The sequence below is a fragment of the Fundulus heteroclitus genome, chromosome 13, assembly GCF_011125445.2.
Source record: "Fundulus heteroclitus isolate FHET01 chromosome 13, MU-UCD_Fhet_4.1, whole genome shotgun sequence".
Taxonomy (NCBI): Eukaryota; Metazoa; Chordata; class Actinopteri; order Cyprinodontiformes; family Fundulidae; genus Fundulus; species Fundulus heteroclitus.
The window spans coordinates 36868715-37012893 of record NC_046373.1 but is presented as its reverse complement, the minus strand read 5'-3'; the positions used below and the strand labels follow the sequence as shown (position 1 = coordinate 37012893).

The window sequence follows — 144179 nt, the reverse complement described above, 5'->3', positions numbered from 1 at the left end:
AATTCAGCCTTTTTAGCTGGGTCAAAATTTTATTTCTCTTTATTGGATTGTTTACTCCATTTATATTATATGTGATAACTGTTAATGTATCCATTTTTATAGCTTAAGGTTTTTGGGTTTTTCCCCTCTCCTTTTTCCCTTCCTTATAAACATACCTAAGTGACTATTGTTTCTTCCTTGTAGCTGTGCTTAATAACTATCATCAGTGAAATGTCAAAAGCCATAGCAACATAGAAAACATTGTTTGCCGAGAGACACAAAACATTAAAGAAACAAAAGAGTTTTCCTGAACATGAAAAACAACTGTGAACTTCCAATTCCCCAGTGGTTTGCCCCTGAACTGAAGTGAACACCAACATGACCATACAAACAAAGTCAGGGGGTCCCCACTCCTGATCTTCTTTAGGCAGAGAGGCAAAGCTCTCTGGGTGTTGTGCACAAAGTGCTTGGGCGATGGTCCTCCAGGACGTCCCCGAAGTGTCCTCACACCGCCATGGTTGTAAAGTTTGCTTCATCCAATTTCCCTCCTTTTCCCTTCCCCACTGTTTTGTAACTTATTTTCCAACAATTATGTTATAGCCTAAATCTGTATATTTAAGTCAATATTTTATGATAAATGATACTCCCTTACAAGTATAGTTTAGTTTTTCTTTTATTCTACAATTATTGTCCATTGTCTTCCATATTCTTTGTCACAAGGTTTTGTCTTTATTTACCTTCCATCCAGTTCTAGACTTGACACGAGGACCTTACTCACGACCATTGGCTCTCTCCTCTCTGTTGTCACCATGGATAATGGCTCTGATCTCAGCAGGGTTCAGCTGTTGGTTCTTCCTCTTCTTTCCCTGGGTTGTCCATCCGTCCCTCGTCAACTCCTCTTCCAATATCTCTCTGTCCTCCAGGGGTGTTTCAATGCCAAGATCTTTCAATGTAGACTGTGCTGCTAGAAGTGAGGGGAAGAGTTTTGTACACCCGTTCATGAAGAGTTTCAGCTTAGCTGGGTATGGTGACTGAGCTTTAATGTTCTTTTCTTTTAGCTTCTTTATTACCTCTCTGACCTTTTTCCTTTTCTTCTGCAAGTCAGGTGAGTAGTCATGGTCGAAATAAATTGTGTGCTCTTGGTACTTTATGTTTCTTTGCTTCCAAGCTTGTAGTAGCACTTTTTGTTTTACATCAAAGTCCAGAAACCGGGCTATAATGGATCTTGGGGGCGCCGCGGCTTTAGGTTTTGGGCCTGACGCTCTGTGTGCTCTTTCTAGTTTAATGACAACTTCTTCCTGAAACTCTAGAGAAGTGCTCAGAAGGTCTGTGATAAAGTTCACCATATCTTCTTTTTCCACCCCCTCTGGGATGCCATACAGCCTGATGTTATTACAGCGGAGTCTGTTTTCCATGTCGTCACATTTAGCCGTGAGGATAGCTTCTCTTTCTAGCAAGTGTCCCAGCGCTCTCTCCTGCCGTATGCTTCGGTCTTCCGTTGCACTTACTCTGTCCTCCGCTTGAGTCAATCTTCTGTCCAGCCCCTCCATTCGTTTCTTTAAGTCCTCCATGGATGATTCTACCCGGTGTAGAGAGCTCTTCAGGTCCCGAAATGAGTCGGTGTTTTCCTGCCGCAGTTTTCGTAATTCCGTTAGCATCACTGTTTTCCCGCTAGCATCTCCTGTAGCCTTCAACGGTGTAGCTTCGGCTAACGTTAGCTGCTTGTAGCCTGCCGTAACGTCGTCTTTTCTACTGGCCTTCATGTCTTTCTTCTCCCTATTTTGACTAGAACTCCGTCCTCTTGAGCCCTTTCCTTTTAGTTTAGTACTCATTTATCACTTTTCATTACTTTGTCGGCTATTTATTGTGGGTCTGGTGGAACAGCAAAATTATGCGTCTGTCTTCTCCATTGCCTTCCCGGAAGTCTATCTTTACTTATTCTGATGCAAACTTAATAATAACTGTGACATAAAAACTAGTCTTGACAGACTTTAGGTGTCACCCACCTACTTATCCCATTATAAAAAGTTTAAAATGTTCCTGCTTCTCTGAATATCTACAACATTCTTCTTTGTTTTGTTTCCACTCAAGATGTGATGATTGTTTTGTTACCTTTGCAGAAAGTGATCTAGCACTTTGCACTCAGGCTCTAGTCCATCTCTGATACCCTCAACAAGTGCCGAATTGTACTAATGCCAAACTTCTATGTTTGAGGAACTCATTTTCTGTACATTTCGAGAAACACACACATCACATATCCCATATCAATACACTTCCCTGTTTTGAAAATAAGTAATTTTGTACTAACCTTTAAACTTTGGAAATGTTGATACATTTACCAGATGAAATTATTTCAATCTGAAAAACTCACAGAGAAAGAAATGGCAATTAGAAGGATTTTATTGACACAATATTTTAAGTCTTTGGCGCTCAGACCTCGGCAGGAACATTAATGCTGAATTATACTTTAATATGCATAAGTAGATGTATAAGAACAGGGATGTTCCCCCCAAAAAATGCCGAGGTCAGAGCGTCTGTATGCTCATAAGGCAGTGTGACAGGATAGTGATTTGAATGGGAGATGATTAGGTGAATGAAATGAAAGAAGTAGATGTATGAGAACAGGGATGTTCCCCCCCAGGTCTGAAACTGTTGGTGGAGTGGAGATAGAAGAAGTTTGTTCAGTCCATATGGTGATCTGTTTAAGATAGATGTCCAACTTGATAAACACAGGTTTGCATGAACTGTCCATGATGAGCAAGCTTGAAGCGACTGTGGAGAGGAAAAACTCCCCTTTTGGAAGAAACCTCTGGCAGAACCGGGCCCAACATGGTGGTCTTCTGCCGGACCAATAACGAGGTGATAGGGAGTGCTGAAGACTGAAGGGAGAAAACACTCTGATGGGTTGAGGATGGAGGAACGTCTTGGAAGCTAGATGAACTCAGCTACGATGGTGGAGAGGGGGTTTGGGGGTGGGTTGAATCGGACATCTGATTCGAAATCCGACATGCAATCCGTTTGCGCTTGCTGGTTAGCAGGCTGAGACATGGATTTGAAGTTGCAGTTAAGATGAGCGCGGGATGCTGATTGGCTTCATGGAGGTGCGGTTCGTAGCTGATTGGCTCACAGAGGCGGACCAGACTCTGATTGAATGGAGGCAGGCGATGAGTTTCTTCAATTGAACTTCATTTCAATCTGGAAAAACTCACAGAGAAAGAAATAGCAATTAGAAGGATTTTATTGACACAATATTTTAAGTCTTTGGCGCTCAGACCTCGGCAGGAACATTAATGCTGAATTATACTTTAATATGCATAAGTAGATGTATAAGAACAGGGATGTTCCCCCCAAAAATGCCGAGGTCAGAGCGTCTGTATGCTCATAAGGCAGTGTGACGGGATAGTGATTTAAATGGGAGATGATTAGAAATGAAATTAGAAATGAAAGAAATGAACAAGGAGAAGTGAGCAGAGATGCTTTCTTGCGGAAGATGTCTTGCGTATGCTTTCTTGCGGAAGATGTCTTGCTTATGCTTTCTTGTGGAAGATGCATGCTTGACGCATGCATGAGAGAACACATGACAAGATGCAGGACCAGATGTGACAAGACATACGAGAGAGTTACGGACTGTGATGATTATGAATGATAAACTCAATTTAAAAGAGTGAAACATAAAGGGTCTGGCGAGACATGTGAAAAGTTTCAATCCACCACCAGTATTTGCAGTTAGATTACCTTAAAGCTGAGAGGGCATGAAGCAGCTAAAATGAATGGATGCTCAGAACGATGTGTGAGGCATGATGATGATGACCATGGCCCATTGTTTGAGTGATCAGGAACCTGTGAAACAATTATTAAGAACCCCCCCAAAACCTACGGATGGCAGCATCCGTAAATTTTTAAACACATCCACGACAGAAAGGCATTATAGAAATATATTTCGATCCAGGCTCTCAACCAGAGTATCCTGTTCAAGAAGAAGAGAACAAATTTAGTGAACTCGAGCTGCCTGGAAATAAAGCGTGACTCTGGCAATGATGCATTTGTGAGATTGAGGTGACCAAGCAAGGAGGGCAGCTGACGGTTGGAAATAACTGATATGGAATGAGACTGATATCTTGTGAATTAGAAAGCTGAACTGAGGGCAGGAAGCCATGCTGGCTTGAACCTGAAAAGAAATATGTCAATCCCTAAAATACATGAGCAATTGCTGTTAAAAGATCGCCAATACTCAAATCATTCCCCACAGCCATCCTGACGTCAGCTCCCAGCTGACATTCATCAGACAATACCTACAAACAAGAACATTTAAACAACTTTAACATGTATAATTTCACAACACCTGAAGTAATTGATTAGCAAAACATTAAACTGACCGATGAAATGACAAGAGTGACAAAGTGGCCGGGTCAGCATGAATAAGAGGTCTGAACCAGTACAGACCGTTCCAAACGAACGCCGAATTGCACCAGAGTTGCAGCGGTTTTAACAACAATTGGTATAAATCGCTGGATTTAAAATGCACTTCTGAAATAAAATGGGTTAAGTAACAACTCAACCCTACTGTCCGGTTAAACTGAACGTGAATGACATTGAAGGTACTTAATGCGGAAGGATTGCCAATAGTAAGTCTTTGAATGACAAAATCAGAGATTTAAAATGCTGAGACATTTGCTAATACAGCTTGCAGGATGATGATAAAGGGGAGATGTGAAGAACGTTACCATATCAAAGATAGTAAGAGAACACAGAAATGGGAAAAAACAAAAGAGGAAAATGATAAGGTTCAATGTGGATGGAAATACTTTCAAATTACACCTGAGAGTTTGCACTTTTAGCCCATATTGACCATATAATTGCATCCTGAATATGTTTTCATAAACAGCTAAAATAACAAAACTTGTGTCACTGTCCAAATATTCCTCGGCCTAACTGTACCTTCAAAACATTGACTTATTAAAAATATTTTATTTAAAGCAAAGACAAAATCATTGTACAGACAGGCCATACAAGACTTGTGCATTGTTTTTGTTGTGAAGGGGGATGGCAGCCAAACTAAAACCAGTGAAGTAAACATAAATTAGACAAAGGGGTGAGAGATTGATAAGTAAACCAATGAATTATACTTAAAGGCGCAACGCAATAAGGGACATTTTTTTATTTTAGGTAGAAAGAACTAAAACCTAGTTTAATTAAGAACTAATGGTATCTTTTTAGATGGAATATGGCATGACTTCACACACGATTTCTGTGTTGTTTTCCGGTTTCTTGTTTACAAAGCCGTGCCCTGGCCGCAGGTGCATGTACGTCCACATAAATAGCTGCCACTCAGGGCTTAGCCCCTCCTACCCCATAAACTGACTCCATTGCGTTCACCCACAGACGTTGGGGAACCATTATTACCAAGAAAAAACAACGGTCCAGATAAGGAAAGAGACAAAACAAAGCACTTTGAGAGCAGAAGCAGCTCCAGTTTGACTCGGAGCTAGCTTTTCTCCTCCAGACAGGTGAATGACAGCATGAAGTCAAATGTGTATTTTTGTTAGTAATACAATCTTGTTAGACTTGTGTTGCTGTGTTAACTTGATTCAATGTAATGCTACAATTGTGGCATGTGGATTAACTGTTGTAGTTTGACAAGAAATAGGCCAGGTTGTAAGATGACTAGCTGATAGCCCAGCCAACATAGTTAGCATTGCTTAATGCAGCCTGGTGGACTTGTGAACTGTCCACTGTGATCCTTGCCTTGACAATATACAGCTACCTTATAAACACGGTATGCCAGTACAGACGAGAGAGCATGAAAGCCATGAAACCACTGGACGGCTACAATTATTTTATATTGGGACATAGACACCAGCAACCCCCGCAATCTCACATTAGTGTCAGACTCATTAGCAGGTATTTGTACATGGGAAGTAGTCAGAGGAACAACACTAGGAAGTGACCATTATCCTATTGTAACAGTAGTAGGATTGAGTCCAGAGGAATATGAAACAGTAGGGTTGAAGAAATGGTCATTTAGTAGTGCTGATTGAGATAAATTTAGAAATATTAGTGATCAAGGTATTGAAAAAATTGATAGAAATAAAGATGTTAAAAATTTAAATATTTCATTTTGTAAAGTAGTTCTAGAGGCTGCAGATAAGTCAATAAAGAAGAAGGCAGGTAAGCGTAAAAGTAAGATTGTACCATGGTGGACAAAGGAATGTGAAAGAGCGATAAAATCTCGAAAAAAAGCTTTTAAATTGTTAAAAAGGAATCATTGTTTTGAGAATCTTATTGAATATAAAAAATCACAAGCAAATGTAAGGAGAATCATAAAAAGTGCAAAGAAAGAATACTGGAGGAAGTTTTGTTGTTCAGTAGGGAGGGAGGGAGACATTGGTAAAGTGCGGGGGATGATAAAAAGAATGAATGGGATAAAAAGAGAGTATGGATATCCAATCTTAGATGATGGACAAATAATAGCAGTACGAGATGAGGAGAAAGCAGAGATGCTGGCTAAAACTTTTGTAAAAATTCACAGCTCAAATAAAATGTGTGAAGAGGGAAAAAGAGGGAGGGAATAAACAGTAAGGGAGAATGAAGAGTTACAACAAGAATACAATTATAATGACTTATTAAACAACCATTTTACAATGACAGAACTAAAACACGCTCTCCAGAAATCCAAGATGTCAGCACCAGGAAACGACCAAATTTGTTATGTAATGATAAATCAACTCCATGAAAATTCAAAGGATGTATTACTTGAGCTATATAATAAAGTATGGGAGGATGGGAAACTGCCACAGAGCTGGGAGGAGGCTGTGGTGGTGCCAATATGCAAACCAGGAAAAGATTGTACAAATCCAAGACATTATAGACCAATTGCTTTAACATCTAACATATGCAAGATAATGGAGAAAATGATACATGAAAGGTTACATACTATATGGAAAAGAAAGGATACATCGCTAAATACCAAAGTGGTTTTAGGAAAGGAAGAAATACAATGGATCCAGCTGTATGTTTAGAACACGAAATTAGAAAAGCACAAGTTAACAAAGAAAGTGTCGTGGCTGTCTTCTTTGATATAGAGAAGGCGTATGATATGATGTGGAGAGAAGGATTGTTAATTAGACTGTGTCAATTAGGAATTAAAGGATGAATATTTCGATAGATTAAGGATTTTTTTACAAGGGAGATTAATACAAGTTAGAATAGGGAAGAATTATTCGAGGAAATATATGGTAGAGAACGGAACACCTCAAGGGAGTATAGTGAGTCCTTTATTATTCTCTATATTAATTAATGATGTTTTCAAGGAAATAGGGAATGGGATGGGGTTTTCTCTTTTTGCGGACAATGGGGCAATTTGGAAGAGGGGAAGAAATCTGAAAGTTATTGTTTAAAAGCTACAGGATGCTATTACAGAAATAGAGGAGTGGTCATAAAGATGGGGTTTTAAATTCTCAGTAGATAAGACAAAAACAATGTTCTTTACAAAGAAAAGAATTGGTACAGATGTAAAACTAAAGCTGTATAATCAAGAATTAGAAAGTATAAAACATTTTAAGTTTTTGGGGTTATGGTTTGATGAGGGGATAACATGGAGTATACATATACAGAAAATACAAGACAAATGTAGGAAGGTGTTAAATGTTATGAGATGTTTGGTGGGAAGTGATTGGGGGGCTGACAGAAAAGCGTTGAAGGCAATTTACTGTGGATTAATTAGATCAGTACTGGATTATGGTTAAATGGAAATGGACTGAATTTATATAGCGCTTTTCCAATTCAATTCAATTCAATTTTATTTATATAGCGCCAAATCATGAAACATGTCATCTCAAGGTACTTTACAAAGTCAAATTCAATCATATTATACAGATTGGGTCAGATTATACAGATTGGTCAAAAATGTCCTATATAAGGAAACCAGTTGATTGCATCAAAGTCCCGACAAGCAGCATTCACTCCTGGGGAACCATAGAGCCACAGGGAGAGTCGTCTGCATTGTCCATGGCTTTGCAGCAATCCCTCATACTGAGCAAGCATGAAGCGACAGTGGAAAGAAAAACCACCCATTAACGGGAAAAAAAACCTCCGGCAGAACCGGGCTCAGTATGAACGGTCATCTGCCTCGACCGACTGGGGTTACAGAAGACAGAACAGAGACACAACAAGAGAAACAAAAAAGCACAGAAGCACACATTGATCTAGTAATCTGTTCTACATTAGATGGTAGTAGCGGGTGAGCCGTCTTCTCTGGATGATGTCACAGTTAACAGAACGCCAGACCAGGTGTACCTACTATGAAGAGAAAAGAGAGAGAACAGAAAGTTAAAGCAGAAATGACAACACATAATGCATAATTGAAGAACAGTAGAACTCAATATAGTGAGAAAATTAGATCCTGATGTCCTCCAGTAGCCTAAGCCTATAGCAGTAAAACTATAAAGGTAGCTGAGAGTAACATGAGTCACTAGTTATAATTTTTGTCAAAAAGAAAAGTTTTAAGCCTAGTCTTAAAAGTAGACAGGGTGTCTGCCTCACGGACCAAAACTGGGAGTTGGTTCCACAGGAGAGGAGCCTGATAGCTAAAGGATCTGCCTCCCATTCTACTTTTAGAGACTCTAGGAACCACCAGCAGACGTGCAGTCTGAGAGCGAAGTGCTCTGTTAGGAACATACGGGGTAATCAGAGCTCTGATATATGATGGAGTTTGATTATTAAGGGCTTTATACGTTAGAAGAAGAATGTCAGGATGCAGCTTATTGGCTGCAGGCTGAGCCTCTCTCCCTCTCTCTTGTTCCTGCGCAGCCTGATCGGTTTCACCTGGCAGGCTGCAATTAACCCACAACTGCTTCCACCTGTTCCCACCGCTTTATCAGACTCACCTCTTTCTGTTCCCGTCGCCGGTCCATAGCGTTCACTCCCGCTCAGTCCCTGCCAGTTTTTCTTGTCAGCTCCGTTTGTACCCGTCAGCCTGAAGACTCCTTTCACCTGGTCTTGTTACAGTCAGCCCAAAGACTTTCCGACAGTTTGTTTTCTCCAGTATTCAGCTCAGAAGTTCAGACCTCTACCGCTCGGCTCAGACGTTCAGACCTCTACCGCTCGGCTCGGACGTTCAGCCCTCCACTGCTCGGCTCGGACGTCCTGTGCTCCACTGCTCGGCTCTGAGGTTCTGCTCGCATCTGCTCGGCTCTGAGGTTCTGCTCGCATCTGCTCGGCTCTGATGATCTGCTCGCCACTGCTCGGCTCTGACGTTCTGCTCGCCTCTGCTCGGCTCTGACGTTCTGCTCGCCTCTGCTCGGCTCTGAGGTTCTGCTCGCATCTGCTCGGCTCTGATGCTCTGCTCGCCACTGCTCGGCTCTGACGTTCTGCTCGCCTCTGCTCGGCTCTGACGTTCTGCTCGCCACTGTTCGGCTCTGATGCTCTGCTCGGCTCTGATGCTCTGCGCTCCACAGCTCTGCTCAGATGTCCTGCTCTCCAGTGCTCGGCTCCAGAGTTCCTCCCGGTCAGTCTCTCCACACTCCTCCTGCCGGCCAGCTTCTACACCCTTCACCTCCGTCCGTTGAAAGACTCTGGTCTAATCATCCATCTTCCACACTATTCAATAAAAACTCACTCATAAGAACTGACTCTGTGTGTGCGTGCTGTGTCCGGGTTCATCCCAGAAAAATATATCATAACATTATGGACCGGCCAAGGGATGAACCCGAGCACGCACAGAGCCTGGTGTAGAAGCTGGTAGGATCTGCCTCGCCTCCGGTTCGTCTCGCCTGGGTCGCAAAGTTGCGACGCCACGCTTCTGGATTCATCTTGCCTGGGTCGCTGAGTTGCGACGCCACGTTTCCGTCTCGTCTCGCCTGGGTCGCAGAGTTGCGACGCCCCGCCTCTGACTCTGTTTTCCTGGTCCGCCTTCCCCGCTGCTCAGCACTAAGGACGGCGCTCCTCGCCGTCGCTGCCCAGCGCTAACTTTTGCTGCTGCCCAGCATATTCAGACTTTGCTGCCCAGCGCCTTCTGGTTTTTGTTTAGAGTTATTTTTTTGGTGTTGTGTTCTAGATCTGCTTTAGTTTCTAGTATTTTTGTATATTTTTTATTGTTTTAGAAGAATTATTTCCGCCTTCTGTTCTTTGTTTTGGCTCAACCTTAGTTTTTGCTTTACTTAGGATTTTTTGAGATTTATGTTGCTTTTGAGTATTGTGTTTTATTTTGTTGTTTTTGTCCGGGTTTTTGTGTCCCAGGTTTATTCTAGTCGTTCGGGTTTTTCTTTAGTAGTCTAGTTTTTGGTTTTCTTAGTCAGCTAGTTCGGGTTTTGTTCTCCGTCTTCTTGTTTTAGCCATAGTCCTGATTTAGTGTTCTAGGTTCGCCTTAGTCTTCTGAGTTTTGTTTTTGAGTTCCAGTTTTTTATTTTAGACTTCTTGCTTGCTTCTGTACAGATTTCTAGCTCTAGTTATCTAGTTTTTCATTAGTTTAGTCGTACTTGCCCTCATCTCCCTGTTCTGTTTCGTTTCATAGTTTTGCTTTAGCTTTTGGTTCCTTTCCTAGTTTACCAGTCTTGTTTTGATTTTTCAGTTTGAGACCCTGTAGTTTCGTCAGCCCTGTAGTTTCGTTAGCTCTGTAGTCCCTGTCTTGACCCTGTAGTCCCTGTCTAGCCCCTGTAGTTTCAATCTAGCCCCTGTAATTCCAGTCTAGCCTCTGTAGTTTCTGTCCTAGCCCTGTAGTTCTAGTCTTGTTCTGTATTTGTTTTTTCTTTATTTTAGTTTTGTTTGTCTTTATTTTTCCCCCCTTTAGTATTTAGGTGTCTGGGTCCAGCGCTCTTAAAGGTCCCTGCGCTCTCTAAGGTCCCTGCGCTTTCTAGGTCCCTACACCCTTCTCCAGTTTTCGTTGTATGTTTTGCCCCGTTTAGGTTAGTTTAGTTCCCTTCCGTAGTTGTTTTGTTCTGTCATACCCTAGTGTCTCTGTGTTGTTCCCCCGTTTAGGCGCATGCAGGTCGCCGCCAGAGCCCTCCGGCGCTCCTATGTCGCCGGCTGAGTCCTCTGGTGCGCCAACCTGTCGCTGCTCAGCGCACGCAGGTCGCCGCCAGAGCCCTCCGGTGCTTTAGTCGCTGTCTGTGCCCTCTGGCGCGCTTGGCCTCTTGCGGCTTAGCTTACCCTCTTGTTCCTGGTGTTTACGTTTATCTTGGTTCCCCGGCGTGTTAGGACGCCCTCTGATTCTCGGTTCCCCGGCGTATTAGGACGCCCTCTGATTCTCGGTTCCCCAGCGTGTTAGGACGCCCCCTGATTCTCGGTTTCCCGGCGTGTTAGGACGCCCTCTGATTTGTGGTTCCCCGGCGTGTTAGGACGCCCTCTTTTCTCAGTTCCTCGGCGTGTTGGTACGTCCTCCGTTCTTGTTCCCTGGTGTTTTAGATATTCCTGTTTCCCTTGTGCCCCGGCGTTCCCTTTGCGCTCCGGCATTCTTCTTCCTTGCGCCCCAGCGTTTTCCTCGCGTCCCGGTGTTTTCTTTCCTCGCGCCCCGGCGTTCTCCCCACGCCCCGGCGTTCTCTTCCCCAAGCCCCGGCGTTTCCCTCACGCTCCGGCGGGTTTTCCCCTGGCGTTTCTGTACACCAGTCGTGTTCCAGCAGGAGTTGTTGAGCCTTGGTGTTTTCGTACGCTTGTTCTTCCCTCTGGCGTTGTCGTACGCTTGTTCTTCCCTCTGGCGTTGTCGTACGCTTGTTCTTCCCTCTGGCGTTGTCGTACGCCTGTTCTTCCCTCTGGCGTTGTCGTACGCCCGTTCCTTCCCTCTGGCGTTAAGTACGCCCGTTCCTTCCCTTTGGCGTTAAGTACGCCCGTTCCTTCCCTTTGGCGTTAAGTACGCCCGTTCCTTCCCTTTGGCGTTAAGTACGCCCGTTCCTTCCCTTTGGCGTTAAGTACGCCCGTTCTTTCCCCTTGGCGTTAAGTACGCCCGTTCCTTCCCTTTGGCGTTAAGTATGCCCGTTCCATCCCTTTGGCGTTAAGTACGCCCGTTCCTTCCCTTTGGCGTTAAGTACGCCCGTTCCTTCCCTTTGGCGTTAAGTACGCCCATTCCTTCCCTTTGGCGTTAAGTACGCCCGTTCCTTCCCTTTGGCGTTAAGTACGCCCTTCCTTCCCTTTGGCGTTAAGTACGCCCGTTCTTTCCCCTTGGCGTTAAGTACGCCCGTTCCTTCCCTTTGGCGTTAAGTACGCCCGTTCCTTCCCTTTGGCGTTAAGTACGCCCGTTCCTTCCCTTTGGCGTTAAGTACGCCCGTTCCTTCCCTTTGGCGTTTAGTACGCCCGTTCCTTCCCTTTTGGCGTTTCCATACGCCCGATCCTTCCCTTTGGCGTTAGGTACGCCCGTTCTTTCCCTTTGGCGTTATCGTGCGCTCGTTCCTTCCCTTTGGCGCTGTTGTGCGCCCGTCCCTTCCCTTTGGCGTTTCCATACGCCCGTTTCCTTCCCTTTGGCGCTGTGTTGCGCCCGTTCTTTCCCCCGGCACTGTCAAGCGCTCGTGCCTTTCCCTGATGTTCCGCACCCTGGTTGAGCTCTGGCACTTCAGTGTTCTCGAGCTCCTTGGTTCCCCAGTGTTCTCTAGTTCCTTGGTTCCCCAGTGTTCTCTAGTTCTTTGGCTCCCCATGTTCTCTGGTCCCTTTGGCTCCCCGTGTTCTCTGGTCCCTTTGGTTCCCTGTGTTCTCTGGTCCCTTTGGTTCCCTGTGTTCTCTGGTCCCTTTGGTTCCCCGTGTTCTCTGGTCCCTTTGGTTCCCCGTGTTCTCTGGTCCCTTTGGTTCCCCGTGTTCTCTGGTCCCTTTGGTTCCCCGTGTTCTATGGCCCCTTTTGGCTCCTCTTGTTTGCTGGCTCTTTGGTCCCTCAGTGTTCGGTGTCGACTCTTGTGGGCCCCCTCCACCCGCCTGGCGTGGGGATTCTGGGCCGTCCGGTGTCCGGCCTTGGGGGGGGGGGGTACTGTCAGGATGCAGCTTATTGGCTGCAGGCTGAGCCTCTCTCCCTCTCTCTTGTTCCTGCGCAGCCTGATCGGTTTCACCTGGCAGGCTGCAATTAACCCACAACTGCTTCCACCTGTTCCCACCGCTTTATCAGACTCACCTCTTTCTGTTCCCGTCGCCGGTCCATAGCGTTCACTCCCGCTCAGTCCCTGCCAGTTTTTCTTGTCAGCTCCGTTTGTACCCGTCAGCCTGAAGACTCCTTTCACCTGGTCTTGTTACAGTCAGCCCAAAGACTTTCCGACAGTTTGTTTTCTCCAGTATTCAGCTCAGAAGTTCAGACCTCTACCGCTCGGCTCAGACGTTCAGACCTCTACCGCTCGGCTCGGACGTTCAGCCCTCCACTGCTCGGCTCGGACGTCCTGTGCTCCACTGCTCGGCTCTGAGGTTCTGCTCGCATCTGCTCGGCTCTGATGATCTGCTCACCACTGCTCGGCTCTGACGTTCTGCTCGCCTCTGCTCGGCTCTGATGCTCTGCTCGCCACTGCTCGGCTCTGACGTTCTGCTCGCCTCTGCTCGGCTCTGATGCTCTGCTCGCCACTGCTCGGCTCTGATGCTCTGCTCGCCACTGCTCGGCTCTGACGTTCTGCTCGCCTCTGCTCGGCTCTGATGCTCTGCTCGCCTCTGCTCGGCTCTGACGTTCTGCTCGCCACTGTTCGGCTCTGATGCTCTGCTCGGCTCTGATGCTCTGCGCTCCACGGCTCTGCTCAGATGTCCTGCTCTCCAGTGCTCGGCTCCAGAGTTCCTCCCGGTCAGTCTCTCCACACTCCTCCTGCCGGCCAGCTTCTACACCCTTCACCTCCGTCCGTTGAAAGACTCTGGTCTAATCATCCATCTTCCACACTATTCAATAAAAACTCACTCATAAGAACTGACTCTGTGTGTGCGTGCTGTGTCCGGGTTCATCCCAGAAAAATATATCATAACAAAGAATTTTAAATTCTATTCTTGATTTAACAGGAAGCCAATGAAGGGAAGCTAAAATTGGAGAAATATGATCCCTCTTGTTGATTTTCATCAGAACTCTTGCTGCAGCATTTTGGATCAGCTGAAGGCTTTGAACTGCATTTTGTGGACTTCCTGATAGTAAAGAATTACAATAGTCCAGCCTTGAAGTAACAAATGCATGGACCAGTTTTTCAGCATCACTCCTGGACAGAATGTTTCTAATTTTGGCGATATTCCGGAGGTGAAAAAAGGAAACTCTGGAAACCTGTTTAATATGGGATTTAAATGACATGTCTTGGTCAAAAATAACACCAAGATTTTTTACTTTATTACCAGAGGCCAGGTTAATGCCACCCAGATTAAGTGATTGGTTAAGAAGTTTATTTTTTGAGGACTCTGGCCCAAAGATTAAAACTTCGGTCTTGTCAGAATTAGGTGCAGGAAATTTAAAGTCATCCAGCTTTTGATGTCATCAAGACATGACTGCAGTCGAAGTAATTGATTGGATTCATCAGGATTTATGGATAAATATAGCTGAGTATCATCAGCATAACAGTGGAAATTAATCCCATGCTGTCTGATAATTTTGCCTATCGGAAGCATATATATAGTAAATAGAATTGGTCCAAGGACTGAACCCTGTGGTACTCCACAGGTGACCCTAGAGTTTGAGGAAGATTTATTATTAACATGAACAAATTGGAATCTGTCCGACAGATAAGATTTAAACCAGCCTAATGCTTTCCCCTTAATCCCTACAGTATGTTTGAGTCTTTGTAGGAGAATATTGTGATCAACTGTATCAAACGCAGCACTGAGATCTAACAGGACAAGTATAGACACAAGTCCATTATCTGAGGCCATGAGAATATCATTGGTGACCTTCACCAGAGCTGTTTCAGTGCTATGATGAGCTCTGAAGCCTGACTGAAACTCCTCAAGTAGGTCATTACTTTGTAAATGTTCACAAAGTTGATTAGCAACTACTTTCTCAAGAATTTTAGATAAGAAAAGAAGATTAGATATAGGTCTGTAATTTACTAACTCATCTTGATCAAGAGAAGGTTTCTTAAGTAAAGGTTTAATAACAGCTACTTTCAAAGCCTGTGGTACATATCCATTTACTAAGGATAGATTAATCATGTCTAAAATAGTGCCACTGATCAAAGGGAATATGTCCTTAAACAACTTGGTTGGGATTGGGTCTAACATACAGGTAGAAGGTTTAGATGAAGCTAAAATTTTAGATAGCTCAGAAAGCTCTACTGCTTTTAAACAGTTCAGACACTGCGCAGGTTCTAAGAATTCCTCCAATGCTGCCTCACTTACTGAGGACGAGGTAATCATGTTTGGGAGGATGCCAATTATTTTATTTTTAATGGCATCAATTTTATTTATGAAGAATCCCATAAAATCATTACTACTAAGAGCTAAGGGAATGGATGGATCAACAGAGCTGTGGCTCTGGGTAAGTTTGGCAACTGTACTAAAGAGAAATCTAGGATTATTTTTATTCTCTTCAATTAATGATGAAAAATTCCCATGCTGACCACCCAAAGTGCTGTACTCTATAGCCACATTCACCCAGTCGTTCTCACTAACGCTTACACATTCATACACCGAGACTCAGCTCGGTACACAACTTGGGGTTAAGTGCCTTGCCCAAGGGCACATCGACATGTGGCAAGGGGAAGCTGGAATCGAACCCACAACCTTCTGGTTGCCAGACGACTACTCAACCCATCAAGCCACAGTCACCCACAGTCGTGTGGTATATGGATCTGCATCAAGTTCATCTCTAAAAAAATTAGATAACATCCAGTTTCAGGCTTTGAGATTATGCACAGGGGCTTTTAAAACAACTCCAACGGCAGCATTACAGGTGGAAATGGGAGAAATGCCACTTGAGTTGAGAAGAATTCAGTTATCTCTGAACTGTCCGTCCGTCCGTTTTCTTCCGCTTATCCGGGGTCGGGTCGCGGGGGTAGCAGCTTCAGTAGGGAGGCCCAGACGTCCCTCTCCCCGGCCACTTGGGCCAGCTCCTCAGGAGGAATCCCAAGGCGTTCCCAGCAGAGAGACATAGTCCCTCCAGCGTGTCCTGGGTCTTCCCCTGGGCCTCCTCCCGGTGGGACGTGCCCGGAACACCTCTCCAGGGAGGCGTCCAGGAGGCATCCTGACCAGATGCCCGAGCCACCTCAACTGGCTCCTCTCGACGTGGAGGAGCAGCGGCTCTACTCTGAGTCCTCCCCGGATGACTGAGCTCCTCACCCTATCTCTAAGGGAGAGCCCAGACACACTACGGAGAAAACTCATTTCAGCCACTTGTATCCGGGATCTCGTTCTTTCGGTCACGACCCAAAGCTCGTGACCATAGATGAGGGTAGGAACGTAGATCGACCGGTAAATCGAGAGCTTCGCCTTTTGGCTCAGCTCTCTCTTCACCACAACGGATCGGTACAGCGCCCGCTTCACAGCAGACGCTGCACCAATCCGCCTGTCCATCTCCATCTTCCCCTCATTCGTGAACAAGACCCCAAGATACTTGAACTCCTCCACTAGGGGCAGCACATCCTCCCCAATCTGGAGAAGGCACTCTACCCTTTTCCGGTTCAAGACCATTGTCTCGGATTTGGAGGCACTGATTGTCATTCTGGTCGCTTCGCACTCGGCTGCAAACCGCTCCAGTGAGAGCTGTGGATCACGCCCTGATGAAGCCAATAGGACCACGTCATCCGCAAATAGCAGAGACGCAATCCTAAGGCCACCAAAACGGATCCCCTCAACACCTTGGCTGCGCCTAGAAATTCTGTCCATAAAAGTTATGAACAGAATCGGTGACAAAGGGCAACCTTGGCGGAGTCCAACTCTCACCGGAAACGAGTCCGACTTACTGCCTGCAATGCGGACCAGACTCTGACACCGGTCGTACAGAGACCTGACAGCCCTTATTAAAGGGCCCGGTACTCCATACTCCCGGAGTACCCCCCACAGGATCCCTCGAGGGACACGGTCGAATGCCTTCTCCAGATCCACAAAGCACATGTAGACTGGTTGGGCAAACTCCCATGCCCCCTCCAGAATCCTGCTGAGGGTGTAGAGCTGATCCAGTGTTCCACGGCCAGGACAAAAAAACACATCTCTAAACTATTGGGTTAATTTACAGGGCCATAGTTAAGATCATCCTGCACAAAGCACTTTAACATCTTGTTGGGAAATATAGAAGAGGGAGAGAAAAAGCTTTGGGTGGACAGTTAAACAAAAAGCAATGGAATTAGAATTAACTGATTTAAAGTTCAGTCCAACAGTACCACCTTGGATACTACCTGAAGCTAAAGTAGATATCACACTATTACAAAAGGGAAACAAGGTCAGGGGGTTTATTTTGAATTCAAATACAATACAGGAATATATTAATAGTTAATACAGTTTCATTCAGATCTACACGGTGTCAGGGTTCAGTTTTGATTTGGGTTTTTATTTACTCCTGTCTGGGTTTAGTTAGGTTCTGGCTTTTGTTTTGGTTAGTTCAGTTTCCTCCTACCACTCCCACTCAGCCTTCTACTGCAGTTAGTCACACCTGCCAGCCACTAATTAGCCAGACTCACTTCACCTGCCAGCTTCCCTACTTAAGCCTCACTCTGCTGTCACTCCTTTGCCGGTCCGTCATCATTCTACACCCTCTCCATGCCAGTCCCTCTGTAAGTCTTTGTATTCTGTTGCTCGTTTTTGGAGAAGCTTTGCTTTTTGTCCAGGTGTCTCCTGTGAACTGCTAACCTGACAAGCTACTCTGAAGAAGCTCTGCTCTGTGCCTGGGGTCTCCAGTGATCGGCTAACCGAGCAGCACTTTCACCTTCCTAGCTACCCAGCTTTAATGGACTCGTTCTCCTGGCTGTCAGCTCCAGTACCACCTCCTCCAGTGCAATAACAGACTTTGGTTTTCCTCTTCCAGCATTCCTAACTTTCAATAAACTGTCAAAACGTGCTCTGTGTGTGTGTGTGTTTGTGTGCTCAACCGGGTTCAAAAAGACAAATCCTGACACACGGATGCATCAAAAAAGTTTAAATAACAAGATAGGAGTATCTTTTATTGTTCCAGAGTTTCATATTACAGTAGGAAAGAGGACCAGTGATAAAATATCAGTATTCACAGGAGAAATGCTAGCAATCTTGTCTGCAGTGCAATGGGTAGAGGAAATAAGAGGATTATTTGTTCTGATTCATCTGCATCACTAATCAGTTTAAAGAGATGTCACTCAGACAGTAGACCAGATATTTTTGATAGAAATCCAGCAAACATACAGAATTCAAATGATGGGCATTACAGTCATATTTTTGTGGGTACCAGCACACATGGGAGTTAAAGGAAATGAAATGGCAGATAAGGCTGCAAAGGAGGCTACAACAAGAAAAGACATTGATGTGTCAGTTAAAATTAGTAAGATGGAAATAAAGAGCATTATTAAACAGAAGATGAAGGAAAGGTGGTAAAAGCAATGGGAGGAAGAGAGGAAAGGAAGATGGTTTTACATGATTCAGAGGAGAGTGGGAGAAATGAGATGGGCAGGGAGGAACAGAAGAGAAGAAACGATTATATCAAGACTTAGATTTGGGCACACAGGATTAAATAGTACATTATTCAAAATAGGTAAACATAACAATGGCAGATGTGGATAGAGACAGTTGAACACGTTATGGTACACTGTAGGAAGTATGAAAGAGAAAGAGAAATGGTTCAAAATCTAAAATTGGAAAGAATACAATTTGATTTAATAGAAATACTTAGAAAAAACTCAAGAGATAAGTGTTATGTAATTGTTTTTCACTATCTTAGATTAATAAATGTAATTGAGAGGATCTGAATATTATTTTGGTTTTGTTGATATTGTTTGCATTGCATTGGAGGAATCCTTAGAACCTGCACAGTGTCTGAACTGTTTAAAAGCAGTAGAGCTTTCTGAGCTATCTAAAATTTTAGCTTCATCTAAACCTTCTACCTGTATGTTAGACCCAATCCCAACCAAGTTGTTTAAGGAGGTATTCCCTCTGATCAGTGGTCCTATTTTAGACATGATTAATCTATCCTTGGTAAATGGATATGTACCACAGGCTTTTAAAGTAGCTGTTATTAAACCTTTACTTAAGAAACCATCTCTTGATCAAGATGAGTTAGTAAATTACAGACCTATATCTAATCTTCTTTTCTTATCTAAAATTCTTGAGAAAGTAGTTGCTAATCAACTATGTGAACATTTACAAAGTAATGACCTACTTGAGGAGTTTCAGTCAGGCTTCAGAGCTCATCATAGCACTGGAACAGCACTGGTGAAGGTCACTAATGATATTCTCATGGCCTCAGATAATGGACTTGTGTCTATACTTGTCCTGTTAGATCTCAGTGCTGCATTTGACACAGTTGATCACAATATTCTCCTACAAAGACTTGAGCATACTGTAGGGATTAAGGGAAAAGCATTAGGCTGGTTTAAATCTTATCTGTCGGACAGATTCCAGTTTGTTCATGTTAATAATAAATCTTCCTCAAACTCTAGGGTCACCTGTGGAGTACCACAGGGTTCAGTCCTTGGACCAATTCTATTTACTATATATATGCTTCCGATAGGCAAAATTATCAGACAGCATGGGATTAATTTCCACTGTTATGCTGATGACACTCAGCTATATTTATCCATAAATCCTGATGAATCCAATCAGTTACTTCGACTGCAGTCATGTCTTGATGACATTAAAAGCTGGATGACTTTAAATTTCCTGCATTTAAATTCTGACAAGACAGAAGTTGTAATCTTTGGGCCAGAGTCTTCAAAAAATAAAGTTCTTAATCAATCACTTAATCTGGGTGGCATTAACTTGGCCTCTGGTAATAAAGTTAAAAATCTTGGTGTTGTTTTCGACCAAGACATGTCATTTAAATCCCATATTAAACAGGTTTCCAGAGTTTCCTTTTTTCACCTCCGGAATATCGCCAAAATTAGAAACTTTCTGTCCAGGAGTGATGCTGAAAAACTGGTCCATGCGTTTGTTACTTCAAGGCTGGACTATTGTAATTCTTTACTATCAGGAAGTCCACAAAATGCAGTTCGAAGTCTTCAGCTGATTCAAAATGCTGCGGCATTGTCACAAAGGAAAGTTTTAAGATTAGTCTTAAAAGTAGACGGGGTGTCTGCCTCACGGACCAAAACTGGGAGTTGGTTCCACAGGAGAGGAGCCTGATAGCTAAAGGATCTGCCTCCCATTCTACTTTTAGAGACTCTAGGAACCACCAGCAGACCTGCAGTCTGAGAGCAAAGTGCTCTGTTAGGAACATACGGGGTAATCAGAGCTCTGATATATGATGGAGCTTGATTATTAAGGGCTTTATACGTTAGAAGAAGAATTTTAAATTCTATTCTTGATTTAACAGGAAGCCAATGAAGGGAAGCTAAAATTGGAGAAATATGATCCCGCTTGTTGATTTTCATCAGAACTCTTGCTGCAGAATTTTGGATTTGGATATATAATGTCTATGTTCTCGGTAATTGGAACAGTGCTCGGTCTGAGGCTGATGACGTGTCACGAGCACATGAGCACACGAGACCGCTCAAGAACGCATATTGAGAAACGGCCTAAGAGTAGACCCCGCATTGACTGTCGCGGCGCAGGAATTACGGCCGCCATCTTGGGGTGGTCGACCTGCTACCCTAACCTGCTGATTCAAGCTGAACACACTAATGATACCTCAGCACTCTGCAGCGTATTTTTGTTTAAATCGACGGACTATTGACGTCAGGGTTCGAGGGATAACGTTTCACAAGTAAGATTAAAAGATATTGTTTATATTAGAATGTGATTTTTCTAATATTAGATAGAGAGATACAGGTCTACATGTCCAAGTTTTTGTGGCGTAGTCTCTCCAAAATTGCATCTACTCCGTGAGGGCATTAGAGCTATAGACATTGGGGAATAATTATATATATATATATATATATATATATATATATATATAGTGCGTGCGTGCGTGTGTGTGTGTGTGTGTGAGCGAGTGGCTGTGTTTTGCAGCATACATAAATTCTGTCAGAATTAGGGCTGGGCAAGTTAACGCGTTAATTTCGCGTTAATTCATTAGACTATTAACGGCGATATTTATTTTATCGCGCATTAACGCATGTTGCTCACATGCTTTCAGTCAGTGTCAGTCAGCACGCGCACTGACTGCAGGGCGCTGTCACGGCAGCACTCTCCCGCTCCCCCTCCCCTCTCGTACATGGCTCAGCGGCGCCAGCCAATCAGCACGCAGGCTCAGCCTGGCCCGCCCACTCAGCTCTCACACAAACTTAATACACAAACAGCTGAGAGAGACCGCAGCAGCGAAAAAACATGAACAGAGGAAGTAACACCGTTTGGCTTTATTTTAATACCGTAAATGAAATCAAGCTGTATGTTTTGTAAAAAGCCGGTTCATTTCAGTGGAAACACAACAAATTTATCTAAGCACGTGAAAAAACATGAAAACGTCGAGCCCCAGAAACGGAGAGAGGAGACGAAACTTCTCTCATTGCCCCCGACAGACCCACAGACTGACGTCTCTGACTGAGGCGTTTCAGTCCTCCAGGGAACATCCAGGTAGATCAGTGGATGGATGGATGGATGGATGGATGGATGGATGGATGGATGGATGGATGGATGGATGGATGGATGTTACTGGAGCCCACACATAACATGTAATTAAGACCTTGAAAGAACCCAGTACATATATTAAAAAGTGTTATTTAAGATAAGATAACATTAGCTAATCCTTTTTTTATCCCACGACGGGGAAATTTATAGGATTAAAGCAACAGGCAGGTGCACACAACACAGACAAAATTATATAAGAATTGAAATATATAAGAGGTGGATTAGCGAAAAAACACTGAACATAACATTATTATTATTATTATTATTTATTTTATTTTTTTTTATTTTTTTTTTTTTTTTAATTAAAATAAAATAAAAAATAAAATAAAAACCACAAAACCCAAAAGGTCAACAGTTTCATGATACATCAAGCTTAGGGACTGGCTAATATACAGCAGGTCAAAAAAGGCCATATTTTGGCTGCAGTGCTTGCTGTTCTCTTATGAAGAAAAGATCAACTAGTGCACTAAATTCAATAGATGGGTTGAAAATATCCAGTATAAAATAAGTGCTACAAATGTTACAACACTTTTGTTCATATGGCAGCAGAACATTAAAATAAAAGTGCTCTTTACACTACTTTTGAATTCATTCTTGGAGTTTGTAAATACAATGCGATTAATCGCGATTAATCGCGATTAATCAGGGCGATTAATCGCGATTAAATATTTTAATCGTTGCCCAGCCCTAGTCAGAATATTCAATTACTTTTAACCATAGACATATATAAAGAGTAGACCCCGCATCGACCGCTCTCGTCTATAGGCGCTGACAAGATTTAGGGGCGCCATCTTGGGGCGGTCGACAACTCCGCTCAGTGTAATGTGTTAACCAGGTGCAGAAGCAATTTTAGTCAACTATACTCGCTGATTATTGAACTAATTTTCACGTTGGGTTTTTTTTGAAAACTTTAAAGCAATAGCTATTATAACAAATGGTTCAGTGCATTTAAATGTTCTTAGTGTGGTTGAAAGTAATTGAATATTTTGACAGAATCTCTGAATCCGGTGAATTCTCAACCGATTTCCAGATAAATTAGCTGACTGAAACGTCACCTCTTTTACGGGCTACATGAGATCATTTGATTGAACTAAATTATTGTCTAACTTAAATCATGATTTCGATTTTATATTTACAGTTAGCAAACTTCCAGAGCTCCGTCCCAGGATGCCCGATTTTTGCTCTGCTTATGGGTGCGCAAATAAAAGGACACTACAAACCAGATCCTGGAGAATTACCTTCCATAAGATTTTATGATAGATTATCCTCATGCTTTACAGTTACAGTTTTTCCCGGCATAAACACTATATATATATATATATATATATATATATATATATATATATATATATATATAGTTTATAATAATATAAACAATAATATATATTGTTTTTGCTATGATTTTGTAATCTCTTTGATTCTAAGATGCATTATTAATTTTTTGTATATATAGTTTTGCTCCTATGTGTCATGACATTTTTCTAGGATGAACCCGGACACAGCACGCACGCACAGAGCTAGTTCTTAGAAGAGAGTTTATTGAATAGGGTGTGGAAGATGGATGATGATGAACCCAGAGTCTTTCAACAGACGGAGGTGAAGGGTGCAGAAGCTGGCCGGCAGGAGGAGTGTGGAGAGACTGACCGGAAGGAACTCTGGAGCCGAAGACTAGCGACCAGGACGGAGCATCTGAGCTGAGGACTTGGAGACCAGAACATCCGAGCCGAGGACTTGAGAGCAGAACATTTGAGCCGAGGACTTGAGAGCAGAACATCTGAGCCGAGGACTTGAGAGCAGAACATCTGAGCCGAGGACTTGAGAGCAGAACATCTGAGCCGAGGACTTGAGAGCAGAACATTTGAGCCGAGGACTTGAGAGCAGAACATCTGAGCCGAGGACTCGAGACCAGAACATCTGAGCCGAGGACTTGAGAGCAGAACATCAGATCCGAGGACTCGAGACCAGAACATCTGAGCCGAGGACTTGAGAGCAGAACATCTGACCCGAGGACTCGAGACCAGAACATCTGAGCCGAGGACTTGAGAGCAGAACATCTGAGCCGAGGACTTGAGAGCAGAACATCTGAGCCGAGGACTTGAGAGCAGAACATCTGAGCCGAGGACTTGAGAGCAGAACATCTGAGCCGAGGACTTGAGACCGGAACAGCTCACCAGGAGATGAGAACAGGAGTGGGAACAGAGCTGATCTGGATCTAGGCTGAGACTGGAACAAAAACAAAGCTGACGGAAAGTCTATAGGCTGACTGTAACAAAAACCAAAGTTGAGGGAAGTCTTCAGGCTGACTGTAACAAAAAACTGAGCTGACAAGGATTCTGGCAGAGACGGAGCGGGAGTGAACGCTATGGACCGGCAACGAGAACTTCTTCTTCTTCTGATTTTTATTGGCGGGTGACATCTAACGTTTAGATGTATTATCGCCATCTACTATGCTGGAGTGTGGACCAGAGTGTCTCCCTTTACTAAATCCTTATATACAACCCTGTTTCCTTTAAAAAATGTATAACTGCTTTATTTATTTTATGTTTAATTAATTAAGATCTATTCTCCCTATATCATATTTCATTATTTCTTGTTTTAGCTTCTCTCTACTTATCTTATACTTCTCACAATGAATTATTACATGTTCCACTGATTCCATCCCCCTTCCACATTCACAACTACCTGTTGGGTGTTTACCAATCATATTTAAAGTTTTATTTAACCCAGTATGTCCTAATCGTAGTCTTGTCATTACTACTTGTTCTTTTCGATTCTCTCCAATTACCTCCATTTTCCCTACTTTCTTTTGTATATGAAATAAATTCAATTCAATTCAATTCAATTTTATTTATATAGCGCCAAATCATGAAACATGTCATCTCAAGGCACTTTACAAAATCAAGTTCAATCATATTATACAGATTGGGTCAGATTATACAGATTGGTCAAAATGTCCTATATAAGGAAACCAGTTGATTGCATCAAAGTAGTGATGTTACGTGATGTGCCGAGGCTTCGAGGCGTGTGTCGAGTAATGGAGGGGGCGTTTCCGTGAAGCGCGTATCGAGGCTTGCTTCATTTAGGGGAGGAGCCGAAAACGATGACGTCCGAAGCCTCGCTGGCCGGCTGTACCACGTGACTGCTTCGGGAAGTAGTTCAGATGTTGGCGCGGCTTCGACAGCTTTAGAAACCCCACAGGCTCCATTCAAAATGTGGGTTGTTGTAGGCGAGTTGCGGTCAGTTGAGAGAGTGGATAGAGTTTTGATAGTTTGGATAGTGGTTATTTAGTTTGAGACAGTTAGTTTGGTGTTTGGAGAGTTTAGGAGATAGATAGGAGATCAGTGCTCTCAACTATCACGCATTGACCGTCACTGACTTCACACGGTCACACGCAAACATGGCATTTTTCACGCATAAAAATCCCAACGCCCATCTGGGCAGCGGACGATAAAAACTCTGCCTTCTGCTGAGATGTTTCAGCTTCTTTCACAGCTTGTGGCCATCAGTAATTCCTGCTGCAGTTCATGTTAACAGAGCAGCAGGAGGAGCGATCAGAGTTATGAATAATTTTAGTCTTAACCAGCGGTTGAAAGTGTGCCGGTAAGGTCCTGTACTACGTACGCAGGAGGGGAGGGGGCGGGGGAAGAGAGCTGCTGCCAGATATTGCCTTCATTCAGAACCAGTGATGGCTGCACTCTGGATCATAAAACAGTTCTGCTCACCAGATGCAGTTTAAAACGCTACGTCTGGTTATAAGTTGTTTTTATTAATTCTGCATTTTTTAACTACATGCACCGTATTTCTGTGCCTCAGCGCTTCGATGCGCTTCTGCCGTGCGCTTTTTTCAGGTGCGCAAAATTACGTTACTTGTAATTTGGGTGCGCGCTTTCATTTTAAAGAACTTGTAACATGAGGAGGCTGATCTCAGACCGGTCAGCTCCTATGATCACTGTATAGGAGCCCTTTACAGTTTTTATTTATGCATTTCCCCCCTGTTTATCCCTCGCACGCAGCGCACCATCGGGTAAAATCCTCCCACCTCACCGCCCAGAGCGCACTGAGGAGAGCAATAGAGATTTGTCTGGTCGACTGAGATGAGAAACCTGTTGCTGTGAAAGGTGATATAGGTTATAAACTGTTACTGTCTAGAAGTGCATGGAGCTGAAAAGAGAGGAGACATCAGCAGCTGGATCGTACGTAAAGACGCAGCGGGAACCTCTGTGTGCTTCAGTGTTGCTGCTGATGGGAAACTGTGGGACCGTATAGTACTGGGCTAATCATCGGTCACAGTACCCCAATCTGTACATACTTGCACTTATTTATTTATGCACCCCGGCATCATCTGTGCCATGTGAGCGTGTCTTTTCAAAGGTTGGAGAAGTAGTATCAAAAAAGAAAAATCATTTGAAACCAAAAACTGTGGAGAAATTGTTGTTTCTTAATAAAAATGCATGAAATCATCCAAGTTACACAAGCATTAGCCTATTCACTACCCCCTGCCTAGTTCCACAAGCACTTTCATTGTCCTCTGCCTGATTAAGCCCATGCCATTTTTCTAGAGTCACAGAAAAACATTATTACACAACATGCCATATCATGTCACTACTATTTTGGGAATAATTACACACAGAGAATACATTCAAACAATATTTTATTGTACACATGTGTTTACAAAATTTATGTAGACAAATGATTTCGTCCTACACCTTTTGTGAAGTCATTCCCAAGAGTCATAATAGACAAAAATGATATGCATCACACGTGTTAAGATACAGCTGGCTGTGATTATACAACTTGCCAGTAGGTGGTGCTGTGTGCACATGAACCGTCAAGAAATGAACCTTTTCTCGAACCAGTTGGCTGAGTGGTTCAATGCCTCATGAGGCTTCATCTCACCATCACTACATCAAAGTCCCGACAAGCAGCATTCACTCCTGGGGAACCGTAGAGCCACAGGAAGAGTCATCTGCATTGTACATGGCTTTGCTGCAATCCCTCATACTGAGCAAGCATGAAGCGACAGTGGGAAGAAATGACGACCTTTAGTTCCTTCTTCCCATAATTGTTGCCATTCAGAATTGATTTTATTTTTAATAATTGATTTAATTTCTGATTTACAATACTCTATTTCCATAATTCTAATTTGTTTTAAAGACATCTTAGCTAATTGATCTGCCATTTCATTTCCTTCAATACCCTTATGAGATGGTATCCACATAAATCTAATCTCTATTTGCATTTGTCTCATTCTGAATACAGCTTCATAAATTTCGTATACCAAGTCCATGCGACTTTCAGATGAGACATTTAATATAGACATTAGTACTGATAATGAGTCTGAACATATAAGAACTTTTTTAGTTTTCTTTTCCTCTACCCACTGCAAGACCATTTTTATCGCTATCATTTCCACCGTGTAAACCGCTAAATAGTCAGGTGTTCTTTGTTTCATACATATATCTAAATCAGGAATAACATAAGCAAATCCTGTTTTGTTTGTAACTAGATCTTTTGAACCATCTGTATATACAATTGTATAGTTATTATATACTTTATTAATTCTATCACTTACAAAATTTACCCAGTTATTATCCTTATTAACCTGCATTTTTTTACTAACCTCTAGGTCAACATTTATATTTGGAAACAGCCAAAAGGGAGTAATTGAGTAAGGCACCGCAGCACAGTACGTCATTCCTTGTATTCCCATTTCCCTAGCGTATTTATTTGCTGCCCATGCAAAACAGTCTCTTTTTGCTTTTCCACTCTCCCAACATGTTCTCAGTATTCCTACTGCTGGATTTTTCCCCTCCTCCTGTCCCTGCAAACTCACCCAATAATTAAGCATTATTTGTTTTTGTCTTAAATATAAAGGCCTTTCTCCCATTTCAACCTGTACTGCCAAGGAAGAAGACGTTTTCAAAGCTCCACAGCATAATCTTAGAGCCTGATTTTGAATTACTTCTAATTTATTAATTATAGTTTTTGCAGCTTGCTTATAAACTACACATCCATAATCTAACACTGATCTTATCAAGGCTATATATATCTTTTTTAAATTTATTTTATCTGCTCCCCAATTTATACCTACTAAACATCTCATTATATTTATAACCTTTTTACATTTCCCTTCAATATACTTTACATGATCTCCCCATAAAGGTTTGGAATAAAACATAATTCCTAAAAACCTAAATTTACTTACTTTTTCTATCTTTTCTCCATACATTTTTAATTCAATTTCCTCTATTTTCTTCCTACTAAATACAACTGTCTTTGTTTTATCTACTGAGAATTTAACTCCCCAGTTATACGCCCAATTTTCAACAGAATCAATAGCCTTCTGTATTTCTTATATAATATTTTTACATTTTTCCCTTTCCTCCACAAAGCTCCATCATCAGCAAACAATGATTTCATGACATCCTGATCTACTTCTTTAAAGACATCATTAATCATAATGGAAAATAATAATGGACTAATAATACTTCCTTGTGGAGTTCCATTATCAATTTTATATTTATTAGATAATGCTATTCCCATCTGTACCTGTATATCTCTATTTGACAAAAAATCTTTAATCCAATTATAAGACCTTCCCGTAATCCCCATTTTATATAATTTTATAAGCAATCTGTCTTTCCATACCATGTTGTATGCTTTCTCTATATCAAAAAATACTGCTACAACTACTTCTTTATTAATTTGAGCTTTTCTAATATCTGTTTCCAGGCACACCACTGGATCCATTGTGCTCCTTCCTTTTCTAAATCCACTTTGACATGAATACAATAAACCTTCACTTTCTACATAGTATGTAATTCTTTCCGTTATCATTCTTTCCATTACCTGTTTACCTTTCCTAAACATGAAGTAAGTGCTATTGGTCTGTAACGTGAGGGGTTTGTTGGATCTTTTCCTGGTTTAATGATTGGTACTATGACTGCTTCCTTCCAATTAGACGGTACTCTTCCTTCTTCCCATACTTTATTATATAAGCCTAAAAGTTTTTCTTCAGCTTGATCCCCTAAATTTTTTAACATAATGTAGTTTATCTGATCCTTTCCTGGAGCTGTTAATCCTGTTCTAGATATTGCTCTCTTCAGTTCTTGTTTAGAAAAATAAACATCCATGATATTTTCTGATGTTATTCCATTTCCTAGAATAAAATCATTTGCCATCCTTGTTTTTTCTCTTCTCATTTTCCCCTGTTCATTTAAATTATCCGAACTATGAATCTTTACAAATGTTCTTGCCATTATTTCTACTTTCTCTTCATTTTTTATTATTATTCTTTCTTCATGTTTTAGTATTGGATATGTTCTCATCTGTGTATTTCCCCTCATTTTCTTTATCATTCCCCACACATTAGCTATAGGTGTAGATCTACCTATTGAATCACAAAATTCTCTCCACTTTATTTTCTTTGCTTTCTTAATAATTTCCTTTGCTTGTGCTTGATCTTTTTTATATTCAATTAAATTTTTGTAATTATGTGTTTTCTTCAACACTCTAAAAGCTCGATTTCTTTTCCTTATTGCTTCACTACACTCAGGCGTTCACCAAGGTACCACTTCCTTTATGTTTTTACCTTTGCTCACCGGAATTGTTGTTTTTGCTACTTTTATTAAAACTTCCCTTATCTTATTCTCTATACTTTCTATATCTAACTCTAAATTTACTTCTGCCATGGATTTCTCACACATATATTTAAATATGTTCCATTTTGCTTTATCAAAAACCAATCTTTCCTTTCTTCCTCCCTCTCTCTTCTTTTTAGGAATAAGGACTTTACAATAAATTGGGAAATGATCACTCCCCACTGTTGTTTCTTGTTCTATTTCCCATTCACATAATCCAGCTAAATCACTAGACACCAAAGTTAAATCTATTGCTGAACATTTTCCAGTATGCATATCTACTCTTGTCCCTCTTCCATCATTCATACATACTAATTGATTATCTTCCAACAATTGTTCTATAATTTCTCCATTCGCATCAGTTCCTTGTACTCCCCATAAATTGCTATGGGCATTAAAATCCGCACACCAAATAATTCTATTCCTATTTTGTCCCTGAATTTCTTTTAATTTATCTAACTCTAATTTTTTCCCCGGATTGTAATAATTTACTACAATATATGGTTCTGCATTTATCCAAATTTCCACCATAACGTACTCTTCTTCTCTCCCTTTCTTAATCACTCTAAATGGTATTCCCTCTCTAATGAAAATAATACATCCCCCACCATTACCTTTAACCCTATCCAATCTAACCGCTTCATAACTTAATATTCTAAATTCTAATTGCGGTTTTAACCAAGATTCTTGAATACAAATAACTTCTGGAGCTTCTTCTAATTTATTAATAAAATGTTTTAATTCCTGTCCATTTGCTATTAGACTTCTTGCATTCCATTGTAAAATCAAGACCATATTATACCTATCCTATCGATACTGCTTCCTGACTGGCCTGAGCACTAAGCTCATCTCTCACTTCCTCCCATGTTATTTCATTAATGCTAAGGTGATTTGCTGCTGCTTTCACAATAATTTGAATTCTTTCAGTTTTTGATTTAATTTCCATAGTTGCATTTATAACCCCTGCAATAAATGTCACTAGCTTTTTTAAGTCCACATATACTTTATTTTCTTTTGTTTGGTTCAATTCTGTATCCACTCTATTTTCCACCTCAACTTCTGTTCTTTCCTTTACTACTTTAACAGCTTCTGCATAGGATAACTTGTTTCTTACTCTAACTTGTTGAACCTGCACTGCTCTCTTCATTACTTCACATCCCCCATATGCCACACTGTGATCACCACCACAATTACAACATTTTGGCTGCCTGCTCTTATTGCATTGTTCATATTCATGATCCTCACCACATCGTGCACATCTTCTCTTTCCTTTACATGCCTGTGCTGTATGTCCAAATCTTTGGCATTTAAAACATCTGATCGGTTTTGGAATATATTCTCTTACATTATAGGTCAAATATCCTAAATACACTCTCTCCGGTAGTCTTTCTTCATCAAATTCAATCAGAACACTTTCACTGTTCTCCTTCTTTCCATTTTTAAAGGTCTGAATCCTTCTTACCTCTTTAATTCTTCCTCCTCTGATATTTGATTTTATTTCTTCATTTGAAACCTCAATTGGGATCCCCCAAATCACTCCCTTCCTCCACTTACTTCCTTCTTGTACCAAACTCACGCTTGTCACTTTATACTTTCCAACTTCTTTCATCCTACTTGCTCTGTCTTTTTGTTCCTCTGTATTACAGATTATCATTAAGTTACCATCTCTCAACACTCTTGCATTTGTAATATCTCCCACTTGATTCTTCAGAATCATAGATAGTTTAACTGGACTGATTAACTGCAATCCCTTCTCCTCATTAACCCTAATAATCACTTTGAACTCTCTTGTCTCCCTTTCCATTTCTTCCTCAGACTCATCCCATCTTTTTTCCACTCTACCTCTCTTCTCTACACCTGCTTTCGCTAAAGAATTTCCTCTTTTTAAGCTCATCCTTTCACTACTTGATGATTCACTACTTTCGTCACTTTCAATCTCTATACTATTTCCCCACTCTGATCCATTCACAGCACAGCTGTGTCTACCCGCCTTATGTTTTGTCCACAATTCTTTCACCAATCCACAGGTCTTCCCAACTGGATCCTGATCATTTCCTCGATGTCGGCTTCCTTGAGTCCAACTTAGTCTTTTTTCTTTATCTTCATCAGTTCCTCTTTCACTCCATTTCTTTGTCTTTTTAACCATCTACCTGTAACTCCCAATTCCAACTCGTTTAGCTCCTCCGACCTCACAACCATCCGCTCACACACCCACACCCACACCCACACCCACACCCACACCCACACCCACACCCACACCCACACCCACACCCACACCACTCTCCTGCTGCCGGCTCCAGCCGCTGCTTCAGCTTATCTCCGGAGAAAACAGCCCAGCCCGGCAACGAGAACAGGATGAGGTGAGTCTTATAAAGAGGTGAACACAGGTGGCAACAGATCAGGGGTAATTGCAGCCTGACAGGTGACGGGAATGAAAACTAATTAGTGTCCAGAGGAGTGACTAAAGCTGAGCGAGGGAGAGCTAAGTGAACCACAAAATAACAAAGAAGCCAGAAAAAACTTAAACCATGACACTATGTAGATAAGTGCTGTTGCCATCACATAATGTTAAAAAGTGGCAGATGGTCACTAATGAGTATCTGTTTTTTGTACAGTTTAAAGTGCCATTTGTAAATGTATTTACACACGAAGTAGGAAGCTACCCTGTTGGATCCGATTGACGATAAAAGGGATTGCAATGAGTAGTCTATGAAAATAAATATTCATCAAAAAAAAAAAAAAAAAAAAAAATATATATATATATATATATATATATATATATATATATATATATATATAGAGAGAGAGAGAGAGAGAGAGAGAGAGAGAGAGAGAGATATGTATAATTTATGTGTGTTTATTATATTAATATATAACAGCAAAATATATAACTGTGAGTATATATATCATCCAGTTTGACTTCAGTTTAAATTGCTTTGGTTCTGAATAAATATGTGTAATCTGACTGAAAGGTCACGATCACTGTGAACATATGATAAAAATATGTTGCTGGCTCCTATTCATTCTGACAGCAGCTGTCTGATCTGTGGTCTGACCCAAGATGGCCGCCCTGTAGACACGTCGGCCAAGCGGCCGGCAGCATAGACATATATAAAGACATATATAAAAGTTATAACCCAATTATAAACAATGGTTCAGTGCATTTAAATGTTCTTAGTGTGGTTAAAAGTAATTGAATATTCTGACAGAATTTATGTATGCTGCAAAACACACACACACAAAAATATATATGATTTATATATATATATATATATATATATATATATATATTGTTACTGCCCAAGGCCCAAGGCCTTTCCTCTGAGTCCCTGTGTAGAGCTTCTAATTGGTGCTGATTGGAAGTGGAGGCAGCTGCCAGACTGACGTCAGCAAGCTTCCTCACCTGACAGGCAAGCACCAGATGATCAACACCAGCTGGGAGCAGATCAGATCAGACCAGCTCGGAGGAGCTCAGCTCATTCTTTCTCTCTCTCTGCCACCTACATCTCTGGCCGTTTCTCAATATGCGTTCTTGAGCGTTCTCGTGTGCTCGTGTGCTCGTAACACGTCATCAGCCTCAGCCCGAGCACTGTTCCAATGCTGAGAACGCCAAATCGAGAACGCGCCGAATTCCCCGGATGTTGTTCTCGCCCGCCCTCTTTATCGAGCATGCATCAGAGCAGACTTGTGCGTTCTTCAGACAGTCCGCTTGCCCAGAATGCACCGCGGCCGCAGCTTGATTCGAGACAGCGCAAACAGAGCTCACAGCGGTAAGTTAAAAATTCCCTTTTCTGCTGCTGTTGTTGTTGTTGTTCAAAAGTACGTTTTAAGATCGTTTGAGGCGAGAACATTATACTTTTAAGCTTCTCTATGTGGCCGGTTTACAGAGTTAGTGCGTAATTAAAAAAAGTAGTGTGCATAATACCGCTGGTTATGATTTATTTGTTTTGTGTTTATCTGACTGTCGTGTGTTGCTTTATTAACTCAATACTTGCTGGAATAAATTGTAAATGTCTCCCTAGGACGGCAGCAGCATATAAAATAAATAAATAAATACATTCTATAAATGTTTTTCCTATCTAAGTGAGTTTCTTCTGAGTCAGGACACGAATAATTGAGAGGAGAAAGAGGGAAAGAAAATAATAGTAATAATAGTATATGAAAAAACAGACATTTATTTTATACAAATGTTTTATCTTTGGAACAGAATGAAGGTGTAATATATTCAACAAATTATTAACAGTTACTAACATGGTTTAAAACAAAAAAATAACTCATTAAGATCTTATACAAACAGACAATGCCTATAAACTTACAATTGAAAATAGTTGGAATGGAAATTAATTTACACATTATTTTATGTATTTTTCCAGGTGGTAAAAAAAAAGAAATGAAGCAGCATGTGAACAAGACTAGAACTGATCTACATTAGGTCAGGTGTAGTCATGTTCACTTAAACATGCAGCCAGCTGGAGCAGCTCCCTGTCTTCAGCCGCTGGATGGTCATCCTCCTCTGGATCAACCTCCTCATCCTCCACGTCCAGCTGGTCCCCTGCCTCTATACTAATATTGTGAAGGATGCAGCAGGCGCCGATTACTTTTGGGGCAAACGTCAGGCAGACCTCCAGAACCCTGAAGAAGATGGAACGCCACCGTGTCTTCAGATCACCAAAGACACACTCAATGATGTTTATCAGCCTTGGCGTGGTGTCTGTTGTAGGGTGCCTCCACTAGACCTGTACCAAATATAAAATTAACTTGTAATTTAGGTAATATGCTGATATGTCTTAATGTTCTATTCAATTAATATAATCTATGTATCAATTGTGTGTCATTGCTGGCTCTATTTAAGGACAAGAAGGTAAGAGATCTTACTGGCAAGCTGTTTCCCTATAGGATGCACCACAGGCCAGCCAGCAGAGGGTCACCAGCACCTCTATCTCCTGTGACCATCCATGGACCTTCTGGATGGGCAGCAGCTGAAGGAGGAGGACGATGGTGGCCCTTCTTAGCCTGAAGGCTGGTTTCAGGTCCCCTTCATTAAAAAATATTTGGAGGATTGGCACAGAAGTGTTTATCCTCACATATTTTGTTTCTGTTTCTTCCTGTAAATAAAAAATGCCAAATGTTACCATAATTGTTTTTTGTCACCTTTTCTATGCATAAAACTATACCTGCTTAACATGCAGATTATTATAGTTCTCAAGAAAGAAAAGGTAAAATGTATAGTAAATGTAACAAATGGCTTCCCTTCTCTGGTATTTTTACCATTTCACTGAAAAAATGAGCTGAACTAACTGCACATAATTTATAGATTAATGACTGTAAAGGTGGACAGACATAAAAATGTGTTTTTTCCCCTTTCTTAATGATCAATGCTGTGAAGGTCAGGAGGTGCAATAAAGTAGCTTAACCCTAATGTTACTAATGTTAAAATTGGGTCTTCATTTTAATTATTTATAGAAAAATAATCACAATTTCAACCTGATCACGTTTTTAATATCATCATCAATGAGTTTTTTTAAAGATAAAAGTAGGAAATAGGCTGTCAATCTTAAAATGCCTACCAGTTGGCAATAGATGGGTGAGCAAAGCCTGCCTTCTGAGCCTCCTCTGCTGCATCAATCTTCTCCTTGCTCGGATTTGTCTCCTCAACTGCATCACCTCCTCTTCAGCCTGCTGGTAAAGCTGACCAACGACCGAAGCAACAGCAATAATGCTCGTATCGCTCATTTTGCTTCTACAAAGTGCTGATTTTTAAAGAAGATTCAATCGCCTTTGCAACTACAACAATTACAACTCCCCACAAAGAAATTCACGCTATTGCTGGTTTTATACCCACAGTTCTCGTCAAGTCCGATCTTCCTGTGTTCTTACCGAGAACAGACTTGACGAGAACGCGAGTACGGACTCGCGTTCATGTGAATTGAGAAACGGCCTCTGTTTCCCTCTCCTCTCCAACCAGTTATGATTTCTGTTAAATAAATCCCATTTTAAGTTATCCCATGCAGGGCTTCCCTTTGATTTGTTATGGTCCAAGAGCCAGACCGTAACAATATATATATATATATATATATATATATATATATATATATATATATATATATATATATATATATATGTATATGTATTGCAGCTGCTCTGTGAAGGCATCAGAGCTTTGTTAGACATTAGCGAATATATATATATATATATATATATATATATATATATATATATATATATATATATATATATATATATATATATATATATAGAATGTGTATGTATGTGTGTGTGTGTGTAAAATTATTCCCCAATGTCTATAGCTCTGATGCCCTCATGGAGTAGATGCAATTTTGGAGAGACTGAGTCGCAAAAACTTGTAGACATGTAGACCAGTATCTCTCTATCTAATATTAGAAAAATCACATTCTAATATAAACAATATCTTTTAATCTTACTTGTGAAACGTTATCCCTCGAGCCCTGACGTCAATGGTCCGTCGATTTAAACAAAAATACGCTGCGGAGTGCTGAGGTATCATTAGTGTGTTCAGCTTGAATCAGCAGGTTAGGGTAGCAGGTCGACCACCCCAAGATGGCGGCCGTAATTCCTGCGCCGCGACAGTCAATGCGGGATCTACTCTTATATTATGTCTATGGCCGGCAGCGTCCAATGGGGCGTCTACGTCTATGGGCAGAATATAGCTCAGTGATGCAGACCCACGCTTTTCGAAGGATGCCTAGAAACATATTCTCCGCCTCAACGGTAGAGGCGCTGTAGCCTACCCTGGTATTTTACTTCACTTACGTACACGTCATGCAGTGAGCTCTTAGTTTGTGCCACGTTTGGTATTTCGCTGCTGCTCTAAGGAAAATACTGAAGGTAAAGTCTTAGTTTTTATGTTTTTAGATTTGGAAATAGGATGTTTATTACGCTATTTCTAAATGTGTAATTTGTTTAGATAAATAGGCTTTTAGCGTCTATGGGTACTATAATGGTTGATCCACGTAAGCGTTTCAGTTTGGTTAAGGTCCGGCTAATACAAGATTTAAAGTCTGCTGTTCTATATGCGGGGTAAAAGTTATTATACCACTAATATCCCAGCTGCTCGTTTTCCACCCTTTATTTTCAGCACTCTGGTTATTATGATCCCAGTCCATTGTTCATTAGCTAGTGTCCTGACTGATTGAGAAGGAACTGAATGTGTCTTTCTCCGGTAGTGTGTAACTTTCTTCGGGATGACCACGATACTGCGCGTGTGTGTGCTGCTGGCTGTTCTCGCGCTGGGTGCCGGAGAGGAGGGCGCGCGGCTGCTGGCCTCCAAGTCCCTGCTGAACCGATACGCCGTGGAGGGCCGGGACCTCACCCTGCAGTACAACATCTACAATGTGGGCTCCAGGTGAGTCCGGGGCTGGCTGCTAGACACAAAGTCTCCAGCTATGAGGCGCGTGCTTTCAGTAGTCCATGTTGGCTTTCATGCCAGGGCATACTCGTACTGTGAAAACCGCTAGTGGAGGTAAAGATTTATTAAAGTTAAATGAAAGGTTCATGTTTCAAACGGTCAAAGACTACCGGAAGGAACCAAAGAGTAAAGCAGTACTAAAACAACCCAGTGGACCACTACCTTGTCCTTGGTTCCACATATGAAGCGAAAACCTTCCACATGACCCACCAAGCAAACAGTACAACAGTGTGGTTTCAAAGTAAGAACATTATCCATTGTGTGGCATTAGATTTACACTGATTTGTGTAATAATTCAAGTGTCACATTTACTATTACCAACCACACCAGTATCAGTTGATCAACCAAACTTTAGATCAGTTTTCATATAGCCACGTTTAACAGCAGCAATATCAGAAGTTTGCTTGGATTTCTGCACACTTTCACACAACGTTTATTCAGCCTTCCAGAAAGCAGGCCATCACAATACTGACAATAAAACAAACACGCACTAAAGTCTCTACATTGGAGTGGGAGAAAACCGGTTGCTCCTGGGAATGTTCTTCAGGTGATTAAAATGTGTTTTTTGTAACACTTTCAAACATTTTTTGTGGAAGCTGAATTTGAATTAATGATGCTGAGGATTTGGACCTGATCTGAAGGATTCATTCAGATGCTAGCTGAATGTCACTGCTAAAAAGTCAAGATTCATGTTTGTCCTGACGACATATTAGGGAAATTCTCTCCCACCCATGACTTAATATTTCAAATTCATTGGGTCTAGGGTCTTCAGCAGATGCAGCAGAGCGTAGCTTGGACTGAATTGCTGCTGCTGGGAGTGACTGCAGCAGAAAACCTCTGAAATTATGGTTTTGGACTTATGTCTGATGAGATGTCCCTCTTTTTCTCTCCATAGTGCTGCTTTGGAGGTGGAACTTTCTGACGATTCCTTTCCTCCTGAGGACTTTGGGATTGTGTCGGGAATGCTGAATGTTAAATGGGACAGGATTGCACCGTATCCTTAAGATGAAATGATGTTTCTACCCTGATCCTGCATCTCCAGAGCAGTGATGGTAGTAAAGTGGGAGACAAGCACATCTGAAGGCATCATGCTCTCACATAAGGTGGAGGACAGAATTATTAGCCACCTATAAAAACAATATGGCTTTAAAAGAATGTTCAGGGTTCTTGGCACACATTTTTGACAGTGTAAGAATAAATGTGTGTGTGTGGGGGGGCTTGCTTCAATATTTATTTAGTCAAGCATGCAGCTCAAAAAGGGGGAGTGCTAACCAGTGTTGTAGTACTCGAGTCAGAGTCATTAGCTAAATTTAGAGACTCGTGACTTGACTTGGACTTGAGCACTGATGACTCGAACTTGGACTCGGACTCCTACATTCAGATCATTCTGACTCGACTTTTTTTATATCATTAGGCTATCATTTTAATATGTCATTAGAATATTATTTGGTGTATGATTTTAATATCTAAATTATTAGTGCAATGTGGTGGAGTGTGGATTTTTTTTTTAGTTTAAAAACATGTAGGCTATGCTTACTTTAGTGCGGAACTTGAACTCGACTTGATCAATAATGACTCGACTCGGACTTGACTCGGACTCAACTCGTATTTTTTTTTAATGACTTGGACTTGAACACTGGAGACTCGAACCTGGACTCGGACTTGAAGCATAGTGACTTGACTACAACACTGGTGCTAACCGACAAGCTCATCATTGGGCAGATTAGTAACAGTTAGTGTTAGCTTATGTTGTACGGCAGGTCTATGTCTTCACTGTCCCAGATGCAGGAGCTTTACTGACCTTGTGGTGCTCTCAAACATCTGTAAAGACAATTGTTTCCCAGCCACGCTTTCCAACAGTAATCCTTGCCTTTGTAAGCAGTCGGCTGGTTTCCTGTAATGCACTCTATGAAGGAGTCAGTGATTCCTGCATCTCTCAGCTTCAGAGAGTACAGATGCTGCTGCACATCTTTTAACAGGCACACCAAACTTTGACCCTATCTCTCCTGTAGCCTCACTGCACTGGTTGCTTATACATTTTAGGATTCATTTTAAAATCTTTTTATTTGTTTTTGAAGCTCTAAGAGGCCTCACTCCGCCCTGTCTATCCGAGCTGCTACCTCCCTACACACCCTCCCGTTCGCTCAGATTTAGTTTAAAGATAATACAGTAAGGGGAAACCCTGCGGAAGGGGTGCCTAGATGTCAGCCAATGAGCATGCGGCAAAGCCAGCTGCGCTCGGAATATAAATTAACCTTGAGACATATACCTAAACAATGCACATGCATGTAAATGTTAAAATAACATGTTTTCATAGCACTGACTCGAGGTCCTCCAACAGAGGGGTTTCTCGCATATATGTGCAAATAAGCAGGTAAATGTGGTCAAAAACAGCCGCTTGCCAGAAAGCGTAATGGCTTGATCCCAGTCTAATTTTTCAACTTTGAGGGTAACGGTCCGTTATGCTAAAATGTGATGGCGAGAACCCTTACTATGTGCTGTGCTTTCAGCTGAATCCATGGCTTGTGTTTACCCCCGGAGCAACCTGAAGATATCAGAACACAACTGTTTACATTTCACATATTCCAGATCATGTCATCAATGACTGGAATTTGGAAAAACACATAATTTTATGTATGAACAGCATAGTTTATTGTTGTTTTTTCTGGTTTCAGAACATGTTGGTACTTTTGGCTGCCAGCAAGCAGATAGTTCTACAGAGAGAACCCTTAATTTAATAAAAAAAAAAATTTCATATCGCCAAGTCACAACATGTCATCTCACGGCACTTTACAAAGTCAAACTGAATCAAATCATACAGATTGGCCAAAAACGTTTCCTCTCTAAGGAAACCCAGCAGGTTGCATCAAGTCTCTCCAAGCAGCATTCACTCCTCCTGAAAGAGCGTAGAGCCACAGTGGACAGTCGTCTGCATTGTTGATGGCTTTGCAGCAATCCCTCATACTGAGCATGCATGAAGCGACAGTGGAGAGGAAAACTCCCCTTTAACAGGGAGGAGAACCTCCAGCAGAACCAGAACCAGGCTCAGTGTGAACGCTCATCTGCCTCCACCCACTGGGGCTTAGAGAAGACAGAGCAGACATAAAAAAAGCCCACAAGCACATATTGATCCAGCAATCCTTTCTGTTGTATGGTAATAGCGGATGATCTGTCTCTCCTGGATGACGTCAAAGAACACCAGACCAGGTGTACCTACTATGAAGACAAAAATGACAGAAAACTAAAAGTTAAAATAACAACAAACAACGCAAATTGGAGAGCAGTAGGAGAACTCAGCAGAGAGAGAGAGAAATAGACCCTGATGTCCTCCAGCAGCCTAAGCCTATAACAGCATAACTATAGAGGTAGCTCAGGGTAACATGAGCCACTCTGACTAGAAGCTTTGTCACAAAGGAAAGTTTTAAGATTAGTCTTAAAAGTAGACGGGGTGTCTGCCTCACAGACCAAAACTGGGAGTTGGTTCCACAGGAGAGGAGCCTGATAGCTAAAGGATCTGCCTCCCATTCTACTTTTAGAGACTCTAGGAACCACCAGCAGACCTGCAGTCTGAGAGCGAAGTGCTCTGTTAGGAACATACGGGGTAATCAGAGCTCTGATATATGATGGAGCTTGATTATTAAGGGCTTTATACGTTAGAAGGAGAATTTTAAATTCTATTCTTGATTTAACAGGAAGCCAATGAAGGGAAGCTAAAAATGGAGAAATATGATCCCTCTTGTTGATTTTCATCAGAACTCTTGCTGCAGCATTTTGGATCAGCTGAAGGCTTTGAACTGCATTTTGTGGACTTCCTGATAGTAAAGAATTACAATAGTCCAGCCTTGAAGTAACAAATGCATGGACTAGTTTTTCAGCATCACTCCTGGACAGACTGTTTCTAATTTTGGCGATATTCCGGAGGTGAAAAAAGGAAACCCTGGAAAACTGTTTAAGATTAGATTTAAATGACATGTCTTGGAAAAAAATAACACCAAGATTTTTTACTTTATTACCAGAGGCCAAGTTAATGCCATCCAGATTAAGTGATTGGTTAAGAAGTTTATTTTTTGAGGACTCTGGCCCAAAGATTACAACTTCGGTCTTGTCAGAATTTAGAAGCAGGAAATTTAAAGTCATCCAGCTTTTGATGTCATCAAGACATGACTGCAGTCGAAGTAATTGATTGGATTCATCAGGATTTATGGATAAATATAGCTGAGTCTATGTAACACGCCATATATATATATATATATATATATATATATATATATATATATATATATATATATATATATATATATATATATATATATATATATATATACACACACTGACTGACTGAACCCTGTGGTACACACAAGTGACCCTAGAGTTTGAAGATTTATTATTAACATGAACAAACTGGAATCTGTCAGACAGATAAGATTTAAACCAGCCTAATGCTTTTTCCTTAATCCCTACAGTATGTTCCAGTTTTTCTTGGAGAATATTGTGATCAACTGTATCAAACGCAGCACTGAGATCTAACAGGACAAGTACAGATACAAGTCCATTATTTGAGGCCATCAGAATATCATTAGGGACGTTCTCAAGAATTTTAGATAGGAAAAGAAGATTCCTATCAATTACAGAGTAATAGGTCTGTAATTGATTAAGTCATCTTGATCAAGAGATGGTTTCTTAAGTAAAGGTTTAATAACAGCTACTTTAAAAGCCTGTGGTACATATCCATTTACTAAGGATAGATTAATCATGTCTAAAATGGGGGCATTAGTCAAAGGGAATACCTCCTTAAATAACTCTGTTGGAATTGGGTCTAATATACAAATTGAAGGTTTAGATGAAGCTAAAATTTTAGATAACTCAGAAAGCTCTACTGGGGCTAAACAGTTCAAACACTGTCAGGTTTTAAAAATTCATCCAATGCTGTCTCACATACTGAGGATGAGGTAATCATGTTTGTGAGGATTCCAAGTAAAGATTCATGTTTGTCCTGATGACATATTAAGGAAATTAATATAATTATTAATTATTTTTAATGGAATTAATTTTATTTATGAAGAATCCCATAAAGTCGTTACTGCTGAGAGCTAAGGGAATGGATGGATCAACAGAGCTCTGACTGTGTAAGTTTGGCAAGTGTACTTAACAGAAACCTAGGATTATTTTTATTTTCCTCTATTAATGATGGAAAATATGCTGCTTTTTATACAACAGTAGACTGTTTTTCCAGGTTAGGTAGGATTCCTCTAGATGTCCAGAGCGCCTTTTCCTCTCCAGTTTCCTGACGTGCTTGAAAGAACGCAGCTCTGGATTAAACCAGGGAGATATCTTCCTGTGAATAATCACCTTCTTTTTCAAGGGGGCTATGTTGTCTAATGCAAAACGCAACAAGGACATGACTCCATTTACAAAAGCGTCAATTTGTGAATGGGAAGAAACAACATTGCGGCTATATCAAAGTCAAAGTATGCTGGGAATTTCTGTGACACTGAGGAAATTAAGAGGGGGACAGTCTCATTATAGTTTGATACAGCATTATCTACTATAATGATACCTTCCTTTGGTGGTGGAGAACTCAGTTAAACTGAACTCACAGGTTATTAAAAATGGTCAGAAAGGACAAGGTTGTGAGGAAATGCTGTTAATTCTTCACAATCAATGCCAGCACAAGATCCGAGGTATGAAGGCAAGAGTGTCGGTTTATGCATGTTTTGTGCTAAACTAATTGAATCTAGGATAGTTTTAAAGGCTATATTAAGGTTATCAAATTTAGTGTCAACATGAATGTTAAAATCCCGGACTATAATAATCTCGTCAGTGTTTAACGCTAAATTAGATGAGAAGTCTGAGAACTGATCTAAAAACTGAGTAAGGGCCTGGTGGACGATACAAAACAACAAACAGAAGAGGTTTTATTGCTTTGCAGTTTGGATGAGGGAACTAAGAGTTAAATGTTCAAAAGAATTGTAGTTGCCTGTGGCCTGGGACTAATTAATAAATCAGACTGAAAGATGGATGCTACTCCTCCTCGACATGTAGTTCTTGAAAGGTGGACAGTTAAGTAATTAACTGTCCACCTTTCAAGTTGGCTCATTTATACTAACATAATCCTCTCTCACCAAGGTTTCTATGAGACAAAATCTTGGAGGGAGAGACCTTATATTTAATAAACCACATTTAATTGTTTTATTATTTGGTTCCAGTTGAGTTGTATTGATTTTTTTTTTAGATTCTTATGATTTGCTCCTTTTAGATAAGTTTTTAATGTGTTTAGTTTTGGCCGTGGGAAAGACACCGTCTCAATAGGATAATGGGTGGGTAACAGTACAGAAGCTGCAGAGAGGTGTGTTAAACTACCGCTCTGCTTCCTGGTCTGGACCCTGGGTTGTCAGCATTTAGGAGAACTAATTAATCCGGCCAGATTCCTAGAAAGAAGAGCTGCACCATCCAAAGTAGGATGGATGCCGTCTCTCCGGATCAGACCAGGTTTTCCCCAGAAAGTTCTCCAGTTATCAATGTAGCCCACGTCGTTTTCAGGACACCACCTAGACAACCAGCGGTTGAATGATGACATGCGGCTAAACATGTCATCACTGGTCAGATCAGGCAGGGGACCAGAGAAAATTACAGAGACATTGTTTTAGCAAACTTACACACCGAAGCAACACTAACTTTAGTGACCTCCGATTAGTGTAACCAGGTGTCATTACAGCCAGCGTGACAAACAATCATACTGTTTTTACGCTTATCCTTAGCCAGCAGTTTCAGGTAGGATTGATGTTGCCCTTCTGGCCCCTGGCAGGCATTTAACTATGGTCCCTGGTGTCTCTAATGCGATGTTTGACTATAGAGCTGCTAATTACCAGAGTCCGCTTCTCAGCGGGTGTTTCGATGAGTGGGGAAAATTTGTTAGAAACGCAGACGGGTTGGTGGTGACCTGGGGGCTGGGATCTAGAGCTATGCTTCCTGCGTATTGTCACCCAGCTGGCCTGGTTACCCGGGATGCTCGGGTACTGCTCGGGGACCGTTACATGAAGCTAATCTCTATGGCTCCGCGCTAGCTAAGGGGTGGCTTTCTACTGGTTTTTCAACAGCACGGAGCCGGGTCTCCAAATCTGACACCCTCAACTCCAAAGCTACAAACCGTGCAAAACACGAGAAGTTCCCAAACGTGAAGTGCAGCAACAGAGAATGTATTTTAAATATGCTTATGTGTTAGAAAAAGAGATGTTACAGCAAAGAGATTTAAGAAGAAATCGAGAAATTCTGGAACACCAAACCACGATCCACACCGCAGCAACAGAAAATAGGAAGTGACGCAATACACCTTACCGCAATCTCAGAGGCTCAAACATTGCTAATGCAGAATTCACTACATTTCTAAATTCTGCTCCAGATTTTCAACCTGGTTCAATATTGTTTGTGTAAGAAGCTGCAACATAAATGGGATGTAATTTTAAAAAAACGGCCAACTTTCTTCTTTTACAAGGGGAAACAACCTGAGTAGCAAGGCTGTGGAGCAGACACCTTATAAACCATCACTATTTTGTTGTTACTGCTGCCATCCAGAGGTGGCACACTTACCTCAGGACCGTTGCTTCCTGTCTTCCTCCTCTTTCTCTTTCTGCCTGTTTCCAAGTCTGCACGATGTGAATAAAGACATAAAGACCACTAGTGATGCAAAATATCTGAGAAATGACTGAACAATCAGTTTAGACCTACACATTTATTCACTGAAACGGGAGGAGCACCATTGTGTCAGTTTTGCAAACGAAACTTGTCAGTGTATTTTACTTTGCTGTTCTGCTCTGACTAGCTGAAGGAATGGCTCAGTTGTGAAGGTGGTGGCATGGTATAACGTTGCTGATATGGCATTTAATTGAAACTACTACTTCTATGTGTGAATAAGGAGGAAATACCCTGAGATTGAACTTGCCGCACTATGGACTTAAAGCTCATCATTGCACACCATTGCTTTGTGCTACTTCTCTATAAAAAAAAAGTTCATTTTAAGGGGGCTTTTACTTTTGAGCCTGTTAGTTTTTGTAGAGTTATTTAATTTGAGTGCAAAGTAAAATAATGTAAGACATTTGAAAAAGATGCTAAAGTTTCTGCTTGATTTAACAGCACACAGGTAGCACCTTTTAAACTATTTTTTTTTATCTGGGGCTGATTATTCTGTCATTAACTGTAATACAGATACTTTGATCTCTCAAATGATGTAGCTGAAAAGCTTGGGCACCTGAGTTAAAAATGGGTATTTTTCTGAAACATGTCTGCAATTAGAATAACTTCAATCATTTTATAACTGAGGGATTTCCTCTCATTCTTCACTCAAAATGTTAATGGGAGAGAGTTGGGAATGGGTCAACTAAGTGTCAACTACAGAAGATAGCATAGTCATGTTATCGTATCGAAAAGACTTTTGTTTTTTAAAGCATGTCATTACTGCCTTAATGACTGTGTGTGCAGTAGATTAAATTTTCTATTTTATGTTAAATGTGCATGGATGTTGTCTTATTTCAAAGTTTTCCCTTTAACTTAAAATATCAGAGCTAGCAATGTCTCTCATACAGTGGTACTGCGCCCCCTAAAGGCTGGGTACTTTAACTTCACCTCGGCCTCTGTCAGCTATGTAGCCCAGGAAGGAGGACCAGTTGTGGTAAGAGCAGCTGATCATATCAGTAAATGGATTTGTTGTGTAGTATGGTTAGGAACGCAAAGATGTGAATAGTAGTTTGATTTGTGTGGTTGTGTGATGTTTTGAAGGTGGGCTACACTAGTGCTCCTGGCCAGGGGGGCATCTTGGCTCAGAGAGAGTTTGACCGGCGGTTTTCCCCTCACTATGTAAGTATTACAGGATTTTTTAAAAATAATTCATATTCTGCCTTATGGTCATTTTACCTCTTTATTATACCATTCATATTTGTTCATCTTGATGCTATGTTTGATTTCTGCCTCTATTAGCTGGACTGGGCTGCATTTGGTGTGATGACTCTGCCTTCTATTGGAATTCCTCTGCTGCTCTGGTACTCGAGTAAGAGGAAATATGACTCACCAAAAACCAAGAAGAACTGAGGGCCAGTTCCTGGGTTAAAGGGATGGGGGGTAATGGGGCACGGGATCTGATCCAGTCTGTACTTAAGCAAAAAGTAGAAATGGACAGCACCAAGGAAAATAACATGATCAAAAAAGCAGTATCTGAGTAAGACGAGGTGAAAAGATGGAAGGAAAATGATCAATGTCTACAATTTCTTAATTTCTGAATGGGTCCAAAAAACATAACACCTGTGGTTTTCTACTTTTCCTGATCTGTAAAATCGTGTAATTGTCAATTTTGTGATCTGAATTTAATGTAAAATTCTAGAATGTTCAATTACAGATATGTTTTTCTTCTAATGCTGCCTGCGTCTTTCTGTTTATCAGAACCAAAAATAAGAATTGCTTTCAAATGTGTCTTACATTATGATTTCTGGATGGCAATGGGTCGTTGGCTTACTTTGTCCTGCTGCCTCTAGGGAAAGCTTAGCTTATATTGATGTAAGGCAGACACAAAGAGCAGCAGGAGCTCTTTATTGAGCTTACCTTTTTCTGGAACTAGCATTTGTAATATTTCCTTGTCCAGTCCTAAAAGCTTTGGCAAACAACGTGGTGGGTTGGGTTTACTGTATTAGGGCAGATTTTACTCCACAAGAGGGGATCATTAAAAAGATCGCCAGGTGGAGATGAGCTCTTAGCAGCTTTCTCCTAAAAAGTACCCTGATTTTGCATCCGTTATGAATCGCACTGGGTAAATAAAGTTTAAAGTCTAATTCCTTTTTTTCTAAGACAAACTAAATCTATAATACATGGTGGTTTACAACGATTTGAGCATTTATGTTGTGGATTAAAATGACATTTTCTGCTATTGTGTGTATACCTTTCAGTTATTTTTTTCTGTCTTGTAGGTTATTTATAACATTTTCTTGATTTTTTTTTATTTTAAATTTAGTTCAACTGAATAGGTTGAATTATAGGGCGCCTGTGAAGGGACATGGAGAAAACATTTTTTTAAAATGTATCTCGACTTATTTTCACAAGATCCTGCAAAAGTTTTGCGGGATCTGTGTGAAAGGCGGTTATTCAGTGAGTGGATATTTATCAGTGCAAAAATAATCAGGAAAGGAAATTTTCATTTCTTTCTATGGAACACGTGAAGCACTCAGAACCAAAACTAAATCTCCATGTACATGCAGCTTTTTATGGCAGTGATTAGAAGGGTAAGCCTGAATTTTTCTTTTTCTTATCGCAACTCGGCAATAAGAGTTATCTTGATGCCAAAAAGAGCCCAAAAGATTTTACTTTCACAAGCGAAGACTTGCTGCTTTCGCCATAGTTCTCCGCTTGATTTATATTGCAAGAAGCTTCATTAGAATTTATGCTAGGACTATTCCATGTTAAATGGACACTGGAACGGGAAGGTAGAAGAGGAAAAAAACCTGTTATAATAATAGGGGTTTTCTTTATAGAAGTGAATCTGTAAGTACCTGGATCCAAGCACCTGTACGTCTTTGTGAGAGTGCGCTTGTGTACATAAGGTAGACCAGCCCCCAGAGCACTAAGGCAGACACTCGAAGGGGCCCCCAGAGCAAAGGTGCCCAAGAGGGGCCAACACATGGAAAGCTGTCTCCCCCACCTGAGGGAAGAGGAGAGACGGCCCCCAAGGAAGCCCCCCAACAGCCAGAACGCCGGAGCCGCGGGGACGAGCCTCTGGGCTCTGCTGGCAGGTCTAGGCACCAGCACCCCAGAGGGATATCCAGCCCCTGGACCTGGGAGGTGAACCCTTACATCAAGATGGAGGGAGGCGGGACCACCACAACTCGGTCGGTGCTCCGGTCCTAACACCCCCCCACCCCACCCCATTTCAGTCCGACCAGACGACCCACGGGCCCACCCACCTGGAGATGGGGCCAACATTAACTCATCTACCTGCTGCTGTCAGTGGTTTAGCTCTATGACACTACAATCGTTAGCTATATAAGCTAATGGAGATAATATTAATTAAAAATAATATCCTTTCTTGTAGGTCGAGCAGCGGTACTTGACTGGAGGTTTCCATAAGTTTCAATATAGGTAGATGATGAGTACCGGAAAAACGGAAGGCCCATGAAGGCTCCTTGAATTTAGCCCCGCCCCCGACGGCAAAACAGTGCCAGCTTGTGGTGACATCATAGCTGAAGGAACTCTGCAGTGACACTGAAACATCTCTTATTGGGAAAAAAAACAACAGCATAAAATGAGAATATCATCACAAGGTTTTACTTTCTAACAATGTTTGATTTTACTATAGGGTTTGGGCGTCATTACGTAATTACTTTGCGTGGCCGCCATGTTGATGGCCTCCTTTACCGCTACTCAGACTACTGCCTATTACTACCGCGTACTGTACTCCCTCTCTCAGCCGTGTTTTAATTTGATTAATTTCACCTTAACTTGATTTCAACCATGGTAAACCGTTGCTGTATTGTGGGCTGTAACAGCGCAACACATGATCGCCATGGGAAAAACATAGAAACAGATTAATTTTCCACCGCTTTCCTGCCTGGAGGCGCAACCACGGAGAACAACTGTTAGAGATAACAAAGAGTCGTCGGCTCGCTTGGATCGCGGTTGTAAGTCGACCGAACATAACTTTCCACAGTATCCCGATGTCAATGAGAGTGTGTTCCCTGCATAAGTTAAAGATGCATGGTTTTATTTTATAGCCTACATTGTTTCGTTCCTTTAACCGCGACACCACATACATGCATGAATGCGCGCCCAGAGACGGTTGGCTCAAATACGTGAGAAACCAGGAGGGTTTAGGGAGGGTTGGCAGTTAACGTTACTAACTACACCTTTGAAACACATAGCAGCTAGTTAAAAGTACATTACATGAGTGAGCGGTTGTTAGCGCTAACGGTTAGCATGTGCCAGAGCCCGTCTGAGCACAGCTTACCTTTGAACGAGTTACTGTGTTCCCACTGTTTGCTGGCTTTATGATCTGCATAAATGTCCTTTTCAATGTTGCTGCAAGCTGTCACTGTTTTAGCTCCATACTTTAGGTAACCTTTGTATAAATTTATTTTTTACATGTTTGTTAAAACTGTCAATATGTCCTGACAGTCATATGAGACAGGTAATCTGTGGAAAAATCAAGCTCCTCTGGCTCCTCCCAGTGGTCCTACCGCGATTTACAGAATTACACCTACCGGACAGAAATGACAAATCAGAGCCAGGAGGAATGTCTTGCTCTGATTGGCTCCTAGCAGTGTCGCTCACGCTTGTGTACGTCCTGTGCACAACTCACTGCCACACACAACCGTACCACTAGAGAAGTGATGGAGAAACAACCTGCTTTACAGGAAATCTGCCAGTTTCTGAAGTAGCACGACACCTGCTTAGAAAATAAGTAAATGCTGGAGCAGCTCCTCTGCTGTGGGGAAGGGCTGCAGAGAGCAAGCAGGGAGAGACTTGTAAGGTGTGCTTGTTCAGAATTTCAGGCTAAGGCCTTTTCTCATAACTCCCTACTGCAGCTTTAAAAACAGAAGCAGCTGCACAAGAGAGGATAATCTACACAAGTAGTCACAGTAGGTAGAACCTGGTACGCAAACGTTCAGGTACCCATAATGGAAAATTGTGTGCGTGAGCATGTGATTTTTTTTTTCTGTACACCATTTTCATTTTGGTTGGATTCTACGCAATCTTTTTAGAAATGAGACCCCGAGCTGTGCCATTCTGGTTGTTTGGGATTTAGTGATTTGCCCCAACTGCACCCCCAACCCAAGCACAACAGACCCCTGCCCATGCTGATTATATGTGTGAGCATGGCTGTCGAGAGATTTTGTTGAAAAACAAGCTGTTAAACAGGTTCGAGCTTGAGTGATGAGCCTCAAGCCTCACGTGGACCTCCTGCCTCTACGAGGGACATAGTCATGTCAGCACTTGCTAAATGCAGGCAGGCAGACTGAAGTGCATCCACTCTGAGTGAAAACGTAGCACTAGAAGTTTACATTTTGAATTTTGTGCCTGAAGGTTCCTGCCATGTATTAATGTGTCCTTAGGCAAGGCACTTAACTCTACATCCCGTAACAAATTATGCACGTGATGTGATACAGTGAGTGCAACTCACTAAATGTTTAATGTGCTTTGTGTGGTCAGGATGGTTAGAAAAGAGAAAAGTGGTCTATTTAATATTAAAAATAGATTCCAAAGCTCGCTTGTAGAGAACTGCAACAAAGAGTTGCATTATGCAGTATCCAAGTCTTCATAACAAATGTTTTATTCTTGCCCTTTTCTTTCTTGTGCTTACTCAAACAGCACAAACACAGTTTCTCTTTAACCCAACTGGGTATGAACTTTAATAATGCAGGCGGGTAAACTATAAAACACACATAAAACAATATTGTTAGATCTCTTTTCAAAATTAAAGCTTTCCGTTGGTTTTAACATCTCTCCAGTAACATCTGACAACTTAAACTGTTCATCCTCAGTGACTTTACACAAAACAAAATTCAAGATAAAAAACAATGACCATCAAATATACTGCATCAACCTTTTTGTGTAACATTACTCTTACCCAACACAGGAACGCCGCCGGGTTATGTCCTTAGCCCAGTTCTCTTTACCCTTTTCACCCATTACTGTTCAGCTGTCCACACCACAAAAACAGTGGTGAAGTTTGCAGACAACACCACTGTAGTGGGTCTCATCTCCAGCAATGATGAGGCCCACTACAGGGATGAGGTCAGCAATCTCACATAATAAGAATTATTATTCTGAAGTCACTATGGCCTCACACCACTCGGACAGAGGAGGCCTGGAGACCTGATGGCTGTGTATAAGATCCACTGCTGAGTGCAAGGCTGAATGCTGCAGCTGCTGAGGGATACTGATTGTCTATGATAGACTGTCTTTGTTATGTCTCAAACCAAGGCCAAGGTGCAGTATTAGGGGAAGCCCGAAAAGCGAGGCAGGCAGAGACAGGGCAGACAGAGACTGCAGCGGGACCGTGGGGTGCGATTTACTTCCCAACTATGTTAATCTCTGCTCTGTTTCTCAATAAAAGTGCTGGAACTGTATCACCACCGTCTCCTCATTTAGTAAAGATGGGAACTCAGTTACTATTGTTTAGAATTCCACCCAAAACTCCCATAACAGTCTCATCTCCAGCAATGATGAGGCCCACTACAGGGATGAGGTCAGCAATCTTCACACAGTGGTGCTCCAGGAACAACCTGATCCTGAACACCAGTAAGACCAAGGAGGTAATAATAGATTACAGGAGGTCCAGGAGAACTCAACAAGCTCCTCTCTACATACAGAGGGAGGAGGTTGGAGCATATGGACAACATTAGGTTTGTGGGCATCATATCTCCTCCGACCTCTGCTGGACTGTGAACACCTCCCACCTGGTGAAGAAGGCTCAACAACGGCTCTTCTTCCTCAGGAAACTGAAAAGGTCTAGACTTCCCTCTAAACTGCTAAAGAACTTCTATAGAGCTACCATAGAGAGTGTTTTATGTCTCAGCATAACTGTATGATATGGAAGCTGCACAGTCCAGGAGAGGAACGAGCTAGCACGGATGGTGAGAACAGTGCAGGGGATTGTGGGATGCTGTCTGCAGGGTCTAGACTAAATTTATGCAGAACGAGTCCAAAGAAGGACTAGACGCATCTCCACTGATCCCACCCACCCAGGTAATGCACTTTATGTCCCTCTCCCATCAGGTATACGCTTCAGAAGCCCCAAAAAGCCAAAACAAATAAACTTAGAAACAGCTTCTTCCCAAGAGCTGTGAGGGAAACCGGCCCCTGATGGGAGACTGCAGTCCAGTACTTTTAAATCCCCCCCACTGTTACTAGCCCACCATAAGTTACAATCACCTCAATGTTACTGTCATGGTTTAAGTTGTCTGGCTTCTTTCTTGTTTTGTAGTTCACCCAACTCTCCCTCCCACAGCCATTAGTCACACCTACTCTAATTAGTCTTCATTCCCGTCACCTGTCAGGCTCCCTTTATAAACTCACCTCAGTTGTCTCCTCGTCGCTGGCTCGTAGTGTTTTGTTGCTCTCCTTTTTGTCCGTCTGCACCTGTTCCCCCGTCTTGGTTCCCGGTCCGTCAAGTTTTGGTTTTGTTTGGCTGTGCTGCTGGCTTCAGTCTCTCCGTCTTCGTCCTGGTTTCGTCCCTGGTCCTGCGGCAGCCCAGCTCCTCTCTGTCTCGTGGACTCTGTACCTACCAGTTAGCTCCTGCATCATTCACCTCCGTCTGGTAACAACTCTGGTTCCTCATGTCACCACCATCCACCTGCAATAAACTCTCTTAAATCCTACTCTGTGTGTGCGCGCTGTGTCCGGGTTCACCCTCGACTAAATCATGACAGTTACTGCCTACTTTTTTTTTTTTTTTATTTATTTATTTATTTGACAGGGACAGTACAATTAAACATTGCAACCAAACAGGTGGCCGATGTCCAAGTACATAAGGCTTGTAGCCATGGGCTAATTTGCAGCCTTCTACTGCACACTATCCTCACTGTTCAATAAGCACCTTACTACCTCATTGTCTTTATCTGTGACTTTCCTGAACTCTAACAACAACAAAAATGTAACCCTTGTTTATTGCATGTTTGTCAGGTTTTTTTTTTTTTTTTTTGCCTTCATTATGTGTGATGTGAACTGTAATGTGAACCGTACTAGCCAAAGAGAAATTTCGCCTCAGGTGACAAATTAAATATTTCATCAAAGATGACAAAAATCACATGTGGGGTTCCCCAAGGGTCCATCCTGGGTCCCCTCCTATTCAGTATCTACATGCTCCCTCTAGCTCAGATAATAAAAAATAACATCAACTATGCAGACGACACACAGCTCTACATCACCATGTCACCAGGTGACTATGAACCAGTTCAAGCACTGAGGAAATGCCTAGAAGAAATCAATGCATGGATGTGCCAAAACTTTCTTCAATTGACTAAAAACAAAACAGAAGTAATAATCTTTGGACCAGTAGAGGAGAGATCAAAAGTTAGCACACAGCTTCAGTCGCTTCAGCTAGAAACCACTGATCAGACCCGAAATCTGGGAGTAGTGATGGACTCAGACCTGAACCTCCAAAAGCATCTAAAGACAATTACAAGGTCGGCTTTCTATCACCTGAGGAACATTTCCAGGATTAAAGGACTGATGTCTCAGAAGGATCTGGAAAAATTAATTCATGAGTTTATATTTAGTAGAATTGATTACTGCAACAGTGTTTTCACAGGTCTGCCTAAAAAGTGGATCAGACAGCTGCAGCTGCACGCGTCCTCACTAAGACTAAGAAAGTAGAGCACATAACCCCAGTTCTAAAGTCCTTACACTGGCTCCCTGTATCTCAGAGAATAGACTTTAAAATACTTCTGTTAGTCTATAAATCCCTAAATGGCTTAGCTCCTAAATCCATCACAGACTTGTTATCAGTGTATCAACACTCCAGACCACTCAGGTCTTCTGGCTCCAGCCTGCTCTGCAGAACCAGAACCAGACATGGAGAAGCAGCATTTAGTTCCTATGCTCCACTTATCTGGAACAAACTTCCAGAAAATTGTAAAGGTGCGGAAAGCCTGAGTTCCTTTAAATCAAGATTTAAAAACACATTTGTTTAAAATTGCCTTTGACTGTTCTAAACTGTTTTACTGTTTTTAATGTTCCTTTTTGTTTCTACATTCTATTCCTACTTGCTTTTATTCTGTTTTATTTTCCTATATTTTAATCATGTAAAGCACTTTGCATTGTCTCTGTACTGAATTGTGCTGTATAAAGAAATTTGCCTTGCCTTGATTCTGATTAAACAAACAGTATTTTCCCCCTCGTTTTTTGTTTGTTTTTTCCTCTTTTTTAATTTTTTTTCTCTTCCCCCCATTGTTAGTTCGAAGAAGAGACATGGGTCCCCCTTCAATGGGCTCACCACCTGTAGGAGGGGCCAAAGGGGTCGGTGTGTTGTGTGATGGGTGGCAGTCGAGGGCGGGGACCTTGGCATTCTGATCCTCGGCTGAAGAAGCTGGCTCTTGGGACGATGGATGTGTGACAGTACATAGTCCTTATAGTGTTGTGGCAACTTCACTGCGCAACCTGCTCTGGTCGTGACAGGAAGTTGTCCTTCACTCATGTCTCTTAGGGTGGGGCCCAAAACACGGTGAGTAGAATGTCTGACCCTCACTGCAAAAAAAGAACTAAAAATAAGTAAAATTTTCTTGAAATGAATGTATTTACCCTTGATTTGAGCAGGTAAATAAGATTATTTGCCAATGGAATGAGAATTTTTACCCTTAAAATAAGATAATTAGACATACTGCACTTGAAATAAGATGATGGAGATGAATTGTTCCTATTTTAAGTGCATGAATCTTATTCCATTGGCAAATGATCTTATTTTACCTGCTCAAATCAAGGGTAAATACATTCATTTCAAGAAAATTTTCCTTGTTTTTAGTTCTATTTTTGCAGTGCTGACTGTTCATGTCCTGTAAGGCAAGGCAAATTTATGTATATAGCACAATTCAGTACAGGGACAATGCAAAGTGCTTTACATAATTAAAATTTAGCAAATTAAAACACAATAAAAGCAAGTAGGAATAAAATGTAGATAGAAAATATAACAAAAAAGTGGTGATTCAGTTAACTAGAACAGTTGAAGGAAATCCTAAACAAATATGTTTTTAATCTCGATTTAAAGGAACTCAGGCTTTCAGCACTTTTACAGTTTTCTGGAAGTTTGTTCCAGATCAGTGGAGCATAGGAACTAAATGCTGCTTCTCCATGTCTGGTTCTGGTTCTGCAGAGTAGGCTGGAGCCAGAAGACCTTAGTGGTCTGGAGTGTTGATACACTGATAACAAGTCTGTGATGTATTTAGGTGCTAAGCCATTTAGGGATTTATAGACTAACAGAAGTATTTTAAAGTCTATTCTCTGAGATACAGGGAGCCAGTGTAAGGACTTTAGAACTGGGGTTATGTGCTCTACTTTCTTAGTCTTAGTGAGGACGCGTGCAGCAGCGTTCTGGATCAGCTGCAGCTGTCTGATCCACTTTTTAGGCAGACCTGTGAAAACACCATTGCAGTAATCTATTCGACTAAAAATAAACGCATGGATTAGTTTTTCCAGATCCTGCTGAGACATCAGTCCTTTAATCCTGGAAATGTTCCTCAGGTGATAGAAAGCCGACCTTGTAATTGTCTTTAGATGCTTTTGGAGGTTCAGGTCTGAGTCCATCACTACTCCCAGATTTCGGGCCTGATTAGTGGTTTTTAGCTGAAGCAGCTGAAGCTGTGAGCTAACTTTTGATCTTTCCTCTACTGGTCCAAAGATTATTACTTCAGTTTTGTTTTTATTCAACTGAAGAAAGTTTTGGCACATCCATGTATTGATTTCTTCTAGGCATTTACTCAGTGCCTGAACTGGTTCATAGTCACCTGGTGACATGGTGATGTAGAGCTGTATGTCGTCTGCATAGTTGATGTTGTTATTTTTTATTATCTGAGCTAGAGGGAGCATGTAGGTGTTGAATAGGAGGGGACCCAGGATGGACCCTTGGAGAACCCCACATGTGATTTTTGTTGTCTCTGATGTAAAGTTACCTACTGATACAAAAAAGTCCCTGTCCTTTAAGTAGGATTTAAACCAGTGGAGAGCTGTACCAGAGAGGCCGACCCAGTTCTCCAGACGTTCTAACAGAATGGAGTGATCGACAGTATCAAATGCTGCACTGAGGTCCAATAGTACCAGCACGGTGGTTCTTCCACAGTCTGTATTTATATGGATGTCATTAAACACCTTGATAAGGGCGGTCTCTGTACTGTGGTGAGCACAGAAACCAGACTGGGAAACATCAAAGCGGCTGGTCGTTGTCAAGAAGGTGTTTAATTGTTGAAATACAGCTTTTTCAACAATCTTACTGAAAAATGGGAGGTTTGAGATGGGCCTGTAGTTCTGGAGTAGAAGTTTGTCTAAATTGTTCTTTTTCAGCAGTGGTTTGATAATTGCTGTTTTTAGGGACTGGGGGAAACACCTGACAGGAGGGACGTGTTTATTATCTGAGTCAAATCAGCCGCTATGACAGGCAAAACTTTCTTAAAGAAAACTGTGGGTAGAACATCAAGGCAGCAGGAGGAGGAACTTAGCTGCTGAATGATCTGCTCTAAGCTTTTGTGGTTTATTTCGCTGAAATGGGACATTTTGTCAGAAATAGTTCCAGCTGAATAAAGCATTGGTTCTGGTGTTGATATGGTAGTACAAAGTGATCCTCTAATTTTTAGGATTTTTTCAGTAAAGAAGTTAACAAATTCATTGCAGGCCCTGGTGGAGTGGAGTTCTGAAGTCACGAACACAGGAGGATTTGTTAACCTGTCAACTGTGGAAAATAAGACACGAGCATTATTAATGTTTTTCTTGATGATCTCTGAGAAGAAAGATTCTCTTGCATTTTTCAGTTGTAAGTTATATCTGTAAAGTCTCTCTTTATAGATGTCGTAGTGAACTTGAAGTCTATTCTTTCTCCACCTGCGTTCAGCTTTTCGACATTCCCTTTTTTCACCTCTAACTGCTGGAGCATTTCTCCACGGAGATTTTTTCTTCCCGGAAAAAAACTTCACTTTAACTGGAGTAATGCAGTTAATGATGCCTGAGACTTTAGAATGAAAGTTATCTACTAGCTTATCTACTGAGTTGCAGCCCAAGGTTGAAGTAGCAGAGTAAGCTTGAATAAAATTTTCTGTGGCATTGTCCTTAAAGATGCGTTTTCTTAAGATGTCCCTTTGGCTAAATGAGTCACTGGAAATTATACATTCAAAGGTAACAGAAAAGTGATCAGATAGGGCAACATCAGTTACATTGACCTTAGAAATGTTTAGACCTTTAGTGATGATTAAGTCTAAAATATGCCCCTGCTTGTGTGTTGGCTGTTTAACATGCTGAGTTAAAGCAAAGTTTCTAAGTGTGTCACACAGTTCTTTTGCACTTCTGTCTTCAGGGTTGTCAACGTGAAAGTTGAAGTCTCCAACAATAATTAAAAAGTCATAATCAACACATATCACAGACAGCAGGTCACTAAAATCATTAAAAAAGTTTGATGTGGACTTAGGAGGCCTGTACACATTCAGAAACATAGTTCGTACCGGGCCCTTTACCTGGAGAGCCAAATGTTCAAAAGAGTCAAATTCTCCCAAAAACACCTTTTTACACTTTAGTGAATCATTAAACAATGTTGCTACTCCTCCACCTTTCCTTTGCTGTCTGCTCTCACAAAGAAAATTGTAGTTTGGAGGTGTCGACTCCAGCAGAATAGCTGCTTCATTAGATTCATGTAACCATGTTTCTGTTAAAAACATAACATCAAGATTATTGTCAATAATGAAGTCATTAATTAAAAGGGATTTTCCTGACAGAGATCTAATGTTTAATAAACCCAGTTTATATGATTTGGTGGTTGATGATGTCTCTGTGGCAGGTTGCATCTGACAGTTTATGACTTTTAAGTACGACTGATTATTCCTGTCTGTTTTCCTTTTGCTTTTCTTATTTCTGCCACGTATCATAACAGATATTCCATGTTCTCCGTCAGGAGGCCCAGGCTTATGCTGGTAGCGGTCTTGACTGATAAACGTACAGCCAGGGCCTGCTGCATATCACAAGGAAGTTATCCGAAGGTCCTCAGGACAGGCATGTTCTGTGATATGTAGAGGAGGAGGAGGATCTGGACCTCTGCGTCCTTTGGAAGATGCTGATTTAGTCACAGAACTGTGGTTTTCAGAATTAATATGTGGAGAGGATGTCAACCGTAGACCAATCTTAAGGACTTTGTTCATGGTGTGAGAAAAATCCAGGAAAGGAACCTCTGGGCTTTGTGGAGAAGAAGGCGAGGCGGGTGTAGTCTGGACCGGTGTTCGTGACGATGGAGGTTCTTGGTCCTGTCTTTGTCCTGCTGAGATCTGGGATGAATCCTCCTGTAATTCTGATGTAGCCTCTTTCTGTGTCATCTTTCTGGTCGTCTTTATCTTGGTTTGTTCGGGCTGCACTGGGCTTATCATTTGTTTTGGCACTGGATGTACTTTGTTTTGGGACAAAGCTGATGATGCATGGTTCACAGAATAGAAGATGTTTGAAATCAGTCGTTTTGCACCTGACCTATTTAGAGAGAAACCATCTCTGTTAAACAGATGTCTTCTTTCCCAAAAGATGTTAAAGTTGTCTATGAAGGTTACAGTTGTTTGTTTGCATGTTTTTTCCAGCCATTTGTTTAGCATCAGAATTCTGGAAAAAATCTCGTCTCCACAAGCCACGGGCGGGAGAGGGCCGCTGAGAAACACCTTGACATTTTTGCCATGAACTAAGTTCAACAGACGAATGTAATCCTCTTTCAATACTTCTGATTTTCTTATCCGGGAGACGTCGCCCAGGGCTTCAGCTTGTATTATGAGTTTTTCCAAGGTCGGGCGTTCTTTCAAGATCCTTGGAAGGATGTCTAATATATCAGACACCAGGCCACAGTTTGAATCGTTATAAATCAACACCTCTGTGTTTTTCTTGTTACAGAAATGTTTAATCCCACATACAGACCCACTGCATAAAATCAGGGTCCTTGGCCCCGTGAAATGTCCTTTCTCTGATGTATTAGAGCGAAAGTCGTTGACGTACCTCTGAGTGTTGCCATGATTCTCCTGGGTCACATTTTGGAGCGGAGCGAATCTGTTTCGTAAAGGAATTCCAGCATTTCCAGCAGGTTTACTCCTATCATTTGTTGTGGGAGCAGCCCGCTGTTGTTTCACTTGTCCTGGGACATCTCTCTGTAGTCTCGGCCAGTTTTCTTTGTCTAGGCGTGGAGTTCGTTGATCCTTTGGTCTTGCACCCTGAGTGATCCAGGGATTCTCATTTTCCTCAGGGATCTGTTTGTTCAGAGAGTTGCTGGGCTGGTGGTCCCCGTTTGGAGTCGCAGGCAGGGTTGTTTCATTTCCATACGCGCCGTTTACATCATAATTCAGTTCGAGTCGGCATATCTTCTGTTCTATAACAGCGATCTTCTGTAGAAGCGTGTGAAGCGTGTCAAGGTCCACTGTGGTGAAGGTAGGCATCTTTTCAAAATCAAAAATAAATAAAAAGAAAATAAATAAAAATAACTAAATCCAACTTTCTGTGGTTTTGGCAAAGAGATAAAAAGGAGATAAAAAGTAAAAAGCAGGAAAATGCAAGCAAGCAGGGAGCAGAGAAAAAAGCGTCCGAGCAGGCAGAGAGGCAGAGCACAGTCCGAGGAATGATGTAACCTCTGGCTGACTCGGGAAATTGATGTTCACACGATGGGGTATTGGCTGTCCTTTCAGGAGCAAGCCTCAGGTTTCTCTGGTTTCTTCTGATGACACTCCCTGATTGCAGTTGATTCTTATAGGATCTTTCCCCGATCTGCGATAACACACAGCCACATCTCCAAACAGTCTAAGGCGGGTTTGGCTGTATCTTCAATAAAGTCCCTAATTTTGAGCGTCTGTAGATCTTTGGCTGATCTGTTATAATTGATGCTTTGGTGTGCTTGCTTGTTCAGGAGCTCTCAACTCGAACAACCTTAGGTTTCAGCAAGCTTCGTTTTGTTGGTAACAATGTTTTAGTGCGCCGATTGAGCAGTCATTGTGCTGGACTGGTGTTTAGGCCCAGCGACGGTGTTTAACTGTGGTCCAGAAGAGACAGATGGGGGTCTGAGAAGGCATTGTTTGGCTCTCTTAAAGGCAGATTCCTCTTTACCATTATTCTGAGGGTAAACTGGAGCTGAGGTCTTGTGTTGATTACCCACAGTCTGCTAAACTTTTTGAATTCTTGAGACACATATTGTGGGCCCTTGTCTGAGATCACCTCATCTGGAAGTTGACGGGCAAAATGAGCTTTCAGTTTCTTTATCACCGTGGTTGATTTTGTGTCGACGAGGTAATCTATTTCCCAAAAATTTGAGAAATAATCCACTGTGGTGAGCCTGTGATGACCATGGCCTGTTTGGAACCTCATGTGGGACTAGCATTTCCTTTTGTTGTTTGTCATCCATGGACCGGCAAATATCACACTTTGCTACTGTTTGGTCTGATCATTCATGCCTAGCCAGAAGGCACCCTCTTTTGTCCTTCTAAGACATCCCTCAACACCCAGGTGGGATGCATTTACACGGTTAGGTGATTTCTGTTCTCATGGCATCCGGAATGACTGCACCATCGCCGCTATACTCCATCCCATGCTGGTGACTCAGTTCCTCTTGCAATGAAAAGTAAGGCCTGATTTCACTGGGTACTTACAGCTTGTTTTTTGGCCATCCCTGTGTCAGTGGGTTGATGAGAAGCTGGCGTGTGCTGTCCATTTCTGTGGCTGTCCTTGTCTCCTGCAATCTGTCTGCTGTGATTGGTAAATGCTTACCTTATTAACTGTTTCCAGCTCAGCTTCAACATGTGCATCCTCCAGAGGATAGGCTCTGCTGAGGGTGTCTGCCAGCATTAAATCCCTTCCAGGCACATACATGACTTCTACATCATATTTTTGTACACGCAGCATCATACTTTTGAGCCTTTTGGGAGCACCCAGTAAAGATTTTCACACTATAGTTTCTAATGGCTTGTGATCGCTCTCAATCGTCACTTTGTGGCCATATGTGTAATGATGAAATTTTTTCCAAGCCAAAGACCGTTGCCAGAAACTCCTTTTCTATCTGAGTGTAGCCTTGTTCTGTTTTTTAGTGCTCTGCTAGCAATAGTAACTGGCTTGCCAATCTGCATCAGTGCTGCACCTAAACCTTTGTCAGTATCACTCTGTGGTGTCAGCTCTTCCTCTGGGTTATAATATTTCAACACAGGGGCATTTTCTATTGTCATTTTCAGATTACGGAACACCTCCTCTTGTTCTGCATGCCAGATCCATGCACTATCTTTGTATGTTAGATCTTTAGCGTGTCAATTACTTAACCAAGTTTTGCCCTCATCTGTCAGATAACTAACTATAACTATCAGTCTTTGCACTGATTTTACGTCTGTATCTGCTCCACTGCACACACTTTTTCTGGGTCCGGTTGGAGTCTGTCTAATGTACGTAGTCTCCTTCTGTTTCAGTCAGATTTTTCTGCATTTGTGCCCCTCGTCTTTCTCCACCACCTGCTACCGGTGCTTGTCATCACCCCAGTTGACAGCATTGTGATCGGTTTCCTCCTCCTCTTTCACCCCCCCGTCCCTGTTTATTCAGCTCATCCTCCTAGTCCTTCTCCTTATCATCATGCTGCTCATCCTCATCCTTCTGTTCCTACTCCTTGCGGTACTCCTTGACGGCATTCTTCTCCTCGTCCTCCTCATCATCATCCTTCACCTCATTCTCCCTATCCTTATCCACCTCTTCAACCTCCTCCTACTCCTCAGGTACCCAGCTCTCCTCCCGCAGCTTGGGTGTACCTTGACTGCGAGGCCTACTTGATTGAGGCGGACGAGCAAGAGGAGATGGAGCTCAAAAACAGCAGAGGAGGAGCAGAAGAGAGAATGACAAAGACCACAGTGGCTACTACTACTATGGCAAAGAAGAAGAAGGAGAAGGATGCAGGGACAAAGGGGCGAACGAGGATGATCATGATCGGAATTTACCCACTCCCCGATAAATACGTCTTGCTCCTGCAGAGATATTTCAGCAGCTTTGGACATCTTAAAATTAATGATTAGTGTTTCAGCTTCTCTCTGTCCAGATCCCCACTTTGCCAAAAGTTGTCTGGACACAGCACACAGTACAGGTCCTATGTGTCAAAAAGGCCACTGCCTCAGCCCTTAGCACTTCATCGTAAAAAAAGTCTGCAACTGTGCACATGTTTTACTGTTCCAAATACTATGAGGTCATTAGTGTGGCATGGACCCATTCACCTTGTTATGGGCAGTGTGCCAGGTTGTATGTCTGGTCCTACAGTTTCAACTACTACTCTGTTCATTTGTAGTTGGTGCTTGGCTCCTCTGACATTAGTGGATAAGCATTGTAGGCCTGTGTTTTGACCAATATGTTTCCTCATTTTGTCCAATATAATGTCTAAAAACAGTTATTGCAAGTTGTGCAGAGAGGTAAATTCCCTGCAGTCCTGTTTGATGGAACTACCCCTTGTAAGAAAGTCCTTTATAATCAAGATTTTCTGGCTATGGATCAAGCACACCATATAGAGCGTCTTAAGGATAATTTCTGCCATGATGATACAGCTTATTGGTTTCAGTGACACTCCCATCAGGTGTAGAACATAGTGCATCCACATCCATTTATGAAAGTGGACTTTTTCTCAAGTACTATTTCTTTGTCAGAAAAGTGCAGCAACTAACCAAACTGTCAAGCAAAACCGATACCATGAAAATAGTTGTGTTTAATGAACATCACATAAACATACAAGCAGGGATAACCTAAAGATATTAGTGATGCTGCACTGGTTGGTGGAAGGGGACCAAAAATCTCATTCTGTTTTTGGCCACGTGGAACCTTAAACTTGCTCTGCTTGCCTCCCACTTATACAGACAAAAATAAAACACCAAATAATAACAAAGATAAATCTTTCAAAAGTAGCCGTATAAAATGACTCTGAGCTTCACTGAAGACAAACAACGTTCAAACCCCTTTAAGGCACATATTGACAGTTTTTAGAATCCACCTAAACACATTAAAACAAATATAAAATATTGGTCTGAGTAACCCATCCCCTCCCCCCCCACCCGGCCCACACACACACACACACACACACACACACACACACACACACACTCCGTCTGAAAGTGTTTCAGAAGCTGAAAAGCTCCTGCTTGTATGCCTTTAGAAACAATGAGTGAGGTTAATTTAGGAGGTCCGATTTAGTTGATCAGTGAAGTCAGGATGTTTAGCCTCCGTAATGCTAGAGCAGCATGGACTTCATGGTGCATATCTAAAAAGTTCTATGAACTGCTGCTGAGTCTTCGGCGCAGCAGAGATGCAGGATTGCTCTCTGTATCCTCTGTGTCACTTTCACATTGTCTCTGCAGAAAAGCACAGTTTGAGCACAATTTATGAGAGTGGTAGAAACACTGGCATATGATACACTTACAAAATGCAAAGAAAGAGCTCTAGTCCAAAATGTTCACCTTTTTTATTTTAGATAGAGATGGTCTGTCAACCAAAACTCCATAAAAAACACATTATTAAACAGTTTATTAATATTCATAGCACAGATTTGATCCAGATAACACATGATATTGGTTAGCACTGCTGAAAGGAAGTTCTAGTACCCAGGGGCCCATTTGCAGTAGACTGGTTACAGCTCTAAACTGGTGCCAGTGCTTGCTTAGCTGGAAAAGCTGCTTCATGACCCTAATGTGCTTCTTCTTTAGACACTTATTTGTATGGTTTTGCTATTAAAATCTAAAAAGCCTCTTTTGGTCTTCATCTTGGACTGTAAAATAAGACATTATTTTACAGGCCAAGGCCAGAACATTTTACACTACATGGGTCTGTCCATCAGCCACTGAGCATGATAGTCACCTTTAGCAGAGAAACCGCCCCCAAAGTGTCTTACCCCCAGATTCCACTTCCTCCGCTCCTGCACTTTTCCACTTCGTTCCAGACCGCCTCCATGAGTCTGAAAAGCAACGCCTACTGCATTCGCAGTTACGCTGTCTTGCTCCACTCTCAGTTCCTTGAAGCTCGTGTAGAGCATATGCAAGACGTATGAGTTCACGCCATAAAAAGAGGATATAAAGCTCCTGAGATTGCCATAAGGCGTTTAGTGTCACTTCTTGTTTTCTGTTGGTGCGCCATGGATTGTGTTTGGTCTCTCAATTTGCTCTTAAATCTCTTTGCTGTGACATCTCTCTCTTTCCAACGCATAAGCACATTTAAAACACATTTTCTGTTGCTGCACTTCATGTTTGGGTACTCCTCTTGTTTCACACAGTGAACATACGGGGTAATCAGAGCTCTGATTACCCCGTATGTTCCTAACAGAGCACTTCGCTCTCAGACTGCAGGTCTGCTGGTGGTTCCTAGAGTCTCTAAAAGTAGAATGGGAGGCAGATCCTTTAGCTATCAGGCTCCTCTCCTGTGGAACCAACTCCCAGTTTTGGTCCGTGAGGGTGTTGTCATTAAACTAGTCATTAATGACTCACTAGTGTAGTCATTAAGACTAGGCTTAAAACTTTCCTTTTTCACAAAGCTTCTAGTCAGAGTGGCTTAGGTTACCCTGAACTATCTCTATAGTTATGCTGCTATAGGTTTAGCCTATTGGAGGACATCAGGATCTATTTTTCCTCACTCTGCTGAGTTCTCCTACTGCTCTCCAATTTGCATTGTTTATTGTTATTTCAATATTTAACTTTTTGTTCTCTGTCATTTTTCTCTTCATGGCAGGTACATCTGGTCTGGTGTTCTGTTAGCTGTGACATCATCAGGGGAGGCAGATCATCTGCTATCACCATATAACTGGATCAATGTGAGCTTCTGTGCTTTCTGTGTCTCTGCTATGTCTTTTCTAACCCCCAGTCGGTCGCGGCAGATGACCGTTCACACTGAGCTATTTTTACTTCCATCAAGTATGGGTGAGAACATTGGCCACCAAAACCTTGTATGTTTTTGTATTTAAAATAATTAAATTTTTTAACTTAAGTTAAAAGACATTTCAACCCATACTTCACCTCCATTTTATGGGAATTTCAGTAGAAAATATTGGGCTGGAGTACCGGAAGGAACAGAAAATAAACTTGTTCCGTATTTTGATGGTGAAGAATGGAGAGTTTGTCCACTGACGGTGACACTCGGAGAATGTGTAATGGTTCTCATTAATTAAAATAACGTCGTAGTTGCTCCGTCTGACGGACCTGCACGTATATAAACGGAACGGAGCGGACATGGAAGATGTGGAATTTGGGGGATATTTCCACATCGGGGCTTGACTTGGAGGATGCTGCTGTTCATGTCAACATTTCTCAACATTGTTGAGTCAGGATAACACCAAGGGCTTAAACTTTCTCCAAAACCTTTTCTAAATCATTCCAATGATCACCTGTCTTCTTAAACCAGTCAGGGATATGGGCAGCCATCACATTATTAAGAAGCTCCACCCTATACTTGTGGCTGATCACTTACCCTTCTCGTGGTCACCTTCACCCCATAAGGCATGATTTTGGATGAAGTTTGTTTTTATTTTATATTCCTCCAATTTCTAAATAGTCACATCAACAACTGTCTGTGTTCCAGGGGACATCCTGACACTGGGAAAGCTAGAATTCTGGTTGGATTAAAGGGTTAAACTCTTGTTTGACTTAATGGCATTTAAACTAATTTGTAAGTTTTACTTTATGCATTTTTATGGATTTTCTTATTGAAAACCTGTTTCTCTCAATTCAAATGAAACCAGCATAAAATTAGAGAAACTGAACTTGTTTGTATCTTCTGTACCACTTTACAATAAGGCTCCCTTTATAGAGGCTTTTAAATGGTTTGTAGACATATTGTAATTTATTCTGATAACACCATATAAATAATTAATAACTGTTTATTTTGCATTAATAAAGGGTCAGATAGTCAGTCAAATCTATATTTGGCAAAATGTTTCAAATTCTATATATTTTGTCTAGATCTGCTATAATAAATATTTCCGTCTTAAGTGCAACCTTGTAAGCTCAATAAGCATTTGTAGACATAATTCTGTAACATGTAATACTCTACTTTATCACTGCATTATAAACACCCACAACTATCAGGGAGCCTTATGTATACCATGACACCTTTCATTGATGATTGATAAACATTTATAAATGCCTAGAGGGGGTGTTATTGTAAGGTGTACACCATGACTGTCAGGATGCAGCGTGAGGGCTGCATGCTGAGCCTCTCTCCCTCTCTCTCGTTAATGCGCAGCCTGATGAGTTCCACCTGTCAGGCTGCAATTAACCCGCAACTGCCTCCACCTGGTCCCACCCCTATTTAAGCATACCTCTCTCTGCTCTCGTTGCCGGCCCGTAGTGTTCACTCCCGTTCAGTCTCAGTCTGTTTCATCCTCTGTTGCGCCTCTGTCCAGAGATCTTCCCACGTCTGGTTGCCAGAGTTCCTGCACCCGCACCAATCTGCACCTCCAAGAATCCTCTCAGCTACACGGTGAAGTCTACAGCAGCCTCAACGGTCTTCAACTCTGCAGCTCTGCCTCAACGGTCTTCAGCTCTGCAGCTCTGCCTCAACGGTCTTCAGCTCTGCAGCTCTGCCTCAACGGTCTTCAGCTCTGCAGCTCTGCCTCAACGGTCTTCAGCTCTGCAGCTCTGCTCAACGGTCTTCAGCTCTGCAGCTCTGCTCCAAGGACTTCTGCTCTGCAGCTCTGCTCCACGGTCTTCAGCTCTACAACTCCGCTTCACGATCTTCAGCTCAGCAACTCAGCTCCTCGGTCTTCAGCTCTGTAACTCTGCTCAACGCCTTCAGGTCCTTCGCTCCCGAGTCACCTCCGGGTCAGTCTCCCCGTGTTCCTCCTGCCAGCCAGCTTCCGCACCCTTCACCTCCGTCCATAAGACTCTGGTTCCTCTCGTCATTCACCCATCATTCTGTACAATAAAACTCACTTCAAGATCAAGCTCTGTGTGTGCGTGCTGTGTCCGGGTTCATCCAAAGACAAATCATGACAATTACGGGCCGGCCAAAGGATGAACCCGAGCACGCACAGAGCCTAGGTGCGGAAGCTGGTAGGATCCGCCCCACCTCAGTTCCTGTCTGCGTGCTCAACTTCCTGTCCGCGTCTCAAGATCCCCGCTCTCGACTTCCTGTCTGTGTCTCCAGTTCCTGCCTGCGATCCCTAGTTCCTGTCTCCATGCTCTAGTTTCTGCCTTAGATCTTTAGTTTCCTAGTTTAGCTTTATTTTCCGGATTTGTTTTCCAGATTCTCGTTCTTAGTTAGACATCTAGTTCTCCAGTTTCAGTTGTTGTTGTTTTGAGTTATTTTGACCCCGAGGTTTTGAGTTACTCAACATTCTTTGGTTTTACAGTTTTCCAGTGTTCCTTTAGAGTTCTTTTGTTTGGTTGTTCTGCTTTCAGAAAATTCATATAGGTTTAACCATGGTTTTGGTTACCCTAGGATCTTTTGTACTTTAGAATTATTTAGGAGTTTTTTTTTGTTTTCTTTAGAGTAGTTGAGTTTCTGTTTGTTTTGGGTTTAATTTTCTTTCTGCTCAGTTCTATTGTTCTAGGTTTACCTTTAGTCTTGCGTTGTGCATCTAAATTCTAGTTATTTACCTTAGATTTCCTGTTTTTCCCGTGTTCTTAATTCTAGCTTTAGTTATCTAGTTTTTCATTTGTTTTAGCTGAACCAGCCCTCGTCTTCCTGTTTTTGCTTTGTTTTATAGTTTAGTTCTAGGTTTCGGTTCCCCTCCGAGTTTTCTGGTTTATTTGGTTTTCTCGTCTAGCCCCTGTAGTTCCTCTCGAGTCCTGTCTTAGTCCCATAACCTCTGTCTTAGTCCCGTAGCCTCTGTCTTAGTCCCGTAGCCTCTGTCTTAGTCCCGTAGCCTCTGTCTTAGTCCCGTAGCCTCTGTCTTAGTCTCGTAGCCTCTGTCTTAGTCTCGTAGCCTCTGTCTTAGTCTCGTAGCCTCTGTCTTAGTTTAGTAGTCCCTGTCTTAGTGTAGTAGTCCATTGTTTCCCTAGCCTAGTCCTCTTGTTTGGTCTCCTTCTGTGGTTAGGCGCTGCCAGAGCTCTCCGGCGCTTCTAGTCGCCGGCTGAGCCCTCTGGCGCACCCGCCTGTTGCTGCCCAGCGCATGCAAGCCGCCACCAGAGCCCTCCGGCGCTCCCATGTCGCCGGCTGAGCCTCTGGTGCGATCGGCCAGTTGCTGCTCGGCGCATTCCCTGTTCCCTGGCGTGTTAGGACGCCCTCTGTTCGTGTTCCCTGGCGTGTTAGGACGCCCTCTGTTCGTGTTCCCTGGCGTGTTAGGACGCCCTCTGTTCGTGTTCCCTGGCGTGTTAGGACGCCCTCTGTTCGTGTTCCCTTGCGTGTTAGGACGCCTTCGTTCTTGCTTCCCCTGACGTTCCCATACGTCAGTTTTTTCTCCAGGGGTAACCATACACCAGTTGTGCTCCAGCGTTTCTATACGCTGTAGAGCCCTAGTGTCATGGCCCGCCTGTACCTTCCTCTGGCGTTTCCACACGCCTGTCCTCTTCCCTGGCTTTTCTGTATGCTAGTTGTGTTCCACCGTTTCCGTACGTTGTTGAACCCTAGCATAGCAGTATGCCTATACCTTCCCCTTGGCGCTGTGTGCGGCCGTTCTGCCTCGGCGTTTACCTCACGCCCCGGCAATCTTACCCTTATGCTCCGGCGTTTCCCACACGCCCCGGCGATCTCTTCCCTTGCGCCCCGGCGTTTCCCACACGCCCTGGCGATCCCTACTCTAGCGCCCCGGCATTTCCCTCACGCCCCGGCGAGTTACTTACCCTTGCGCCCCGGCGTTTTCCTCACGCCCCGGCGAGTTTCCCCTTTGCGCCCCGGCGTTTCCCTCACGCCCCGGCGAGTTGCTTCCCTTGCGCCCCGGCGTTTCCCTCACGCCCCGGCGAGTTACTTACCCTTGCGCCCCGGCGTTTTCCTCACGCCCCGGCGAGTTGCTTCCTTTGCGCCCCGGCGTTTCCCTCACGCCCTGGCGATCTCGTCCCTTGGGCCCCAGCGCTTCCCTCACCCTCCGGCGTACCTTCCCCTTGGCGTTCCCATACGCCCGTTCCTTGCTCCTGGCGTTTTCGCACGCCCTTTCCTTTCCCCCGGTGTCTCTGTACGTTAGTGGTGCTCCAGCGTTTCCTTGCGCTGTTGAGCTCCGACGTGTCAGTCCGCCTGTCCTTTCCCCCTTGGCGTTCCCATACGCCCGTCCCTTGCCCTTGGCGTTCCCATACGCCCGTTCCTTGCCCTTGGCGTTCCCATACGCCCGTTCCTTGCCCTTGGCGTTCCCATACGCCCGTTCCTTGCCCTTGGCGTTCCCATACGCCCGTTCCTTGCCCTTGGCGTTCCCATACGCCCGTTCCTTGCCCTTGGCGTTCCCATACGCCCGTTCCTTGCCTTTGGCGTTCCCATACGCCCGTTCCTTGCTCTTGGCGTTTTCGCACGCCCTTTCCTTTCCCCCGGTGTCTCTGTACGTTATTGTGCTCCAGTGTTTTCTTGCGCTGTTGAGCTCTGACGTGTCAGCCCGCCTGTCCTTTCCCCCTTGGCGTTTCATACGCCCGTTACCTTCCTTAGCGCTGCTGTTGGCCCGTTCCTTCCCCTTTGGCGTTGTGTACGCCCGTTCCTTCCCCTTTGGCGTTGTGTGCGCCCGCTCCTTCCCCTTTGGCGTTGTGCGCGCCCGTTCCTTGGCGTTTCCATACGCCCGTTCCTTCCCTTTGGCGTTTCCTTACGCCCGTTCCTCCCCCTTGGCGTTTCCGTACGCCCGTTCCTTGGCGTTTCCGTACGCCCGTTCCTTGGCGTTTCCGTACGCCCGTTCCTTGGCGTTTCCGTACGCCCGTTCCTTGGCGTTTTCCGTACGCCCGTTCCTTGGCGTTGTGTACGCCCGATCCTTCCCTTTTGGCGTTGTGTACGCCCGCTTTTTCCCCCGGCGCTGTCAAGCGCTTGCTCTTTCCCCCGGCGCTGTCAAGCGCTCGGACCTTTCCCTGATGTGCCACGCCCTAGTCGTGCTCCGGCACATCAGTGTTTTTAGCTCCTTGGGTTTCCCCCGTGATCTCCAGCTCCTTGGTCCCCTAGTGTTCTCTAGCTCCTTGGTTCCCTAGTGTTCTCTAGCACCTTGGTCCCCTAGTGTTCTCTAGCTCCTTGGTCCCCTAGTGTTCTCTAGCTCCTTGGTCCCCTGTATTCTCTAGCTCCTTGGTTCCTAGTGTTCTCTGACCCCTTTAGTTCCCCTAGTGTTCTCTGACCCCTTTGGGTCCCCTAGTGTTCTCTGGTCCTTTTGGTTCCCCTAGTGTTCTCTGGTCCCTTTGGTGCTTGCTGGCTTTTTGGTCTCTCAGTTTGACTCTTGCCCGCCTTCCTAGGCCCCCTCCACCCACCCAGCGTGGAGATTCTGGGCCGTCCGGTGTCCGGCCTTGGGGGGGGGGGGGGTACTGTCAGGATGCAGCGTGAGGGCTGCATGCTGAGCCTCTCTCCCTCTCTCTCGTTAATGCGCAGCCTGATGGGTTCCACCTGTCAGGCTGCAATTAACCCGCAACTGCCTCCACCTGGTCCCACCCCTATTTAAGCATACCTCTCTCTGCTCTCGTTGCCGGCCCGTAGTGTTCACTCCCGTTCAGTCTCAGTCTGTTTCATCCTCTGTTGCGCCTCTGTCCAGAGATCTTCCCACGTCTGGTTGCCAGAGTTCCTGCACCCGCACCAATCTGCACCTCCAAGAATCCTCTCAGCTACACGGTGAAGTCTACAGCAGCCTCAACGGTCTTCAACTCTGCAGCTCTGCCTCAACGGTCTTCAGCTCTGCAGCTCTGCCTCAACGGTCTTCAGCTCTGCAGCTCTGCCTCAACGGTCTTCAGCTCTGCAGCTCTGCTCAACGGTCTTCAGCTCTGCAGCTCTGCTCCAAGGACTTCTGCTCTGCAGCTCTGCTCCAAGGACTTCAGCTCCGCAGCTCTGCTCCACGGTCTTCAGCTCTACAACTCCGCTTCACGATCTTCAGCTCAGCAACTCAGCTCCTCGGTCTTCAGCTCTGTAACTCTGCTCAACGCCTTCAGGTCCTTCGCTCCCGAGTCACCTCCGGGTCAGTCTCCCCGTGTTCCTCCTGCCAGCCAGCTTCCGCACCCTTCACCTCCGTCCATAAGACTCTGGTTCCTCTCGTCATTCACCCATCATTCTGTACAATAAAACTCACTTCAAGATCAAGCTCTGTGTGTGCGTGCTGTGTCCGGGTTCATCCAAAGACAAATCATGACAATGACATAAAGTAGAATAATACATGGTATAGAATTATGTTTATAAATGCTTATTGAGCTTACAAGGTTGTAAAAATAGATGCCAAATAGAGAGCTTAAAATAGATTTGGCTCACTATTTGGCAAAAAAACATTCAGTCTTGTCTCTTTTTTGTCTATTGAATGCATAATAAAGAGTTATTAATATTTATAAAGTGTTTACAGATTAATTAAGAACAAATCTACAACCCATTTATAAGCCTCTATAAAGGGAGCCTTATTCTAAAGTGTTCCCATATCTTCCAATGAAAAGAAGTGGCTTTTCATTTCTTTGTGACTGAATAGAATTATAATATCAAGAGGGGATTAATTAGTGTAAATATTTTTGTCATAACATAACTACTGCAATAAAATCTATATCCTGTATAACAGCAAAAAATGTCATAAAAACATGGACAAGAGTTTCAGTAACTTGTGACAAGTTGCTATTTCCATAGCGTTGGAGGTAATGATTGGGGATGTTTAGAAGACGTCAACAAAGCTGTTCTCAGGCCAAATAGTGGAATGGAAGATTAGAAAATAGTTTTAGTCAAGCGTGCTCTCACCTGTAATGGATCTGGATGTGAGGTGCCCCTACAAAGCAGTCTCAAATTGACAAGCCGGTTACACATCAACACCATGTTGTAGGACATCTGAAGAAGGGTTAGAATTTAGAGTTAAGAAATGCTTAAAAATCAGGTTTTGCACATTGCATCCGTTGTGCAATATACTATATGAGGTATAGTTCCATAACCTTGTATTTTCTTCTAAATGAAGAACTATTCGGTTTGCAAATGATTAACTTATTTAGTCTAAAGAGAAAATTATTTCAGGAAATACTTATTAAACAACTACTTGAACAATGTTACAAAATCTTGTGTGGGTCGGTGTTACTTCATTAACTGTGACATAGCAGTTTTTAATATTAGGCAATGTTAAGATTAGGCAGGACACAAAAAAAGAGATGACTTGTGTTGTGAATTGCCGCTAAATAAATAAAATTGAATTGAATTACTGACAGCTCAAAAGGCTTAGGAACTAGTAAAAAAACTCCCACTGGTCCCACCATATCTATACCTTAACATCAGTGACGTTTCAGTACAAAAGCAGAATACACCACAGAGGAAAAGTGTCTGTTGTGTAAAGAGTATAATGATCATAATGGATTGGAAAGAAGATGCATGTTTATGGCCTTTCCTTGTCAAATGCCTCAAAGGTGGAAGCATCAGATTCTAAATACATACCAGAGATCTACCATATCTACTATAGCAGGAAAAGACCTCTGGATCTATGCCACAAAGCTCAAGATTTCTTAAAAAGTTTGGTGCATTTGGCACTTAAAGTCAAATGGTTCACCAGTGTCCTATGAAATAATGTGTCAACACTTCATCCTTGCCTATCCAAATCAAGATATTCCCAGTTTCAGGCTCCATTCTCCTTAGGAGGAAGAGGGAGGATTCTATCTATCCATCCTGGCAGACTGAAAGAAAAAATCCCTTCCCAGTGACACTCTCCAGCTCATTCTGGGGGATCCCAAGGTTTTTCTAGGCCAGAAGTTATTGTCCCTCCAACAAGTTCTGCACCCTCCCTGATGTCTCCTCCCACTGGGACATACCAGTGCAACCAGCAAAGGGAGGCACAGAGTAAGCAACTTGATCAGATGCCCCAACCAACTCAATTGACTCAACTCCATTACAGAGGAGCAGTGGCTCTACTCCAAGCTCTCTCTGGATAATGGAAATCCTCACTCGATCCCTAAGGCTAAAGCCAGCCACCCTAGGGAAGAAGGTCATTTCAACTGGTTTCATCTGAGGTCTGGTTCTTCAGACATCAAAAGATGTCAGCTGATCAACATGTGGGTTAGAACGACATTTTGTTCTCAGGCTTGATCCAGAAGACTTTCTTCCAGACCCATTTCTGTGGGTCAAGAGAAGGATAAGGAAATAACACATTACTCACATCATGTGTTTTGGTTTTGATTGATATTTGAAATCAAGCTTTCATTGCCACCCCTACTCATGTGTTGCATCTTCTTTATTGTATTGCAGATTGTTATAGAACAAACACGAAATGCTTAGAAAAAACATTTCAAGGTTACTATAACTCTTCAAACACACCTTCCATTTCCTTTTGGCGTTAAACTTTTTAAAGCTCTTTATATTGATTGAGGATCGGCTTCTTGTGGCTGCTTGTGTGCGAGTGATGGGCTACAAAAAGATAACAACAGATATGTTAATGTCTCTGAACAATTAAAGTCATCTGTTTAACATTGTAAACCGTGCTGATCAGGGAAAGAAATAGTTGTTGAAACCTTTATCCATGGGTGAAGAAGACATTCTTCAGCCGTCATTCTTTCACTGAAACATACAATAACACAAAATCCTGAATGGCTGACAGCAATTAGAAACTTAATTTGTAATGATTGTTATTAAAGTATACACCATGCCAAACTGTAGCATTCTATTACCCCAGCCTTTACCCATTTTCAATTAAGCCGATCATGTCTTGATGCATTTCAATAGGAAGAAAATAGGTAGAAAAATTTTTTTGTAGGTCCTCTGGACGGGTTCTTCTTTGTAGAAACGTTTTGTCACTTCTCTAAGAGACTTCTTCAGTCAGAGAAGTTGAAGCTATAGTTGGCAATCCTTTTCAGAAATACTATACTGGGTAAAATTGTCCTATCTTGAAACTAGTCAATACATTATTCAGAAAAAGGAGGTTAAAAATTGATCTCTGTGGGTGCACGGAATCTCTACTTGGGGATTGGCTTGCTTAGCCCAATCTGCAACGCCGATAGGGTGGGGAAGGCGCAAATCAGCTCAGATCTTCAACTACGTCAGGTCAGAAGCAGGACTGGGTAAATACCTCTTGCCCCCCCCCCAATGAGCGGAAGTGCAGGTAAGACTGACCTGCACATGTGGGGAGGCCTTCCCTTTGCATTGTGGAGCAACATAGTTTAATGGTAACAATTAAAACTGGTTGTTCACGTGCAAAAGAGGACCCTCAGCCTACCAACCCATTGTTAGTGCTCTGATGGCCATTTATCCACCCCATCCACCCTTGTTTAATAAGATTTCTTTTCACAGAATAGCTTCTTTTACTCCCCTCTCAAACCAACATTCCAGTCCAGGATGAGACTTCTGGCCTGCAGATGAGTGTAAACCACCGAATCTTGACCTGATGATGTGGGCCAGTGCCTGCTTTGTTTCCATGATGTAGAACTGATCACAGTCCTGCTGGCACTTATCGGAATAAATAGCATTGCTCTGCTTGAGCCGGGGAGCCGAATCTTTGGACTGAACTATTCTTTGCCCTAATGTGTTTTGGGGTTTAAAGCCACTGGGACGTCATGTTTAGAAGCATCCCAGTTTCTCTGAAATCCCGCAACATGTCATCCTCCATCATGGTCTGGGTCTGGGTTAGGGGTCCTCCTTTTCCCCTGATGGCTGGCTGGAGTCCTGTTTGGGTTCCTTCTCTGCTTTGAGGAAAGCCCAGTTAGGATAATCACATTGCATTTTTCACATCACATTTTTAACTGTCCTTCATCCAAGATTGAAATCTCACAGTCCAGGAAAACCCATCTGCCATCGGTTCAGGTATGTTGATGACACCTGGGATAAATTTAATATATAAGGAAATCACATCAACTGTGTGGATAAAGATGTAAAGTTCACACAAGAGGATGTAAAAAATGGGGTGGAGGCCTGTGGGTCTAATTGTCCCCTTCTCAATATGCTGTTATTTTGAGCATGACTCAGCTTTGATTGTCAGCCTTAAACTTGATTATCCTCTATGCACTGTGCTTAAGGCTGAGTTTACCTCCAACTCTACAGACTGAAGGAAGTCTCTTGGAGAAGAGATGAAACATTTCAACAAAGAACATCCTGTCCTTTCAAAAACGACATCATCGAAGGCTTTTTATTTGGAGGCTTATTATGATTTCGGAAGAATCTTTAGAAAAGTGTAATTTCTCTTTTCATCCTGTTAGTGAATCTTCATTTTGGTTAAAGTTTATAAATATATATATATATATATATATATATATATATATATATATATATATATATATATATATATATATATATAATCAGTCAGACACACTTGTCCCTGTGGCGAGTCAGACTCAGGAGTTGGAATTGGGAGCATTGATCGACAGTGTTTAGTTTGTTACTGCTTTAAACGTTCATGTTCCCCACACCTAGCCCTGCCTCTCAGGGTCTCTTGGCAGTGCCCACTTTTGTGGAACTTTTCAAAATTTGTCACTCTGAGGTGAGTTACACTTTAAAATGTTTTTTTGTGTGTAAAATAAATAACATTGAGCAATTCCAGTTACTTTATCTGGAAGTTTATGTCATTTATTGTTTGGCTTATAGTTATTTGTTTGACTATACAACATACAATTGCGAGGATTTTCAAAATGCACAAACCTTTTGGAATTATAAAGAAGCTTTTGGAAAAATTGGTTACATATTTGGACTCTCTTCTTGGTCATGACATAGGAAGTTCATATAAATAGGTTTCTTTCCTGACCTGACCTTCAAGAATGAAGCAGGAATTTTCAGGTTCAGGGGGTAGGCCATATGTTGCTGTGAATGAGTGCAGATTCTGTTTGAATGCAATTGATAACAACTTGTTGTTCTTTTTTCTCTGCCATAGCTGAATGGTAGCACAAATAAGTTCAACAATTCTATTTACTTTTTGCAGGCTGCTTTTCTGTTATTTATGCTTATAAACTGGCAGCATGTGTCCCCCCTTCATTGTTATCCTAGGCTGGAGGTGTGTTTCCTGTATTGTTAGAAAAGTTAAAATTTGATGTCTATAAAACTTCAAACATGCACATGAGAAATACTGTGGCCATATTACATACTTGGGATTTTTTATCAAAAGTTTCATGATGAAATCTTTGGCCATGGAGCTGGTCATGCTGAAGTATTGCTTATCGAACTGATAATTGGTAGCAATGACGTTCCTCAGAGTCTCTTCATCAGTGTCACCTTGGAACGGAGACAAACCGCTCAATCTGAGGAGAGAGAGCACATTGGATTAGAGAGATTATTTCATGTGCATATCCCAGTTTATTCATTCAAAGTGCTTCTGTGGCTTTATTTAAGTTATGTTTCCTTGGTCACAGGATGTCAACCATGGGGCTCACATTTCAGAGCAATATTTAATTAATCCTTGTTGTCAGGGCTCTACGGGTGGCCATCCTTCTTTATGAGTTAAAAGTCTGTGTGTCTCCATGGCTTCTCCTCCAGTTAGGAGGGGCAGAGGATATAAGCTCTCTTCCTACAGTTCTCCGTTCTCCGTTTCATTTGACTTTGTCCTACTAACGCTTAAGCTGTCTATCTAACAGCAACCAGCAAGCTCCTCTACCAAACCTGTGAGGCTCTAGTGAACTCCATTCCCAAGACTGTCAAGGAGGTTCTGGACAATAATTGCACCCACACAAGATATTCCCACTTTTGGCCATTTTCCCTTAGTGGTGTACTCACTTTTGTTTCCAGTGGTTTAGACATTAATGGCTGTATTTTGAGCTGTTTTGAGTGGACAGCAGGTTTATACTATTATTCAAGCTGTAAACGCTATATATATTTATTCATATAGCCCTTTACAACAACCAGACAGCAAAAATACTTTACAATAAAATCATAAAATGATTCAAAACATTTTTGTAAATAATAAGTTATTTACATAAATGTGAGAGGTGTACTCACTTTTGCTAGATGCTGTAGGTTCTCTCCAATATCTGAGAAAAATGTTATTTTACCTTACTTATTTACTTTTCATTTCGCCTACCTTTGCCATCCTCCCTGACTCCGTGCTGTTTGAGACTGACCGACATGAGGTGGCTGAAGTTAGCCTCCAACCCGTAGCGTGAGTAAAGGGCAATTGCACTGCTTCTAAAGAATCTGAAGTATGTCTGATGAGCTCAAGCTCATGATCTAGGACAGGGATGCCGAAGCCCAGTACAGCAAAGCTATTATCCTGCAACCTTTAGATGCCTCCCTTCTCCAACACACCTGAATCAAATAAACAGCTCATTTTCAGGCTTCCGCAGATAATGCTGATGAGGAAATTCAGCCATTTGAGTTAGATAGCTACAGATCAAAATTCAATCTGATGATCTGTGTCCTGTGTCATGTATAAACAGTGGAATACAAAGTGTACACCTGCTGCAGGTACTTACAAGTCACCCAATACAAAAACTCACAGTATATAGGTAATAACTCCAATGCTCCTGAAGAAACAGAAACACAAGGTACAGTCAACGATTTGGAGATCAGTTTTAACAGGAAACTTCATTTAAAAGAGAATGATATTAATAATAATAATAATTATTATTATTATTAGAAGTAGTGGTAGTAGTAGTATGTGAACCTTTCCACAATTGTGTTCCAAATGTAACAAAGATCCATATTTACATAAGGAGAAGGTCTGGTCTAAGCATCAACATGGACTGTATAAAAGGTCATTGAGTGTAGATTCTCACCACATGTCTGCTGCTGGGCCGAGAGGCTCATAGTTTATCACCTCAGGTGCTAAAAGACAAACAGAAATCTCCGTTAAACTGGTGAATACTGAAGTCTAAAAACTGATCTTACCTGCAGTAAGAAGATTGAAACACCTCTTATACATTCTTTAAACCTTTCCTGAGGAGCTTTTAACTATCTATATTAACAGTCTTATTCTAAATAGTCGGTTGCAGATTACTGAGCTAATGTCTACACGGGTGTCCTAACATTCCACCTTGCTGCTTGGTTTCATTCCTTAAAATGTAAATATAAGAACAAAAAACAAGATTGCATTTAAAGCCAGTATAGCGGGAAATCCCTCTCCCCATAATCTGACCCAGCCCTTCACTGACAAAAGCATGAATGCAGATACTTCTCATCTTTTTTGCAGTCAGCTTCTGTCTGTGAGGCCATCTGGCCAAACGAAAAAAATATTTTCTAAATTGTTATTAGCATTCTCAAGTTTCTAAAACCAAAAGCCAGTAGTGACAAAATGAAGGGCTGTATGTTTGTACTTTAGCTGTTTATTTCTTATTTGTAACTTTGTGTTTTTGCTGTGTGTGCTTAGTCCTTCTTTCATTTTGTCATTCTGTTGTGTCTGTTGGTGAGCCAAAGAGTATGTTCCACTCTATTCTATACTATTTTGTTCTAGGCTTTTTGGTCTCAGTCTTCTATGTTGATAGCTATCTGCTTCTCCGTTTGCTCCGGTAAGTAGTACACAATGTTCCCTTGCAAGTTGCTGCTTGTAAATTTTATTCAAGGGCCTAAGTCAGTAGGGGTTGTTTCTTCTTTTTTGTGTGTGCGTTTGTCCAGCTGCTTGCCACTGTCTACTGCCAAAACAAGACAATGGAAAGAAATCATTAACAGATTATTTAGCCCAAACAATTCCCTGAAAGCTGCTGTGGAGCCCAGACAACATGGATGGTACCCCTTTTGTCACATGGAGTTGAAATGGATCCCAACTAAACTACATTGGACTGTAATAAATTGGTTTTCAAATGGAGTTTCACTGTTGTGGGTTGAGCTGAAATGAGATGGATTTATGTGATTGAATTAAATCTAACTGCTGCATGTGTTTGGATTTTGACTCTAATGTGATGATGGTCCTCCCTGCAGAAAATCATCCGGCTACCCTAAAAGTCAGTGGCTACATCCAAGACAGACCACACTAAAAGATGGGTCACTGCATTGTATGCCAAGCATTACAGAACCCAAAGGCATCTGTCCCTGCCATCCAGACAGCACCTGGTAGGACCTCACATTGAGTCTTCCCAAAATGTATCAGTGGTACTAAAAGCTCACTGCCAGTCAAAGCTGTACCTAGCACTGAGGCAGATGAAACTGAGTCAGAAGTGGTGGGATGACAATAAGGCAGGGGTGTCCGAACTGTCTGTCACGTGGGCCAAAATTGTCAAGTCAAGAGTGCTAAAGGGCCAAAAAGTATAATCTAAAAGATAACAAAATGACCCAAAAATGATACAGTGATTTATGTTTTACCTGCTCCACAAAAAACGAGCATGCAACGAGCAATAACTCGCCATATTTAAATAACGAGATGTTCAAGCTAAAAACAAGAGGATTAGCAGTCGTTTCAAAGAGCAACATAAAAACTACGATTTGCATGAATGCATCAGTCAAGCACTCCCTGAGAAGCTAAAAAGTGTGCAAATAGTCCTTAGTATATTCTAAAAGTGACATGCTCTGGTTAAAAAACAGGAGTCTATTTACATTTTCAACTATAAGAAGATTTTAACTTATCTGTAATCATTTTTCTCTTATTAAAACCAAAAAGTCTCCATCTGCATCAATCACTTGAGCAGCAGGTGGACCAAATCACTTTTGATTTGCTTTTTTGGGGCCACAAAACCTCTGTCCAGGTGCTTCAAATGGCTTCAGGGATGCACTTTGGACACCATGCACTAAGGCAGGGAGTTATAAGGAAGGGTGATCTATCATATTCACTAATAAATCTCATTTTTGCTTTACTACAAATGACGTGTGTGTGCATGCAAAGTGTATTTCTTCTCACCTATGTACTGGGGGGTGCCACTTGTGCTTCTGTATTCTTCTCCTGGGGAGAAATGATGAGCCAGGCCAAAGTCGATGAGTTTAATGTTGGGATGTGGAGAAGCTTTGTCTGACAGCATGATGTTTTCAGGCTAAGAGCAGAACACATTTTTGTCATTCTTCACTGTAATGGAAAGCAGTGTTATTGCTAGAGTCAGTTGCTGTTACCTTCAGGTCAAAATGTGTAATGTTGTTCTTGTGCATGAACTTCAGTCCCTCCAGGATTTGCTTTAGAAACTCAATAGCCTCACACTCCAAAAGGTTCTCCTTCTCAGCAATAAAGTCGAACAACTCTCCTCCACTAACACTGATACGTCAAACAGAAGGCTGTGTTACAACAAAGAACATCACAAGAACCAAGAACACTGAATTTGTATTATTTAACTACATACATAGTTATTCATATTCAGTTTACCACCTGAAGTAGTTCTATTTACGCAAGAGGAGATATTCTTTTGTACTTCTGTCAAGTGTACCGGTCTGTTTTGCAGATAAACAAGATGCTACCACCAATGTACGTCATAGTTTCCCCTATTTTCCTCAGAACGTATCAATATTCAGTTTTACTAAGCACATCACATAGAGCTTTCTCATTCTTCTGCCATTTAGCAGATAAGATTACCAAACTTATTCTGGTGAGCAAAAACAGGAAAGTTTAGTCTGTTTGTGCCTTTTTAAAGTGTAAAAAATGCTTTCAACTAAATGCTATTTATATGCTATATGTCTATATGTCTTTATATGCTGAAAAGAATACATATATTTAAAATAGCCTTTGTGATGTAGTTGCCTTCTTTTCCAGCAGATGCCCCTTACTCTAGTGTCATGAACAGCATGCCACCTCTAAAACCTATAAAAACTTTACATGCATTCTAAGACGCCAATATTGTTCATTAGTTAGACCCTAGCAAAGAACTGAGAGTGATTCACAATGTCATAATATAAACACTAGCTCTAAAATTAGGATCATTTGAGGGTAATATGTACCATAGGTCATTGGTTATAATGAGATTTTGGGTTTTCCTGGGTGTGATTGTGTTATGTATTTGCAAATAGTCAGTGTCTTATCTGCAGGAGAACGAGGTAAACATGATCATACATGGTTATTTGACATGAGTGGCATGGGTCAAATCCTATGGCTGCATCTTGTCAGGAAGTGGAATAAGGATGTGTAGTAAATACAAGCAAATATTGTCAAATTCCCCAGGAAAGAGCTTTCCCAGCTTTTTTTGTATGCCCAATAAAGCTGGGAGTGGTGCTTCCCTGTATTACGTAGGAGGTCCTGCTTGCAGCTGACTAGATGTCCAAGCTGGAGGACAGGTAATATGTTTTAACTTGCTTGAAATTAATAATAGATAGAAAGAAAACACTCCACAGCTATTAGATTCTTGTCTTGTCATGAGTATAAAATGAAGCACGTATCAAACCGCACGGTTTCTAGGGTGTGAATTGAATAGATACTTACAGCTCCAGAATGAGTACCACCTCTGATCGACTCTCAAAGACATCTTTGAGGGCCACAATATTTGGATGGTGCAAAATCTGTAGAACCTCCACCTCTCGCTCCACACTGGTCCTCTCCACGCCCAGACGACTGCAGGCAGTTTTTCGAATCTTTAGAAACTTGCCAGCCCAACGGGTCTTCGATGTCCTCTCACAGACCTTTCGAACCTGACCAAAATGCCCACTAAATGGGGCAAGAATAGACTTAACAATACATTCACAAAGACTCTGTCTACATTTTGTGGACTACGTGCTGCTTTGTCAGCTCTAACACAAATTTATTGTGCTGTGAAATAAAATCTTAACTTTAACACCAAAGTATTTGAAAAATCTGAGACCCTCAAGAGAGAAATAATTTCAGAGAAAATGACTGCAAACCAAAATCAAACCAATAAAATGATCTTTTCACAGCGTTCAAGACTGAAGCTAAATAAGTTGACTTTCACTTTTTAAAACAGACTGATCCTGATAAATGAATTAGGAGATATGTAGTGAACTGATAAATGCATGAGAATTTTTATTGCACTAAATAAACATACTTACAAAGACTACAAGGCCAGCTACATGTCCCTGTAAAAACATTATTGAGGAGTCTGAAGTTCATGTGACTATAGCCAAACTTTCAATATCCTATCAAAAGAGGAAATGTAACCACAGAATGATCAGAATGAAAGTGCAGATGAACCGAGTAAGTCTGAAGTCCAAGGTACGTCCTTTTCAAAGGACAAGGGGAGGAGTGAATGCTGCTTGTCAAGACTCGATGCAATCTGATGGGTTTCCTTAGATACCCAATCTAAGCAAACCTGTCTGTATGATTTGATTGAATTCGACTTTGTAAAGTGCATTGAGATGGCATGTACTGTGAATTGGTGCTATATAAATAAAATTGAATTGAATTATTCACTGTTTTGTGAGCTTGAGTTTTAAGCTTTAAAGTTTTGATAAAACCGTGGACATAGCTTGAACATTTGAACAAATATGCCTGACAGGTCCCTCCCCCTTAGCAGAGCCTACTGTGCTGCTCCAGTGTTTGCCTGTCTTGGATTTCTGAGCAGCTGCACTTCCAGAAATTTAGTTTTCCTGTAAAACAGGTTATTTCTCCACCATTTCTCCACACAGCCGCAGCCCACCAGCAATCTGGAGCTTGGTTGACGGCAGCGCTGTGCGGGGGAGGGGGTGTGAACAACATGTACACAAGAGTTACTGACACTGCTAGCAACTAATCAGAGCCAGACATTACTCCTGGCTCTGATTGGTTGTTTCTTATCGATGGTGTATTTCAAAGAGAGCAGGACCACAGACATGTATACGTAGACGCCGCGTCGTTGGGTGAGAGGCGTGCCGACAGAGCGGCCATCTTGGGTCAGACCAAGCTGCGCTCAGAGAGAATACACGTCAATTCAGGAAAGTGGTACTTTATGTTTTTAGACAATCGGAATCCGGTGAATTCTCAACTGATTTCCAGATAAATCAACTGACCTTAAAACGTCATCCCTTTAGGGGCTACATGGGACCAATTGATTGAATTAAATGATTGTCTAACTTAATACATAATTTCGATTTTGTATTGACAGCAAACTTCCAGAGCTCCGTCCCAGGATGTCCGACTTTTGCTCCGCTTATGGGTGCGCAAATAAAAGGACACTAGGAACCAGATCCCGGGGTTGGCAGACACCACACCTTGTTTCTGTTATTCAACAGTAAACAAGGCCTGGTGTCTGCCAACCATCTCAACAGAGCATTTTACTGGGGATAAAATGCTTATTGCCTGAAAAAGGACAGGACACTCATTACCATCCAACTAAATCGTTTTTGTCCATGCGGAGGAATAAGAAGAGGACTTAAGAAGTTTGGGAGTAACATGCCAGAGACCTATGATTTTTTATGTTTTCTTCTTTCTGTTTGCCATGAAGGAGCAGTTGCCTGAGAACACTGAGCTGATCACTTATGCGCGAATAGATTCATGTCTGCCACGTGCTCAGACTGGCCTGACGGTTTTTTACTTGCGTTATTGACGTACAGACTCTTTTTAAATCACAAAACTGATTTTTTCTCTTTTCTTTCTCCTTTCTGTTTTCGACTGACTTCCATGTTTGATTTTATGTGTTATGATGTTTATACTGTGATGTTGCATTAAGTTGATCGCTATGGCTTTATGACTAAGAATGAAAACTCTCTGTTACAGACACACACACCAAGACCTACAGTTCTTGCAATCCTTTTGCTTTGTTATATAGAAAACCAGGATCTGATGGCTATCACAGATCCATAAATTACTTGGTAAGGCTAATTTTTAGATTCAATACAGGGTGTCTTCTCGCTCAGATTGGCCCAGAGTGGGATTCCCCTAGACTGGGCTCTATCGGGTTTTTTACCATTTCTTAGAGAGATGGGGTTTTCCTGCTGGAGGCTCAGCCTGCCCTCTGATGCCCCCTACTGGTACTCTTGGATTTGTGAGGTTTGAAAGTGATGGATGGTTGTCCATAGGAATGGAGAGTGGAGGACCGAGTAGGAGGTTTCTTGGGGTGGGGGTAGAGTAGACGTATTTGGCCTTGATTAAGGTACATCTTTAGCTTATATGGTCTAAAGTAAACTTAAAATAATGTGCGCATAGGAACCTAAAACAGGCCTAGCTCAAATAGTTGAACCCTAAATTGTAGTTAAAATGCTTGGACTGTGGTGTTGAGTAAAAAATGCTGAATTATGAAGTATTCATGCTGATTGATGCTAAGATGTTTCCATTGTGGTTTGTCCGGCCCATTCCTTGGAACTGTTTTCGTTGTGATGTGCCTTTGGGGCACACCAACAGGGGGGGCTAACGGACAACTGGACTGTTTTTTACAAAGTGCCTTTCGGGCACACCAGCAGAGATTGTGTGACCCCAGAGACTGAGCCGCACTATCGACTGCCATGGAGATCACAGATGGATGGACTCTGGAAGCCAGAAGCTGACGTGCGTGGATTGCTTGGACTGGACGGAATGACCGACTGTTCTGGGAGAGGGACAGACTGAGAGCTGTCGTTCCACTGGTTGATCATCTTTGGTGATGTGCCATAATGACACATCATCAGGGGGTCTGTTAGGATATCAACAAGGTCAAGTGGAACGAGCTGTTTATCTCAGAACTGCATGGCACACTTAGATGGCACTGACCCAAAAGATTGGCACATATCTATCAGATACCACCCCGGAGGTGACACAGCTTCCCTGCTGGTGTCACAGTTTGGATGTGTACCGCCCTTGTATGGGTGTGTCCCGAGATCCCTATATAATGTTTGTGTGATGAGCACTCGAGGCCTTCCTGCCGATCAGGGGCCCATCAGCGCTGGTGTGACTGTAACTATTTCTCTGTCTTTACCTAGATAAAATATAACTAAAAGCATACTTGTCTGTTTTATGCGTCCTGCATTCAAGGTAATAAGTAAGTGGGGGTCGCCTGACTGGGTAAAACGAACTGGGTCCACCGAGAGGGCTGCACCGTAGACGGGACACGGTGAAACAATAACACCTTCCATAAGTAAGATTTTATGATAGATAATCCTCATGCTTTACAGGTACAGTTTTTAAGGCATAAACACAATATGTGCTAATGGATAGCAGGGATGGAAGTAGAGAAAAGTACATTAAACACCCTGATTACTAAACAATGTGACTGAGGAGATATATATATATATATATATATATATATATATATATATATATATATATATAAACAAAACAAACAAAATAGTCCTAAATTACTGGACAGACATGATTTATGGGGAAAAATAATATGGAGTATTTTTCTTTTTGCTATGATTTTGTAATCTCTTTGATTCTAAGATGCATTATTTTTTTTTTGTTGATTTTTTCCCCACATTGCGGTTTGTATTATATAATTTATAAATGCTGTTATTGGCACCTCTGCTCTCACTTGTCTGTATATAGTTTTGCTCCTATGTAGATCAGTGCTGTTGCCATCACATACTCTTAAAAAGTGGCAGATGGTCACTGATGAGTATCTGTTTTTGTACAGTTTAAAGTGCCATTTGTAAATGTATTTACACATAAGGTAGGAAGCTACCCTGTTGGATCCGATTGATGATAGAAGGGATTGCAACAAATAGTCTATGAATATATATATATATATATATATATATATATATATATATATATATATATATATATATATACAGAGAGAGAGAGAGATAATTTGTGTGTTTATCATATTAATATGTAACTGCAAAAAGATAGATAGATAGATAGATAGATAGATAGATAGATAGATAGATAGATAGATAGATAGATAGATAGATAGATAGATAGATAGATAGATAGATAGATAGATATACATATATAAAATGTATATATCTCATCCAGTTTGACTTCTGCCCAGTAAGTCTGCACTGACTCATCAAATTTTGGGCAATGGGCAGGACCAGTACTGTACGGATCATCCATGGTTATGCAGCCAAAGAAGTTTATACCCTCCGCCGTCTTTGTTTCTGCAGGCTCCAGATCAGCCACTGATTCAACCAAAAGTCCAGGTTCTGGCTGAATCACAGTGTCGGTATTAGCTGTCAGGGATCAGTTCCTCCTGCTTCGCCATGGACAGTTCTGGATCATTCCACTCTGCTCAGTCCCACTCCAAGCCTGATCTGTTTAACCTGCTGCTCTAGTTATCCTGGACTAAATACACCGGCCAGCTCTCCAATATAAACTTCCTCAGTCTGTTCCCCACGACTGATCCGTCTTCAGACATTCGATGCCCTCAATCTTCAGCTTCATGTGCTCCTTGTCCTCACCCTCGCCTTTCGTCTGCCAAGCCTCAACTCCACCGTCCAGCTCCAGCCATCTTCTCACACATGCTACAGTCTGGTACAGTCTCCTGGTTTTTCATCCACTGCTCAAACCCTTCAATAAAGACTCTTTAATTGTGGCTCTGTGTGTGGCTGAATTCGGGTTCAATCCACAAAATCCTGACATTAGCAAGGCTAACATTTTGAGAAGACTCCACAAAGTGGTGTTAAAAAGCCTGTCAGCTTGGACATTTTCTTAATCACATCTTTGTCGTGTCCCTCTTTTTCTTTCTTTTCTGTGCTCTACTGTCATATTATCGTTGTCCGCCATTATGACAAATGAATCCCTGGGCACACGATGTGTTAAACCTTGACCAGTAAACATTAATCAATCATGACAGATGTCTGCAAAACAAATTACAACACTCACTGACATGGTTAACATCCTCTTAGCAAGTGATAAAATGAAGGCATTCTCAGGCTGTTCATTCATTTTGTAAAAATGAAAAAATAGTATTTGGGGATCTCAAAGCCCCGGACCGGGGCTGCTGCCCCAGTAAGTGCTTGGTAAAGTCCGAGCTTGAGTGTGGGTTTCTAGGGGTAATTTTTTGCCCCGAGCTTACAGCATACAAAACATAATATAAAACCTGCAACTATTACAAGTTTAGTCAAATAACAGTTTATTGCTACTGTATCGCTAGAATTTATAAAGTTTAGACAATCTGAACTCAGCAAGAAGCTTATTTCAAATAAGTTACACTGACATACAGGCATTACTCTGCCGTGGCAATTAGGTTTAAAATTTCCTCAAGAACTGACCATCATCTCCAAACCAAAACCTGTAAGTAATAGTGATAAATGGACAGTATTCAACCTGTTCTAAAACCTCCAACATGCACACACAAAAAGACCAGTACTGCACGATTACAACTCATTACAGAGTTATTCTTAGGTGACTGGTACTAAGGTCACTGGAAGTATCCAGGTGATGACATTCACACATCAGCTTAATACTACTCTCGATAAGATGTTCAGTCTGTAGTTGGTTTAAAATGGTGTTGGAAAACTTTGTCCCAATAGCATTAACAGCACCAAGGACTATTCTAGTTCACAGGAGAAAAGTTGAGTGCAGGAGCAGAATCAGTTACAGAAGAACAAGAAGAAAGCATCAGTGATAGGATTTCTTTAGGAGCATAAAATGTGAGTTTCTGTCCTCAGCAGCAGTGTTTAAATAGGCTTTAATTGCTTTATGAATAACTTTGTGACATTGCTCTAATCAAAGAATGGTTGTATTCAGTTTAACTTTTGTACCATGGATAATACAGGGGCTAAAAATTGCTCTATGTTTTTCGCCCTGGTTTACTAGGGCAGTGGTTAGATGGGTGACCACCATGAACGTCATGGAGGCGGGGTGTTAAGGTAAGGGTGGGAGTGAGAGGCTAGGTGGGAAAACATTATGATCTTCATGATCACTAGACGTGAATGTAATAGAATTTAATACTTTTCACAAATCTCTTCAGATGAAAATAATAACTTCTTTAAATAATTGTCATGATAATAAACAATGTCAACTCTCACCTTTGTTATACCATTAGAAATGTCTTAGACAACTTTATTATAACTATAATTATAAATACATCGCTTTATTATAATTAATGTAATAACTTGTTGTTTTTTGTTGGAAATAAAAGTTAAATAAAATTAAGCCGTGCACCAGGCTGTTCATTTCACATTAATTAAACTATCTGTGCTGAAGAAAGGAATGCTCAAATATACAGGATTTACAAACAGTATCTGGAACGGTGTTTTAGATAATTAATGTTTATTTCTTATGTTTCTTATGCTAAGTGGCTGTTTCTTACCCGTTCTGTAAAGGTCCAGGTAGTTCCTAATACTTTATACATTAACATGTCTGAACTGCTTGAAAGTAAACCTGCCTTGAAACTCCCAAACATTAAAATATTTATAGTATAGATAGATAGATAGATAGATAGATAGATAGATAGATAGATAGATAGATAGATAGATAGATAGATAGATAGATAGATAGATAGATAGACAGACAGATATATAATATAATGTAATGTATATATATATATATATCAGTACCTTCCCAGAACTTCCTCAATCTCATAGAAGTCTTCCACATTCTCAGGCTTGAATTGGGCCATGTTGATTCGCTTCACATGCGTCCTTGTTCACTGCAGAAAATAAAGCAGTCAATTTTAAGTTTGTTATGAACCTCATAACACAAACTCCAAAAATAGACCTAATGGTGAGTTAAAAAAATTAAATGTTACACAAAAAAATAAGTTCTTCACAAAATCATACAATGCACAGAGTCATTTGGACATACTACTCTATGACCTCTTATTTAAAACTTGTTCAAGGAGAAGTCAGGTCAACAAGGAAAAATCAGTGGATCATTAGCTATACCTAAAACTAATACGTCTGTGGTGATTTAATGAATTTAGCGTTAATCAATAAGAAAATAAAAGCATAAATTGTCGTCTCGATCACTGTGCATGAGGGAGGCCATTATTGCCCATAAAGATGTACTATAACTAAAGGTGAAAAAACATTTGTTTTTTCACCTTTACAATTCATGATCCACCATGGGTTTGTTGTTGGATTACCTACTTGAAGAGAGAGGATTTGCCATCGTGCTTCTGGCCAGAGAGAAAACACTGTCTGTAGCCAACATTTAGAAGAAGAATGTCTTCAAGATGACATGAGAGCGAAAATTTTCGGTAGGTTTTTCCTTTTTATAATGTAGAATTTGCGGAGACAGTTGTTTACCCGACCAGAGGGGCGGAGTGATACGACACACTTAGAAAGCATGCTCACTGTTGTGAAGCCCACTTGTTTGATACGACTTTGGTTTTATTTTTTCTAAAGTCACTTGTAAATTTCATGAGTTGCGGGTTGCAGGTTTTTTTTGGGCTTGTTTTTGAAAGTGAAGTGGCTTGTTTTGGCTCTAAACTAAGTGACGCCGAAATATCCCTCCGCCTCATAACGCACTGGAGCTCATCCTGACAGGAGCAGAGAGTAAACTCAGAAAGAGCCGCTCTTCCCGTATTTTCTGCAGTTTACGGTTGCAATAACTGATGATAACTGCTGAAAGTAGATTAGGCGGTGCACATCACCATTTTGAGCAGAGATTGGTTCTAGAGATGAGTTTTATACTCATCGTATAACATTGCAGAACCCAACCCATAAACCGTACTTTAATGCTTATTTGTTTTCTTTTTATGTCTCTAAAATGTAAAATTTGTATAAATTTAACTTTAAATGCTTAATACCATGTCTATCTTTGTTTAAGAGGTTAAAAAAAATATTTCGGCGTGAAAACGGATATTTATTTACAAGGGGACAGATAGGGCATTGGGACTTGCTCAACAGCCGGTCCCGCGATATGACGTCACAATCTGGGAAGAGGCAGTACTGTTCTTCACCAAGATGGATGCCTCCATAAAAGCATATTCAAATGGAAATTAATATTACCGGTAATTAAAAAAAGCTTATCATTTATTGAACAGTATGTAATAATTTTATATTTACTTTCAGCAGTTTGAATTCTGATTTTGACCGGACTTCTTCTTTAAAATGTTTTAGGTCCTTTGGGTTGGCAGAGTTAAAAACCAAATAGTTAACAATAGCTTGATATTTTGTGCTGGAAATAAATGTGACAATTAAACAAGGCCAAACTTACACTGAAGGTGAAACACACCATTTTATGTATACAGTTCTAATAACTGAAATAGTAATACTAATAACAGGACAAAAGATGAGAGCAAGGTCCAGGACAAGGCTCCATGTTATATTTTAAATACCACAATTAACGCTCTCTACAGAAAGTGCTTAATGGCTCCATGCTCAGTGGGGAATAACAACTGATTATTTTTGGCGGGCCAAACGAAAATAGTTTGTTCATAAGTAAAATAAAGGGCTTGAAAGATGCAGTAAAACAGAACAGGTTCATGAAAGGACAGAACCAATTTTAAATAATCAAATGTTTGGAAAGCTTTTATCATCTTTTGAATAAAGAAATCTTTGTTATGAGCACCACGTCTGCTGCTGTTTTGCCTGAGTTACTGCAGTGACTGTGATGTCATCGCTTGCCTGCTTTGCGCTGCGCCTATGATTAACCTGATAAGCAACACCTGTAGCTGTATTAATCACCTTTGTGGCTGCCCCTGGTCTTCTGCCTATATATGCCTGCCTCAGCCAGTGTGTTGCTGCCAGATTCTTGAAAGCCTCCGTGTGAGTAGACCATCCAGCGTTCCTTGTTTGCCTGACAGTTTGTCTTGGGGAGTTTCGCCTGTGGCTTTGCCCTTGTCGGACACTCCAAATTGACTTCTGTATCGGGACCATGACTACCTGAACTGTTTTTGACCAAGCCTGCCTGCCTCTGTCCTTGTCTGGATTATTCTGTCCTTGTTAACCACTCTAAGCCTGGACCTCACATTTGCCTCCTGTCTCTGCCCTGCCTGGAAACCGCTGTCTGGAGTGTGCTGCCCGTTGCCAATTCTCTCGCCTGGATTCTGGATTCATCTTTGTCTCTACCCTACTGGAAACCTCAGCCAATTATCTGTTTCCCTGTGAGCCAAAGGAATCATTCTGTCGGATCAGTCTCACTTCCCAGAACCCAAGAAGTGGTTCCAGTGTGTGCTCCAGCTGCTACCTGTCCAGTTACGCATTCCTTTAATAAATTTGTTAAATCTATTTTGTGCCCAACTTAATTATCCGGTCCCCAGTGTCTTACTATTTGGCTAAGATTTAATAAAATAAACTTTACATCAGCTACAACCATGGAGCTTCAATAGTGAATCCCTTTGAGCGTTTAAAATGTCATGATTTGGGGTTTTGTTATTGGTTTGTTTTGTACTTCTTTCTATTTTACCAATTCTGTTTTACCAATTCTGCAAGCTTTTAGTTCAATTCTGTTCACCTGCCAGCTCACCTCCCTGTTATCACCCAATCAGTTTGTCACTCCCCTGTCAGCAGTCACCAACCTATCAGGTCGGTTCTCTGTCAGTCACTTCCCTTGCCCTGATTAGTTCCAGCCTTCTTATAATTATCCATCCATCCATCCATTTTCCAACCCACTTAATCCCTCATGGGGTCACGGGGGTTGCTGGTGCCTATCTCCAGCATCCACTGGGCGAGAGGCGGGGTACACCCTGGACAGGTCGCCAGTCTGTCGCAAGGCAACACAGAGACAGACAGGACAAACAACCATCCACGCACACACTCACACCTAAGGACAAAATCTAAATCTAATACAAATCCATACGGATCACTTTGAACCAAAAAATAAAATAATTAAAAGTGGTCTATTAAATATAAGGTCTCTTCCTCCAAAGACTTTGTTAGTTACTGAATTGATTTCTGATAATCAGATTGATTTGTTTTGTCTCACAGAAACCTGGCTACAAGAGGACTACGTTAGTATAAATAATTAAACTCCCTCCAGTTATTCAAATTTCCACATTCCCAGATCTGTGGGAAGAGGAGGAGGAGTGGCAACCATCTTTCAGTCTGATTTATTAATTAGTCCCAGGCCAACTAATAACTACAGTTCTTTTGAACATTTAACCCTCAGTTTCCCTCATCCAAACTGTAAAGCAATAAAACCTCTTCTGTTTGTTGTTTTGTATCGTCCACCAGGCCCTTACACTCAGTTTTTGGATCAGTTGTCAGATTTCTTATCCGATTTGGTGTTAAATACTGACAAGGATTATAGTGGGTGATTTTAACATCCATGTTGACACTGAATGTGATAACCTTAGTGTAGCCTTTAAAACTATCCTATATTCAATTGGTTTTGCTCAAAATGTGCATAAACCGACGCACTCTTGGCTCCATAATTTAGACCTTGTGCTGACATATGGCATTGATTGTGAATAATTAACAGTATTTCCTCACATCCCTGTCCTGTCTGATCATTTTTAATAACATTTGAGTTTAATCTAACTGAGTTCTCCACCCCCGAAAGAGGGTTCCATTATAGTACATCTTTATCGGATAAAACTTAAAAGAGTCTGTCCCCTTTTTAATATCCTCAGTATTGCAGAAATGCCCTGTAGATGGCAGCAATGCTGTTTCTTCCCATTCACAAATCGATACCTTTGCTAACAGTGTGACTTCCTCATTGCGTTCTGCATTAGACAATGTAGCTCCCTTGAAAAAGAAGGTGATTATTCACAGGAAGCTGGCTCCCTGGTTTAATTCAGAGCTAAAATTTTAGCTTCATCTAAACCTTCTACCTGTATGTTAGACCCAATCCCAACCAAGTTGTTTTTAAAGACATATTCCCTTTGATCAGTGGCCCTATTTTGGACATGATTAATCTATCCTTAGTAAATGGATATGTACCACAGGTTTTTAAAGTAGCTGTTATTAAACCTTTACTTAAGCAACATTATTGTAAAGTTTTTTGTTCATAATCATTTACAATCAATTGTTGTGCAATCAAGTCATGAGGAATAAAATCAAACTAAAGTTTAAAGCTACGGAAATCTGAGACTTGTACAGGTCCTCAGGGGACTATTCTTACAGCAGGACGCCACACCCCTTGGCCATGGACAAACACTCTTTTGCCCGCTGTTTAGCAGCATTGGAAAACACTCTCTGCTACTCTTTGCTTGTGAGCAGTGGCGTCGCCTGGCCTGGGCATTCCCGGCTGTAGCCTCGAATTAGGGCTGGACAATATAGAAAAAAAAGCATATCGATAAAATAGAAATAATATTGATCGATATCGATAATTATCAACAAATTAAAAACATATATTTTAAGTGCAGCCCTGGTTATTTTATGCTCTTTTTAATTACCTATTTTTAGATGCAGAACACACAAACACTGAATTCAAACTCAACCCTTTATTCTACCAACTTTTTACCAAAACTGCCAGTTTTTAAAAAATAAAAAAGAACATGTGCTCTCTGAACTCTTTGAAGTGGGCGGAGCGTTCCTGGGTCAGTGTTTCTGATTGGTTGTGGGGATGTAATGACTGTAATATTAACATACATGATAGGCTAGAATGCAAAAGAAAGGAAAACTTTTATTCTATTGAACTTTTTATTTACCTTTTTTTCTATCATCGATATAAGTCTATTGATTGATATATATTGTTATTGAATTATCGTCCAGCCCTACCTCAAATGTTTCTAATCAAGCCCTGAATCTTTTTTTTCACCCGAGAAATAATAAATTTCCATCAACTTAGCTGCCCAATGATATTAAGGAAAAATTAAGTTTTGTAAATTCCTTGCTTCAGTGAAATCAACAAAGGCAAGACGCTATGACCAATCAGAGAGGAAGTTGTACTGAAGCGAGGTCTCGTCCCTGTTTTATTGGCTGACAGGTTGGATACTATGGGGCTGAGAAACGTGTAATAACCGTACAGCATTGTAGGTTACCCAGACATCGGGAAACCAGATTTCATTTGTTTATATCCCCATCATCCACAACGCTATATTTATTTTCTCTTCTTTTGTTTTTTAAAAAGTTAAAAGCTGATGCAATAAGGCTGTGTCATTAACTGTTACACTCATTCACACGATCGCTTCAGTAAAAAGATTCAGTTCACCAACATGGAATCAAACCCAAGGAGCACGGAACAAATGTGCCGAATGCACCCTACATAGCAGCCCAGAGACGACCAAACACCACTTTCAACACCATATCCCGGCATATGTGTTTGTTCATGGACATTTTCATACTGGTAAGTTTGAATCAAAGCTTGTTGTGCTGTTTTACACAAAGCTTTTATCAGGCTGCTAGCGCTAACCTAGCCAGCTGAGTATAGTTAAAAAGGTACAAGTAAAGGAGAGCCCTTGTGAAAATCACCTGCTTCATAAATAAATTAACCAATAAGCCCCTAAATATTTCCAACATAAATGCAAAGTGGATGCCAGGCTTAAAATTATTTTAAACAACTTTATCCAGGTTTCACCTGTCGTCCTTGGGCAGTGGTAAGAAACAGCAGGTAACAATGTACAGAATATAATATATATAAAACACCCACAAGCACCGGCGAGAAACAACAGTAACAGATTTCTCACAATTAATATATAGATAAGTGACAATATTGTTTATCAATTGTTGTGCCATCAAGCCATGCAGAATTTCAGACTTTTACGGGCACCAGATACTGCCCCCCTCAGCAGGGTGCCGTGCTATAAAGCCAAGCTCCCACAGACAATCGTTCTCGTTTCCCGCTGCTACACAGCATAGGGGGGAACTCTCATCATCCAGAGGATCTGACTGGGTTTGGAGAACTGCGGTTGAATCGAAGCTAAGTCTGCAGTCTAACTTTTGCGTAACCAGACGCTAGAGTAACAATTCGTCTATGCCGAAACCAGCCTTGTGTTTTTAATAAATCTTATCTGTCAGACAGATTCCAATTTGTTCATGTTAATAATAAATCTTCCTCAAACTCTAGGGTCACCTGTGGAGTACCACAGGGTTCAGTCCTTGGACCAATTCTATTTACTATATATATGCTTCCGATAGGCAAAATTATCAGACAGCATGGGATTAATTTCCACTGTTATGCTGATGATACTCAGCTATATTTATCCATAAATCCTGATGAATCCAATCAATTACTTCGACTGCAGTCATGTCTTGATGACATCAAAAGCTGGATGACTTTAAATTTCCTGCATCTAAATTCTGACAAGACAGAAGTTGTAATCTTTGGGCCAGAGTCCTCAAAAAATAAACTTCTTAATCAATCACTTAATCTGGGTGGCATAAACCTGGCCTCTGGTAATAAAGTAAAAAATCTTGGTGTTATTTTTGACCAAGACATGTCATTTAAATCCCATATTAAACAGGTTTCCAGAGTTTCCTTTTTTCACCTCAGGAATATCGCCAAAATTAGAAACATTCTGTCCAGGAGTGATGCTGAAAAACTGGTCCATGCATTTGTTACTTCAAGGCTGGACTATTGTAATTCTTTACTATCAGGAAGTCCACAAAATGCAGTTCAAAGCCTTCAGCTGATCCAAAATGCTGCAGCAAGAGTTCTGATGAAAATCAACAAGAGGGATCATATTTCTCCAATTTTAGCTTCCCTTCATTGGCTTCCTGTTAAATCAAGAATAGAATTTAAAATTCTTCTTCTAACGTATAAAGCCCTTAATAATCAAACTCCATCATATATCAGAGCTCTGATTACCCCGTATGTTCCTAACAGAGCACTTCGCTCTCAGACTGCAGGTCTGCTGGTGGTTCCTAGAGTCTCTAAAAGTAGAATGGGAGGCAGATCCTTTAGCTATCAGGCTCCTCTCCTGTGGAACCAACTCCCAGTTTTGGTCCGTGAGGCAGACACCCTGTCTACTTTTAAGACTAGGCTTAAAACTTTTCTTTTTGACAAAAATTATAACTAGTGGCTCATGTTACTCTCAGTTACCTTTATAGTTTTACTGCTATAGGCTTAGGCTACTGGAGTATTTCAGGATCTAATTTTCTCACTCTATTGAGTTCTACTGTTCTTCAATTATGCATTATGTGTTGTCATTTCTGCTTTAACTTTCTGTTCTTTCTCTTTTCTCTTCATAGTAGGTACACCTGGTCTGGCGTTCTGTTAACTGTGACATCATCCAGAGAAGACGGCTCACCCGCTACTACCATCTAATGTAGAACAGATTACTAGATCAATGTGTGCTTCTGTGCTTTTTTGTTTCTCTTGTTGTGTCTCTGTTCTGTCTTCTGTAACCCCAGTCGGTCGAGGCAGATGACCGTTCATACTGAGCCCGGTTCTGCCGGAGGTTTTCCTTCCCGTTAATGGGGAGTTTTTCTTCCCACTGTCGCTTCATGCTTGCTCAGTATGAGGGATTGCAGCAAAGCCATGTACAATGCAGATGACTCTTCCTGTGGCTCTACGCTTCCCCAGGAGTGAATGCTGCTTGTCGGGACTTTGATGCAATCAACTGGTTTCCTTATATAGGACATTTTTGACCAATCTGTATAATCTGACCCAATCTGTATAATATGATTGAACTTGACTTTGTAAAGTGCCTTGAGATGACATGTTTCATGATTTGGCGCTATATAAATAAAATTGAATTGAATTGAATTATTCCTCGGCTGTTGCAGGAAGCTGACTCGAGAAGGAGCGGAGCGGCCTCCTGCCTGCAACCATTTTCCCAAGCTGAGAGCAAAAGCTAAGCTAAAATTGCACGCTGCAACCCGGGTCAAGGACTCGACTACGATCCGGAGCCGCCTGCTCCAACCGCCACGTTCCGGCTAGCCCAAAGCTGCCTACTAGCCGCATGCCGCTGATCAGAGAATCAGCCTTTATCCTGCCTGTTTCAACTGCTTCCAACTGGATGCCCAAAGTGAACCTAACTGACACAGAGGCACCGACAGGGAAAGTTAAATAGTTTATTTAGAAGGTTTACTTAATGCGTTTTCACTGTGTTTTTGAAACATGTGGAGCTTACAGAGTAGCTACCTTTAGCATTCTTCGAACCATGTCATTGCCGATGTAATTCCAGTGTGTTTTATGGTTATAACAAACGTTATCTCCACAAGGGTTTTATACATTGATGGGATATTGATGTTTGTGTTATCCGGTCCACTCATTACGACTGGCTTTTTAAAGTTAGCGCCGAATGTCTGCCAGCATAAATGCTATTAGCTTCCAGATAACTTCCAGGATGCTCGACTTAGATTTGTTTCAAACATAAGGTTTGTTTCGATTCGCTCCACTATTGTTTGATAGTGCTATGAGCGTTATTGCCGCAAGAATATGGAATATTAATGTTGATTTAAAGGTGTTTTGTATAACTTTAGACTAGCCGATTTTAGCAACCAATCGCCACAGCGTCACCTAGCCTCCCTGAGGTATAATCGCATTAATAAAACCCAGCGTTCTAGAAGTTTAGTAATGTTTACTGAGAAATTATTTCTTTAAAATGTTATTTCATCAAATAGTGTTTTGTTTAACTCAGGATTTACATTGTGAATGGGTTGAAACACATACCAAATGTTGTTCTGAATTAGTTAAGCTAATTTAACCTCAATTCACATTCTTTAAGATGAACTTTGGTACTTTAACTGAGATCTGCAGTGAACCAGGATTCACTGAATTATGCTGATGATGATGATCAACCATTTTATTTTGTCTTTTGTTTCTTTTGTGTGTACATAGTTTCTTAGCTTCTTTTTTATCTTCATTTTGATTAGTAGTGTTAGTTAAGTTTCACTAGCCTAATAGACAGGATTTGTTGATTGAAATATAGTGTTAATTCAGATAAACAGCATTATAGAATGATGTTCTCTGGATGTTCATTTTATTTCTGTTAATAAATTCTTGAACTTGAAGAGAAGTTGTCACTCCTTATATGTGTGCACGGTTTGCTGTTAAAAGAACGCCAGTGCTCGAATCACCCCTTTCAACTATTGTCCTAATATCAGTTCTTGAGCTGATATTCACCGGAGCATACCTAACAGACAGAGTTATTTATTAAACATTAAATAACTTTAAACAGTGTGTAACTGCACAACATATAACTATGAATTTATTGAATTCATAGTTATATGTTCTGTACAAATACATGATTATTTATCATTCTGTTATATGATGATCTTATGTCTGGGCTTCTATTTGCTAAGGTTTTATGTTTTGTCTTTGTAAAAAAAAGAATTACTAACAGGAATTTGGCACCCTAAGCAAGGACACAGTCTTTGTGACAGATAATGGCTCCAATGTAACAGCACCTTACAAGGATAATGTCAGAATCTCCTGTGCTGGCCATAATGTCAACTTGCTCTTAAACCTTGTATTTGACCACTTGGATGAAGACAACCCAGTCCACATTAGGATCATCAAACTGACTCTTGTCACACACTTCAAAAGAGCAGGGTAAGATAACATCAAATATTGTCTTGTATCTAGTTATGAAATCCAATGAAATACTTTTTTTCCAAAAAAGACCAACAAATCGCAATTTGTAATCAGTGGAACCTTGTCTCTCCTCTTTGAATTCAAAGTTACAAAAAGAGCTGGACCAGTCATTGAAGCAAGCTGTGGAGACAAGGTGGAATACCAGACTAGTAATGCTCCAATCTGTTAATGATGCTCTGAGGTCTGGTAAGCTTCATGAGATCCTGCTCCGCCGAAACGAGCTCCGTTACCTAAAACAACATAGATTGCAATCGGCTTGAGGACATCATCTAACTCCTGAAACGTTTTGATGAGGCTACCAGACACCTCTCTACTGAGCAGACACCTACCCTTTACCTCGTTCTCCCAACCAAGGCGACTCTACAGAGGGGTCTGTCGATCCAAGATGGAGACGGCGCGGTTATGAAAGAGGTAATACAATACATTAGTAATTTTTGTTGTTACGGTTGGGGTGACTGAAGTTGCTGACAGGAGCTTGGTCCTATCCAATAACAGACAAATAAACACAAGAAAAGAATTGCGTGTTTGATGTTGTCCAAGATTAAATTTAGGTCACAACTGCTCCATGAGTAAAATCAAGCACATTGCTTGTCTGCCTAAGAACTCGTGCTCCATAATAATGATGTTGCATATATTATCATCATGTGATTTCCCTCCTCCTCCCCTAGCTGAACGTGAAGTTTCAGCTAGGGGAGGAGAAAGCTAGCCACAGCTTTCTCACCTAGCTTAAGGAGTTTCTTGAGGAAAACTCTCCCTGGTCAGTATAAGGAGGTCATCAACAACCTGGCAGTATTCATAAGCCCCATTTCCACTACCCTTGTTAAACCGATCCATGCCGAGCAAGGGCCGAGCTTGGATCAGTTAACCATGCCGAGCTCGGTTCTGACGACCGTTTACACATCACCCTAGCACGGTTCCTCGCCTCCAAGTGACGATATACGGTACTACTGCTCTCTAGGATTGAAGGAGGGACTCAAGCAGATCAAAATGGCGGCGCCCGTAACATTCAGGAAGTTATGCTTGGTTATAATTGCTTTTTGCGGAGAGTCAGGCGAAGAAGGCAACCTTTGGTGAATTTACTTGATGGAGTTGGCTTTTGGGACGTGGATAAGACAAACTAACATCTAATCAGGGCTTACAGACGCAGGAAACAACGACAGACGTTGAGGTTCATCACACTGCTAAGCGAATCATCACTGGAAACCGTGTGGCACGATAGGGAAGCTAGTATTTTTATGAATGTCTGAAACTGCAAAATTAGTCAGCTGACTGTAAGGAGATGATGCGGTCTGCTTGTTATCTGAGAACCGAGCCAGGGAAAAAGCCGGCCGAGCCCACCTATTGAACTGGTCTAGATTTAGCGCGGTCCGGTTGTCTGGCACGGTCCAGTTCGGTTTGCGATCCATTTACACTTGAAAGTTATCTCAGTTACCAAGCTCTGACTGGTCTTGGCATGGTTAAAAAAGGGAAGTGTAAACGGGGTAATAGAAACATTAGGGACAGAGGTGAGAATGACAGGCTGGGTGGAGAAAGAGGGTGACTTAGGCCCGTTTACACTACACTTTTTTAACCGAGCCGAGACCAGTCCGAGCTCGGTAACCGAGATAACTCTTGTGTGTAAATGGTCAGCAGACTGGACCGGACCGCGCTAAACATAACCGGACCGCTCTAACTGCAGACCAGTTCCTGAGCAGGTCTAGGCCTGTTTTTTTTTCTGGCCCGGTTTTCTGATAAAGAGCGCATGAGCAGACCGCGTCATGCCCTTACAGTCAGCTGATTGTCCACAGGTTTTCTGGCAGTCTGGCTGAACGTCCCGATTCACACTCCATTCAGACAAATTTCAGACATTCATAATAATACTAGCTTCCTTACCGTCCCACACGGTTTCCAGTGATGATTCTGCTTAGCAGCGCAATGAACCTCAGCGTCTGTCATTGTTTCCGGCGTCTGTAAATCCTTATTAGACGTTCGTTTGTCTCATCCACTTCCCAAAAAGCCAACTTTCTCAAGTAAATTCACCAATGGTTGCCTTCTTCCCCTGACTCTCCGCAAACACCGAAATATCACAATATCAAGCATAACATCCTAAATGTTACGGGTGCCGCTGTTTTGTTTTGCTGCTTCCGCCTTCAATCTCAGAGAGCAGTAGTACCGCAGGTCGCCACTAGGAGGCGAGGAGCAACCAAGGAACCGCGATAAGCTTGGTGTGTAAACGGGTCGGCTTGTCTTGGGTAACTGATCCAAGCTCGGACTGGTCTCGGCATGGCTCGGTTTTTAGGTGTAGTGTAAACGGGCCTTAACACTAGCATGAACAGAGCACTCACAGAGCAATAGTAAATAGCAAAATGCATTTCTTGCAAATGGGCAAATACTAATATGTTTATCATATGCAACTTTTTATTTTACAAAACTGAGTTTTTGAACCATTGAGGTACATTATATAAATTGTGAAAGTAATGCCTTTATGTACTTTTTTGTTAATTGAGTATAGATCTCTTACTAGGTGCATGTCTCTATAGTTTCAGCAATTTGAAACTTAAAAGTAACTTCAATGTTCAAAGGAAACAATTACTTAATAAATTACTAAAAGGCAACATTGTACATTTTGTTTATTCCACTAAGATAAGCATGGTCTGTTTCCTTATTTGTTATTTTTATTATTTATTTATTATTGTTATTCCTTTTACTTTAACTGGCCTTTACTACAGCTAAATACTTAACTGGTCCTTCATAGAAATTCACGTCTCATGTATTCCCAGAAGACTTAATAACGACAACAAGAATGGGAATGGCGCAGGAGTGGGAGTCATTCTGAATGGGAGTGGGATAGGTGTTGGGAGTAATTTTATCAGGAGTGGCCTTCTTGAAGCCTAATTAGAACGAGTTAGAAGCTAATCGTGCCTGAACTAACATTGCTAGTGGATAGTTTTGCCAGAAGTGCTCCCCGTCTTAGCCACAGGCCTGTTTTGTTATACTAGCTTTACTACCTCAAAGCTATTTCGCCAGAATTCTTTTAATGCTGTTACCTCAAAGTGCTGACATGTTGATTGTCAATATTAATGTCAATAAGATTCCTAATCTAATGTGAATTGATTACACATTGCTACCTCATAATTAATCCATTGTGATTGACTTATAACAGGGAATTATAAGTATAATATAAAACAACTAGCGAAATCGTAGGTGTTTGTGATTATTTTAAGTCAGAAATTGAATGGTCTCTAAGAGTTACAGAATTATCTCCTTTTGGTTAAAACTCCAATTGCAATTATAATTAAAATTATCAACGTTTGCTGGAAAAGTATAACCCAGTCAACAACTGGCTAGAAAACCCTTTTCCGGTATAAATAAGTTAAAAACTGCTAATTAATAAGCCAATTGTTAGTGGCAATCATTACAGGCTCATAGCCCTTGATCACAACCATTTAAAATAATTTCGTTATAACTATTCTTTGATTTTGAATGATATACTATTAAATTATAATTGCCAATTATAATTAATAATAATCTTGATAATCAAACAGGTGTAATTGCATAACACTGACATTGGGTAAATTTCATACCACACTCAAACATGCTTGGATAACACTACTGTTAAAGAAACCTTCCCTTCCTCCGACTTACATGGAGAACTATCAGGTGGTTTATCTCCTCCACTTCACACAAGTGAAAGAATACCTTTCAAAACACAACCCCTTTGATCCACAGCAATCTGGGTTCAAAAGTGGCCACTAACCTGAAACTGCTGTGTTGGCTTGAACAGAAGCCAGAGTAACAGCCAAGTTCTTCATTAGTTATCCTTGCTCGACTTCGGCTGTATTAGATAAGGTCAACCACTGTATCCTTTTGTCTTTACTCCCTAGCATGGGCATCACGGTGAAAACACACTCCTGGTTTGAATCCTAATTCACTGCTCAGTCACTCAGTGTATCCTTGCTTAGTCACATGTATTGTATTGTATTGTATTGTATTGTATTTTATGTATGTATTACTAATGTATTGTATTTATTTTTGCCCTACTTCCCTTTTCCTAAGTGGTTACTCCACTTGTCAGGCCGCCATTGTAAACAAGAACTTGTCAGACATTCATAATAATACTAGCTTCCTTACCGTCCCACACGGTTTCCAGTGATGATCCTGTAAAAAAATAAAGGTATAATAATAATAACACTTATGCAGCGCAACACCTCACCACAACGGTTACCCAAGGCTCAGTACAGAGACCTCTTTTGTTTGTAATATACTCCACCTCATTGGGCCATATCAACCTATCACACAGCTTGTCATAACACTGCTAATGATACCCAGATCTGTCATTTCCCCCTAATGGTCACTTGGTCTCAGCACGAATCACAGATTTTCTCTCTGACAAATCAACATGGATGAAAGCACATCACCTCCAACTAAATCTATCTAAAACGCAACAGCTTATCTTCCTAGCCAAACCGACTATACAACATAATATGAGTCTCCCAGGCTGACACAAGAAGGTTGGTCTGTCACATAAGAGCCAAATTCAATAACAATATTTATCGATCAATAGAAAAAACGGTCAATAAAAGTTCAGTACAACTGTTTCCATCCTTTTGCAATCTAGCCAATCATGTAGATTAATACTAGTCATTACATCCTCCCAACCATGGCCGCAGCAACCATTGAGGACACCGATGTCCGGACCTCAGTATTTTTCTGGTGTGTATATAAAAAAGAAATTATCAGAACAACGCTCTCGAACGGCGTGGTACTCTGAGTAGCTCCACCAGGTCACTATAGGAGGCGCTGCAACTGTGTAAGGCAGCCAAACTCAAAGTCTACGTAGAAGAGTGCAGCTTTGCATAGCCTACCACTAAAATAAAGACCTGGGAAAAAAAAGGTGCAGCTGACGGTGAAACCAGTGACGTATAGAGAGCTACTCTCAGTTATCACTCTGGGTGAAACCCAAGAGAGGTAACTAGCTAAAAATATTCTACTTCAATTCCGTTCTTCTCCAAATAACAGTTCACTAGTCCTCACCGGGCTGCACAGTGAGTAGAACTGCTGCCTTGCAGACTCCTGGGTTAGAGTCCAACCTGGGTCTTTCTGCATGGAGTTTGCATGTTCTCCCTGTGCGTGCGTGGGTTCTCTCCGGGTACTCTGCCTTCCTCCCACAGTCCAAAAACATGACTGTTAGGTTAATTGGTCTCTCTAGATTCTCCTGAGGTATGTGCGAGAATGGTTTTCTGTCTCTGTGTTACCCTGTGATAGACTGGTGACCTGTCCAGAGTGTACCCCGCCTCTCGCCCATTGACAGCTGGAGATAGGCAAGGCAAGGCAAATTTATTTATATAGCACAATTCAGTACAGAGACAATGCAAAGTGATTTACATGATTAAAATATAGGAAAAGTAAAACAGAATAAAAGCAAGTAGGAATAAAATGTAGAAACATAAATAGAACATTAAGAACAGCTGGACTAAAAAAGTTGAACTAGTGATGTTTCGGTAGAACAGTTTAACTAGAACAGTCGAAGGCAATCCTAAACAAATGTGTTTTTAATCTTGATTTAAAGGAACTCAGGCTTTTTGCACTTCTGGAAGTTTGTTCCAGATAAGTGGAGCACCAGCACCCCTCCCACCCCCAGCAGGGATAAGCGTGTTGAAAAAATGGATGGATGGATGGATGGATGGATGGATGGATGGATGGATGGATGGATGGATGGTCCTCACCCTTTATAACATTGTTGTTAAGTTTTTTTGTGAGCAGCTATGATAAACTAATGATGTTTCTATTTCAAAAGCTAATGTTTCCACCTGTTAAATCAAGACAAAAAAGTTTTTTCTTCCTTTTTAAATTTTACTTTTTTAACCAGTTTTATAAACGAACAAGGATCATTTTCTTTATTTTATCCAGACAAAGAAAAGGCTGCAACAAACAAAGTTCAGCTTTGAGGGAAAGAGTGTGTTGAAAACACAGGGAAGTGATGAAGGTAATATATGGCTGCTGTCCATCCACTCAGGCCAGGACACATAGCTGAGACTTATGACCCTGTGTTGTTACAAAAAAAAAAAAACAGAATGGCCTTTATCACATTCACTTTAAACTACTACTACCACTTTAAACCACGGATAGATGTAAAGTTATTACAGTGATATTCAGGCTAAGTTAGACTGCAAAGAATAAAATACAAAATTAGCTTTACTGTAAAATATGTATATTACCCAATAAAGCATGTTTTATTTATGTGCTAGTTTAGAAGAATACTCCAGGGACTCAAATCTAAAATGAACTATAAAGATAGAGACAGGTGGATAACTATGTTTTTGATTTGTCAGGAGAGACAGGTGAACATGTGAGGTCAGAACACAGCAGAACAAGGAAAAACGAGGAAAGACAAGGAGAGGAAAAGGACAAAGATAGAGGGAATAGATGAGAGAACAAGAGGATGTGAGAGACATGACAAAGAAGTGATTTGTTAAAAACATTAAGAGAGAACAGGACCCTGAAGGAAAGAACATGGCTGAGAAAATAGGATCTCACTTGTATTTGACAAAAATGTAAAACGTATGCTACAATCTTGTTTCAAATATATGTGTGCAGTGTGAACAAAGAACATTCATATAAACTAATTTGTGTCATTTCAGTGAGTCGTGGTTGCGCCCAGTCCTCTGCTGCTTCAGATGATGTCGCTGCTTATGGATTGACACGCAACCACACACACACATACATGTCATATACACAGTCAAGAGTCAGGGTTAGGTTTTAAATAAATACTTCCATCTGAATCAAGTTTTGGTCTTCACTGTAACTGATGATGATGAGTGGTGGACCTCAGTATTTTTTAAAGCCTTGCTACAGCCCTGCTACCAACCAATCACAAATGCAGACCCAGAAATGCTTCGTCACCAAATCCCACCCCCTTCAAAGAGTTCAGAGACCACACTTTTTAAAAAGCTTTTGGTAAAAAAAGTTGGTTGAATAAAGGGCTGAGTTTCAGCTCAACATGGTCCACAACCAACCCAATCTACAGGGTTAGAGTTACATAACTTCTTTCTTTTCACACCTCCACTGGCAGATTGCCGACAAGGACTTTATTCTTGTTGCTGATGAGATTTCTTGGGCCAATTGTGAATAACATGAATTGTTTATGTTAGTTAAAATGCACAGAAGTCCATGAGCATTATCAAGTGAGAATGCTATACATCAGGGGTTTTCAAATTCATTGAATGTGAGCCTCCCCTTGGAATAGGTAAAAAAAACCCCGCCCCCCCCCCCCCCCAACCACAAACCTACCACACACAGGTCCCTGCAGTAAATGCATCTTTCTTTTGTGTTCCTAGAATGCTGTGTTTCAAAAACAACTGATAGCCCAACACATGTTTTTTATTGTATTTATTTTAACAAAGTACATTCATAAAAAAGGCCTATTCATGAAATATACATCCATTTCCATCTTACAGGCTACTTTTACTGAAACATCACGGAAAGAGGGCTTAGTTTTAAAATTGAACTGTCATTAGAGCAAATTCAAAAACAATTGTTTTCAACAGCAGACAAACTGAACTAAACAGATGCCAATGTCAAACTGAACTCACGTCAACAGGAGACGTCAACTGAAATAATAATAAAAAAGATAACCTGAATTTAACAGATGTCAACATATTCCATATTCCAATCTACTTTTTAGGCTAATTATACACAATTTAGACCTAGTGCTATTTTAACAAACAAGCATTTTATTAGTTGTTATCTCTTATCTGATGTATTTCTGATGTTTGGCACTTTGTTTTACCTCCTGTTAAAGTGCTTTTTAAATAATGATGACATTCATGATGATTATGATCAGAATAAATTTTGCATTACCTCCCAGAAGCTGGAAAGAAAAGAGACAAAAACATTTTGTCTCTTTTTCACACCTCACTTAGTAACTCTAATATTTTAGTCTAAATACTTTAGCCTAAAATATTTTAGGCTAAAATATTACACTTTTTATTTGTTTTTCTTCAATCCCTCGGTGATGTTTAGTAATTTCTGCCAAAGGCTGCAGCATTTTGATTTAATTCATCTGAATGCAGTATTTGGAAGCCATACTCTGATTGGATGGAAGAAAAACTGTCTGTGATTGGCTTTAAAGGAGAAGTCCGGTCAAAATCAGAATTCAAACTGCTGAAAGTACTTTAAATATAAAACTACTACATACTGTGCAAAAAATTATACGTTTTTTTAATTATGAATAATTTTCATTTAATCATGCTTATGTGGAGGAATCCATCTTGGTCAAGAATAGTACTGTCACCTCCCATTTTTTGACGTCACTCGGCGGACCCGCAGTTGAGCAAGTTTCAACGCTCTGTTTGTCACGGCGCACTATTTTCCAACATGGCGACGACTGGTGCTCTGTACGAAGCAGAGAGTGATGAAGTACTTAGTGACAGTGATGGGAGCTCCGTGGAGCTATCATCATCTGATAGCGATATGGATTTTTTTAGAAGAGTTTCTTGACAGAAACCGGACTTTTGACGGAATCCAGCTGTACCCATTTCCAGTGCAAACTCAGTCGGGTCCTACAATATATATGTATACACGCGTGTGTGTGTGTGTGTGTGCGCGCGCTCCGCCGCAGGACGGCTTTGCCGGCGCTGCAGCAGAGCGCGCGCACACACACACAGCGGAGTGTGTGTGCGCACACACTCCGCTGCATAGGATATGTTTTCTCTCTGGCCAGAAGTTAGATGGCAAATCCGCTCTGTTCAAGTTGGCAATCCAGCAATGAGCCCGGTGGCTCATGAATCGGGAAGTTGAAATAAGCAATGTTTTTTCTACTTTTACCAGTTGTGTTGGAACATCCGATGGCCATGCACGTGGGCATTGTTTCTTCAGCAAAAGCTCTTGGGAATGTCAGTGGTGAAGTCTTCTGGAAATCCTAAAAAATTATTGATGATTGCAGCTATGTAGAACGGCTCCTATTGACTTTGCATGGAAAGCGGAGAGAAATGCTGTCGCCGCTTCCGCTTTTCCACGCCCCAGGATGTGATGTCAAACGCCCCTTACTGCCCAAATATGGGCAGTAATGTCAGCCCCCATACACAGTGATTCAGACGACAATTTATGTTTTTATTTTCTTATTGATTAAAGATAAGTTCATTAAATAACCACAAACGTATTAGTTTTAGTTATAGCTAATGATACCCTGATTTTTCCTTGTTGACCGGACTTCCCCTTTAACAGCCGAGCGAGCGCACAGCTGGTGTTGAGCGTGGAATGAGCAGGTGCGCGCGAGCAAAGTAGCGCGCGAGCAGAGATGGAACTCACCGCGAGGACAGTGGGTTGAGAAGAGTTTTTCAGACCGTGCCAGACCGGTTTTGAGCGTTGAGAGTTGTCTCACTGCGCGCTTGGATTGGTTTCTGCGCGCTCAAACAGAAGGTACGAATATCGCTACATAGTTTCACAGAGTTGAGCGGCAGCGCTGTCTTCTTCTGTGTTTTCATGCGCCTCCCCTGTGACTCTTTGGCGCCCCCCAGGGGAGGCGCGCCTCACGCTATTGAAAACCCCTGCTATATAGCATTCTCACTTATTGTGTTCCTTCAGGTCTTGATTATTATTCTGTACGTTTTTCGGCATCTTACTACTCCTGCATACTTCAACCGATTTAAACAATTTTTGTATCAAAACGTTCAGCTCGTTCACGACATTACTGCTATGTCTTTTGGTAATGGTTCAACTTTTAAAATAATCAAATAACCTTCAACTATCTTCAGCTACTTCAGCTTTTTCATGTCCTTCACCATTTTCATATAGTACCTCCTTAAAATAATTTAGCATTTTCATGAAATTCAGAAAAATTAATGCGTTGCTATGGTTGCTAGGGAATTCATTTAGAGTGGCCACTCTGGCGTTTCTATAGATTTTCCTTCTCTGAACAACTTCTTCTCACTCGCTCAATTTTCACTCTATTCACATAAATTATACATCAAAACATAGGAATTTTTGTCTGGATTCTGGAAATGTAACCTTCATTGGTGTGGGATTTATAGATTTTTCGCAAATCACCCCAGAGCACCATGAAGCCTAAAAGCTCTCCATTGATTTTCTATGGAGGTGTGATGAAAAATCACACCTGACATTCCCAAGCGACACATGTTTTCACATTGTTGCAACTCCTAAACCGTTTTATGTACAGGCATGAGACTTTCACACATTCATGTCCAGACCCTTCTGGCACTCACAAAAAAGGAAATTTGTCGATAAATGTTACGGTTTTGCCGCAGGAACAATTTGTTCAGGAGTAGCATTTTGGAAAAATGCTAAAACAGGATCAGACTTCCATCTCCCCAAATGAGGCACTTTTCTACATTGTCGCTACTCCTAAACCGTTTCATGTACAGGCATAACACTTTTACACATTCATGTTCAGACCCTTCTGGCACTCACAAAAAAGGAATTTTGTCGATAACTGTTACGGTTTTGCCGAAGGAACAATTTGTTCAGGAGTAGCGAATGTGCAAAATCTTGAAAACGCTTTGGACCTGCATCCTTATAAATGATGCACTTTTTTACATCGTCACCATGCCTACACCGATTTTTGTACAAACATAAAAATGAGCACCACAGTCCTCAAAAGCCTGCTGATACTCACGCTGAAAGAATTATTTTGATATCTCCTATACTTTTTCAGCTAGAGCGATTTGTTCGGGACCCTTTTTAGAGGATTTTTGAATTTTCGTTAATATTCCCCTTTATTTCATGATTTTTTGCGCCTACATTAAAATATTTCAAGAAAAAAGCGATAGTTTGTCTTGTTCCCCTATCTGGTCCGAAATAAACGCAGAAAGAATTACGTCTCTAGCCCTTACGGTTGACGAAAAATCCAGAGTTGTTTGAGGCAAAGTGATGCCATTTTATTCCAATTACAGCTCTTCTGACCATAAGTTTGTGCCTGCAGTAGACGGACACCAGCAGGTGTGAGTGAGTTTCCATGACAACAGATCTCTGCTGGCCAGAGGTTACTGCAGGTTAGGGACAGCCTCCCTTTGCTTAGAATGGTACCTTTTGACGCCCACTGCAGGGGCTGTGATGAACGTAGGAATCTGAAATTTGCAGAGTCACTTCCTCTAAATATTTGTAAATTTTCCAGTGATTATCAGGCATGTGTCAATTTTCTGTCACTTTTTGGATTTCACATAGTTACTACTACCACTACTACTGATACAACTACTGATACTACTGATACTACTACTACTACTACTACTACTACTGCTACTACTACTGCTACTGCTACTACTGCTACTACCACTACTACTACAAATTCCTTCAAATTCTTATTTTTTTCAAATTCTTCAAATTCTTTAAAAAAATGAAACTCCTGATACTACAACTGATACCACTACTACTATTACTACTACTACTACTAATTCTAATACTACTACCACTACTGATACTACTATTGCTACTACTACTAATGATACTACTACTATTATTACTACTACTACTAATGATACTACTACTGCTGCTGCTACTACTACTACTACTACTGATACTACTACTGCTACTACTACTACTGCTGATACTACTACTACTACTGATAGTACTGCTACTAATACCAACTTTTAAATATCCTTCAACTATCTTCAACTAGTTCAGTTTTTTCATAACATTCTTCTAATCCTTCAGTTGTTTTTCATGTTAAAATTGGTTCTTTTATTTAATTTCAGCTAGTTTTTTTCTCTTCTTCAAAGATCTTATGCATCTTCTGCTCAATCATTCTGCAGGAAAGCATTCTTACAGCTGTTTCGCAGGAACAGCTTTTTCTAGTTAATTTTTAGTTTTCAGCGCCCGTGCAGAGTGGTTGCGTATTCTACTGTTTTGTGGTGTTGTGTTAATACTGGATTAATAGTTGCTTTGTGAAATTCAATTAAATTGAATTCCAAAATACACATAAGGTCTGAAAATTTCAGCCCTTACGTGTCCTTTAAATAGAGCTGTCTGTAGCTTTCGAAAAATACAAAGAAAGTTGTGCCAAAAAAGGAATTGCAGTAAGAAAGGACTTCCTCATTAGGTGAGTTATGTCAGATAACACAGGACTGTATTTCCCTTTCTACGTTTATTGATGTGAATAAGGTGACAAACGGCTCAGGCACACTGTGGTCTGGAACTCTGACGTCCTCAATTTCACAAGTGAAATAACTATTCAGTAAAGTTTATACTTGAACAATTGTACAAGTCAGAGGCTTATTAAGTGTGTTTCTTCAAAAACAACTTTTGTAAGTCTACTGTAGGCTAGTAGAAAAGGCCTGTCGCCTTGTGCTATATGAAAGCTTTTTTAGTGAGACCTCTTCCAGTCAACATAAAGCTCTTTCATTCAATCAGAGAAGAGAACATGTTATATTGTATAACTGTGATGACAAAACCATTGGCCCCTAGGACATGGAATCATCCAACAAAACAAAGCAGATGGTCAAGAAAGAAAGTTTCAGCTAGACTGAACCCAAGTGCAAATAAATGGACGCAAACGCCTTTACTGAATTGCTGTACAGCTACTGCTCTCTTCTCTGTCAAAAGGTGAGACTATTCACCGTGCCGTTTGCACACACACACACATATATATATATATATATATATATATATATATATATATATATATATATATATATATATATATATATATATATATATATATGCGCGTTATAACATTGATTCGGAAGGCACCCCCACCCCCTCCCGCATTTTCTACACCGCACCCTCCGTGGAGAATTGCTGGGAAAAATGTGATAAATTACAGCATTTTTGCTCCTCAGATTAAAAGGAGGCCATGGGGAACACGTCAGGAAGTGAACGTCTGATAAATGACCCAAAGAGCTGACATTAATAACACTCACCGTAACAGACCCGGATTGATCCGATGAACGGACTGCTCTCTGTGGGATGTGAAGCTCCCAGCCCGCGGCGCGTCGGTGCTGGCCCGGCTGTGGAGCTGCAGCAGGGCGCGGAGGGAATGCGGAAAACAGCCGTCTTCTTTGCGGCTTCGGCGGAAAGATTCTAAAACAGCGAGCTGCTGCATTAGCTCCACCAGTTGGTAGTAAAGGGCTGCAGATCAAGGACAAACATACGAGAGAAAATTATTTAGTAATGCGACTACCTCAGGGACTTTATGTTTAAACACCCTAAAAGAAATGCAGAAGCTTACACGATAAGTTATTATTGTTTCTTTATTCATCCAGAAAAAAGTACAAATTCCCTGTTGCATATCTTATAGTAGGTACTCCTGGTGTCAACACTTTTCACATCAAGTTAACCATTGGCGGAGCAGGGGTTAGGTGTTAGGGGCTCAAGCCTGGAATGTTTTTTTTAGTGTTTTTTTTTTTTTTTTTTTAAAGCCCCAGTATTATTATCCAGGGTCTCTCGTCCCTAAAATGTGCACGCCTTGTATTGACAGTACAGGAGATCGGTGTGCAGCCTGACCCGCTGACCCGCTGCAGCTCCCATCGGCTCATTCGTTCACAGTGTGGGCCAGAGCAGAGAAATGTTCAGGGATCAGACTTTCAAAGCAATCTAATGTTTATCTGCTATAGAGGTCAAGTGTAAACATGCCTGTCATGAACAATATGTCCCCACCACTGAGCTATATTATACACTGGAGTGCTAATAGCCTGCTGTTAGAACGAGTCGCTTTGAAGCCACCAGCCGCCATATTGGTACTCCCTATTTTCCCCCAGTAACTAGGGAATATGTGCGCTACAGCATCGAATAACGAGGATTTTCTCATGTTCAGGGGGGGGCTTAAAACTTTTAAAATGTCAAATGCCATATACTTTTATGTTATGTTCTAAAAGTATCAAGTCCTGAGAAAGTCATGTGCTGAAATATTTTGCATTTTATTTTTTTAAATATATATAACATTTATAAATATATAAATAACAATATACAAAAACATATATTTACATATATGTATACATATATACATAGATACATATACACATACTTATATATACATATATATATATATATATATATATATATATATATATATATATATATTTAATATGAATAACATGTAAAATATTTCAGCACCTAATTTCCTAGAAGTTGATAGTGTTAGTACATCCACTGACTGTAGAATTACCTATGAAACGTTTTCACACAGCCAGAAAACTGCTTGTTGTTGCAACCAAATCCTGTGGGATTCTGTGAGAGTAGGGAGTAGCAAGATGGCGGCCAGTGACTTCAGTTTTTCGGCAAAATCAGCACTCCAGTGTATTATATAGCTCAGTGGTCCCCACCCAGATGATGACTGTTTTAGCAACTCTTGCAACTCTGGTCCCTGTTAGCATCCGGATATTGTGTTACGTTGTAATGCAGGAGCACAGATGTGTATTTCCATGAATGAACGCGTTTAATGATAGAATATGATAATATGGTGCCACTATTTTTTATTACGTACTTGACTAGATTACCATTGGTTTATGAAAAAAGTGTGATTATGGGCCAAGCCCAATAAATATCCTTAACGCTGGATCCGCAAAGGGGTAATTTTTACCCCCTCGGATTTTCAAATGTTTGTATCTCTGTTCAAATAAAAACGCTGTTTCTCTCCGTTCATGACTTTTCCTAAAATAGATCCCCTGTTTTGTTAAGCCCCAGACAGTTACGTCGACTGGGTTTGGCCGAACACCACTCGGCTTGGCCGAGTGAGTGTTTGGCGTGTGAGTGTTTCAAGAGCAGTTTTTTTCAGGGCCAGTCCTGAAAAAGCAGGGTCAAACCGAGCTGACTTGAGCGGAGTTTTGAGTGAATACGCTGCTAGTCAGTGATTGGCCGAGGGGTGCGGAGCAGGGCTGGACTGACAATAATTCAGCCTTGGAATTTCATACCATCCCAGGCGATGACACCAAGCCCTGAGAGGCAGCTGATCACATGCATGTACGTGCACGCACGGCTAAACAAGATACTGGAGAACACAGAGAGGTGGTGTGTGACGTCATACCATATTCCATCTAAAAAAGTATCTTTTGTTCTTAACCTCACTATTTTTTACTTCTTACTAAAATAATGAAATTTCGATTGTTGCTCCATTAAGAACAACATTATAACAATGATTTCAACATTTATATGATAAATATAAATTAGATAAATAATACAGTAGTGAAGATTATGAAGGGTACACAAAGTCTGAATTCCTGGGAATTTAAGCATCAAATATTTTTCCATATGCTTTTTGTTAGCCATATTTTAAAAATGTTCAATACCTTAAAACCTTTGTTTTATTGAATCAGTTTTGACCCCCTTGGCTCCTCAATGTGAGACTAACCTCCTTATTAAAGTGCGCAGTATAAGCTATTAACTTTTTTGCTGTTCGCCACTAATGTTTATATCTTACCTGCTCCCTTATGAAAAGCATACATTTAGTGCAGTTTGCTGCAACCAGTGCTTTTTTTCTTCTTTAGCCTGTCCCTTTCTGCTCCTTCTTTCTTATTTAACTTTCTCACTCCATTTTACATGGTCTACAAGAGGTCGGGTGCACAGCCTGCTGTGTATCTCTCTGCACTGCTTTTGATACATTTGCAAAGTTCAAAGAGAGTGGATAGTTAACCTTTCTGCTCTCTTTGCTCCGACTGCAGGCGGGGTTTGCAGGACGAGGCAGCTGCAGCTGTCTGTGAAACTGGGGTTCTCAAACTTTTCATGGCCAGGGACCCATTAGCAGTGGTACAATTTTTCCAAGGACCCCTTTAGATTCCTCATGCTGATAACATTTTTTTAAACAGCCTTTTGTACTGTTAAATCCATTAGGAATTGTGTATGTTTTTAAAAAATATATATATAAATACACCTAATAGAGATTTGGTGGAGATTAGATCGTCATTCTGAATAAAGCCAAACTTGATGTAAATGTTGTCATACGTCCTATTTTTAGCTGATTTAGTTTTTACCTTACTTGATGAAGTGGACAGAGTTGAATATTTGTCCATTGTATTACTTAGCTCAACCTCGAAGCATCCTCAGCAGTGCCTCTATAGGCCCAACAACATGCATTTCGCGGACCCCCAACCCGTGGTTTGCGGATCCCCGCGGGTCTGGGGACCCCAGTTTGAGGGCCATTGGACTATAAGCACTTGGGGAAGTGGTCAGGGGCTCCCTCAAGTAACTGGAGAACAATTGGAGCTTTCACGTGAATTTACGAATAACACAGAAAAAATAAGTTTTTTTGAAAATAAATGGTGACCCTGGCGCATTTCCAGACATTTGTAGGTCAGTCAAAATACAAACCGTGTGGGGGGCGCACTTGTGGCGCAGCAGGTATATACGGAGGCCTTGGTTCTTGACGCGGTCGACCCGGGTTCGAATCCAACCCACGGTCCTTTGCTGCATGTCTCTCACCCTCTTCCACCTCCCTTCCTGTCAGCCTACTTTCAGAAAAAGCGAGCCACTGGAGCCGCAAAAAATCCCAAAAATAAATAAATAAAAAATACAAACCATGCAAAGTTAAACCAAGAAAGCAGGAGCCAAGCTGGGAGAGCCTTACCGAGTAGGGTTGGCGGCAGTGGCGTATTTAGGCTATTTTTAGAATCTTAGCTCAGCACCCCTAAAAAATTACTCATTCAGAGTATTCCTGCGTGTTGGTTCGGCTCTGCGAGATGTGCGTACATGCACAGGTTCGCCCGGAGCTCCTCCGTTTGAAGCGCTTGGTGTGCACGGTGTCATTTCAACACTGCTGTGCGCAGCTCCACCGCCTGCTCTTTCTTTCCTGCCCCTTTAAATCTGCAGCACTGTGCTGTGTGCTGTTTAACTCCACTCTCATTGGTTTTGCTGCCTTAAATTCCGCCTTCCCTCTTCCTGATTGGCTGTTTTCTATTGCGTGTGTGTGCCTGCATGTTCGTCCGTGCTTGGAGCGCGAGATTTAAGTTTTGATTCATACTGGGATACTGCGATTACCACAATTAATATCAGGCTACGAAACTGGTCCCAGTTAAGAAACTAAATATTATCTGCACTAAAATAGGTGAAGGCTGCTGAGTGCAGTTCTGAACAGAGGTAGGAGAGAGTTTTGATTTGTTGAACTGGAGAAATGTAAGTAACTAACGTTTGCATCTCAAAATAGCATTTAATTCTGAAGTATAATACATTTTATCAACAAAAACCTAATCTCTTTTATAAAACTAAATATTCTGTGGCAGGCAGGAGTTCTGAAGACTGCAGGAAAGACAGAAAAACAAAGACTGTAGGCTGTTAAAAATTCTGATTCTTAGCCACAGCTGCCTGAAAAAGAAAAGGGGAGGGTTTCCCTTTTACCAATATTTCGTTGCTATTGTTGCTTTCATTTTTTGTCGACCATTTGAGGCAGTTCAGGTATAAATAGCAGGTGTTATTTCTTTTACATAATATACAGTATAAGAACACTAGATGCCGCCTAAACAACTATTTTTTTGTTTAGACTTTTGCTTAGTTATAATAGCATGATTAGGATTCCACAAAATAATACTGCTATTTATTTGATTATTTCTACTTCTAGAATTAGGATAAGACAAATAAAACAGAGGAACACTATTTACATTGGTTTTATTGTACATAGATTTCCACACTGTCCATTAGTAAATTAGTACAAACCAGAGGCGGAGATAGACATTCTCATCATCAGGGGCTTAGCCCATAAAATATTACATCACTACAAGGGTAATTTGGTACACCAAAAAAGTAACCAATTATTTAACCTGTTGATGTGGTCGCAAAATTAATTTAATATAGGCCTTTACATATCTTAAAGTTTAATCTGCTGTTCTTTAATAGTCGTACTAGTATATATCAATAGTATATTAATTTGTTCTCATTTGAATGATAAAATGGACAACCACTCATGTAACAATTCAGTCTTGGTGTCACCAATCTTACTTAAAGTACAGTATTGGGTCCTCCATGCTCCTTATGTATTAAGGTTTACTGCACATTCAAACATCCACAACTCACTATTGTTAGGGAAATAATTAGTTGTCTGAGAGGATGTAGGTAAGGAGAAGCTGTTATCTTCACTACAGATGTATGATGTAAGAAATGTGTTTGGAATGTTAAGATAAATTACATGAAATGGGCTACAAAGAGTAACTACAGCCCAGTTGTACATTTGTTGTTTGAATTTAATATTTGAAATGCTGTCAGTGTCAGTTCTACTTCCAGTGCAGAGTAAATACAATACATTTATTTGCAGTACCTTGAATGTATAAATTTGCTGTGTTTTATGATGCAGACAGAGTATCTTAGATAAAAAAATAAGGGTGGGGTTTATCTCTGCACATTTCTATATATTCACAAGAAAATACAGGATAAATCTAGACAGACATGTAGTGACTATATTTGGTTTAATTGGGAACATATTTACCGTTTGTCTCTGTCAGGATGCAGCTTATTGGCTGCATGCTGAGCCTCTCTCCCTCTCTCTCGTTCCTGCGCAGCCTGATCGGTTTCACCTGGCAGGCTGCAATTAACCCGCAACTGCTTCCACCTGTTTCCACCGCTTTATAAGACTCACCTCTTTCTGTTCCCGTCGCCGGTCCATAGCGTTCACTCCCGCTCTGTTCTCTGCCAGTATTCTTGTCAGCGCCATTTTGTTACCGTCAGCCTGAAGACTCCTTTGTACCTGGTTTTGTTACAGTCAGCCCATAGACTTTCCGTCAGTTTGTTTTCCCCAGAACACGGCTCAGACGTTCGGCTCTCCTGTGCACGGCTCAGACGTTCTGCTCTCCACTGCTCGGCTCTGATGTTCAGCTCTCCACTGCACGGCTCAGACGTTCTGCTCTCCACTGCACGGCTCAGACGTTCTGCTCTCCAGTGTTCGGCTCTGAGGTTCAGCTCTCCTGTGCTCGGCTCTGATGCTCTGCTTTCCAGCACTCGGCTCAGACGTTCTGCTCTCCAGTGTTCGGCTCCAGAGTTCCTCCCGGTCAGTCTCTCCACACTCCTCCTGCCGGCCAGCTTCTACACCCTTCACCTCCGTCCGTTGAAAGACTCTGGTCTCATCATCCATCTTCCACTCTATTCAATAAAACTCATTCATAAGAACTGACTCTGTGTGTGCGTGCTGTGTCTGGGTTCATCCCAGAAAAAATATCATAACAGTCTCTATTGCTGTTAGTTCAATTGGAAAAAAGGTCTCAATTCGACAGTCACCAGATCCTGTGATGCTTTAAACGTTAACAAACAACATCTAGTGTGTGTCGTAGTTATAAACTTTGTATAAATGTAGCAAGAAATGCTGCTTTTCTCTTTAGACAGATGAAACACGCCCTGACGCTCAAGTCAAGCATCAAATAATAGGAGCATACATATTGCGTAGGACCAATGACGTCAGACCAGTGAAGGTTTGTTTGCAGGTGTCCTACCAAAGCTCAAACCAAACCTACGCCCTGGGTGCGATTTGCTGGGGGGGATGGGGGGATTTACCCCCCCTCTGTTTGTGATTTTTCCACACCTGAAGCTTAATCTGGCTATTAAAACACAGCGCCCCTCGTGGACAATATAGGAACTGCATATTTTCAATTAAACGAAGTACATGTTTTTTTCAATAATTGTTTTATCATTCCCTTCCTTTTATCTCCTCTTTCTTTCACCTTTTGTTTTTTTCTTCTTGTTCTTCCTTTCCTCTCCTACTTTCCCATTGTAGTGTCCATATCATTTGAGATTTTCCCCACATGAATCATAGTTCAATTCAATTCAATTCAATTTTATTTATATAGCGCCAAATCATGAAACATGTCATCTCAAGGCACTTTACAAAGTCAAGTTCAATCATATTATACAGATTGGGTCAGATTATACAGATTGGTCAAAAATGTCCTATATAAGGAAACCAGTTGATTGCATCAAAGTCCCGACAAGCAGCATTCACTCCTGGGGAATCGTAGAGCCACAGGAAGAGTCATCTGCATTGTACATGGCTTTGCTGCAATCCCTCATACTGAGCAAGCATGAAGCGACAGTGGGAAGAAAAACCACCCATTAACGGGGAAAAAAAACCTCCGGCAGAACCGAAGGTTTTGCCGGAGGTTTTGCAGGTTACTATTCACTAACTGTATGTTAGTGAATAGTAAAACTATTCACATTCATAAATCAAGCAGAGCACTATACTGCTCCACTTGTGAAAGTCAAATCTGATGAGCTCTTTTTGGCATTAAGACAACAATTACTATTGCCACATTGCCAGACAGGACACTGGGAAAAAAATATATATATAATGATATAGTATATATCATATATAATGCATATAGCCACAGGGCCGGACTAAATTGTTCGGAAATCAAAGAAATCTTGATTTATTTATCATTTATTATTATTGTGTCATCAGTGTTCACAAAACGAATAATGCATGGTCTTTCAACAATTTCAAGTAAATAATATAACAATTTATGAAAAATATATTTTTAAAGCATGTGTCATGTGGTGCCGACGGTAGTAAAGGCAGACAGAGCAACTCTGCACGTATTTTCTGCAGTTTACGGTGCAATAACCGGTGATAACTGCTGAATATAATATCCTCAGTATTGTAGAAATGCCCTGTAGATGGCAGCAATGCTGTTTCTTCCCATTCACAAATAGATACATTTGCTAACAGTGTGACTTCCTCATTGCGTTCTGCATTAGATAATGTAGCTCCCTTGAAAAAGAAGGTGATAATTCACAGGAAGCTGGCTCCCTGGTTTAATTCAGAGCTGCGTTCCTTGAAGCACAATGTTAGGAAATTGGAGAGAAAATGGCGCTCTACACACCAAGAGGAATCCTACTTAATCTGGAAGAACAGTCTATTGTTGTATAACAAGACCCTTCGCAGAGTTAGAGCAGCATATTTTTCATCATTAATTGAGGAGAATAAAAATAATCCTAGATTTCTCTTTAGTACAGTTTCCAAACTTACTCAGAGCTGCAGCTCTGTTGATCCATCCATTCCCTTAGCTCTTAGTAGTAATGATTTTATGGGATTCTTCATAAATAAAATTGATGCCATTAAAAATAAAATAATTGGCATCCTCCCAAACATGATTACCTCGTCCTCAGTAAGTGAGGCAGCATTGGAGGAATTCTTAGAACCTGCGCAGTGTCTGAACTGTTTAAAAGCAGTAGAGCTTTCTGAGCTATCTAAAATTTTAGCTTCATCTAAACCTTCTACCTGTATGTTAGACGCAATCCCAACCACGTTGTTTAAGGAGGTATTCCCTCTGATCAGTGGCACTATTTTAGACATGATTAATCTATCCTTGGTAAATGGATATGTACCACAGGCTTTTAAAGTAGCTGTTATTAAACCTTTACTTAAGAAACCTTCTCTTGATCAAGATGAGCTAGTAAACTACAGACCTATATCTAATCTTCTTTTCTTATCTAAAATTCTTGAGAAAGTAGTTGCTAATCAACTTTGTGAACATTTACAAAGCAATGACCAACTTGAGGAGTTTCAGTCAGGCTTCAGAGCTCATCATAGCACTGAAACGGCTCTGGTGAAGGTCACTAATGATATTCTCATGGCCTCAGATATTGGACTTGTGTCTGTACTTGTCCTGTTAGATCTCAGTGCTGCATTTGATACAGTTGATCACAATATTCTCCTACAAAGACTTGAACATACTGTAGGGATTAAGGGGAAAGCATTAGGCTGGTTTAAATCTTATCTGTCGGACAGATTCCAGTTTGTTCATGTTAATAATAAATCTTCCTCAAACTCTAGGGTCACCTGTGGAGTACCACAGGGTTCAGTCCTTGGACCAATTCTCTTTACTATATATATGCTTTCAATCGGCAAAATTATCAGACAGCATGGGATTAATTTCCACTGTTATGCTGATGACACTCAGCTATATTTATCCATAAATCCTGATGAATCCAATCAGTTACTTGGACTACAGGCATGTCTTGATGACATCAAAAGCTGGATGACTTTAAATTTCCTGCATCTAAATTCTGACAAGACCGAAGTTGTAATCTTTGGACCAGAATCCTCAAAAAAATAAACTTCTTAATCAATCACTTAATCTGGATGGCATTAACTTGGCCTCTGGTAATAAAGTAAAAAATCTTGGTGTTATTTTTGACCAAGACATGTCATTTAAATCCCATATTAAACAGGTTTCCAGAGTTTCCTTTTTTCACCTCCGGAATATCGCCAAAATTAGAAACATTCTGTCCAGGAGTGATGCTGAAAAACTACTCCATGCATTTGTTACTTCAAGGCTGGACTATTGTAATTCTTTTCTATCAGGAAGTCCACAAAATGCAGTTCAAAGCCTTCAGCTGATCCAAAATGCTGCGGCAAGAGTTCTGATGAAAATCAACAAGAGGGATCATATTTCTCCTGTTTTAGCTTCCCTTCATTGGCTTCCTGTTAAATCAAGAATAGAATTTAAAATTCTTCTTCTAACGTATAAAGCCCTTAATAATCAAACTCCATCATATATCAGAGCTCTGATTACCCCGTATGTTCCTAACAGAGCACTTCGCTCTCAGACTGCAGGTCTGCTGGTGGTTCCTAGAGTCTCTAAAAGTAGAATGGGAGGCAGATCCTTTAGCTATCAGGCTCCTCTCCTGTGGAACCAACTTCCAGTTTTAGTTCCGTGAGGCAGACACCCCGTCTACTTTTAAGACTAATCTTAAAACCTTCCTTTTTGACAAGGCTTATAACTAGAGTGGCTCATGTTACCCTGAGCTATCTTTATAGTTTTGCTGCTATAGGCTTAGGCTGCTGGAGGACATCAGGGTCTAATTTTCTCACTCTACTGATTTCTACTGTTCTTCAGTCTACTGTTCTCCAGATTTGCATTGTATTACATTGAAATGACTGTTGTCATTTCAGCTTTTAATTTTTTGTTCTCTCTCTTTTTTCTTCATAGTAGGTACACCTGATCTGACGTTCTGTTAACTGTGACATCATCCAGGGAGGACAGATCACCGACTATTACCATCTAATGTAGAACAGATTACTGGATCAATGTGTGCTTCTGTGCTTTTTTGTTTCTCTTGTTGTGTCTCTGTTCTGTCTTCTGTAACCCCAGTCGGTTGAGGCAGATGACCGTTCATACTGAGCCCGGTTCTGCCGGAGGTTTTTCCTTCCCGTTAATGGGGAGTTTTTCTTCCCACTGTCGCTTCATGCTTGCTCAGTATGAGGGATTGCAGCAAAGCCATGTACAATGCAGATGACTCTCCCTGTAGCTCTACGCTTCCCCATGAGTGAATGCTGTTTGTCGGGACTTTGAAGCAATCAACTGGTTCCCTTATAAAGAACATTTTTGACCAATCTGTATAATCTGACCCAATCTGTATAATATGATTGAACTTAACTTTGTAAAGTGCCTTGAGATGACATGTTTCATGATTTGGCGCTATATAAATAAAATTGAATTAAATTGAATTGAATTGAATTGAATTGAATTGAATTGAATTGAATTGAATTGAAAGTAGATTACTTGGTGCAGATCACCATTTTGAGCAGACATTGGTTCTGAAGATGAGCTTTTAACATGCTGATAACATTGCAGAAACCCAACCCATAAACCGTACTTTAATGCTTATTAATTTGTTTTCTCTGTATTTGACAAACCAAGGATGAATCACGTTGCCAAACGAAGGACCTGGAGTTACTAAACAGTTGCTAAACAGTCTCATTCAGGGTATTAAGCTCCTGCCCAGTTACAAGCAAAGTGTAAGACTGGAATGACCTGGAGATTTAAAACCTTTTTCCAGGCTTAAACTGTATGAATATGGATATAAACAGCAAGCAAAAATATTCAAAGAAGTTATTGTTGGTGTGAAAGCTCAGAATTAGATGTGTGTGTGTGAGAGTGAAAAAACGAACAATAAAACCTATGAATTTATTGAAATGTACAATTTTTATTAATTTATGTGTATATGCTTAATACCATGTCTATCTTTGTTTAAGAGGCAAAAAAAATATTGGCATTAAAAAGGTATTTATTTACACATTTATTTACACATTGTGTAAACATCAGGGCATCATGATTAGTCATTTAGCCATTATAGTCCAGAGTTTAACATTTGGCACCAGGATGTTTTCATTCCAATTCTGTAAAGTGCTTGAAAAATAACAAAATAAAAATATTTTTTGTACAAGCATGTATTTTATTAGTGTCATTTATTGCAACATTGCATATTAAAATGCCCAAACAGGCTATTACACTTTCAGAAATAAAAGGACAAAACATGCAATTAATTTGCAATTAATCTCGAGTTAACTATCGACATTATGTGATTAATCGATTCAAATTAAAAATGTTAATCGTTTGACAGCCCTAATATAAATACGTCTTGTGTCCTTCACATTGGTTAATTTGATTTTTTGTTGTCTGTTTTTAAAGAGTATTATTACGTTTTCTGCTCAAAGCGGTTAAAGTAAAGTAATACCCACTCCTGAGTCCAGACAGTAGATGGCGCAAGTTTAAAAACAATAGTCTAACCTACTGGATCTAGCTATTTACCTGAAAGAGCAGCTGCTAGCTAATCATTATTAATCAAACGTTTTATTCATTAATAAAACTTTTGAAATTATCCCCCCTCTGGTATTTTTGCAAATCGCACACTGCCTACGCCCTTGCATCTTTGTTTCACAATCACACCATGATGAGACCACAGATATTTTTAGTTGCTAAAAAAAGCAGAGCGCAGCTATTCTTGCTATTTGGCTCTATTTCTATTCGAACATTTTACATCTGCAGCTATATTGTTTTCTGCACATGTGGCATCTGTGTCCGAAGCGTTTCAGCTGTTCTAATTAATTGTTTCTAAACATGAACTCGGTAGATGCAGTCATGGATTCAGAATGCCTGTCTGAATAGTTGAATCTGAATTGTATGTTTTTTTCCTAATAATGAAACTATTTCTCTTAATCTGAGTTTTAAAAAAGACAAAGTTCAGTATGCATATTCATAAAGAAAATGTGTATGGATTTATTAACTTATTAGCAATTTGTTTGACAGAAGACATGGACTGGTCATAAGCCTGCCATAATATATGGCAGGCTTATGTCTTATATGAGACTGGATATCTAATGGTATATATATATATATATATATATATATATATATATATATATATATATATATATATAAATGCTTCTCCACAACTGGGTATATATCCAAACTGCAAAGTAATACAACAATAAGGAAAGTGTAGTAGTATCAGCCCTTTTTTCAGCAAGCACTGTGCAGCAAAAGGATTTTGTGGGCTACCATGTTTTGCTCTGTTAAGCCAGAGAAAATTTTATTTCAAGAAAGCTAAGTTAGTTTAGTGTTTTTAGGGAAATTATTCCTCACTTTTATCAATATAGCTAGTCTAACTATTGCCATCATGCAGGTTTTACAAATGCACAAGGTTTTATCGCGTGAAAACATTTCAATCTGTTTGTCACTGCTTTTGGATGGGCCTATATTGTAGCTTGTTTGACGAGCTTTAGCTCAAAAATGAGTGAACTATAAGAATCTCACATCTGGACTGTAATGTAAAGCCTGTTGTTCATGCCAGGAATCACAGTCAACACTGGGGGGCTGAGCACCCCTAAAGGTCAGATCCTAGAATCGCCCCAGGTCGGCGGTACTGCGGCTTTTACTGCATCTTTGGATCACTGATGCAGCAAATGAAATGAATCAATTAATGTCTCAGAAAATTAATGAATGAATGCCTCATAGGGCAGTTGATTCATTTGTCTTACTTTTGGTAACGCTAGTTTTGCAAGTGAGTAGTAGTTTGAAGCTTAAATATGTTAGTATTAAAATAGTGCTATTTGCAGCAACCTAGTAGTAGTCAGTGCATCCCTGACTTCATTTCTGCTCTGGGTTTGAATCTGTAGGACAGAGTTCAAATTCATGTCACACAATAGAACACGCCACAGTTTGTGTTCTTCCTTTAGAAGTTAACCCTATGACATTTGAGGTTAATTTGAAGTTATTGAGGTTAAATATGTCATACTAGTAGTAATTGCAAATAGCTTAGCAGGTGATTTTGTTGTACCAGCGCTCCCCAACATCCACAGATTCAAAACTTGCTCTTCTTACCCTTATGGGGTAAAATGGGTAATAATCCTGAAAACAGATAAAGCAGAAAACAAAGCTGGGGACAAATGTGCAAGTAACTTGATAACTATGTGCAATATATGAGTGTGTCCAGTCAAGTTTCTATTTTTGAACAATAACTTTCATGTGGTTCTGGTTGATCTTCATATGTTAGCACAAAGAGATGAACGAAGCAGAGCAAGAATGAGAACAGCACTCAGGTGGAACAAGAACAAGGTAAACAAAAAAAGATTTACTTTGAATTATCATTTCCTGTGAATTATCACCTTACTTTATTTGCTTTAGGCCATATTTACTTTTCTTTGGGTAGAATTTGCTTATATAGTTTTTCTTTATAAATTGATTTTATTTGCTACATTTATGTCTAATAATGACTCTTAAGAGAAACTCTAACTAAAAATGTATTGATCATTCAGATCAGGAAAAATGAAGAAAAACGATAATAACACAGTAACAAAACAGCCAACAGAAGCAGGGACTGGGACACCTTCGTAATGATGAAATATTTTGTAGGCTAAGCCCCTGATGATGAGAATGTCTAGCTCCACCCTCCTGTCACAACAAAAACTATTCATGTTCATGTAACATCCACATTGTATTCTAACAGGATTTAATTATTGTTCCATATTGTACAAACAAGACCGTAATACTGTTTGAACCATAATGCTTTCACGTTAAAACATTATACTTTTTATTTTTAGAACATAGTTTACCTTATAACATCATGAAATTGATGACAGTGCAGATAGGTCTCACGATCCAGCTGTTTGAGTTGAGTTTTAGGGTTTCTTTTATGTCTCTGCTCAGATCCGGCTCATTTCTCTCCTCTGCCTTTCTCAGCCCTTCCCCCTGTTGATAAGCTGTCCTGTTGTCCTTATTCATTGCTGGATTATTCCATTGCCTATGTTCTCTGCCATGTCCTTTGTCTCTGTTTGTCAAATATTCCATGCCCGATCCAGTTCCTATTCTTCCTTCTTGATTTCCCCGTGTAAGACCATTTTTGTACATTTTCCTTATTTTTTTAAACATTAAAAGACTCTGCCTGACTTTAGTTCTGCTCTGTGTATGAGGATTTTTAAAAAACAAAACATGACAATAGGAAGTTGAGAAAACATCTCGTCTTCAGTTAACTGATTATGTTCTATTTCATGCTTGGTTTAATCCATGGAGAGATTTTGCTGTTTCCAGCTTGGAGCACTGAAGGGCAAAAAAGCTTGGTAAACAAGTCTTCAGATTTAAAGGATTAAAGGATTAAAACATAATTGAAACAGAGTTTTTGTGTTTTTGTGTTTTAGAAAAAGAAACCTTTTACTCCTTAAGATTTTATTTCTTGTGTTGTTTTCCTTATATTTGCGACTATGACAGAGGTGCCATTCCATCTTTTTGCCATAACTTCAAACCATTCTAATAATAGCTGACTTTTGTTCCAAGTGGATTGTTATTGCTCTTTCTTTTAGCAAAAAAGCTTTTGCTAATTCATGCTCATGCTTCCTTTTCCTTTCTTCCCTTCAGATGTATGCCCCTTCATATGTAGGCCTCCACACAACTGACCATCCTTTTTCCCTCTGTAATAAATAAAGACAAAGTTTAGTAATACAGTATTTTCCTACTGTCAGTGCTCACTGCAAACAGTAAAACCATAACTCTTATCTTTCTGACAGATTCCAGTTTGTTCATGTTAATAATAAATCTTCTAACTCCAAGGTTATGTGTGTACTCCTTGGTCCAATTCTCTTTACTATGTATATATTCTTGGTCAAATTATCAGACAGCATGGGATTAATTTCCAGTTATACTGATGATACTCAGCTATAATTATCCATAAATCCTGACAAATCCAATCAATTACTTAGACTACAAGCATGTCTTGATGACGTCAAAACCTGGATGACCTTAAATGTTCTACTTTCATATTTGGTCCAGAGTCCTTAAAAACATTTTTTTAATCAATTACTGTTACGAACGGAACTGAGCGGGTGGACTCAGTATTCAGGCTAACAAGCAGAGATTTCGGGTTCAGATGTTTAATTGCTCTCAGACAAGCAAGACAGGAATAAGCAGGCTCAATTGTCAAAATGGCAGTCCAAAAACCGGTACACAAAAAGCAGTCCAAAACAGGCAGAGGTACAGACAGGGATAAAGCAAGCTCGGATAATCCTGGGACAGAATCAAGTCGGTAAAACGGTAAATCAGTCAGACAGGGCAGGAAAAACAGGTTCAGGGATCAGGCTGGCTCAGAATCAAAAAACACTCGGGTTTGCATCTACACGTCAGTCAGAAAAGAAACGCTGGAACAAAAGTCACCAAGTGGCTCGAAAATGATCTGGCTGAGAACTGAAGATGTGCCAGCCGTCCTCCTTGTCCACCTTGAACACCACAGAGAGCTCAAAGGTCGGGGTGACAGCCGGGTCCGGCACGATGCTCCCCACAGACTTCAGGCCATCTTTGCCCTCCACGTAAAGCCTGATGGAAGCGCCTCGGAGCCCGCAGGGCTCGGCGGCGGCGTAGCGCAGGATGTGGTGTCCGACCCGGGTGATCACGTTGCGGGGCAGCAGCAGCTCCTGGCAGCGGAGGACGGACGACTTGGCTTCCGTCAGACAGGACTCCAGCTGCCGGGTCAGGTCCTGATGAAGGAGCCGCTGCTCATCCTCCACACCAGCGTCCACGTTTGTGAAAGGCCAGCCGCCGTCTCTCTCATCGCAGCTCTCAACGCTTCCCCCCCGGGCCGAACTGTAGAAGCGGCCCGGGGCTTTGTGCTGGAAGAAGTACTTTCCTATCATCTCCACCACGCTTTCCTCCTCCGTCAAGACAGACACTCCATGTCCAAAAGGCAAAGCGGCGATATAGACCATCCTGACTGCTGTCTGTGAAGCTCCGGCGTCTCCTCCAGCTGTGTTCTAGGTGTTTTCTCCATGTAGCAAAATGAATGAAGGCCCCAAAAGCAGAAACTTAACTAATAAATCTGATAACATAAACCAAGACAAAACCCAAATCGTGACAATTACTTAATCTGGATGCATTAAATTGGCCTCTGGTAATAAAGTAAAAAAAATAAAAAAAACATAATGATATTTTTGACCAAGACATGTCATTTAAATCCCATATTAAACAGGTTTCCAGAGTTTCCTTTTTTCACCTCAGGAATATCGCCAAAATTAGAAACATTCTGTCCAGGAGTGATGCTGAAAAACTGGTCCATGCATTTGTTACTTCAAGGCTGGACTATTGTAATTCTTTACTATCAGGAAGTCCACAAAATGCAGTTCAAAGCCTTCAGCTGATCCAAAATGCTGCAGCAAGAGTTCTGATGAAAATCAACAAGAGGGATCATATTGACCAAGGTACTTTTTATCAGTTTGATTAAACGGTATAATTCAACATAGAAAAAAACAGAAAAACGGCCGTTTTCCCGTTTTGTGTTTTATGCATATAAAACCAAAATCCATTAAACGGCTTGATTTTGTTTTTTTTTTGTTTTCGCCCCCAAAACGGAAATACCATTCAATTTTCGGTTTCAGAAGTGGGCGTGGCTTTCAAGCCCGCCTTCAAAGTAAAGGCATGGCATGGAGAAACTTTCGTTGTATTTTCTGCCCTCATCGAAACTTCTGTGTTTTAAATTAAAGCAGGTCTAATACATATATAAATATATACATATATTTAGATGTATTTATAATTTTTATAGCTACAGGGTTTACTCGGAATAAAGTCATCTATTGAGTATCAGAGAAATTTACCTGCGACAGGACAGACATGGCAAATTTGACACTCAGGACAGGTATTTTAAATGACCAGCAGATGTCGCTGTTCATTAATGTGACAGTTAATCACCATATCCAGCGTATTTTAACACCTCATAGTCAATTAATGGAACATTTATGAAACGGTGTGTTGTGTGTGGAACTTTATTTTTGTGGGGGAGAATTTTTTTAGATATATATCTGGGAAAACAGCCAATATAAACAGGAGTGAGGTAGAAAAAAATAATAGATCTCTCTCTCTCTCTATCTATATATATATCTATATATCTATATATATATCTATATATATATATATATATATATATATATATATATATATATATATATATATATATATTAGGGCTGGGCAACGATTAAAATATTTAATCGCGATTAATCGCCCTGATTAATCGCGATTAATCGCATTGTATTTACAAACTCCTAGAATGAATTCAAAAGTAGTGTAAAGAGCACTTTTATTTTAATGTTCTGCTGCCATATGAACAAAAGTGTTGTAACATTTGTAGCACTTATCAGTAACACATATTTAGTGTAAAGCTCAACTTAAACATGTAAAACAAAAAATAGCAATAATAATAAATTAAAGCTTATTGCCACTGACAGAGAATTCTCTTTATGAGGAAAAAATCTACCAAAAACAGACAATTTCTGAGGTAACAGCAGGGAGCAGCATTACCATTTTATGTTCAATACCAAAGTTTAACTTGGCAGTGGTTCCAACTAACTTGTTTCTGTCATATTCCATGCTGGAAGAACTTTAAACTGAAATGCTTGCTAACTCGATATGCTTGCGTTGTTTGCGGTTATTTGACATTGACACGCGTTTTTTTGTTGTTGCTTTCTCGCGTGCATATAGTAAATGGCAGGGAAAAACAGGCAAAAACACATGGATACTTTGAAACGAGAAGCGACTTCACTGACGGCGTCTAAGCAGACCCCCCCCCCGCTCCGCTCCGCTCCACACAAAACTTGTTCCGTTCGCCAACTCACCGCCTCGCCTAAGCAAATTCCTGCGGGAAACACCGCCTTCCGCATGTCGGCTTTGTTTTTTTCCGGCCAGCACCTTTCTTACTCTGAATCCGAGGTTTGGCTGACAGCGAGGTTATTGGCGCATTATCGCCACCTACTGTTCTGATTCAAACCCCTACACCGCAGCAACAGACCTTCACAAAATAAAAGCATGTGAGCAACATGCGTTAATGCGCGTTAAAGAAAATATCGCTGTTAATAGTCTAATGAGTTAACGCGAAATTAACGCGTTAACTTGCCCAGCCCTAATATATATATATATATATATATTTCACTTTGAATGTTGAATTCACTGTGCTTTAACACATGTGGAATTATATAATTATCAAAAAAGTGTGAAACTGCAAATATATCTTAAATATATCTTATATTCTAGGTTCTTCAAAGTAGCCACCTTTTGCTCTGATTACTGCTTTGCACACACTCTGCATTCTCTTGATGAGCTTCAAGAGGTACTAGTTTGCCCTTTTGCTTTCACTCTGCGGTCCAGCTCAACCCAAACCATCTCCATTGGGTTGACTTTATTCCGAGTAAACCCTGTAGCTATAAAATTTATAAATACATCTAAATATATGTATATATTTATATATGTATTAGACCTGCTTTAATTTAAAACACAGAAGTTTCGATGAGGGCAGGAAATACAACGAAAGTTTCTCCATGCCATGCCTTTATTTTGAAGGGCACCGGACCGGCGGGCTTAAAAGCCACGCCCACTTCTGAAACCGAAAATTTAATGGTATTTCCGTTTTGGGGGCGAAAACAAAAAAACAAAATCAAGCCGTTTAATGGATTTTGGTTTTATATGCAGAAAACACAAAACGGGAAAACCAATCGTTTCTGTTTTTTCTATGTTGAATTATACCGTTTAATCAAACTGATAAAAAGTACCTTGGTCTCAATGACATTGAAAAAGACATTTGGCACTGTAAAATCTAGCATGAAAAATTAAACAATGACAAATTGAAAATTGAAAAATTAAACATTGAAAAATACACTATTGAAAAGTGAAACATTGACAAGTCAAACATTGTTAGAAAGTAAAAACATGATGAAATTCTGATTTTATGATGCAGCTTTTTTTCAATGAGAGACGTTTTGAGTTTCACTGCAGAGCTTTTTCAGCTATGGTGTCACTACAAGCTGGCACTGTTTTGCCATCGGGGTGGGGCTAAATTGAAGGCCCCTTCACGGGCCTTCTGTTTTTTCGGTACTCCTTGTCATCTACCTACAGTGAACTTATGAAAGGTTCCAGTTCAAGTACTGATGGTCGACCACAAGAAAGGGTATTATCTTCATTAATATTATCTTCATTAGCTTATACACCTAATAATTATAGTGACATCGTAGCTGAAGGAGCTCTGCAGTGACACTGAAAACATCTCTCATTAGAAAAAGCTGCAGCAAAAAATAAGGGTATCATCATAAGTTTTTACCTTTTTTTATTTTACTTATCAGTTTGATTTTTCAGTGCAGTGTTTGACTTTTCAGTGTTTGGCTTTTCAATGTTTGATTTTCCTGAACTATGCTGCTATAAGCTTAGGCTGCTGGAGGACATCAAGATCTACTTTTCTCCCTCTGCTGAGTTCTGCTACTGTTCCCCAATTTTGAGTTGTTTGTTGTTATTTCAACTTTTAATTTTATGTTCTCTCTGTCGTTTTTTTTCTCTTGATGGTAGGTACACCTGGTCTGGCGTTCTGTTAGCTGTGACATTATCCAGGGGTGGCAGATCATCCTCTATTACCATCTAACATAGAAAGGATTCCTTGATCAGTGTGGGCTTATTCTCTAACCCCCTGTAGGTGGAGGCAGATGAGCGTTCACACTGAGCCTGGTTCTGCTGGAGGTTCTCCTTCCTGTTAAACAGGAGTTTCCTCTCCACTGTCGCTTCATGCATGCTCAGTATGAGGGATTGCTGCAAAGCCATCAACAATGCAGACGACTGTCCACTGCAAGTTAACCTTAACCATCAGCTTCAGACTGCAGTTTAAAAGGTGCACGGAAAAAACCTGCGTTGCGACTGAAAAACGGTAGCGCTTTGCTTGCACTTAATGAATGTGTCTGTCATGGTTGAGTTTTGGTTTGGTTTTGTTTTTCTGTTATTTTCATTTTTTCATCTCATGTGGGTTAGGTTTGACTTTATTTATTGTTAGTTTTCATTGTCATCAGTTATTTTCTGTCATTTTCACTTCACCCCCTCAGCAGTCAGTCACACCTGATAACAATTTACTAGTTAATTAGCCAGACCCTTGTTCCACCTGTTAGTGCTCTATTTAAACTTCCCTCTGTCTTCAGTTCAGCACTGGGCCGTCTTCTGTTATCCACCACTTCATGCCAGTCCTCGTTTTTTGCCTTGGAAGATTTGTTTTTTGCTTTCTCGTTCAAGGTTAGTCCTGCCAGTCGCTCTGAAAGACTTTGTACCCTGCTGATTGTTCCTGGAGAAGTTCTGCTCTGTGTCCTGGTGTCTCCAGAGAACTGCTTACCTGACTAGCCACCCTGGATAAGCTCTGCTTTGTGCCCTGGTGTTGCTACGGGGCCTGCTAGCCGAGCAGCACTGAGCTTTCCTAGCCACCTAGCGATTATGGACTCTCACTCCGGGCCGTCAGCTCCTGCCATCATCTGCACCTCTGACCTTCTGCAATCCTGATCCTCCGGCGTCATCACCCACCTTCCAGCATACTTCCTTCAACAAAAACTCTCAGACTTTTAGTCCCGTGTGTGCGTCCTGAGTTCATCAATAAACAAACCCTGACAGTGTCACAGCGAGAAAACAGCTTCTTTAGTTCAGTGGGGAGGAGAAGGATGAAAAACACTGACCACCACTGCGGTGTATGGACATTATTGTCTGTAAAGTGAGATGCTGTACGCGTAGGGATTGGTAATTGTTTTCATGTGCATGAAATGATTCTCTAAGGCATTCTCCCTTTCTGGACTTCTTTAGCCATGTTTGGACTAACCATCCTCCCTATGCATTACCATGTTCACCTGCACAGTTGCTGCCCTGGTGACCCGCATCCAGGCAAGGGAACATTGTGTCCATTTGTGGGGAAGCTTAAGTATCTTGGGGTCTTGTTCACGAATGAGGGGAAGATGGAGCGGGAGATCGACAGGCGGATTGGTGCAGCGTCTGCTGTGAAGCGGGCGCTGTACCGATCCGTTGTGGTGAAGAGAGAGCTGAGCCAAAAGGCCAAGCTCTCGATTTACCGGTCGATCTACGTTCCTACCCTCATCTATGATCGCGAGCTTTGGGTCGTGACCGAAAGAACGAGATCCCGGATACAAGCGGCTGAAATGAGTTTTCTCCGTAGTGTGTCTGGGCTCTCCCTTAGAGATAGGGTGAGGAGCTCAGTCATCCGGGGAGGACTCAGAGTAGAGCCGCTGCTCCTCCACGTCCAGAGGAGCCAGTTGAGTTGGCTCGGTATTTGTATTGCACTGGATACACTGACAATGCAGGATGCTAATGTGCTTGTTAATGTGTTTTTCTGCTGTCACATTTTCAGATGTTTTGCTCAAGTTTCCTGTATATCATCAAGCTCTGCTGCAGACTGCTAATGACTCTGAGTGTGTAGAACTTGGAAAACATCAAAAATTTGCAGGACAGTGAGACTTTGGCTTCCCCCTCTGTTTGCTTCTCTCTTCCTACTCTGGGTGTCCCTCCTCCCTGCTCTGCTGGTGTCTACCTCCCTGTGTTATCGCTGTCAGGTTCTCCTGTGCATCAAGAGAATAGTAAAGCTTTTATTTTTAATTTACATTTCTTACTTGTTTATTTAAAATATAGTTAGTTTCAAGTCTTTTAAGGCTTTCAGGTTGTCAGAGGTGTAGTAACTTCAAATGAAGACCAAAACGTTAACTAGATAATAATTGATGCTGTTGAGAAGCTTTAAGTTTGCATCCTAATAAAAGCTTTATTTTTATTCTTGATTGTAGTTTGTTATGACACTACTCCTTTTCCTCTGGGTACAATCTGGTCAGTTTGCTGCTTTTATCTGAATGTTATCAGCAAAAACAGCATAAAATATTCTGAAACATTCCAGTAGCCTTAAAGCACCCTGATTATTTGCAGCCATATCTCCAATATGGCTGCAAATTCCGGACACTTTGAATGTAATGCTGTAACTGAAACCACTCTGTATTAAGAGCCTTGCTTGGAGGTGGGATTTATTTCTGGAGTTTTAAAATGTTTATTTACTTCCTCTTTTAGGGAGACCAAAATTAAATTTTTTTTATTTTTACCTTATTCAATTCAATTCATTTTTATTTATATAGCGCCAAATCATGAAACATGTCATCTCAAGGCACTTTACAAAATCAAGTTCAATCATATTATACAGATTGGATCAGATTATACAGATTGGTCAAAAATGTCCTATATAAGGAAACCAGTTGATTGCATCAAAGTCCCGACAAGCAGCATTCACTCCTGGGGAACCGTAGAGCCACAGGGAGAGTCGTCTGCATTGTACATGGCTTTGCAGCAATCCCTCATACTGAGCAAGCATGAAGCGACAGTGGGAAGAAAAACTCCCCATTAACGGGAAGGAAAACCTCCGGCAGAACCAGAACCGGGCTCAGTATGAACGGTCATCTGCCTTATGACAAGTCCTGACTGAGAATTTCCATTTTTTTGCTTTTTTCACCCTTTTCCCAAATGATCTCTGCACACAATTATTGACGTATTAAAAAAACAGCCATGCTTTCAATAGACCTTTTTCACGACAACCGGAAGCTGCGTCTGAAAGGGCTGGAGCGCTTCCTGTTTTACTCTGAAAAATGTCTCTCCTCCGGTGCTTTTCGTCATCCTTACTTAGTTTGCCAACACTTTCTTTCGCGGATGCGGAGGAAATCGCTGCGGCGAATTCCCCCACCAACAAATCTGTGAAAGGATACAAGTTCTTCCATGAAGAATATATCCACAGTTATCAAGGTAAGAAAAGACGTAGCTTAGCGAGCTAACCGCTAGCTGCAAGATATGAGCTACACAAACATCGTAATGAAGCCTAACTTAGTATCTAAATGATGTGGAATATTGGAGACGGACATAGTTTAAACTTTTCAGTTATATTTTGACATTCTGAAATTTATTTGCCACTACAGTTTGTGAAAAACAGGATGCTAGAATGTTATGTTAGTTCTAAGATTCTAGATGATGCTTGATGTTGAAACTATGCTTTACTTCTGCATGCCTGTAGTGTCAAATATTGTCGAGGGACAGGTAGTTGTCAGAGCTAGATGCTTCAGATCCATGAAGAAAAATGAGGAACCACACAAGCTGCAGGTTTAAAACAGTCAGAAAGCCGGTTGGCTCTTGTTCGTTGGTTCGTGTTCCTGTTCATGTTTGACGGCTGAAGAACTTTCACGTACGACTTCTGGACTACTTAGAGCTTATTCTAACATTTTCCTGTTCAGTTGTTACCATTTGTTTTATGTTTCTGTTGCGGTTGCAACATAATCTGTGTTTTCTTTCTGCTGTTGTTGAACCTTACCTTCAAACTAGAATATATTACGTGTTTAAAGCTAAACATGCTAAATGTATTGATGTACAAATTTGTTGCTAAAACACTTCTCTGTTTTAGATATCACTGGGTGTTGGAAAAGAAAAGGCAGAATTGTTGGATTATTCCTGTAGCTGTGCAGCTGGTAAATGTTTTTGCAATCATGTAGTTGCACTTCTTTACCAGACTGCACACTACTCCCAACTCCAGCTGCCAAATGTTCCTGCTGCACTGGCCTGCACTAGTGAGTTACAAAGATGGCACAGACCAAGAACACAGGTAAATGAAAAAAGAGTGGAACACATTGTCCTATGGTACGTCATATCCTACAATATGCTAAATATATTACATAAACTAAATTAAATATACAGATTTTTATATATATATATATATATATATATATATATATATACTTAAAATAACAGTACTATAGTTATGTAAACAATTTATTTCTCCTTTGATTTTGTCGCGCAGCCATTTCTGTTTCTTTACCACCTGTATTTTATAAGTACCATATAAAATTTGTTGTGCTATTAATATTACTTGTGTCAAATATAATTTATCATAGTTTTTTGGACATTTTTTTTAGGTAGTGAAAAAAATACTGGCCCAACTGCTATCATTTAGTTTTATTTGCAAGTTGGGTAAAAGTCTAAACTGCCAAATCAGTCCCATTATGTCATAACAAATTGCTCACCCATCCCTTTATTTCTTCTTTAATTTGACATATCTTGTTGTCTATTTCTTGTAAGGGGATACATCCTGAACCTGTCAGCGACATGGTGGTGCAGAAGCCCAAAACTATGGAGATTTAGTTTTTTGTACCTATGTTTCCTTTGTCAAAAGTTAGTATGATTATTATTATTTTGTTTCTGATGTTTGTAGGACCGCTTCCAGATCCCGATATTCTGGCATCAGGAGAAAAACTACGGCAGCTGGAGTCCCCACCACTTATCACTCTTGTCCTAGATGGTCTTTCTAATTTGGAGCTGGTTCCATCCAAATTTGGGCCTGTGCCACAGGGCTCACCTATGTCTTATCAGTGCCCACCTGAGAAGTCCTCTGGTAGTATTATTCTGCACCACATGGCTCCAGACTTCCCTTCTCGTCCTTTGATGCTGCATAGTTTTCCGAATATGTGTTTTGTGCCCACACTCGGTCAACTTATGCATCTTCAGTCTCTGCAAGTGTCCCTGGAAATGTCTTATGAAATAGAGGCCAGAACAAGAGAGCAGTCCAAATGTCCTGCATGGGTACATCTTCGACAGCCAAGACTTACTGCTAGCCGTTTCCGTGATGCTTGCAGAGGAAGTGCAGAGGAGGAGTCTGCTGCCACGGCACTGGCATCTCGGATGATCAGGGGGTCAACTAGACAAACTGCAACCATGAAGCGTGGTCTGCAGATGGAGTCTGAGGTGCCGTCAAACTATGCTGAGATGTTCAAGGTCAATGTGCTACCTGTGGGATTCATTGTTCGCCCTGACACCTCATATATTGGTGCAACTCCAGATGGCAAGGTGTATGATCCGTCAGAATCACCCCCGTTTGGACTGGTTGAGGTAAAAAGCAGCACAAAGAATGATGTGTGTCAGGTTGCTCACCTCAAGGTTCAAGATGGCCATGCTATCTTGAGGCGTTCACATGCATATTACTGGCAGGTACAGGGTCAGCTGGCAAGTCACCGGATTAGAATGGTGCGACTTTGTCACGGACACGCTAACAACAATAACTGTTGAGCGGATGTGGCGTGATGAGTCTTCCATTGATCAAATGAAATCTAAACTAGACTTATTTTACTTTAACACCTTCATTGATGTGTTCATGACAATGACCCTTTTGTTCCTTTGCATTTCAAATACTTAATCTCAGGGTGTGTGAATCACTGTAAATATATGGTATTAATGACACATCAACAGATGTGCAAATTCCTTTAAAAGGCAGTTGCATAATTTAAAAAAAATTTGTTTTAACTGCAGTTGTCTTGTAACCTTTGTTTTAAAGTTGCTTCTTCTTAAGGTTGTCTTAAGTATTTGCAACTATTGTTGTTTAGATTTGATCAATATTAATTTGCAGGATAATTTAAATCAGTATGGTGTACAATTATAAGATATGAAATAGTTAAGGGTTTTTTGTTTTTAGATATTGTAAATTGTACTTGATTTGTTTTCCTTGCAATTCCACTTAAACAAGAAAATACCAAAAAAAGTACAGTATGCTGCTCAAGTGTGTTTTATTGAATATCTTTTTTTAGTCTTGTCATTTAAATAACTTTTTACATAGCACTACAACAATTAATATACAGAAATAATTTAGTCAGCAACACAAAATGTGCCTTGATAATTAGCCAAAACACAACAGTTGTGTCAGATTTGATTGACAGTTCCTATTAAAGTGAGAGGCACCGGAGAATTCCAGATGTGGTAGCACGTTACTCTAGCGATTGCTCGCTCTACAATGATCCGCAGGCGAGCAATGGTCTGGGTCTCCTCTGTCTCTTTCTTTCTGAACTGGCCAGGATGCCTGAATGGTGGAATGATGAGTTTGGCTCCAACTTCTTGAAGGAGGTCTTCAATGAGGAATCCTTTATCTGCCATGACTTCATCTCCCAGCTCAAGCAGAGGAAGGATTCCACTGACCTTTGTTATTTCTTTGTCTGAGATGCAGCCTTTGTACAATGGTCAAATAAATGTCACCAACCCACAGGGAGCAACTCTGATCAGCCCTTTCAGAGTGGTGTGGTTCTTGTAGGCTGAGAACGTTTCAGACTGTAAGGTGAGGGATGATGGCGTCTCCAGAGCAACTTCTGTGCAGTCCAAGATGACACGGACATTTGGAGAGAACTTCAGAAATCTCTGAGGCATACTGGCTTTTACCTTCTCACGACTAATCCACAGGTTGATGGAAGAGAACACAGTGAAGAGGCAGTTGGCCCAAGTGATGGTCACTCGGCTGACAGTAGCTATGCTGACTTGAAACATGTCAGCAATGAGCTGCTCCTTCATGCCCACTGCTACCCTGAATGAGTACATCAGGAACTCATCGATCAGAGGCATGCAGCGGGCAGGGCTGGCTTCAGCACAGGCTTCCTCTCCAAGCTTCTGTGCTCTGGTCCAGTACACCAGGCGTGATGCAGAGGGTGCAATGGACTCCCAGAAGATCCGGAACACACAATCAGATGGAAATTTGGTGTAGAATCGGATCTGGTCATCAGAGGCACAGTAGCGGCTAAAAAGTGTGGTAGACAAATCCACTTTTTGAAGTCTGGCCTCCAACTCCTTGATGTAATCCAGAGCTTCATCAAGTGCAGCTGTAAAACCGTAAAATAAAATAAAAAATGCGGTTGGCGAGAAGTTTTAATTATATAAATTTAACATTACTTATGTGAAGATCAATACATGTGAGTTGGAGCATGTATGTATATACATAATCTCCACAAAAAATGCTACATAACTACCACATTTTTGTGGTAGTTATTTAGCACAAAATACATAACTACCACATAGTCAATTAGCAATTATTTAATTATGTAAACATAATAATAAAATTATAGTAATAGTTATATTTGACTGAAATTATCTTACATGCCAAATGTATACAACGTAGTATCTTAATTTGATGTTTACCTGCGGGTGGATGTGCCACATAATCATGGTCCACAGTAGCATTTTCAGCCTGGCTAGCTTTCTGAGAGAGGACAAACTGGCGTTTCTTAGCCCTCTCGAAAGCAGACTCTCTTGTTGCTGGTGCAGTAAAGTTATTCCAGGTGAAAAGGGAAGGAACAGCTCCACTTTTAAGGCGGCTGGTGGGGGATTCGCTAACAAAATCCTCCAGTGTGAAGTGTCGGCTACATACAAAAGTGCTCCCTGTCTTTATGCAAAAGTTGGGACCTTCATCTCTTCGGATCGCGTGGATCCACTCCCTCCATTGGTCCGGGTCCGTCGGGAATGCATAATAGGACAGATATGGCTGTTTTCTTGCCCCACATGAACAACCAGGTACAGAACAAAAACAACTGCACCGAGACTGAGCCATTTTCTTAGACTTTTATGCTAACGCTATAGCCATCGGAAGTTGTCAAACCCCACATCCGCTTTAAAACCCGGAAGTGTGAAAAAGGTCTATTAGGCTGTGTGTATGATTTGGGGTGGGCTCAGCGCCACAGATGTATGTATGTATGAATGAATGAACCTACAAATTAAATAGACAAACATACTATGTCTGACGAATCTATGATCTCTGATACAGCAATAAAATATAGTTGATAATTAGTGAAATTTTATGAATTTATAACACATAACTTTAAATTAATGGTAATGTCTTCTCCACGGCTGGTCCAGTAATTTGGATCCATTTTGTTTGATATTTGACTGTGTTGTATAGGCAAATAAAAGAGCAATTGTTTATCCATATATATCCATACATCATGAGGAATCCAAACAATGACTTTGACTACAGGCATGTCTTGATGACATCAAATCCCATATTAAACAGGTTTCTAGGGTTTCCTATTTTTGCCTCTGGAATATTGCTAAAGTTAGAAATATTTTGTCCAGGAGTGACACTGAAAAACTAGACCATTTGTTACTTCAGAGCTGGACTATTGTAATTCTTTACTATCAGGAAGTCCACAAAATGCAGTTCAAAGCCTTCAGCTGATCCAAAATGCTGCAGCAAGAGTTCTGATGAAAATCAACCAGAGGGATCATATTTCTCCAATTTTAGCTTCCCTTCATTGGCTTCCTGTTAAATCAAGAATAGAATTTAAAATTCTCCTTCTAACATATAAAGCCCTTAATAATCAAGCTCCATCATATATCAGAGCTCTGATTACCCCGTATGTTCCTAACAGAGCACTTCGCTCTCAGACTGCAGGTCTGCTGGTGGTTCCTAGAGTCTCTAAAAGTAGAATGGGAGGCAGATCCTTTAGCTATCAGGCTCCTCTCCTGTGGAACCAACTCCCAGTTTTGGTCCGTGAGGCAGACACCCCGTCTACTTTTAAGACTAATCTTAAAACTTTCCTTTTTGACAAGGCTTATAACTAGAGTGGCTCATGTTACCCTGAGCTACCTTTATAGTTTTACTGCTATAGGCTTAGGCTGCTGGAGGACATCAGGGTCTAATTTTCTCACAGTGCTGAGTTATCCTACTGTTCTCCAATTTGCATTGGTTGTTGTCCTTTTTGTTCTCTCTCTTTTTTCTTCATAGTAGGTACACCTGGTCTGGTGTTCTGTTAGCTGTGACACCATCCAGGGGAGGCAGATCATCTGTTATTACCATATAACATAGAAAGTACTCCTGGGTCAATGTGAGCTTCTGAGCTTTCTGTGTCTCTGCTCTGTCTTCTCTAACCCCCAGTGGGTCGAGGCAGATGAGCGTTCACACTGAGCCTGGTTCTGGTTCTGCTGGAGGTTCTCCTCCCTGTTAAAGAGGAGTTTTCCTCTCCACTGTCGCTTCATGCATGCTCAGTATGAGGGATTGCTGCAAAGCCATCAACAATGCAGACGACTGTCCACTGTGGCTCTACGCTCTTTCAGGAGGAGTGAATGCTGCTTGGAGAGACTTGATGCAACCTGCTGGAGTTCCTTAGAGAGGAAACGTTTTGACCAATCTGTATCATTTGATTGAATTTGACTTTGTAAAGTGCCTTGAGATGACATGTGTTGTGAATTGGCGCTATATAAATAAAATTGAATTGAATTGAATTTAGGCTTGTTCATTCATGAACAAGCCTATTTTGATCAACATAAATCAAATTTATGTTCAAATGATTTTATTCAAAAATTGTATGAACCAGTAAAGTTATTCAAGATGAGAAAAATAAAGGTTCTGTGGTGAAATTGGGTCAAGTCCTGGTCCTCAGAGTTCAGCCTTCAGGAGCTTCTTCGCTTTCTGCATGTTGCTTATTACTGAGGAAGAAACAAGACGCAATGAGTTTCTCCATTTCAGCTGAATACACCCAGTACACACAAAATACACTCACAGAATACACACGTAAGCACTTACACAGGTTGATGTCTGCTGTTTCATAGGCATACATGCGGTTGGAGTAGCGGCCATTGATGTCAGCCCTTACAGTCATTGAGGGGTCTGTGAAGAGATGAGTTCTGCGTAAATGGAACTAATCAAGAACTGTAATCCTTTACTTTATTATCTGTAGCAATTTGGCAGGTTGGTTTATGGCAGGGGTCATCAACTCCTGGCCCTGATGTGTCCCTGCTCCAACACACCTGAGTCAAATAATCAGGTCATCAGCAGGACTCTGGGGAACTTGACTGCCGACTGAGGAGCTATTTCAGCCCTTTGACTCAGGTGTGTTGGAGCAGAGACACATCTAAAAGTTACAGAACACCGAAGCTCAAGGACCAGAGCTTGACATGTGCTTCATGGTGTTTCTTAATGCTGACACTATTTGTACATATTTTCTATGCGCTAATAGAAAATAAATCAAAAGAAGGAAAACAGCTTCAAGACTTTGTGTATTTAAGAGATTGATTATAGCAACAGTTTACCGCAACTTGTAGTGTTTTGTTAATGGAGCCTAAATTAGTTTTATAGGACAGCATCCCAGTTTATAAGTAATGTAAAATGAAAGTAATGCAGAACATGGTGTGCCTGTCCTCTGTCTTAGCTGGGATTTAATTGAATGTAAATATTGGGCATAAAACTACAAAAAAGCTATACAATAATGTTACTTGGTTTAAAGTCTTTTTTAGTAGTTGAAGTGAAGCATAAAAGAGAAACAGAGTTTAGGGTTGATGGTAAAAATATTTTGCTGAAGGAGATAATGAAAAAAACATTAGCTGAATTTTTGCTCATTTTTGTCTGATAGAAGTTTACGTCAGAGAAAGTGTTCACTATGGTTCAAATAAATGTGCTTCTTTCTTCATCGACATAAATGATTGTTTTGACTTTTACATTTTAAAAAAGGAAACTGATATGAAGTTGATTGTATTATATCCTGATCAAATTATAATATGATATTTCTATGTTACCGCATCTTTCCAGCCCTTTAGTCCACTTATGAAGAAACTATTTCTTTTGAATCCTGCACCTTTTAGCAACTGTATGTTTAGAATCAGAACAGAAAATGTGGAACAGGAGAGAGGCTTACTTTTGCTCTTACTATTGTCACTTACAGGCCCCAGTAGATTTGTTATATTTTCCCAGTTTATTGATCAATATCTTTTTTCTGATTACATATAGAATTTGACCGACTGTATAAATGAGAATCAATGTGCTGATCTGAAGGACCTTTTAGAAATGAATGCTTTGATTTTCACTGAGCTGAAGGAACAGATATTTGTGAGCTTCCAGCTAAGAGCTCACGGAAGTGGTTCCTCGTTGCTGGCAGGCATATTACCGTTAAATGACTCCACCTCACGTCTTTCTGGGTGTATAAGTGATCAGCTGTAGCCTACAAGCAGCATTCAGGTTTTCCTACTGACTTCAGCCTGGGCTATGCTGCTCTGCTTCTAGCTGCTAGATGGAGCAGGCAGTGATTATATGGAATACAACAGAAACAAATCTAAGTGAAATCTAATGTCATTTTGGGGTTTAATGCATTATTTTAACAGACATGTACTTCTCAACGTCTTCTGTTATGAGATCCAGGGCTGTTCAGAAAAGTGAAGGAAACACTGCTTATATTCATCCATGCATGTCCTCTTCCTAAAATCTACAATTCCCACATGAACACACTATTTTGGATTATTAAACTAATTAGCTGTTTCTTTAGAGAATTATATTGTTAACAAATATATAACGCTTTGGTTTTCAGTGTACTAAAACCAAAGGATGTAGATAACACAGTAAAACCTCCGTTGTTTAGTAAAGAATCCTGATGAAATGTACTTACCAACAAAAAGGATCCGTGGAACATATTGTCCATCAGGAGACAGATGTTTGTCTGTGGTTTCATACTGGAGGGCAGAAAAAAAAAAGTGTCTTTTCAGGACCCCAAAGCTGATCTGGTTATCTGAACATCAGCTTTTGTTTAGCTAAAATATTTATGGCTGCATCTATATCTGATGCTCTCTAACCTGGTTTGATAAATTTGCAACCTACCACTAGATTGAGAACGATGAAATCCTCATCAAGCGTTTTCTGGAGCTCGTTGTTTTCAGAGAAGACCTTCTTCAGAGCTGCAACAGGACATGGTTTTAAGAGGATCAGGAGCAGAACAGAAGCATGATGCACACTGGAGCAATACATTAATGATGTTAAAAGAAATAGCCCATGCTTACCCTGGCTGTGTGGACAGTCCTCCAGGTGAAACAGAACCATCAGCGGCTTGTTCCTGAGAACCAGCACGTTTCATTTATAGCTCTGTTTAAGAAGCTCTGTGGTCATTAAAGCAGTTGAACTGTTTCCTACCTTGACCTTGACCAGTAGAGAGCCTCTTCATATGTCTGAGCCCAGATCAGCTGGTCACCCCATCCTGAAAACGCAACGTAACAACATTTAAATCTCACCTGTCAGCTTCCATATTCATTCAGCTGATCGTTACACACCTCTTGACAGAGTCTGTGGGATCCTCTTGCCAGTCTTTGGGATGTATTTGGCAATGGTGGAGGAAATAACCACCAACACCAAAACCACAGAAAGCACAGCCTTCACCATCCTTGAGGAGTAAGTTAAACTTAAAGAGACAATACAAGGACTCATGAAAACAATGGTAAAAAATCTCCATCCCTTATTCTATTGGTCTTTAAGTTCTCTCTCATAATATTTGAGCAATCAGACTCTAGAGTGTTTCTGAGCTCTGAATGGGAGAGAATCAGTGAAGGACTTCTGGGGTTCTGAATGAATACAATATTGTTGTGCTGTTACCATAGTTATGAAAGGAGTCACTGATCCAGTGAGGCTAATAACCATAAACCATTTTCCCAGAAATTCTGTCCTTTATTATTTTCAACTATAGAGACTCTACCTCCAAACTATTCTCTTATGTAGGAAGTTGTGTTCTCCGGTAAAAAAAAAGAAAAAAGAATCCGGTCAGAAGTACCACATTTCTGTTGTCAAAGACTGACTTTCAGAAAAAATTCTTAAAGGAAAATTCTCCATAAAGGCTTACCTTCCTTGTTTGTGAAGTGTCGGATCGAAGCTGAGGGATCTCCTGCAGGCTAAAGCCCTCCTGTTCCCTTTTTAAGCACCTGTTGGCTGAGGATCCGCCCCCTTCCTTCTCACTGCTCCCTTTCATCTCTTTCTCAACTGCAATTCCCAGTTTGCAGACTGAACTCTGACGGAAAAAGTTGTTGGGTTGAAATTTCTGTGTATTTTCTCAAAGAAACTCTGAGAACTGTAAACAGTGGTTTGCTGTATAACTATGTATTAAATATAAATGACTTCAGACGCTGGTTCACGTCAGAACACAAACTGTCACTTGTTGTTCCAGAAGTTCACTGAAACACCAAATAGTCCCGGTTTCTGGAAGCATGATTCTGGAAAGGATTCTCCACACATTAAACAGGACCATGCCTCTTCAAGGTAAAGCCTGTCAAGTATTGGTATTTAATCAGGATATTAACTTGCTCTTGTGATGGACTGGCGACCTGTTCAGGGGCCACCCTGCCTCTCACCCGATGACCTCTGGAGAAAGGCACCAGGCCCCCAGCAACCCTGTGACAACAAGTAGGTATAGACTATGGATGGATGGATGGACGGATGGATGGATGGACGGATGGATGGACGGACGGACGGACGGACGGACGGACGGATGGACGGACGGACGGATGGATGGACGGACGGACGGACGGATGGACGGACGGACGGACGGACGGACGGACGGACGGATGGATGGATGGATGGACGGACGGACGGACGGACGGACGGACGGACGGACGGACGGACGGACGGATGGACGGACGGACGGACGGACGGACGGACGGACGGATGGACGGATGGATGGATGGATGGATGGATGGACGGACGGATGGATGGATGGACGGACGGACGGATGGACGGATGGATGGACGGATGGACGGATGGACGGATGGATGGATGGATTATCTCAGTTCCAAGTTGCTGAGTTTGTTCTTGGGTCACAGGAAGAGTTTGGCTCAAATCCAAGGACAAGTCAGCTTGTTGCTTAAAGTCTAGTCCCTGCATTAATAACCTTTATGAAAATGCTTCCATCAAACATGAAAGAGTACTTCAGATCCAAGATCCAAGGCTGTGTTTAGGATAGAGGAGTTTAACTCAATTCTAATGATGACTCAGCACTGGAGGGCTCCATGATAACTGGTTTTTATTTGATTTGCCTGTTACACAAAGGTGCAACTCAGTACATATAGACCATGGATGCACTAGAGAAGACGGATGCAGACACGTCAACTTTGGCAAACAGGAATTTCAACATTTCTTTTAAGTAGAACTTGATAATTTTCCTGTATACAAGCACATTCACATCCATATTTTTAACTAACTTTCAGTGTATTAGTTGATTTCCAGCATGATGGGTGCCTTCTGCAGGGAACCTTGTGTCAGTGCCAGGGTGTCTTTACTAAGCCTT

The 144179-nt window shown here is 41.1% G+C and overlaps 5 protein-coding genes and 1 long non-coding RNA gene across 9 annotated transcripts; 2 read left to right on the top strand and 4 right to left on the bottom strand.

Annotated features, from left to right (window-relative positions):
• The first annotated feature begins 36040 nt into the window (after positions 1-36040).
• Positions 36041-46579, top strand: ssr2 (signal sequence receptor, beta). Its single transcript, XM_012853697.3, has 6 exons — positions 36041-36089; positions 36428-36606; positions 37565-37663; positions 45226-45334; positions 45442-45519; positions 45640-46579. The coding sequence occupies exons 2-6, from the start codon at positions 36446-36448 to the stop codon at positions 45748-45750; spliced, it is 558 nt and encodes a 185-aa protein (XP_012709151.1). The 5' UTR covers positions 36041-36089; positions 36428-36445; the 3' UTR covers positions 45751-46579.
• Positions 46580-62051: 15472 nt separating this feature from the next.
• Positions 62052-110369, bottom strand: si:dkey-240h12.4 (death-associated protein kinase 2). Of its 2 annotated transcripts, XM_036145655.1 has the most exons (13): positions 110221-110369; positions 101480-101506; positions 87559-87650; positions 80633-80854; positions 79339-79477; positions 79133-79262; positions 77082-77130; positions 76803-76829; positions 75459-75611; positions 72903-72948; positions 72709-72798; positions 71158-71244; positions 62052-62711 (listed from the first exon to the last, which is right to left on the bottom strand). In XM_036145655.1, the coding sequence occupies exons 3-13, from the start codon at positions 87618-87620 to the stop codon at positions 62631-62633; spliced, it is 1086 nt and encodes a 361-aa protein (XP_036001548.1). In that variant the 5' UTR covers positions 87621-87650; positions 101480-101506; positions 110221-110369; the 3' UTR covers positions 62052-62630. The 2 variants fall into 2 exon arrangements, with proteins under 2 accessions (XP_036001548.1, XP_036001547.1); XM_036145654.1 differs by lacking the exon at positions 101480-101506.
• A 15306-nt stretch (positions 110370-125675) lies between these two features.
• LOC118565365 (DNA damage-inducible transcript 4-like protein) lies at positions 125676-126337 on the bottom strand. The gene has a single exon (XM_036145653.1). It carries the CDS (start codon positions 126240-126242, stop codon positions 125691-125693), a length of 552 nt encoding a protein of 183 aa, XP_036001546.1. The 5' UTR covers positions 126243-126337; the 3' UTR covers positions 125676-125690.
• Positions 126338-132837: 6500 nt separating this feature from the next.
• On the top strand, positions 132838-134463 carry LOC118565364. 2 transcript variants are annotated; one of them, XR_004932344.1, is made up of 3 exons: positions 132838-133101; positions 133751-133948; positions 134422-134463. It is a non-coding gene; the product is annotated as an uncharacterized LOC118565364 (long non-coding RNA). The 2 variants fall into 2 exon arrangements; XR_004932345.1 differs by lacking the exon at positions 132838-133101 and adding an exon at positions 133495-133534.
• A 1419-nt stretch (positions 134464-135882) lies between these two features.
• On the bottom strand, positions 135883-138308 carry LOC118565363. Its single transcript, XM_036145652.1, has 2 exons — positions 137293-138308; positions 135883-136976 (listed from the first exon to the last, which is right to left on the bottom strand). The coding sequence occupies exons 1-2, from the start codon at positions 137699-137701 to the stop codon at positions 136348-136350; spliced, it is 1038 nt and encodes a 345-aa protein (XP_036001545.1). The 5' UTR covers positions 137702-138308; the 3' UTR covers positions 135883-136347.
• Positions 138309-139422: 1114 nt separating this feature from the next.
• agr2 (anterior gradient 2) lies at positions 139423-142829 on the bottom strand. Of its 2 annotated transcripts, none has more exons than XM_012853696.3 (8): positions 142743-142829; positions 142180-142307; positions 142043-142106; positions 141913-141965; positions 141734-141810; positions 141525-141588; positions 139673-139756; positions 139423-139575 (listed from the first exon to the last, which is right to left on the bottom strand). In XM_012853696.3, the coding sequence occupies exons 2-8, from the start codon at positions 142286-142288 to the stop codon at positions 139526-139528; spliced, it is 501 nt and encodes a 166-aa protein (XP_012709150.1). In that variant the 5' UTR covers positions 142289-142307; positions 142743-142829; the 3' UTR covers positions 139423-139525. The 2 variants fall into 2 exon arrangements, with proteins under 2 accessions (XP_012709150.1, XP_021166885.1); XM_021311210.2 differs by having other exon boundaries at positions 142180-142289; positions 142743-142790.
• Between the last annotated feature and the right edge of the window lie 1350 nt (positions 142830-144179).

Excerpts from the sequence above, each read along its gene's own strand:
- agr2 (XM_012853696.3), bottom strand. The coding sequence starts at position 142,288 with ATGGTGAAGGCTGTGCTTTCTGTGGTTTTGGTGTTGGTGGTTATTTCC. Across the intron at positions 141,811-141,912 it reads GGACTGTCCACACAGCCAGG|CTCTGAAGAAGGTCTTCTCT; the intron begins GTAAGCATGGGC and ends GTCCTGTTGCAG. Across the intron at positions 139,757-141,524 it reads TCCACGGATCCTTTTTGTTG|ACCCCTCAATGACTGTAAGG; the intron begins GTAAGTACATTT and ends ATCTCTTCACAG.
- ssr2 (XM_012853697.3), top strand. The coding sequence starts at position 36,446 with ATGACCACGATACTGCGCGTGTGTGTGCTGCTGGCTGTTCTCGCGCTG. Across the intron at positions 36,607-37,564 it reads ATCTACAATGTGGGCTCCAG|TGCTGCTTTGGAGGTGGAAC; the intron begins GTGAGTCCGGGG and ends TTCTCTCCATAG. Across the intron at positions 45,520-45,639 it reads GGCGGTTTTCCCCTCACTAT|CTGGACTGGGCTGCATTTGG; the intron begins GTAAGTATTACA and ends TGCCTCTATTAG.
- LOC118565365 (XM_036145653.1), bottom strand. The coding sequence starts at position 126,242 with ATGGTCTATATCGCCGCTTTGCCTTTTGGACATGGAGTGTCTGTCTTG.
- LOC118565363 (XM_036145652.1), bottom strand. The coding sequence starts at position 137,701 with ATGGCTCAGTCTCGGTGCAGTTGTTTTTGTTCTGTACCTGGTTGTTCA. Across the intron at positions 136,977-137,292 it reads TGTGGCACATCCACCCGCAG|CTGCACTTGATGAAGCTCTG; the intron begins GTAAACATCAAA and ends ACGGTTTTACAG.
- si:dkey-240h12.4 (XM_036145655.1), bottom strand. The coding sequence starts at position 87,620 with ATGGCCCAATTCAAGCCTGAGAATGTGGAAGACTTCTATGAGATTGAG. Across the intron at positions 79,263-79,338 it reads TTACACATTTTGACCTGAAG|CCTGAAAACATCATGCTGTC; the intron begins GTAACAGCAACT and ends TTCTGCTCTTAG. Across the intron at positions 72,799-72,902 it reads TTCTTCACCCATGGATAAAG|CCCATCACTCGCACACAAGC; the intron begins GTTTCAACAACT and ends ATCTTTTTGTAG.